The following is a 144,179-nucleotide window of genomic DNA, read 5'->3' as shown; positions in this document are numbered from 1 at the left end:
TAGATAGTTCAAGGACATGGTTTCTTTGATGTTAGAGTTCATGCACAGTTCTAGTACAATACTTTTAATTTTGATTAAAAAACTGCAAAGAATATAATGATGACAGTACTCTAAATACTGATCTGTTTTCTCTGATTTTATTAGCCTAAGATCTGAATATTTTCCAAATTAGGGCAAAAAGAATACATTCTCTATCCAATGAGTTTCATATCTCAATGTCTCTGTCATTTATCTGTTTTTCCCATTTTATCCAGTACTTGACATACAGAAAAGAAAAAGGCAGCAAGATGTCAATAAAAGAATGTCAGAGATGTTCTTTGGCAACTAAAAACTCCACTTTTTATTTTATTTTATATTTATTTATTTATATTTCAAATTTGTCACCACCCATCTCACTGTGGAGTGGCTCTGGGTGGTTTACAGTATAAATAGAATCAACATTAATTAAAATAGATAATTATTAATTAATTAATTAAAATATGCTAAAAACACACTTCCTTTGTAATACTTCCAGGAGGCAGATGTTAATTAGGTGTTAATAAACTCAGGGAGCATCGTCAAGGTGCCAGCCATCCCCAGGGTCGATTGTATCTTTCCTCACTCCAGGCAAGTTGGCAGAGCCAAGTCTTCAATTCCCTCCAGAAAATTGGGAGGGTAGGGGCCCGCCTCACCTCTGGGGGTAGAGTATTCTATAGGGTAGGGGCAACGGCAGAGAAGGTTCTCCTCCTAGGACCCACCAGTCAACATTCCTTCACTGATGAGATCCGCAACATGCCTTCTCTGCCAGACCAGGTGGGATGGGTCGATGTAATGGGGGTGAGGCAGTCCCTCAGGTAACCTGGACTCATGCCCTGTAGGGCTTTAAAGGTGATAACCAACGCCTTGAATTGGACCCAGAAACAAACTGAAATCCAATGCAGCTCCTGCAGCAAAGGTGTTACATGTGCCCTCCTTGGGGCACCCAAGATTGCCTGCGTGGCCACATTTTGAACCAGCTGTAGCTTCCGGATACTCTTCAAGGGTAGCCCCATGTAGAGCACATTGCAATAGTCTAAACAAGAGATGACCAGGGCGTGAGTGACAGACCAGAGGGACTCCTGATCCAGGAAGGGGCATAATTGGTGCACAACACAAAGTTGCACAAAGGCCCTCCTGGCCCCGACTGCCACCTGCTCCTCGAGCAGCAGTTGTGAGTCCAGGAGGACCCCCAGATTACGCACCAGGTCTATCTGGGGCAGTGTAACCCCATTGAGAACCAAAGATGGTAAACCCCCAGATAATGAGGAGCCTCCAATCCACAGCCACTCCGTCTTACCAGGGTTCAGCTGAAGCCTGTGGTTCCCCATCCAGACCCCTACAGCCTCCAGGCACTGCGAAAGGGTGGTCACAGCATCACTCAAATCACCCAGGATGGAGATGTATAATTGGGTATCATCTGCGTACTGATACCTCATCCCATAGTGGCGGATGATCTCACCCAGTGGTTTCATGTAGATGTTAAAAAGGAGCAGCAAGAGTACCAAACCCTGCGATATCCCACAACAGAGGGGCTGTGGGCCAGACCTCTCGCTCCCAATCAACATCGATTAGTACCGACCTTGGAGGAAGGAACTGAACAGCACAAAACTGAGCCGCCCACGTCCAACTCCCTAAGTCACCCCAAAAGGATACCATGGTCGATGGTATCGAAAGCTGCTGAAAGGTCAAGAAGAGCAAGGACGGATGAACTACCCCCATCCCGCTCCTGCCAGAGATCATCCATGAGTGAGACCAATGCTGTTTCTGTTCCATATCTGGGCCTGAAACCTGACTGGAAAGGGTCCAGATAATCCGTTTCATCCAGTATCCTCTGGAGCTGCAATGCCACCACCTTCTCAACCACCTTCCCTAAAAAGGGGAGGTGGGAGACTGGACAAAAATTGGTTTCTTGAGGAGGGGATGCACCAGCACCTCTTTAAAGACGACTGGGAACACTCCCTCCCTCAAGGATGAATTCACCATCGCATGGACCCACCCACATGTCACCTCCCAAGCAGCCTTGACCAGCCAGGAGGGGCATGGGTCTAGTTGACAAGTAGTGGCATTAACAGTCTGGAGGACCCTGTCCACTTCCACAGGTCCAACAGGATCAAACTGTTCGCAGATAACAGGGTAAGTCTGTACCCTGGGCATCTCCATAGGCCATGCCCCATGCTTGGAATCCAACCAGGAATGGATCCGAGCAATTTTATCCTCCAGATGCTCAGAAAACTTCTCTTTGCGTCCCTATAAGTAGGCCACCGGGCCGTCCTTTCCCAAAAGGGATCAGGTGATCTTAAACAGAGCCACCAGGCAGCATTCTGCAGATGCATAAGAGCAGAGAAATATTGACGTTTCGCCACTCTTACCACCACAAGATAGGCCTTAATAGTGGCTCTCGCTTGTGTTCAGTTGGATTCAGTCCTTGTTTTCCTCCAGTGGTGCTCTAGATGTCTCTTAATTCTTTTCAAGACCCTCAACTTCTCCGTAAACCACGGGGAGTGTCGGGCTCGATGGAAAAAGAGAGGTCGCACAAGTGCAATCTTGTCCAAGGCCTTGGCCGCCTTCCTATTCCAGGCGGCGACCAAGGCCTCCACTGGACCATGCAGCAGATCCTCGGGTATAACCCCAAGCTCCCTTTGGAACCCAGTTGGGTCCATCAGTTGCCAGGGGCAGACCAGTTGAATAGGTCCTGCCTCCCTGTGGAGGGGGGTAGCATGAGAGAATCTCAAGGTCACCAGGGCATGATCTGACCATGACAATGGGGGCAGATGTAACTCCCCCTTCAGATCATCTTGCCACCACTCTGACAAGAAAACCAAGTCCGGTGTGAGACCACTGTCCCGAGTCGGGTCACAAATAATCTGGGACAGGCCCATGGCCGCCATGGTGGCCATGAACTCCTGGGCCACCTCTCAGGCACATCCCAGGGACGGCAAATTGAAGTCCCCCAGAACCATAAGTCTGGGGAACTCCACCGCCAGCCCCGAGACAGCCTCCAGCAGCTCAGTCAGGGAGGTTGCTACGCAGCAGGGAGGCTGGTACAGCAGCAACAATGCCAACTGTTCTTGCGAACCCAGCTTCAGGAACAGAGTCTCACAACCGGCCACTTGTGGAACAGCGCCCCTGAAGGCCAACAGAGATTCCAGATAACATTTTCTACACATTTTCATTTTCAGAAGAATTCTACAATTCTTCTGAATCCCACAGAAGTCAGAAGAATTGAATCCAAAGTCTCATTGATTATAAATCCATGTTTAATTGAATTAATTGGATATGACTAATATGATTATTTATCATGAATTTTCCATTTTTGACACACTTAAGCTTTATAATATTGCAGAAACTTTTGGAGGAACTTAGGGGACATACTTTATATACCTAAGCCACCTAGTTCAGTTTACTTTAGTTTATTAAAATATATGACCATAGATTAAACATGCATAAGATAACGAATACATTACACTGCATCCAGTTAAAAAGAAAAAAGTATATTCATGCCTGCACAAAATACACCTAGAAAAACAATCAGGTCCAAAAAATTCTGATATGCGTATTGGGGAATTGCAGAAAGGGAATGGATGAGTTCATTATAACCGAGATGAGAAGTATTGGTTCTGCTTCTTTGTAAATCAAGACCTAAAATTCTTTCTATCAAGCCTAACATAGATAGAGACTGGGGTCGGTCCACAATAAGCCAGGTCATTCATTATTTGTTTTTTCCGAAAAGACTGGTATCAATCTGTCAGGACTACTTGGGCTATTGATTCACTGCCCCAAATTTGTTTAAACCAATACTTCAACCAGCAGATTCGCAATCAAACCTCAACTGAGATAAAGCTGAGTTCTAGCCAGAAAAGCACATTAGCAACAGAAAGGGAAATTCAGAGTAAGGATCTCAGAAATGTTGATCGTACAACTTCTAAGGCACACATGTGTACCATACAATAGAACACTTAGCCCTTGGCTTTAAAAAGTTTTAACTGCTGCAGTACAGGCCACCTATACTGGCAGTTATCCTTTATGACATATTAAATTCATTTTAATCCCAGGAAGTCCATAGTGGAAATATTTACTAGGAAAACAAGCTAAGGCTGGATCCCTTTGCCCAAGCCAGAATGCTTTCAACGTTTACTTTGAACAGAATGCATTTCTGGAATTAAGATCATTTCCAGTTGTAAAAGCAGACTTGCAGCTCAGACATGGATTCCTACTAGCCCAACTTTTTTTTACATCTTCTTTTACTCATTCCACTTGGTTCCATCCTTCAGTGTTAGACATTTTTTCCCTTTGCTTTTGCTCCTGACTTGCTGTTGATCTGATTAGGAATATGCATCCAGGCATTCTTGTTTTTTATATGGATGCCATCTGGGAATCTCCAACCATTGTGGCTGAAATGTTTCATTCCCCTTGTACCAAAGATAATGCACTAGTAAGCATCACTTGCTTTCATGCTGATCAGGAAGAAACAGTTCTGGGAAATAAATGTATCGCCTAAGCAAGTATTTGTAGGGATGTGTTAACGCACAGGTTCCATCTTCTTTTCTAGTTCACAGCAGATATATTGGGTATCTCCAAGAAACTCTACATATTTCTCTATTCATGTTCATAAATCATCAGATGTTCCACATATTTCTGTATTCATGTTCAGGTTCATCACATGTTCATCCATCTATATTTTCAAGAACAACTGGGTGCCCATTGTGCGTACTGGAGATGCTTGTCATTTGTTCAGGGTTTAGGTAAAATTATCCAATATTTTCAAATATTGATGTTGTGGGTAGAAATAATCTAATAGACATCCATACTGGTTTCAAAAGAGTATTTTTAAACAAACGTGTGTGTTCGTAGGCAATATTTTCACAGCTTGAAAACATATTTCGGTAGGTTGTCCTGTTTATACACTGTGCTGGAAGAAGTCCTCTTTTTGTCTACTCTGCTTCCACCTGCCAGCTTATCATTTTCTTTCCTGGGCCTTGCTGGAATGATTCCATAAAAGAAAAATTCTGGAAGCCACTGCACTGCAATGGAAAACTTAGAAGGATTTGTTTTTTGTGGAAAGATCCTGACCTGGAAAGAACCTTATCACTTAAAGCATGGTTAAACAAAAGAAAAACATCAAGATGAGTTTCAATGCAAATATGTGTTTCCCATGTATGGGAATCACCCTAAACCTGAAAGCCATTTGTTTCCAATTAGGATCCTCAGGAAAGTTTTATGCATATTAAGCCAGTATAAAACTTAACTTTAAGAGTGGTAGCCATGTTAACCTATTGTGGCAAAATGAAAATAATGTCATGGCATGTTAAAACTAGCTTATTTAAAGAACATCAGCTTTATTTCACAGTGATACATGCCTATTCATTGTTTTATTAACTGCAGTCATTTTTGGTCATTTTTCTTGCAATATTATATAGTAGCTGGGGATTAATGGATCATTTACATTTGGTATGAATTGATTTTAGATATATTTATTCCCAAGTATATGTTGTCTTCTCATTTCTACATTAATTTTTAATTCTATAAAACCTGTATAAAAATCCCAATAGATCTAAAGCAATACTTCATAAAATGTTTATGTTTATGTGTACATATACACACACACTAGAATATTTTAAAGCACTACAACATTGAGTAGTACACATTCTGATGATCAATTCATAAGAAAATAAATTCCACAAGGATTCCTAGTGACAACTAATATCCCTCCCTCCCTCTGTTATGACTGTGTCTCTATCATTAGAGCCATGATGGATTCTGTGCTTCTGTAAAAATTAATCAGAATACTTATATAGCTACAACAACAGCAAAATAAGTAATGTGTTTAATGGAGTCATGTCACCAGTCTTATATTATCATTTCTTGTGCTGTTATGGGATTAGATATAGGAAATTGAGCTGGTTGGGGTCCCCAAATCTCTGCCTGCAGAGATCTATGCAAGGGTCTACTAGATACCTTGCCCAAATGGACTTGTAAAATGTTTTTTTTAAAAGCAGGCATGCTACAAAGCAAAGGACTCTGGCACCTTTATTTGTTTATTTGTTTTTGCAAGGAATACCTAAGCATAATAGATATGGTGGATGACAGCAACCCAGAGGTTAATTTGGAAAATGTACTCATCTACTCAGAAATAAATTAAAGGTGAGTTGAGGTCAGGCAGGGAATAATTTGAGTGCCAGAGGAGATGGCAGGGGACATCTACACCAGTTTGCCGTCTGGTAAATAGGTGTTTTATGACAGGTTATGCTGACCAAGGTAAGATATTCTGTGAATCCTCAAGCCTTTCTAGTAGCAGATATTTTGTGACTATTTACATGACATGCGCTTAACATTCTATATGCGTCTAACATGCCCAAAGACAGGGATCCTGGTGCATGACTGTCAGCAACAACAATTATAGTTTCCATACTCAGGGGTGGTGTACTTCTGTAGTCCAGGAACAAAATGGGAGCCTTCATCATGCTATTCTAGTGAACTTTGTAGGGACATCAACCAAATCTCTTGGCAACTGAATGCTACATAGACTACACTGGATATTAATATGAAACAGCAAGAGGACTTTGTTTCACCCACAGACTATACATACCTGAAAAACTGCAATGATTCCAGGACCCTAAGAATAAAACCAGGTACCTTCCTGCTACAATCTGGTAATGAATTATTATATTTGAACCAGAGAATCATAGGTTTCAATCCCACTTTATCCCTAGATTCACCAAGGGAAAAAAAAAGTCCTGCTCTCTCACAGGATTACTTCCTATTATGCAAAATAAGAGTAGGTTGCAAAAAACCTCAAGAGGTGAGTTTCTGCATCTCTCAATATATGAACAATAATGTGCTCAATATCAATTCTTCACAATTCTATAAAGAATGTTCTGCAAATTTGATTTCTTGCTTTCAGCCTAGCTGATGTTTTAATATTCTTCAACATACAGCTTTATAGCAACAATCCAAAGCCCTAGAATCAGGCTTAAGAACAAGCTAATTTCATATGATCCTAAATCAAAAATTGTTGATCATTGTGATGGCTTACAGAAAACCACTAGTATATAAACAGCAGAATTACCTAGGATTGGGGCTATTATATGTGGGCTGCAATATTCCAGACAACTATTAGATGGCAGCAATGATTTACCTACAGTACTTTTTATCTCTCTGGTGCCATCTAGTGGGCATCTGAAATTATTATAAAATTTATTAATTTATTTATTTATCTGAAATTATGCAGCCCAGATATGGTTGCCCTACCTTGGATTAGAAAAGAAGACTTGGATTTGAATCTTTACTCATTCATAAAACTCACTAGAAAGTTCTAGGAAAGCACTCATTCTGTAGAGAGTAAGGGAGATAACCTTGACAAGGTTACAAGAACAAAAAAGGCAAAAAGGGCTGAAACATTCTTTACGTCCCAGGAAGCACGATAGTGTTCAGAAGCGACTCAGGCAGGTTCCTCCCTGATTCATTAAAGTATAAGCACAATGGAAAGTAAGCACAACTAGGCTTGCAGGGTTCTGTTATATCCTCTCTCAATAAAGTTTAGTTCTAGTCTTCATTTGGAGCTGATTTTCTGTTTTTTTCTGTACATTCTCTGTCCTTCAGTTTGGCACAAGTCATCATATCATTGAAGATAAATGTACTGTCCCAAGCTCCTTGAAGGAAAGAAACAGCTGGGGAAGAAGGAAGGAAGGAAGGAAGGAAGGAAGGAAGGAAGGAAGGAAGGAAGGAAGGAAGGAAGGAAGGAAGGAAGGAAGGAAGGAAGGAAGGATCACCAGTCTAAAAAAAGATTTTTCTCCATTTTAAATAGAGAAACTGGGTATGTTATTTAGAGCAAATCAACAGAACAGTTTAGTAGAATGTAAAATGACTTAACCTTATCTCCTTCCTCTCATCTGCACCTTGGATTGCTTTTAGCAGGTTTACCTAAGATAACAGACTGTCAGATATTAAATGCCAGAGTAAAAATCAATGGCTATTCCAAACATATTGCAAGCACACTAAATGGACTGCTGTCAGCTTTAGGGGTCAGCTTCATGTCAGGAAGACTCCCTCAAGTCAATTCTATAAACCTGGCATGTAAACACCACTTTCAATTCAGGGTCACAGAACTCATTTCTGTACAAAGACCTGCCACATCTAGAAGTGTCTGTGTTCCATGAAAACATAATTGCATGGGGAGAAGGGGAATAAAACACTGTGTACAGAGAATGACCTTGTAGTGTTTGTACTCTGATGTTCAAAATGTTTAAATACTAGAGAAAATGTTTCATATTCCCATAATTGCTATAATTGCTTTCATTCCCATCCAGTTGATGTTGAAGTTCATTGTGTAAACCAGCACCTCAACTTGGTCCCTTCCAGAATTGTTGGGTTACATTTCTCATTACCTGTAGTTGGTACATCCAATGGGTGGTCTAGATCTAGGTGATGGAAGTTGTAGTCCAACATATCTAGAAGGCATTTGATTAAGTAAAGTTGATATAGACCAGGGAAAGCAACATTCTATCCCAATCCCTATTCTGCAATTCTAAAGGACCCGAAAATCCCTGTGCTGAAATTTGGTAGCAAAACTGCCAATCTTTGGCACTGTGATTTTTCCCAGCTTCTTTTTAAAAAAGTTTTCATGGAAGTTTTATGGTTCTACAATGAGCCCTATCACTCAGCATCTCTCCTTTGCAACACAAAGTAGAGTCTGCCCCCTTAGGCTAAAAAGGTTGGTGTGGATATATTGAGCATAAAATCATAATCTCTTCTTTTGCAGGTATCTCTAAGTAGCCTGTGTGGCAATTAGTGAGTATATTGTACAAAAATCATTTTCAATCTTGGAATAAGGATGACAAGAAATAGAAATTGACCTGGAAAGAGGAATATGCACTGAATCGCTCCTTCAGTGGCCTGACTTATGAGCAACCTTCTACTACTGCTCCATTCTCTTCATCAATACAGACACAAGCTCTTCTAGCTTTGTTGCTATAGAATTTCAAGATTCTGTAAAATAGAACTAGTTCCCATTCTCCAATACATCAAGACGATACATGGATTTTTACAATAGAAATGCAAGTTTCATTTTTGTTAACTGAAAGTTTACACTGTTAGTCACTATTGTATCGATTTTTTACATATCTATGCTAGCCCTCTTTGTGTGGGGGGGTTGTTATTTTGCTCTAATTCATTCTTATTTCATACACTTTTTAGTGAAAAGGAAGTTGTCCATTTCCCCCATAGAATTTATGGCTTGAATACTGCATAAAAAGCCATGCTGTTCAATCCTTGCCCACTTCTAATCCTAAATACACTTACCTGGAAGTAGGCTATGAAAGGTTCTCCATTACCTCCACTCTGCTTCTGAATACCAGGTGGGCCCAATTGCTCTCACATTACCCTGTGGGCTTTGAGCAGTGTTTTTCAAACTTGGCAGCTTTAAGATGGGTGGACTTCAACTCATTTGAAGTCCACTCCTCTTAAAGTTGCCAAGTTTGAAAGACACTGGCTAAGAGGCATCTGCTTAGCTCTGTGGGGACAGAATGTTGGGTAAAATAAGGTTCTCCTTTTTTGTAGGGCTCATTACACTTAATAGAGCTTGCTTCTTAACTTTTTAAAGTGCAGATCCTTCAGCTACAGCCACACTTAAAGATTCAACCTGTCTGCCTAATTCTAGACAGAACAGGAGCCTTCCTGTATCTTGTGGATCTCATTCATACCAATTCCTGTAGCTGATGACTGTTAAAATTATGCTAGTTGCGAGAAATGCAAATCAATAATCACATATTTATTTTTATGCTTCCTCTCTCCCAGCTCTGAGAGATTACAATTAAGGGATTCTTTGATTTGAATGTTAAATTGTTCATTTGGTTTCATTATGTCAGCTGATAGTCAGCTTATCTGCACTTCCTATTATACTTTGCAATTTTCAGTCTTGATGTTTCAGACTCAGTTGCAAGCTAATCAAGTTTCACACTATCAGAAGTGTCATAATTTTTTTTTTTGCCTTATGACTTTATTTAGGGTGATTTTTTTTTTTTTGCATTATCACTTTACTCAGTTTTTAAATTTTAAAACAGAAAAAATGAACAGAAAGGGGCCTGAAATCATGAACTGATTGTTGTTGTTGTTGTTTAGTCGTTAAGTCGTGTCCGACTCTTCGTGACCCCATGAACCATATTGCGCCAGGCCTTCCTGTCCTTCACTGCCTCCCTGAGTTTGCTCAGTTTCATGCTCATTGCTTCAGTGATGCTATCTAACCATCTCATCCTCTGCCGTCCTCTTCTCCTTTTGCCTTCAATCTTTCCCAGCATCAGGGTCTTCTCCAAAGAGATCTCTCTTCGCATTAGGTGACCAAAGTATCTGAGCTTGAGCTTCATTATCGATCCTTCCAATGAGCAATCAGGGTTGATTTCCTTTAAGATTGACTGGTTTGACCTCCTAGCAGTCCAGGGGACTCTCAAGAGTCTTCTCTAGCACCACAGTTCAAAGGCATCAATTCTTCGGTGCTCAGCCTTCTTTATGGTCCAGCTCTCACAGCCATACATTACTACTGGAAAAACCATAGCTTTGACTATGCGGATCTTTGTCGGCAAGGTGACGTCTCTGCTTTTTAATATGCTATCTAGGTTTGCCATAGCTTTCCTCCCAAGGAGCAAGCGTCTTTTAATTTCATGGCTGCAGTCTCCGTCTGCGGTGATCTTGGAGCCCAAATAAATGAAGTCTGTTACTGCTTCCATTTCTACCCCTTCTATTTGCCAGGAATTGATGGGTCCAGATGCCATGATCTTAGTTTTTTTAATGTTGAGTTTCAAGCCAGCTTTCGCACTCTCCTCTTTCACCCTCATCAAGAGGCTCTTTAGTTCTTCTTCACTTTCTGCCATTAGGGTGGTATCGTCCGCATATCTGAGGTTGTTGATGATTCTCCCTGCAATCTTAATTCCGGCTTGTGATTCTTCCAGCCTGGCATTTCTCATGATGTACTCTGCATATAGGTTAAATAAGCAGGGTGACAGTATACAGCCTTGTCGTACACCTTTCCCTATTTTGAACCAATCGGTTGTTCCATGACCGGTTCTGACTGTTGCTTCTTGGCCCGCATACAGATTTCTCAGGAGACAGGTAAGATGGTCTGGTACCCCCATCTCTTTAAGAATTTGCCACAGTTTGTTGTGATCCACACAATCAAAGGCTTTTGCATAGTCAATGAAGCAGAAGTAGATGTTTTTCTGGAACTCTCATGCTTTCTCCATGATCCAGCGAATGTTGGCAATTTGATCTCTATTTCCTCTGCCTCTTCGAAACCCAGCTTGTACATCCGGTAGTTCTCGGTTCATGTATTGCTGAAGCCTAGCTTGTAGGATTTTGAGCATAACCTTGCTAGCATGTGAAATGAGTGCAATTGTGCGATAGTTTGAGCATTCTTTGGCATTGGCCTTCTTTGGAATTGGAACATAAACTGACCTTTTCCAATCCCGTGGCCACTGTTGCGTTTTCCAAACTTGCTGGCATATTGAGTGCAGCGCTTTAACACCATCATCTTTTAGTATTTTAAATAACTCAGCTGGAATACTGTCATCTCCACTAGCTTTGTTGTTAGCAATGCTTCCTAAGACCCACTTGACTTCACTCTCTAGGATGTCTGGCTCAAGGTCAGTGATCACACCAGCGTGGACATCAGGGACATTAAGATCTTTCTTGTATAGTTCTTCTGTGTATTCTTGCCACCTCTTCTTAATCTCTTCTGCTTCTGTTAGGTCCCTGCCTTTTTTGTCCTTTATCATGCCCATCTTTGCACTAAACGTTCCTTTCATATCTCCAATTTTCTTGTAGAGATCTCTAGTCTTCCCCATTCTATTGTTTTCCTCAATTTCTTTGTATTGTTCATTTAAGAAGGCCTTCTTATCTCTCCTTGCTATTCTCTGGAAATCTGCATTCAGTTGCTTATATCTTTCCCTTTCACCCTTGCTTTTCGCATTCCTTCTTTCCACAGCTATTTGTAAAGCCTCATCAGACAGCCATTTTGCTTTCTTGCATTTCTTTTTCTTTGGGATGGTTTTAGTTGCTGCCTCCTGTACAATGTTACGGACCTCCGTCCATAGTTCTTCAGGCACTCTGTCTACCAAATCTAATCCTCTAAATCTATTCATCACCTTCACTGTGTACTCACAAGGAATATGATCTAAGTCATACCTGAGTGGTCTAGTGGTTTTCCCTACATTCTTCAATTTAAGCCTAAATTTTGCAGTAAGAAGCTCATGATCTGAGCCACAGTCAGCTCCTGGTCTTGTTTTTGCTGTCTGTATAGAGCTTCTCCATCTTTGGCTGCAAAGTATATAATCAATCTGGTTTCGGTATTGACCATCTGGTGATGTCCATGTGTAGAGTCGTCTCTTGTGTTGCTGGAAAAGAGTGTTTGCTATGACTAGCTTGTTCTCTTGACAGAACTCTATTAGCCTTTGCCCTGCTTCATTTTGTGCTCCAAGGCCAAACTTGCCTGTTATTCCGATTACTCCTTGACTTCCTACTTTAGCATTCCAATCCCCTATGATGAAAAGGACATCTTTTTTGGTGCTAGTTCTAGAAGGTGTTGTAGGTCTTCATAGAAGCGGTCAACTTCAGCTTCTTCAGCATCAGTGGTTGGGGCATAGACTTGGATGACTGTGATATTGAATGGTTTGCCTTGGATACGCACTGAGATCATTCTGTCGTTTTTGAGGTTGTACCCCATTACTGCCTTTCCCACTCTCTTATTGACTATGAGTGCAACTCCATTTCTTCTAAGGGTTTCTTGCCCACAGTAGTAGATATAATGGTCACCCGAATTAAATTCACCCATTCCCGTCCATTTCAGTTCGCTGATTCCCAAGATGTCGACGTTCAATCTTGTCATCTCATGTTTGACCACATCCAGCTTGCCTTGGTTCATAGATCTTACATTCCAGGTACCTATACAATATTGTTCTTTACAGCATTGGACCTTCTTTTCGCTTCCAGATACATCCACAGCTGAACGTCCTTTCGGCTTTGGCCCAGCCGCTTCACTCTTTCTGGAGCTACTTGGAATTGCCCTCCGCTCTTCCCCAGTAGCATATTGGACACCTTCCGACCTGAGGGGCTCATCTTCCGGCGTCATATCTTTTAGCCTTTTAACATTATCCATGGGGTTTTCTTGGCAACGATACTGGAGTGGGTTGCCATTTCCTTCTCCAGTGGACCACATTTTGTCAGAACTCTCTGTCATGACCTGTCCGTCTTGGGTGGCCCTGCACGGTATAGCTCATGGCTTCACTGAGTTACGCAAGCCCCTTCGCCACGACAAGGCAGTGATCCATGAAGGGGATGAACTGATAACCATGATTAATGGTAAAATCCTTGGGGAAAACCAACATAATTAATGTATGTATTATTCACTGGATATTCGAAAACAATAGTTTAATAATACACAGATAATATAAAAATCTATACTACAGGGGTCCATGGTTCGTGAATAGATTTCAGGGGTCTGTGAACTTGGGAAAAAATTATAAGTTTATTTTCACTAACTTCTAATTGAAATTTGGCTTTTCACTCAATAATGAATGCATGCAACAAAGTAATTGTCAGCCCTCCCAGGAAATCTGACAGGAAACATGACTAGATGAGCTAATTCTACTTTATTGTAAGGCTGCATTAACAGAATCTTGCAAGTCTGAAAGTACGACTCTCCTGCCTTCCCTATTTACCGCCTGAGTGGTTAGGGCGAATCCTTCCTAAGTTTCTTTTCCTGGCCATTACTCTGTTGTTGTGATGGAATGGAATAATGAAGGCCAGACTCAGGGAGAAAAACATTTTCTTTCATCTCCTGAGGCGAGAGGGAGAGAGAAGAGGATGAGACTGGCACCTCCCTGAGGAATTCACAATGTTGTGGCTGGCATTACTTGGGAGCTGGGGTTTCAGTCTGGGAAGATTCTTGCTAGAGGTTGTAGCTAATAAACATTGCTGGACTGAATTTACATGGTCTCTTGGAGTTCCTTCGGCTAGGCCTGACATCAATCAAAGAAAACGGTTTTCTCCCTGAGTCTGGCCTTCATAATTCCATTCCATCACAGTTGTGGACTCCTTTCTCTTTTATCTGATCATTCCCTAGGCAGCATCTCTTCCCCCTATCTTCCAAGGTCACCCTCACATTCCATCACAGTAATTTACATCCTCTAAAAGTGTTTGTTTACTTCAATAAATCTCACTATCTAAAATTATTATATCCTGTATCTGCAGATACCTCCTTTGACCCAGGTTTCCTGCCCGCTTGATTTTTCACATTGCCAAGCAATGTGCAGATTTTCAGGAGTTTTATTTCCAGTAATTCCTTGATCCCAAAGTAAGCTTCATAACATTTTCATATAATAAAAATGATGGGTGGCTGCAATCCTGTACTTGTTTGGAACTGTGCCCACCTTCCTGGAAAAGGAGCAGGGATAGGAAGGAATTGTTCTATGGAAGAAGAGGTGTGACAGGGAACATTCTTATTAATTAGTGCTTTATAATTACTTATGTCCCTCAAGATAGCCATTTTGTGAATGGAGAAGTCTTTTAGCCTCCATTTTGCAAAAGCACCCACCACATGCTCTCCGTGTTCCAAATATGCCACTTGAAGTACCCGTTTTTTAGACTGATCCTCCATACTGTACCGTAACTGATAACAGTGGGGGAAGGTGGCGATTATCCACCTCTCCAAATGCTCACAGCTGTCCCCAAAAATTCTCTTCCTCCTGGCCTATTACCTTGATGGGGCATTGGCATTAGCCTTTCAAGGTACTCCAGACAAGAAGCACAAACCAAGAGTACTAACACTACCTTTATTGCAAGGTTACAGTAACAGAATCTTGCAAGTCCAAAAGCATCCCCCCCCCCCGCTGCTTTTACTTTCCAGAGAACTAAAGAGGGTCCCTTCTGTTTCTGTGGGCTGAGACACCTTTTGCATGACGGATGTCTAGTCTGTGGCTCTTCCTCCTTTCTCCCAAGATCATTCCCACATACCATTACAGTAACTGGTTGTATCTTCCATGGGAGCCATTTTATGAATTGGCAGGTCCCCACTAATAGCCATTTTGTGAAAACACCCACAATATTTGGGTGGGTGTGGACAATGATGGAACCAGAATGGGGTAAGCCAAATAGCATCACCCTCCCGCCCCAATATAAACAATAAAAAGTACAGCCATGTGAACCCCCTTACAATAGGAAGTAGAGGGAAATCTGTAATGCACTTTAGTGGTTCCAATAACACACTGCCACCAAACTCGGCAGTTGCTCTTATGGAAAAAGTGACTGATAAAATTCAAATACTGACTTCTCAAAGGGATGAATCACATTTTTATCCAATCTGGAAAGATTATATAAGTTATGCTAATAATAATAACTCTTCTATTGATAAATTGAGTGTTATAGGTAACCTATGATTGAATGTTGACATATATTGTTCTGTCCTGTTATCTTGTGTTTCTGTTTCTTCTGGCCTTACAGAATATTAAAAATATATATTTTAAAAAATCTACCTTCTGTGCAGCTTGTGCTGTCTCAAGAGAATACTAGGCCTCTTTTTAAAACTCAGGTCTAGCCCTTTTTCAAAAATGCTTTTCACTTATGTTTATAAGAAGCCCCCATAGGCAGAAGCCTTTGTGGAAGCCTGGTGTCTGGTCTCTCCTGCAGCCCTCTCAAAATGGCAGGTGGAGGGGGCAGCTCCAGGGGCCAGAAGAGAGGGGCCACGCCTGCAGCAACCTCAAGTGGTCGGTAGGACTGGACAGATCCCCCCTCCCACCAAGCCCCTCAACAACCCCATTGTTGTTGATGAAGTACGCTAGATTGTACCCACAACCCAGACTGAAGGAAATGGAAGGAAGAGATCAGGGAAAATAGTATTTTAAAACTGGAACAGCTAAAGATGACAATAAGTTCTTTGTAGCTGTGGGCTGAGGATGAGATAAAGGCAATGTCATGAGGCCATGGTGTAAAAACATTACTGGGGCATATAGCATTTTCCTGCCATGGACAGAGGAATGTGAGGATGAGCCCAAAGTGGTACTCCTGCATCAATGGGTCAGCAAAAAATAACACTGGTGTGTAATTTGGCTTCTGGGTTGTTGCTGATCTCTATCCTGCCTCTATTGTGTTTATTCCCAATCACTGTTGTTACCTGACTTTCTGTCAGAGATTGGGTAATGAAGCATAACAGATTATATCCATCTTGAGGCTGCCGTGGGATAATGGGAAACAACTCTTTTAACACTGGGACAGCTAAGCATGATTTAAGCCTGTCTAAGCAATACTATGGGGTCATTGCAAAAAATAAAACATTGCAAAAGCATATTTGTGTTGTGGTTAAGTGGAAGCAAGGTAAGCCTCTTGGTTTATTAGTTCATATTAAAATTATTCCTGTAATATTTCTTTGCTTTCTCTTTCAATGATAGCATTTTCTTTTAATGTTGTATCTGGGCAGGAGATTCCCCCCCCCCCTGCCCTTTTCCAAATAGTGTTGCTATGAGAAACTTGCAAAAGACATAATACATTATTGCATTTTAATCCTCTGCAGCTGGTACAGTAGACATATGTTTATAAATTCTTTTCCTATTGAAAATGGTCTTCGGGGTGCATTGCTTGATCAAGATGAGGAATGCAACTTGTCTTCAAAATTGGATGAAAGTTTTATGACACTCTTCACAAACAACTTGAAATGTCAGATGTTAATTGAAAAGACTGTGACTCCAGACCAGCAGTTCTTTTTAGTTTCTGCAGTTATCCAGCAAAAAATCATGCGCCAGTCAGATCAGTACTGTGTAAGATAAATAGAGCTTGCATGAGTCTGAGCTAATTTCCTTGTTTTTGTCATGGCCATATAGTTTCGGGATTTAACACTATTATTTCTTTATTAAAACGGGCACACACACACACACACACACACAGGGGAAACACTGATTGCTTTAAGTTAAACCATGGATTTGTATTGTTTAAACCACAACTGGCTGGGTTTAGATAGCATAAACCATGGTCTAGAAGTCACAATTGGTTAGATTCTTACAAAATACTATGCCACACATTATGCTTTATGCAATATAGGAAATATATATATATTTCAAAGCTTATAATTATGCTTAGTTGAAATCTGAAAGCTACATCTTCATTGTTGTTAATCTACCTTCCCCTAAATCTAGAATAACTTCAGATCAGTGTCTGATTCACATCCTGGACTGTCACACTGGATCTTTAAATCGTTCCACAGAGCAACTAATAGCCGATAGAGTGAGTTATTTTCGTGTATATCAACATATAGATCATGCCTATGAAGGGTGATATGACTTTTCAAAACATGGCATAAGTTAAATTGTTACCTTTGCTGTGATGGTAAAAAGTAAATTGGCCTTTTATAGCACATGTTGATGCTCCAAACATTTTTCTTAGTTGGCTAAGCTCACAGTGACAAAATCTGAAAACTGGTTATAGTGTGAAAAGTTGGAGGTTTCAAACCTCATCTCCCAGAAGCCCCCTGGGTCAACACACCTCAACTCTCCCTCCTGCCTCGGTGGGTGGCTTGAAAGTCCTTGCTGCCACCTTCTACTTTCTAACTTTCTGTGATAAATGATTGTGGCCACATGAACAAAGGGCAGGCTTAGACCCAGGTGTAGAGTCCCCCCCCCCAAAAGCATTACTTCCTTTTTCTCTTTTTCTTTTTGTTCCCTCCACCCCCCCCCCATCTCTCTTTCTTTGTCTCTGTCAAGTAGACTGCAGAGGAAATATCATTTTTGCCTAAGCAAGCAAAAAGCCATTTTTGGTTGAAGCCAATTGATACATGTCATAAACAAACTCTGTTCCAAGGGATGACCACCTAAGAGTGTAAAATCAAGCTTTGTGGTGGTTCTACCCTCCACCTGAATATTTCCCTCTAGGCTTCAATAACTCTTCAAGAAATGTCCCAGTGTGTATTTATAGTTCTATACTGTGGTGCTGAGGCTGAAAGCCATTAAAAAATGGTTTATACCAGTCTGGCAAGACAAAATAATTCTTTGGGAAAAGCTGACTGTTAATGAAAAAGTTTCAAGCAAAAATATTAAGTTCCTTTCTTTGGTATCAGCCTTTCCCAAGATGGTGCCTTCCAGATGGACTGGACTATAACTCCCGCAAGCTTCAACCAGCTTGGCCATCAGGATTATGAATGTTTTAGTCCCAACACAACTAAAGGGCACCAGGTTGAAAAAAGGCTTCTCTGTAACTACACAGGGAAAATAATCTAACCGCTATCAAAAAGTGTCTCTGCCTTGCCTTGATATATTTCAGTGCTGCATGTGCTCTTGAAAAAGATTTGATTAATTATCATGCTAAGAGAGAGAGAAGGGAGGGAGAGAAGGAGATGAACAGTATAAGTTCTTTATAACTTGATTCCTTGAGCAAAAGCTGATGTCATCAAAGTACAAATGAACAATTCCAATTATACAGCTATAATCAGATAGTGAGGTGGCTGATTGGGAAAATTTTAATGTTGCTGGAAAGAGAATTATGGTGTTCTAAATGTACACATATGTGTGTGTGCACAACACACACACATACACACACACTCAACACATTCACATGATTAATGTGCCAGGAAAGAAAATGAATTCCACTGGAAGATTATTCAAAAAGTTGAGAGAAACAGATTAAGAAAGCTTTTAAATTGCCATGAAGCAGAGAGATAGCACATCTGTTTCACCATTATCCTAGACGTGACACTCTCAAAGGAACCCAAGCCATAAGATTTGATATCTAAGATTTCATCTCAATGAAATGCCTTCCAGCTATTAATGTAGGTCACTCACATTTGGCATCCGAAGATTTCCAGCTGTTTGCTGTTGAATATAAAAAAGAAGGAATGTATTTCAGTTACAAATAATGCATTTTGAATTAATGTCATAAGGCTAGTTTCTATAACCAACAATAACAAATATTAATTAAAAGCCTTCCTCAAATTCAGACCCTCCAAATGCATTTGTAAGAATTCTCAACCTGCCCAGCTAGGATGGAAATTCACTGTTGTATATGAGATGATATGAACTGTAATCAAATGCATTTGAAATGCAGGAGGTTTGGAAAGGTTGAATTAAACTCATATTGCTTTCAATGTATGAGAATAAATACTTACTGTGATTTTAAATATATGGAACATTCTGCAGAATTTTAGTACAGAGCTTAAGAATTTTACTTCAGTTAAGCAATATGTTCTCATGTTTGTGGATATTCATGCACAATTATATGTATTACTGCGATGCCTATGGTAGATAAGGGTGCCTGAGTACAAAATGCATTCTCATCTAGATTTATATCAGTTGTCAATGGCAGAGCCATTGTTGAGTCCTGTGAAAATTTTATCACGCCCTGAAGTCCGTTGATGTCTGTTTAACTACTGTCTCTAGGTGAATGAGAATTTGGAGGGAACAATAACTTCTGCGTATCTTTGACCTTTTCTCTGTGAGAGATGATGCAAAAATGGAGAAAAGAACTGAGTGGTCAGTAGCCACAGTGCTGTGGAAAAAGGGGTAGACTTACTCAGGAATGGGGACACAGAGTGTATTTTTCTCAGACTTATCCACCCAAAACCCTGGAGCCAGAACTGGACAGTGGCATCTGCTCATAGAATTGGCCCAAGATGCTTTGCTTCCTGAGACCTTATGACATAATTGTATTCTGCACTGGGAATATAAAGCTAATCTGGGATGGAAAGATGGCTTTTCCTTGCCTTTTCCAAAGGCAAGACAGCACACTTTCCTCTCAGTTTCATGAGCAAAGCCCAATTAGCTTGACAGCTGAATCTTACTTCACCACTCTTGATAGGACAATATTCTCTCCCTCAGTAGGGAACAGCTGTCTAGTTTGGGGACTGAAGACAAACTAGTAGCCTACACAGCTTTTTCCTCTGTACTTTGCATCTACATCAGCTGCCTTTTGAACAAATACTGCATTGCCACATTAGCAGAATGACAATGCATGTACATGTGAGGCCTACTCACACATTGAGAGGATTCTCCTAATAATGTTTTTTATTTTTGTTTTTTATGTTGTGTATTTTATGTATTTTATTTGTTTTATTGTAAGCCACCTAGAGTCATGTAAAAGTGAGACAGGTGGCTTTATAAATTGAACAAATAAATAAATAAATAAAATGCTTTCCTGCAGGGGTTGCAGAGGATGACTAGGCAAAAGATCCAGCCAGCCTGCCCAGGGCACCTATCGTAATGGTATGTGGGAATGACCTTGGGAGACAGGAGGAAGAGCCGCAGCCCAGGCAACCGTCATGCAAAAGGTGTCTCAGTCTACAGAAACAGAAGAGGCGTGAGAAGCACCTCAGAAGGGTCCTTCCCTAGTTTTCTGGAAAGTAAAAGTAAAGGAGGGGAGAAATACTTTCAGACTTGCATGATCCTGTTACTGTAACATGACAGTAAAGGTAGTGTTAGTACTCATGGTTTGTGCTTCTTGTCTGGAGTACCTCGAAGGGCTGACAGTTACGAAGGAACAATTTTAATAGTTTTTAATTTTTTTCTGCTTTCTAGAGTGATAGGCTGATTTGGCATGGTGGGGTAGAATTTCTGTGATTTTAGTATGCCCCATCCAGGATTCTAAATGGATATCCATTTTTGTTTGTTGTTTTGTTTTTTTAGTTTTTGTTCTATTTTTTTTTTTACTTTTTTTCTTTTTCTTTTTTTGGCTTTTTCTAAACCTTTTACTTGTTTTATTATTTTACACACACATACAACCTTATTTTTAGTGGGTTTTTTAGTTTACCAAATTTTGTATACTTTCCTTGATCTACAGAAATATTGGTCTGCTCGTGTGTGTATTATCATTGCCCTATGAAGGAATTTTTCAAAAATATTACATAGATATTTTGAACACCTTTTTAGTTTGGCTGTGGATCACATAAGTATGGCTGGACAGTTTAATCAAATGTTAGCTCCTTGATTAGATTAGAATACTACCACATCTAAATCTAATTCCTGCAAATTGATGCAGTACAGGTTGATATGTTGGACTTTTATTTGGTGAATAAATTCTATAGTGAAAATATCTTTTAGTTCATCAGAATTTAGTTAGATTATTTCCTGGATCTTAATCTTTAGCTGAATGGATTAACAAATGTAAAATAAGTACTATAGCTATATAAGATCATGTCCCAGAAATATTATGAATTACTACAAAAAATAAAAATTATCCCATTTTTCTAGATAGCATTCAAATATACATTCATTGGGGATTCACTTTTTAGAACATAGATGCACTGAAGAGTCTGATTTTTTTATTTTTTTTTATAACTAGACATGCTGAGAACGTATTGATTGTTTGAAAAGACATGGTCATGTCATACTTCTCTCAGCAGATACCAGAACTGGAAGCAGCTCAGGCAGGGAGTCATGGATTCAGATCTCAAATACCTAAGTTGATTGCAGAAACTAATGAAGCCATTCTGAAAGAATTCCAGAGACTGGGACATCACAGATGCAAGGCTTGATTACACTGAAATCAAGGTTCAAATTCTTGTGCTTTTTTCTCCTGCCCACACAGTGCAACAAGTTTAAAGCTTATTACCTTTCAGCTGGAGAGTCCATTTTTATCTGTACCTTGTTATGATAATGGACTAGTCTGTTTCTGGCAGTTTTTATCTAATCTTGCTGGAACCCGCTCTCACCCCACCTTGAAGAAGATATGATATGGTAAAGGAACCCAAAGGAGATGGGAGTGTTCAAGAAGCAGGAGGAAATGGTGGAAAACCAGGGGTATTTTCATTTTCATTGAAGCTCTAGACCAGAGGTTTGCAATCTTATTCATCTCATGGTACATAGGCAGGACTTCTGAGTTGTGATGCCGGAAGTGACATGACATCCCAGATCGGGAGGGGAAATAGAAGCAGTCTGCCCTGGTGATGTTGCAGCACCACTGCTCTAGACAAAAAGAGACTGGATTGATCTGTGCTGATAAAAGAAGCAGTCCAATAAATTTGGCATCCAGTGGAGAGGAGGAACCTGGTAGAGAGACAAACACAGTCTCCAACAGCATATTTTTGTTGTTTCCCTTTCTTTTCTTTTTTCCCCTGTTGAGGTGTTTTGCCCTCTCTCTCTCTCTTTCTTTTCTTTTTTCATGCATTAATTTTAAAATAAGGTAAAATAAAATAAAAACAAAATGTTCCTGCCATCTCTATACCCCTCCCCTCATAACAGGATACTTTCTACTATCCCTACTTACTTTTGCCTTTTCCCAGGCAATTAGACTTCTAAATATAGCACTGGGCTACAAATATCATTATTATTTTCTAAGGAAGCTTATGGTGTCACTTGGGGCTCAGGGGCTTTCTGAGAAATAGCAGTTTTACAGCATGCTAGCTTCCCATTTAATAATAATAACAACAACAACAACAACAATAACAATATAAAGGACAGTTGGGACATGGAACCAGGCAGGTACCCAGGGATTTTTTTGTGGGTACTGGAAAAATAAATTGTAATAAATGAATCAACTACCATAAATTCAGTACACATGTCAGGAGGTCTTCAAAAAGGGAAAATGACAGTGTTTTAAAATGACACCAACTTCTTAATAACTATTTTGGGAATATGTACATGTACCAAAGTATTGCTTTGCCATATAAGGTAGTAACATATATGCAACCAATGAAACGGATGCATTGTGTTACGCTTGTCTTTGAACCTATAAATACTGTAACATTTTTAGCCCTGTAATCTCTGTTGCGGGCAGATCCTGCAATATGTAGCTAATACATTTTTCTCTTTATTGGTTAGCCTCCTCTGTTCATTGGGCACAGAATCATTCCAGAGCTGTAGGTTGGCACCATTCAGCATTGTGTTGGGGATCCATACCATACCATACTGAGTTGGTTTTGGTAGGCCAACTTTTATTTCAGTTTTAGCTGTGACATCCAGCTTGCTGGATGTACACTACACAAAGCCAAAACCTCTCACGCCCTTTTTATTACCAAAGTGGAAAAACAGAAGTGCTACAATCTTGGGCGGGGGATGGAGGACAGGGGATGAGTGCTCATGTTGGATATATGTTAACAATATCTTTAGCTTTGCTTAACCTGTGAACTCTTTCATTCCTGTGATCAGTCTCACTCCTTCCAATACAAGCAATCTAAGACGTAGAAGTTATTTTGGTTCACAAGATAGAAAATGCCTCACCCCGGGCCTCTCGGCAGTAAAAAGCATAAACTGACCAGTCAACACACAGCTGCCCTTTCAAGCTGCACCAAACCATCCGCTTGAAGCTGCTGCTCCATTCAGAGTCGTCCTTGGCAGGAAATCAACAATATCAGAATGGGTGTGGCTGGACAATTGAAGCCACACCCCTTTTTATGTACATAGACTCCATGTAGCCAAAGTTTAAAAAGGCCGGGCTTCCATCACCTAGTCACTCCTGTCACTTTGATGCTGCTGACAACCTCCATGGAAATCTCTGCTCCTTTTCTTCAGGCCTGCTCTTGTTTTTGCAGAATACAGTGGTACCTCTAGTTACGAACGCCCCTACTTACGAATTTTTTGAGATACAACCAGCTCCGGCCCCAAAAATTTACCTCAACTTGCGAACTCACCTCGACTTACGAACCAGATCAGCAGCCATTTTCCGCCCGTTCCACGTGGTCTGTGGCCATTTTCCGCCCATTCCACGTGGTCCGCGGCCATTTTCCACCTGTTCCATGTGGTCCGTGGCCATTTTCCGCCCGTGCCACGTGGTCTGCGGCCATTTTTCCGCCCGTTCCACGTGGTCTGCGGCCATTTTCCCGCCCGTGCCACGTGGTCTGCGGCCATTTTTCCGCCCTGCCACGTGGTCCGCAGCCATTTTCCGCCCTTGACACGTGGTCCGCGGCCATTTTTCCGCCCTGCCGCATGGTCCGTGGCCGTTTTTCCGCCCCTGACGCGTGTTCCGCGGACGCCGGAATGGATTAACGGTAATTACGTTGAAACTTATGGGAAAATTTGCCTCGTGTCGCAACCAATTCGAGTTGCAACCAGAGTCACGGAACGGATTAAATTCGTAACTCGAGGTTCCACTGTATAGGCAAGCAGTACAACCTCTCCACAGAGCAACTGAAAACCCAAGCAAGAATTGGGTTGGGGATGATTTCAGATCTTTTTCTCTCCCTCCACATCTGTTTCCAAGTCCAGTGAATGAGTAACTTGAAGTAAATGTGACTTGCTTTATAGCACCTTGGACATACACTGAAGTTTAAACAGATTGCGCTGCACAGGAGGCAATAATACAAAGGCTTTATAATCTGTAGGTAGCCTTTAGCTATCATGCAGAGTTTGTCTCCTTGGCATCACTTCTTTGTCCTAAATAGAGATAATCTGTTCAGTAAAAACACTTTAATCAGAATCTCTAAAGGTTCATATAATTTAGGAACTTATTCCCGTGCTTGGGGACAAACAATTTTTCCATCACAGCTGTCATTCATTCCCCCCTCCCAGTTCCCTCCCCTAAACACCTGAGATGTTCAAACAATGTGTGCATCTGTCTCCCATATCTGCATGCACATTTTAAATAAAGTTTTAAAAACTGAAATTTTGAATTTCAGTATTTGAAATACCACAGGTGCCATTTTGGTTATCATTCTCTATCAGGTTTTCTTTGAAATAGAATGGAACAGGAGATGTGGTGTGGACTTTACACAGCTCCATAAGCAACAGAAATAGAAAAACAACAATATAAAGCAAAAGAATGGTTGCTTTTGGACATAAGCTATGACAAGTTAAAGAAATGACATTAAATCAATCTAAGTTGCTCCACTTTTCCATAGGATTCTAAATATGAAGGATGTGATGGGGTGGGAGGGGGAAGCAATAAGGAATTACATAGCTTCAAATTGCCAAACATGTAAACCTCTCAGAGTTTTGAGATCAAATATGTATACAGTAATATAATAAATAAATAAGCTTATATCTAAAAGACAATGTATTAACAGTACTAAAGTTACCCACATATTAACATGAAATAAGACACAGTGTTAGTTGATATTTGGTCTGTAAACATAAGTGACAAGTCCACTAATTATATACTATGACACACTACGAGCTGCACATAGTTTTTCACAAGGATCAGTTACTGCTCATGTTAGTAAATAAACACAGTTGAAGTCATTCAGCCATTGTTGGATTGTAACTGAATCAGAAAACTGGCTGCCTTATTCTTAGAATTATATTCTGAAAAAGCTGATGCCAAGGCTTATAGGCCTGGTTTACACATCATGCTAAACTATCATGTGTTTTTGGATTAGCCTGATATGCTAACCTGGCCATTATTAAACAAAGGTTAAAGAAGGCAATTGGAGTATTTTTAATAAATTCTTACCAGGGTAATCTATCTGTCCATCTGCCCCCTCCAGTAGCCTGAGGTCTTCCTGGAATCGGTTTATAATCTGGAATTTCACAATTGCTCGATCCAGAAATACAGGGATTAGCATTAATGCTTTTTTTCCTTCCTCTACTGACCTTTTAAAAGTATTTGGTTACTCTCATGTAATTTTTAAATAGTATAGCAATATACAGTCTAAATTAAGATTTTAAGGCCATTTCAAGTGAAACGATATGTCCTCTATCCCCTAAATATAACAGGAAATAAAAGTTTGGAATTGTAATGTCTAAGATAAAGAAATAAAATCATATTTCATAAAGGAGATATAACAATAACTCATAAGGTATCATATCTAGCTTGAAATAAGTCCTTTCACAGTCAAAAGTTAGACTTGAAAATCACACCCATAAAAGCAACAGTGGGATTGCTAGGTTATGATCCATGTCATGTCATTAATTTTTGTTGTCCAGTCACTTCTGACTCTTCTGACCCTGACAAAATTTTGCCAGGCTTGTCTATCAGCAACTGCTTCTTTGACTTCTTGTAAGTTTTTTGTGTGTCATCAGTGATAATATCTAGCCACCTTGTCTTTTAACTCTAACCTTCTTTTACAATTGCCTTCAAATTTTCCAAACATCAGGGTGATGTTCTCCAGTGATTCTTGCTTTCTCATTATGTGTCCACATTATTTAGGTTTTAGCTTCATTATTCATCCTTCCATTGAGCTGTCCAATTTTACTTCATCTGGTATTCAGTTTGTTGCTCTTCATTTCAAGGTATTCCCAACAATTTTCTCCAGCACCACAATTCAAAGACATCAGCTTTTCCTCATTTAGCCTGTCTGATGATCCAATTTTCACAGCCATATGCTACATCTGGGAAAAAACATTGCCTTCGTAATACATACCTTTGTGTGGTATCACTACACTTTTTTTTCTAGATTCATCAATCTTTTTCCCAAGTAAAAAAGTTTATATTTCATGGCAATATTCACCATAAATGTAAATTATTGAGACTAAGAAAATGGTCTGCTTTAATGGCTTCTCTGCCTATTTACTTTGTTGGCAATTGACATGATCATAGTTTTTTTTTTTAAATACTGAACAGCAGATTAGCTTCTGCACTTGCTTCTTTCACTTGAACAAGAGATTCCTTAAGTCTTCTTCACTTCTAGTCATCAAAGTAGTATCTGAGGTTGTTGATGTTTCTTCCAACAATTTTAATTCCAATTCCTATTTCTTCTTATTCAGCATTTCTCATTATACTGTATATTCTGCATATAAGTTAAATAGATAAGGTAATACCTACAATTCTTGTGCCAGTTTTGAACCAATTAATGGTTCCATATTCTGTTCTAACTGTTGATTCTTGGTCATGGTACAAAGTCTTCAATAGGCAGATGAGGAGGCCCATGTCACCCATACTTCTCCCATTCTGTTTGTTTACTGCAATGTCCTTTGTTCAAACTGGCCTCATTTAAAAAACCAGGGACATAGCAGGAACCATAATCACATATTAAAACAAACCTGGAATCCTCCTGAAGCCCCAAAGGAGCCTTGAGAACATTTACTGATTTCCAATATTGTTACTTTCTGAAAATAGCACCACGTTTATTTTTTCTTGACATACTCTACATTGACATTCAGTAGAATTATTTAAAAATTATATACTGTGGAATATAATTGTTTATTGAATTCCTAAGTTGGGTGTGATATTATGTAATTGTTCATTTCTTAGCAATTATAAATATAGGCTGTCCCATGACTCAGAAATCACAAGGACCAAGTTTTGATTTTTTCCCCCCGCTGAAATATATTCAAGATTCCAGCTATGGTTCTGAAGAAAAAAACCCAAAATTTATCACTTTTTTTTCTCTTTGGTAACATCTGGAAGAAAATGCTGGGAGAGACTATCCATTAGAAGATGAGAGCTGAGTTGTAACTACTCAGCATGACATCTTTTTGTTTTTCACCCAATATAGATGATGTAGCTGATGTTCAGTATGAATATTCCAAAAGTGTAATAGAGCTGAAATCTCAATCTAGAATGTGACACTCCCTTGAGAAAAGACTGAGATATTATCTGTACATAGTTGATCTCTTTGATTACATGGTGTTCGAAAGGAGATTGCCACCCTGTAAGATCAGATGCTTGTCTGGAGATATACTTGGACTAGAGGTTCAAGGAAATTTAGTGATGTGGAGTACCTTTTACCATTTGCCAAATATCATGTGCCTTTTATCATATTTAGATAGACTGAATTAGCTGTGCTACAGTTACACTCTGATAATCAGATTAGGATTATTACAAATTATGCATCTGGCTGTGTTTGAAAATGGTTTGAGATTTCAGTTAGTATAAAACCGACTGATGAATAATATATTATTCAGGGCTTTTCCATTTACATTGATTGCCAATCTAGGTTATCACCCCTGGGCTGCAACATTAGAAGGCCACAGAGATACAACCGTTGGAAGGTTGCAAAGAGATTCAGAAAACTCTTTGGTGCTATCTAATGATAGCCTGGATTTTTGCAGCTAAGATCTGGTAGTCCTATACCAATATACTTCAAAGCTGATTTCAAAATGCTGGTATTCATTTATGCAGCTTAATCTTTACTTAATCAAACCCTACAATCATCATCTGAGTTCCTTTTCCACTGAAAAGGCAAAACAGGAGAACACCTCTTTCAGAACTGTTCCAGCAGTGGAATGCTTTCTACCAACAAGCTCACATGCCAATTACATCTTTTTTTAGAGACAATAGAAGACATTGTCCTTTCCTCAAGCATTTTAGGAAGCCACTTTAGAATTATTGAAAACTGTGATATAATTTGCAGTATTTATTATTGTTATAATTAGAGGTACTAAAGGAACATTTCCTTTAAGTCAAGTTCAAGTCTTGGGGTCTATGTGGGGATGTCCACACAATTTTCTTGGCAATGATACTGAAGTGGTTGCCATGCCTATTTCTGGGAAGTTTTTTCAGCTTCTCAATGTATGGTGGCGATGATGATGATGATGATGATGATGCAGTTATTATATCAATTTCTTTTATAGATTTTAACAGGCTTTTACATACAGTATAGCCTAGGGGACTCGAGTTATTGGGGTAGTTAATATATAAATTATATATTTTATATTATAATTATATATAATTAATTATATTAATTTTATACATATAATTAATATAAAATTATATATTTATAAATGGTTGTAGATTGGTTTTTTTGAACAATGTCATGAAGCAAGGACATTTGAATGAAGAGAAATGTACAAGGATTCAGGTTGAAATAACAGCACGTGAATTAGTAAACTAGCAACCAGTGTAGATATTTCCTTCAAGCTATTTATGGTTCTCCTGATCAGTTTTCAAACAGGATCAAAAACATAGCATTTCCATTGTAAGCCAACACTAGGATACCAGCTGCCAGATTCCTCCCTGATACACCCATTTGTGTTGGAACGTGTCACCTTTCTTCTGAAATGATTGTACTATGTTTCAGGTACTGTGTTTCAGATTTAAAGTTAGGTTCTTCCAGCCGCATACAATGAATTCATTGATGTTATGTTTTCTCTGTGTAACCTTCAAGGGACCAAAAGATGAAATATCAGCAACTGATGTAATCTTATACTTTTATTGCTACAGGGTCTGAGGATCACTTCAGTTAAGAACTATCAAGGACAGTTATGGAAAGCTTGAGTCAAAAGCAAACTCAGGGGGCCAATTCAGATAATGTTTTAAACCATGGATACAACAGTCATTCACATGGGCCTTTTTGGGTTAGTACACTAGACCAGTTCTCCAATCTTCTTTCTAATCTGACAAGTTCCAATAAGGTACAGTAGCTATGTACAGTAGCCAAACAACTGAATCCTCTCACGTGGCTTCTTAGAGGAAAAAACTTAAGCACAAAAATGTGATTTTTGTTTTTGTTCCATAAAAGGGCAATTTAAGCCATCGCTATGGGAAATTGTAAGAGTACGTTCCACACATTTAGACTATGGGAGGATTTGTCTCTGAATCAATTTTAAGTTGTTGGGGTTTTTTTCTTTCCTTAAGTAACCATTTATGAATGCTTCTTGGAAAGATGGTTACCAAATCCTGAAAAAGTTCCAGTTGGTTTTGTGAACATGTTTATGAAGCAAAACACTACATTCTTTTATAGCTTTTATAATGAATACTTTCTCATGAGTTATAGCCAGCAGTTCTGCTATGATAAAGAATACATAAATATCTGTCCAAGCTATTTTTGGGGTGGGGAAATGTGTAGCTACAGAGATTCTGCAGGATTGTCTACAGCTGCATTTAATTATGTAAATATTATTTCTATGGAAAATTACATAAGGTACATGATTTTATCATTTAGTACTCTGTGTGGGGCAGTTAAGAAATCACTCTAAAATATGCTGAATTCCCACAAAGATATGCTAAATTGATAATAATTTTGAAAGATTTGGTATTTATATTCATTTTAGCGGTATACCTCTATTCACTAGACATCAGCTTCAGGGAGAAATGAAAATATGGGATTGGGTGAACTTCAAACTAATATAATTGTTACTTCTCCCAGTAGCAGAATCACACAGATATAAGTATTAATTTAGCAGCCTGGATTGTAAGAATACTGCCATGGAATACTTTGACCATAGGCAGACACCACAGTCTTGATTCTCCACCTACAATTTTAGTTGTCAACTCTGCCTGGGAGGAACATGAGCAGTTGTTATCCAGATTTAGTTGAGGATACGGATGCAGCCAGAACCAAAAGTCTGAAGGATACTATCCTAAGCAGGTCACTATATCAGCTGCCTTGTTACTGTGAGGTTCCTAATTCAAACCTGAACCCTTAACCCTTAACCTCCAACTTGGTTATATACAAATTCTGTAAATAGAATCCTAAAAAAATCATCATGTGAAGTGCTAATGCCACCTTCATTTATAGGAAGCTTTCTAAAATGCAGCTGTTTTCCATAGCTGTCAAACCCTCCACAGCTGGATAAGATCAAAGAAGCAAGAACTACAGATTTCAGCAAGGTCTCTTTAATGCTAGTCTGGGATAAATACAGAAACTGTATTGGAAACTGTAAGAGGAACTTGCCACTCTCATTTATACTGAGTTAATTAAGATAGAGCCTCTTTAAATGATTTGAAATGCTTCTTCACAGGTTTCTTGCCTCCCAGGCTAAGTTGCCATTTATGAGATAAGTTGTCAACTGACTTGCGTGCTATCTCTTAACTGTTTATTTCTACTCTCCCTTCCATTCTTTTCTCAGTGTCCCCACAATCTCTCATAATAATGATGGAACAACTCTTCTCATTGGATCTAGAATTGGTTCAATACATATAAGGTTTTACCACAAAATGTTTCAGAAAAAGATAATCCTATCACTGAAGAATTTGTTCCTGGGATGAGATGCTGATGTGTACAAATAGGTGGTACATTCACTTTATCATATCCCTCACCCCTAATTAGATTCTAGTAGCAGACATTGCTAAGATTCTCTTAGAAATTCACCTACCTTCTTTTCCAAATAAAATACTGAGTAACAGGGATGAAGTTGGCCCAGAACCCAAGACACTCCCCACCCCTCTGTAAGAATGCACAGAAAAATATTATAAACACACACAAAACCCCTGCACGGTTCCCAGCTTCCCTGCCTGATCAACCTGTAATGTGTGTGTATATGTTTGTGTATGTCTGTGTATGCATGTGTATATCCACACACACATACATATGTGTGTATGTGTGATTAGGATGTTGGATTAGGAGTGGGAAGACTCAGGTTCTAGTCCTCCCTTAGGCACAGAAGTCATCTGGGTGACCTCGGGCCAGTCACTCTCTCTCTCAGCCCCAAACTCGGAACCTACTCTCTACCAGCCCACAGTGGACCAGCATGGTAGATCCCAGTCCATAAGCTTCAATGAGGAAAGCTTCATCCTGCAGTGGGTTGATTCACGCAGATCATCAGTATCATATCTGAATATAATATCTGCCAATAGCTGTACTCTGAAAAAAACAGAAGACAGAACTAAAATAAAAAATGAATAACTCCTGATGAAAATGAATAGCCTGCAAAATAAGGTACACCACTGATAAAATATAACATCTGTATATATTCTCTTTCTGTACATATTAACTATTCTCTTTCAGACACTTTCACAGTTACACATATTCCCTTCCTCCTTCCAGACAAAGCAAAGCAAAGAGAGAGAAAAAAATGGAAATAGAGTGAGGGGAGAGAGTAGAAACAGACAACAAAATTGGAAAGAGATATAGAAAAGATGCAGCCAGATAGGGAAGAAAAGATGAGAGACACCCAGTTCAAGCCTTGCCAAAAGATTTCAATTGACTGAGCAGTCTGTCCTCTACAAAGCAAATCTTCACACTAATTTTCAAAGGCATCCACTTTTTTCAGCAGGGATCTCGGCAGTCATCTGTATCTCCTATTCATTCCTGTTTTCAGCAACTTCTTCTATTCTTATGGGAAAATGTAAAAGCACCCTCTCAATTCACAGTAATTATTTGTGGAAAAAACTCTTGTCTTCCTATTGGAAAATATCATAGTTCTGAAATTTAAAGGTATCAATAATTTTCCCAGTCTTAAAACAGGAATTCATATCATAGGCTAAAACGGGAAACAGTATCCCATAATCATTCAAATTAATAACAAAGCAGCTTTCTGTAGTGCAATGATACAGAGAGGTGCAGGAGGGGAATGCTGATATACTGTACTTGCCTTCTGCTAGAGGCATCAGCAGAGAGGGGTAAGGGAGGCCAAATGATCAGAGCAGTGTTGTGATGCATGCTGTGCCGCTTTCATGCACACATGGTGACATTGCGTGCATGGTCAGACGAGGCAGAGCATGCATCACAATGGTGCAACACTGCTTTTATCATTTTGATCAAAGTAGTGGACCCTGTGGCCCCCTATGCTCCCCACTACTGTTTCTGCACTGAAAATTCTCTCCCAAATTCATTCTTTCTCATGCTACTCTAAAGATAGATTTATGAATGTAAAGACAGATTTGAAACCCTGCAGAGGAAAAAAGGGCCCGAGGGAACAATTTTGAATAGCAAAAAGACCAAGAGGGAAAGTGTTTTAATATGATAACACGTGTATCACTTTTAATCAGCAGAACAGGTTTGGGAAAGGAAAAGAGGAGAACGAATTGATAGGGAGAGATGCTTACTCCTCATGAGCTCTGCCCCCCCCCTTTTTTGGTCAGAATTGATTCTCCACTAGTCATTCCGCTTCCTCTCTGCAAACAAGGTTGCAAATGAGGGTTCATTCTTATAGCTACGTATCAAGAGAAATATAATGCAAGATTTTGAACAGAGAAATTACTAGTGCAAAAGGGGAACTGTGCTTTCTACTCCTATTCAGATTCCTTCTGTCCCACAACTGTTTTGACTGTGATACTATTATCTGTATTCATGTATAAGTTCTAGTGTGACCCAAGAAGGGGAAGTAAATATTATTTTATGAGGCTTTGGCATCTTTCTATATTTGGACTTTCCTGGCAGCAAAGAAAAGACTGGATCAGATTTATAAAAGATGTGTTTCTTGTCACTTGAGCTCAAATTACTAAAATATCCAATTATGGAAATATGTCTGAAGATGAAAAATGTCAACATATAACTTAAACATTTTAAATTATACCAATGCTATGCAAATTCCTGGACAATATATTGTTATAGTTCAATTACTTTCCGTAACGAAGCAACACATATGAGCATATTTTGATTCTTATGCACTCTATGAAATGGAAAAATAAGATGTCTGACCTTTGGCTGAATGCATATAGTTGATACATAAAATAAACAGACGGGCTTATTTTACTCTTTGCTCTCTTTCCATATTTTTCTCTACACTTTCTGACATCCAAAATAATTTTTAATGCTTTTTGAGGCTTTTAACTTATAGTTCAGATGGTTTCAACACTACTGTCCAAGTCTTTTGTAAATTTTATTTTCCCAGCTGGTTTTGAAACGGCAGTTGTGTTCCAGAAGAATCTTCACTGCTTCCCCAAATGCTCACTAAGCTGCATAATATGAAACTCATGCTTGAACTCTGTGATTAGAAAAGAACTTTTATTGAAAATACAGTGTACTGTAATGTGGAAATGTAAAACATTCAAGTGTTCCAAAATATTTTGACTGCTTCTATATACAGAGTTGTTAGAAACATGCTTAGCAGACTGCAAATGCAAAAAATACTTGACTGTATTAAGAAGATAATCAGGATGAGAATCTGTTATCTTCTAAGTAATAGTAAAACTATCACTGATTTTAATAAACCAGAAATGCAAGTTTGGAAGACAAAAAATGAAGTAGTTACTATGGCACTGTTCCAAGAATGCAGTTCACTACACATTTACATGGGAGAAAGTCCCATTGAACTGGTGTGCAGGCCTGTGCCATGAAATATTGTGTGCAAGCAAAAAAACTCCCTAAAGTCAGAGTGCTACGGTACCTGAGAGCATTTTCTTGTGAGTAAAAATGAGTAGGAGTGCTTGGTTATAGTCACTTTTTAAACCAATCTTCAGATTAATCATTTTTATCTAAAGTACAGGCATTAATCAGAAAAGTAGGTTGAAAAACAATAGTTCTGATTTATTTAAACAAATGAACCACCATTACCGACAGCATGGCTGAGACCGGAAAACTTCTTTAATGAATAAATATGGAGTTAAAAAAAAACAAAACCCACATCTTTTCACAAGCAAAAAAGAGCTTGGTTGGCTCATAAATATCAGCAGTAACATGTCCCAAGCGTCTGAAAAGCCTGTCTCACAATCCCCGAACATTTGGGGAGAAAAAAAGAAGCCCAACCCCGTGACACATTCACATCTGACCAAGGAAAAGCTGCTCCAAAACGGATTATATTAACCTGCTGTCTTGTTAAAAAAAAAAGAGAGAGAGACGGATCAGACACTCTTGGCTGTGAGAAACTCCTCGTTACTTTTTTTTTTAACCCGTCCAAAATGCCTCAGCTAGAAAATATGCTGGCTATGTCCCCTGAACTGTCATTATTACACACGCACACACACGCACGTCTTCTCCAGAGTTCCAAGCAGTAGTCAGCAATGTACAAAAATGCAATAGGAAGCCGCGCTTTGGCACGAGATGGGAAAAGGGTCTGCGGCGACCGAGAAGTCATTTCATAATGGTGGGGCAACCAGAGAGTGCATTTGAAGAGGAACAGAGATTCTCCCCCACCCCCCATCTGTTCTGTAGCGAGGAGAGTGTGTGTGTGTGTAAGTATAGAGGAAGGGAGGGGGAAACCCTGTGAGATGGGAGTGACTGAGGAGGGCTTATCTGGCGTTGAGTGACGAGCCGAGGGAATTGAATCGCTGTAGAAACCCAGCTGAACGGGAAGGACGGCGCTCTCCCGGACTCCCGCCAGTGTTGAGCTAAAGGAAAACGAAAGGCACGGAGAACGCCCCCTCTTCGGTATTCCCCTGCTACTTCGCAACTCGCCTTTCACTGTCCTGTTGCTGCTCGTAGGAGAACCGTCTCTCCTAGCCTGGGCCGCGTCGCTCAGGCGGGACCAGATTATTGGCTGGTAAGGCACCGTCGCGAGCGCCCCGAGCCGCGCGCCCTTTCTGCTTTGCTGCCCCTTCGGGGGTAAATGGCGCCAAATGGCTCGGAGCTGAATTCTGCTTTTCGGTGAAACGGATCGGAGGCGCTGGAGAACCTGGAATCCAGCATTGCTGGTGGAGGGGAATGATCGCGGATGCCCCGTTCCGAGCCCTTCGGGTTTCTTCGGCCAGCCCTGACTGTCTTGGTCAAGGGGAATTGCGATAAAGTGGGTGGCGATGGGAGGAGCGGGATGAAGGAAGAAAACAAAACCTGGTTTAATTGTCGAACGAGAAATCATTTGGGTAGGTGGCCCACTTCCTACACCACCACCCCTGCATTGTTAGTCTCGTGCATTCGTTCAAGGGGGGGGGGGTACTCCCAACGTTGCAGTTTTGAGGAAATGGCACAGTGATCCCTGAAAAGCAATAAAGGGGTGTGACGCTGGAAGCATTCTTGAATCCCATCGGAGTGTGCGTGGGAAGAAGACCAGAGATCGAGTCCTTCCTTATTAACTAATTAGGCAGGAACTGTTAACCCCTATTTTGTTTCTGAGGCTAGTTTTACACTACTGTACAGCACTGTACAGTACAGTATTGATGCTCTGCAAGCAGGAATCTTACGAGGCATTTATATAATCCTTGTATTTCTAACTCCCTTGCTGTAACCCCCCCATACACTATTTCCTAAAGTATATATGTTAATGTTGAATGGTTTTGTGGAATATTTAACACTAAATGGCTTGAAAACCCAGTTGCATTAAAAAGTGATTGTGCAGCTCCTAAAAACTGCAGTCAGGTATCAAGGCAGCAAAGCTGCAATATTTTTCATGAAAGATTGCATTGTATTTTTTGAGTTGAGCTGCTCAAAATTGTAACTCTAGAAATGTACTGAAATTAAAAGGCAAATAGAAAGGTGAGTGAGTGCTTTCTTTGATTTTCACACCAAGATTCTGGCATTTTTAAATTGGGGCTTCAGGAACTTTCCATATTTCTTGTCCTTTACTGCCATAGCCTTGAGATACATTAACTATTTACTGAGAGCAACAGGAGGATTAAATTTATTCCATATTTTCAAAATGCATAGACATCTTATTTAGATTTTTTTGCTTGGGTTTGTAACTCAACTGTAATTGCTGGCTCTGCTGTTGATAGGTGGGGAGAGTAGTAGAGCTTGTTTGTCCACATACTATTACTAATGCAAATACTGTCATATTTTGAGATACCAAGTCAATATGTCATGGCCAACATTTCTGATCGCATACCCTTAAAAAAAATTGTGTGAATCTTTGTTGTATTCCAATAGTATCCGCTCAGTACTGGATACAAAAATGGGCCAGTGTCACTTGTATGCATTCTCATAGAGATGTTTTTTTATCCATACCTGCACATTCATAATTTTATATTAAGAAAAGCTGAATTCTGTGACTAGCATAAAGTAAGAAAATGTTGATAAATAATGCTATGAATCTTTAATCTTTGGTGAAAGGGCAGATGGCCTCTATATAAACTTAAGAGCTCTACTACAGTGCTTGGGGCTTTTCATCATGCTTCAGGAGAGGGCCACATCCAGGTGGAAACTTCATGGACTGGAAGGCCTTTCAGTTATTTATTTGGGGATGAGAAGCCACAGGCTTCTGGGAAAGGGAAAAATGTAGTGTCAGAAGCAGGAATTGGGCTGCTGGAGAAGGAACTGATTGTACACATACACCCCTGAAGCATTATGGAAAGGAGAGTGCGATGGAGTAAATAATAAAACAACACTTTCAAATATATATGCATAAAAATGTTACTGAATTAATATAACAGATTTATTCCCAACAACTGGGTGCTTCCCAATATTTTTTTAACATCTTGCCTTATTAATATTACAGAAACATTCAGTGAGGATTCGTAATCTAGCCCCGGTTCTGATTACTGTTTCTCTGAATCTGAACCCTGACACATTATAATTAAGGAGATGTGGCATTTTTAATAAATCCCCTAATTCAGGGGATTTGCTGATAAAGTCTTAAACATGCTAGGCTGAATACAGAGAATCTACTTCTGAGTAGACATGTAGGGCAATTTATGCCTTACTCAGTCCAAATAGGATCCTGAAATACATAGAATTGCTCCATTAATTCCATTAAGCAACAGCTGGTAATATAAGAGGTTTATGGTTCTTTATTTATTTGAGTTATATCCTGTTTCTTCACTAACAGATGGTGGTCATGGCAGCCAACAAATAATGTTAAAACCATAACATTAAAAATACAACTAAAACATAATTAGAACACATACTAGGAAAAAACTTAAAAAAAAAAAAAAAGCTTCCAACTCGATCAGCCAGAGCCTGCTTGGTATCAAAAGCCTGCCTAAAGAATACTTTTTGTTAGGTTGACTTTTCTTGCTAAGGAGCTCAAAAGCCTGAGTGAGAAGACCATCTCTTGAATTGCCACCAAATGCAGTATACCCTCTCTTGAAGATACAAATACCAGGGCAGGCTCCTAAGGGAGAAGGTAGTCTTCTCAATAGGCTTTTCAGATTATAATCAGTACTTTGAACTGAACCTGAACCAGATTGTTAATCAGTTAAAAATTTCAAAGCAGGGAATCACATGCTTCCTGTAGCCAGACCTATTCTCTGATTTAATAGCAACCTTCAGCTGAAGTTTCCAAGCCCCATGTAGGTAGCCTTAGCTATGTGAGTGCATTATAGTAGTCCAGAATTATTTGAATTGATATGTATATATAAACGCACACTGTATATGTGCTACATAAATACATATATTTACAAACTAAAATGGGCTTTTCCTTAGGATGTTTCATTCTGAATGTTCCACAGATATGTCCGTAATAGACTGTGGGCCCTCCTGCCACTCCCTGATCAGTTCTAGACCTGCCTATTCCCATATCTTTGATTTACTGGAAGGAATAAATCAGGATATTTCTGGCTTTCTTCCAGGATAACTAAAATTCAGCAAAGCTTTTTTGTTTGTTCGTTTCTTTGTTTGGTGATGTTGGGACTCGTGGCTCTGCTCTTGTTCTGCCATGCATCCTAGTTCCTTGATCCCTGATCAGCTGGAGCTTTTGCTAAGGAAGGGATAGAGGGAACCTTTTCAGTGATCTTGTTCTTAACCCTTCTCACCAGTTTCCCAACTGATGAATACAATTGATTAAAGGTTGATTTTCCCTGCTTATGGAAACAGCATGCAGTGCTCTCTTGCCTCAACCTCACCTCCCAGCCCCTCTGGTTTAAATGAGCCATTAACTCTCCCTTCCTCAGACATATTCCTAAAGGATCTAGAAACTAGGTTAGGACTATTGTGCAAAGAATGCAGCTGTAAAAATATTGCCATGTTACCCTTCCAGCATCATAGCTAGCAGAGGCTTCTTAACAGAAACAGAAAGATTTGTGTCATCACAGCAGCGTGGCTTCCTTATATAATGTGTCTCTCTGTGTGTATTTGCAAACAGAAAAATGTACACATATATTAAAAACATGGAGGGGGGGGAGTTTGCTGGCAAATAATTTGTCTTGTTTTGTACAGAATGGGGCAAGGGGAATTTTGTTACACCTGGAGCTGAAGGGTGAAAGCAGAACAAAAACAATCATGTGGCAATATCCTAAGAACCATAATCAGATATTAGAATAGAATTTGTGCTTGAGAGGCTCCAAAAGTATGTGTTTTCCCCCAGAATGTAAGGCTGATGTACAGTTTTCTATAATTTTTTGCTGAGTTATTAATAATCTAACAGAATATTTATAATTAATATAAACCATTAGGAATGCTTTCTTCAGTCAAAGGCTTAAATTACTTTGTGTTTGAGCAAGATAACACTTATCTTAGGGTAAGATTCTAGAGTATCCTAACTCTGTTGGTTTCCTGACATTTTAGAAGTATATTAAGCATTGCATTCTTCCACACAAGGATTCTGTGCCAGTTTGAAAGCAGCTCTAGACTTCTGTGTTCTCATGATGTCAGTAGAGTAATGTTGCAGAGCTGAGCTTATATTTTTTCCAGATCAGCTGCACTGTGATTCAAAGTGCTGTGGAGCTAGTTTGGGTTTAGTTGGTTGAGGCTTTTAAAGACTTTGCTGCTCCCTTTACCCATTAGAGACCTCTTATCTCACATCTTACAGCTCCTGAACTTCAGCTCTTGTAAGGGAAATGCTAGTTTCAGGGCTTTGCAGCTCTCCCTCAATAGCTCCAACAAAAGAATAGGGGTGAAATGCTTTGTTCTTGCTTCCTTTTTTTAGTATGGAAACAACCAGTGTGCAAAACCAAGCTATTGCTTTTTCCTTTTTTTTTTTCCTTTCTGTGTTGTGCAAAGAGGAGGTAGGGGATTTTTTTGTTGGTGCAGGATCTGTAGTAGTTTGGTTGCTGCAGTGATTTCCATCCAGTTTACAAGTCTGCAGAAGTGATGAATATCACAGATCACCTTCAAGATTCTTTTGAGGGTTTGGAGAGTGAAAAAGGTGGTAATAGGGAAGTACCACTATATAGTTTGGGAAACTATGTCTTTTCCCCAAGATATTTATAAAGGTGCCTGAATAACTTGAAAATATTTAAGCATATGATGGTTTAAAATATGCTGTAGATAATAGTTAATCACAATAGGTGCTGTTTGCTTAGATAAAATTCCTACTGAAAAGAAAGGCTCCAGATACAGCATTTATTGATGCCCTGTTTTATTTTATGGTAACAAAAGAGCAACATTGCTAAATCAGAAAGGAGCCAAACCAAAAACCACATATCCAAATATACTAAACTACTTCTAGGAAGCTCGGCCCTCATACATTAACTACTGGCTTCTATATTTAAAAGGGAATGAAGCAAAAGAAGAGATCCAACTTTTCCATTCAGCATTAGGGAATCTACATCAAAAGCATCTTCCTTAGCTATAAAATAGAGCTCACCAATTCTTTCTGGTCTGGTGTTTTCTGTCACCTTTTTGAATATGCCTCTTCATCTTGAGACTGAACCACAAATGCTAGTTAATGTATCTATCCCAGCACAGTGCTTGTTGCATGTTCCTTGCTAATTTTTGAGCCAGTATTTTTTATGATTCCTCCTAAATGTACTAATAATGAATCTCTTTTAGTAATATTTGCAATGATGGCTGTTTTGATAAATCATTTAGATAGTGTTCCCAGGAATAATAGGATAAGTAATAATACAATGGCTGCCTGTTTTTTTTTTTAAGGAAGTTTATACAATATGAAGTATACATAGGAAATTGTATGGGCGAAATTTGGTGGCTGATGGAACTGCTTCTGGCAGCAGAAGCAAAAGGGAATTTTCCCTTCACCTTGCAGAAAATGGCCATATTGTATGCAAATGCTGTCAGTGTTATGAACTGCTGCTTAAAGTTAGTTAGTTTCTTTCTTTCTTTCTTTCTTTCTTTCTTTCTTTCTTTCTTTCTTTCTTTCTTTCTTTCAAAACTTTAAAACTTCTTTACAGCTATATCAGATATAGTGTACATTTAGATGTTTTTATGTTGATTGATCTATGACTTCATACCAATAAATTAAACTCTTCCCCGCGCAAACTCACTCTTCCAAAATCTGCTCTGGAAAATCTTCAAGTGAGTAGAGATGTGGAAAAAGTCCCATCTTGTCTTTCTCCAAAAAACAGATTGAAATCTTCCTTAATTGTTGACTAATCAGTGGCATGGGGACATTTCTTACCACACAAATAATGCTGCAAAGGAAAACAAAGTGCAAAGGAAGAGTACTAGGAAAGATAGACTTTTCCTTGAGTTAAATTAGATTCACAATTTATTTTATCTTAAACATGCTTTATTTGTAAGGGAAAATAAAAAGTGCACCAATTCTTACTTACATATTGTCCTTAATTTCTGCAGTACACAACATATTTTTCTTGATACTGAATCTGAATCCCTCTTCCCTTTCCTCTAGATAGAATACTTCATTCTGAATATAATGATATGTTTAATAGAAAGTAATGCTGCCTTTAATACCCGCTTTCAAAAAACCACAATGGCAGTATGTACCATAAAAACACTACAATAATTGCAGCATAAAATAGAGTTCCATAAGTTACAATAATTGTACTATTAAAACTACTAAAACTTTAAAGGCCAATTTTAAAAGATACTCTTTCTGAAATCAAAGACTAAGGCCCAATTATAGCTCTAAATTAAGGGAATTCCAGTATCTGATAGTGACAGAAGAGAAGGGCCTTTCCCACATGCCTGACTAGTACGGGTAAGGTACATCTTCAGAAGGTCTGATCTTAAACCTAGGGGGAGGTTATAGCAAGAACTTTCCATTCTGAAGTCTGTAGTGTGGCACTTGTAAATGACTATGTCCCCATGGATACTTCCCTTGGCATCTATCACGTTCTCTGTTCCACCTGATGGATGGATTTCATGGAATCCTAGAGTTGGAAAGGATTATTGAGACCGAAACCCTTCTCAGTGCAAGGATCCCCAAATTAGAGTATCTGAGACAGATGGCAGTCAAGCTTCTGTTTGAACACATCCAGTAAACACATCTGTTTGAACACATCCAGTAAGGAGGAATTTTCCATCTCTCCACTGTTGTAGTTGGGTCCACTTTGAATTGCTCCTACTGTAAGAAAGTTTGTTCTATTATTGAACTGCAATCTACTTTCTTATTACACCAATCTATTATTCTGTGTTTTGTTCTAATCAGTAATACAGAACAGTTCTTCACCTCCTTCTTTGTGACATCTGTTCAGATATTTGAGGAGTGCTATCATGCCCCCCCACCTGCTGAGTCATCTTTTTTTGAGGCTAAACACATTTAGCTCCTTCCATATATCGTCTTGGTATTTAGTTTGTGGTCCTTTGGTCCTTCATGGGGGAAGAAATGGATGCCAAATGATAAAGCAGGATTAAAAACCATCAGAAAGGCAGCATACAAAATAGAAATGTAGCCAAGCCAAGCTAGACTGCATATGGAATAGCATGGTTTTGGGGGACAGAGTGGCACTTTTGGCCATTCCAAAGAAAACTGAAGATTATCCTGGTTTATTTTGTAATAAAATGACAATAGCACAATATGACCCTATTAATTATAGCTCTAAATTAAGGGAATTCCAGTATCTGATAGTGACAGAAGAGAAGGCCCTTTTCGACATGCCTGACTGGTAGGGGTAAGGGACATCTTCAGAAGGACTGATCTTAAACTTCACCATAACTATAAAATGAAGTGGGAAATGTGCTACGTTGCTGTGCCACATGGGACTACTGGTTCTGCTCATGAGTGGCTGAGGAAGTATGGGTTTCAAATCAACTGTGATTTAGCAATAACTAAGCATATCACCTGAATGTAAAATTCACTGTACTTTTGGCTGCTGCATATCACAGAATGAAGCAATGGTTTGTGGCTGATTAGAGTTTAGTAAACAACCAGAAGTAACCATGCTGCCCTGGCCATTGATGGGAAGAGACAGTGGGTGCATGCAGAAGACTTGTTGTTTAATTTTTTTTATGGTTAAGTGAAAGGATTATGCTATGGAATCTGCTGAGAGCAAATTTAGAGGTTCCATTCCTACCAAGTTTAAATGAAGTCCTCAAATATGCAAAGTATCGTGTATGAAAAGAAGTTGTGTACAAACTGATATTTACATTTTAACAAACACCTTCTATCAAGCTGCATTTACAAAACTTACATCAAATAAGTATATACAGTATGTCAAAAAATAGAATCAAGATAATACATGTCTTTAACAAAAGGGTATTGTTTACATTAATAGCTACTTAAGGTAGAGAAACAGAGCTTCCATATGTTGAGAGAAAGTAAATCATTACAGTCTTTTTTAATCCAGGAAATAAAATGCAGGATTAAATATTTCCGGATTAATACAGACAGCAAAACAGGCAGGAACTTCACTGATTTCCACAGTCTTAATTAAGTTTGATGAGTCGGTGAGCCCAATATATCTTGATGAAAAGGTATAATTACATTTTAAGGCAAAGTCAAAAGCCCCAATATTTAAGACCAATACCATTAGAGGTTAGACCAAGGAAATAAATGAAACACATACATACTGGCTATTTCTCTCTATAGCATAACAATTTTCCTTTGTGGAACAAAATTTCTCCTCATTAAGTTAATTGGAGCCATCTCTTATATACGGCATTAGAAATGCAAAATAGGCATTTTGCATGCAGACTATAATTAAACACATTTGCTTACCCTTCTTATAGAATTGTTGCTCATTAAGGTATTGTGTGTGCATATGTGTTTGATACAAGAAAGAGGGTAGAGAGTATGGTATGACCAGGAGAATAGCATTCATCCAATTTTCATTTTAGAGTTACTGTACAGTTTCCGAACACAGGAAGTCCAGCCACCTCCAAATTGGCAGACTAAGGCTGATGTTTGTGTGTTATTTCTAGAAACATTTTTCTTCTATTAAAACTTTGTTTTCCATTGTGAAAGGGAAATTTATTTCAATACACAGATCCTAACACTGGCGTAATGGAGAGGGAAAAATATTCTTCTAACGTTAACAGTTAAAATTTGGTTGCCCATAAATGTTCTCACAATATTTTCCAAACATTTATTATCCCTCTTCAGACTTCGGAGGGGAAAGATTGAGCATCTTCTCTAGTTGTATCATGGACTTTTCCAACCACTGCTTTCACTACTCTTAATCTCAGAAGAAATGGGAAGGTGACCTGTCATTTTCTTCACCTCAGCGGACTTGAAAAGCTGAGGAGTGAAAGCCACCACTCGAGCTTAAAAGTCCCTCACCCTCTTGTTTCAGAAAAGGGAGGGAAAACTTTTTTGTCCCCCCGGCTTGTCCAGTGCTGCAGAGGGAAAGGGACAAAACAACTTTTCGCTCTTGTCCATGGTGGTTTTGTTTGTACTGATGGGGAGCTGTGGAGCTTCTGGCTGGCGTTTCCTTTTCAAGAACTGAAGTTCAGGAGCTGGAAGGAACTGTGAAGCACAGCATCTTAAAAACCTTGAAACAGAACCCCAAAACTAGCTCTTTTTTGCTTTCAGTTACCCTGCAGCTGAACCAAAGACAAATCAGCTCAACTCTCCATTCTTGGGGGGTGGGGGGAGGTTCTTCCTGGTTTCAGTACAAAGTATGGCCTCTCACTTATTAAGAAAAAGGAAAACGTGATTAAACAGTGGATGTAGATTTTCACGTGCTGATTCTTGTACTTTTAAATAAATTATGTTACTTATTTCCTACAACTGCATCTAATTTATTTAAAATACATCATATTCACCAGAATGGGGAGACTTGTCTTTACAGTATATTGATCTTGAAAAGGACAGCCTTTAAATCGAGATATTTTCTGTAAAGTAAGGTATTTTTAGATACTTGATTGACATGTATTCAAGTTTTGAATATATATACTTTATACAGAGAGAAATACAATATGAAAAGGAAACACCAGCTATGAGGAACAGTTCTCTCAAAGGAATGTTTTGATCTCTTAACCACTCAGTGTTTTGCTTGAATGACACCCTAAGTTAAATAACAGCCCTTAACAACTTCGTGGTATTCTGCATGTTTCTGAGCTGGTACTGAGTGAGGGAAAAAAAATACCAGTACAGAAAAAATGCCAAGGTACTTCTTCATTGGATGTTACTGTTTTAGTACAAGTATAATTTGTCTGAGAGAAAGGTTTCTGTTTTTATATCTACAATGTTAGATATAAAACCTTGGCTAGATAATCCATCAGCTACAGTGTTTATATATGCGCAGTATATGTAATATATGTAATACATTGGCAATATAAATTATTGCAAAGATTGTTGCATTCATTATGCACCCTGATTGTAAGGATGATCACCATTTGCACTGTTGAAGGAAATTGATTATGTACCATCAAGTCAGTGTCAATCCTTAGCGACCACACAGATAGATCTTCTCCATGATGATCTGTCCCTAATCTGATCTTTCAGGTCTTCCAACAATTGCCACTGTGAGTCTATCCACCTTGCTGCTGGTCGTCCTCTTCTTCTTTTTCCTCCTACCTTTCCCAGCACTTTTTCAAGAGAGCTAGGTCTTTGCATAATGTGTCCAAAGTAGGATAAGTTAAACCTGGTCATTTGTGGCTCGAGTGAGAACTCTGAGTTGATTTGTTTGTTTTCTTGGCTGTCCATGGTATTTTCATGAGTCTTCTCCAACACCAAAGTTTAAAAACATCAATATTCTTCCTATCCCACTTCTTCAAAGTCCACCCAAAATAGTGGTGTGCTCCCAATCAGACATTTCTTTGATTACTTTGGATGTTAGTTATATCACATATACAGTTCTCACTGTAAATACCCTGGAATAATATCTCTTTTGTGAGAGCACACGTTGCCAAGGATTAAAACTACTTTATTAGAAATTAGGGCTTGGTGGACCTTGCTTCAGAGAATTTAGTGATGAGAATGTAGCATCTATCTATAGCTCAAAGTGTGTTGCACAACCCTTTTAGAGTTTCTTGTGCCTTTTGTACAGTGACTCACAAAATTAAAAAGAGATGTGGCCAAGGGGCTGTGATTGAGGATAAAAAGGCCATAGGGCTGAAAGAGAATTATTGCAAACTAAATCATTGCCACCTATGATTTAGAACTCTGTCTCCCTAGATTCCATGTTTTCTAGGACTTGGAATCCAGAATTTGGCTCAGAATCAGTATTAGTCATAGCCTATCAAGTTTAAATGCTTGGGGGTGGGGAGTGGGGGTTAAGCTTGTTCTTATCTCTGGCTGGATTGTGCCATGTTTACTGAAAAACTAATATATCTGAAATAACAGTGCTGGCTCAGCAGATTTTGCTGGCTAACAGAGAAAATACATCATCTATGTTCCAGCTCTCTCCTTACTCAATCAGCACAATTTAAAAAAAACTCATTGGTGTTACAGTATGTTATATGATAGGGGTAATGTGTTTATATTAGAAGTAATGGGGAAAAGGGCGAGTTATATGCACATGGTGTCAGCTTTAGCCCTTAGATGGGCACAGGGTTGGGCTCTTAAAATACACTCTTACAGAGATTTCCTTGAAAGTTAGTCCCATGACCTCAGTGAACCTCAGTGAAAAATTAGTCCCATGACCTCCAGGGAAACATGAAGAGGATGAATCTGTTGATGTACCAGTGCAGGGAAATGCCTGAGAAGATTTAAATTCTTCATTATCATTATCATAATTAAACTTATCAGTATTGTCTGTTCTAGAATCCTCTTCTCTCTCACACCTCCTCTTCAAAAATCGCCACATTGGACCTGAGACATGACTAAATAAACATGTACAAAATTTATTTAAAATAATGGGATAAAATAACTACAGGAAAACTGCAGGGAAAAGATGCTGGAGGAAGAGACTGACAACACAGACTAAGTTGGACAAGTCCATTAATTTCTTGGAAAATGCACGTCTCCCTCCCTCCCTTCAATATATTCCTCCCATCCTGCAATATAACATTCATATGTTATCAACAGTCTCCCCATCTCGTATCAAAAATTAAGAATGGATTCAACCAGATAAACACAATCCTATAGCGCACTACCAGAGAGCTCAGAAAGAGTTGTCATTAGATTTTTGTTCAGTCTTTGCTCATCACTGCAAGAGCGTGTTGCCCAAATTTGAAATAATTTTTAAAATAAATCATGATCTCCCAGGGAACCCCTAGTGACCTCTTATGGATCCCTAGGGATCCACAGAACTCTGGTTGGGAAACCCTGCTTTAGTTGGATCATTACCCTTCCCACGCTTTTCATTTCTCCCATAGCTAACAGATTTCCCTACAAACGTGATGCTCTTCAGTCCTGTTGAATCAACTTGCATAGTTTAGAACTGTAGATTAGAATAGAACATTCAACTTTTCATATTAAAAGGTATAAGGATACATTTCGTGATATTTATCTTCCTTTTCTTCCTCCAGACCACTTTTAAAAAAACAAAACAAAATGAGAAAGGCCCTTTGGAAAATTCCCCTAAGAAGAAAAGCATTGATTTATTTCAGGACAGACTATTTCTTTAGCATGATAATATTAAGCCAGAAACTCCACACAACATTACCAAGATTTTAGTGACATTGGCAACATTTAACAGGCAAACCTATTAAGAAATGTCAAGAAAAGTTGTAGTTTGAGTTTGTATATAATCTCCATGAAATTACTGCTTTGACATATAAATTATTATTTCACATGGACAGGTCATGAGTTTTGGAGGGTTTTGTGTCAGTGATGATTGCCTAGGAATGTACTTTTTTTCTTATTATATTTGTGACTAATTCCAGCGAATCTCCACTGGCAGTTTGCTTCCTCTTTGTCTTCCTTGTTCTGCTTCTCCAGAATTTGAACATAAAAAGTCTAATACTATGTATACTTTTAAGTGCAAGCAATACAGTTTCACTTCCGTTATGATATTAGAGTGTGAATATCGCATGGAGACATTTCTTCCTTGTACCACTAAATTAATTTAATACTAGCATATCTGGAGGCATTTTATCAAGCAGTCCTTTTGGGATCTATTTAATTTTTTTTTAGTTTTTGATTTCAAAACAACAAAATCCCTTGACTAAAAATAACAGGGAAGTAAAAAGGAAGCATAATGCAAGAGGGAGGGAGGGAGGAAAAAAGAACCACAGCAATCACAAATAGAACATTAATGGCACAAATGGATAAAACTTTATTTTTCTTTTGCTCTTTCACAGGAAAGACTTCTACTGTATATGTGTTCCAACAAAATAAATTCATTCTTCCAAAATTGTTTTCAAAATGTTATCAATTCAGTAAGCAAACTTGGCAACTGCTTTACTTTACTTTTGTTTGCCTCTTTAAAATATGTTTCAATTTCTCATTCACAGCATTGTTCTATTTTTGGTCTTTCCTGAAAAGCACAAAGAAGCAATGAAACCAGTTGCTGGCAATAAAAGGCTGATGGCTCTTTATTTCAGCCAGACATTTTCAACGTAATCCACAGAAGTCTAATGCATTCTAGCCCAATTTGAATCAGGCTTTCAGATGGATCTATGCAGGAACTTACATGTGCTTGGCTTAGACTCTATACTCACAATATAATCTGCCTCTGTGTGGAGGTAGCTCTTCTTCCTGCTCTTTGCACAGTCCATTTTGGGAGTTGTTAGATTAGCAATTGATTCTTCAGTCTGCAGGTTTTCCAAGGGTAGTATAAAATGAATAATCTGACCTCAATGTATATATGTAGATATTTAACAACTATGAAGGAATTGCCGGTAGAACAGCAGATACAGATAGTCCCCAGGTTAAGAACACCCAGGTTACAGGTGACCCATAGTTAGAACAGAGCCTATCATAGCAAAATTTGAGTGAAATACACAATGGTTCAAGTTCATTACAAAATACTACTTATATAGTATTATACAGATAGTCCTCGACTTATTCAGTGACTGTTTGAAATTACGGCCGCTAGAAAAAGTGACTTACAACCAGTCCTCGAAGTTACGGCCGTTGCAGCGCCCTTGCGGTCACCTGATCAAAATTTGGATGCTTAGCAGCCTGCCCGCACTTATGACCACAGGGACATTTCAACTCCCCCCACCTGCTTATCTCGCACCCAACTCTGCCCTTTTGGCCGCCCTGCAACCTGCCATGCGGGGTGGCAAGCAGCCCCAGAACCATGCAGCTCTGGAGCTGCTTGCCACACCCCAGAAAGCTGCAGTCAGCCCAGTCCCAGCCGCAGTTGCCCTTGCTACCCTGCACTCTGAGACCCCTGCTGCCCAACGCTCCACTATCCCAGCTGACCTTGCTGTCTTCTTGCTCCTGCTGCTGATGAGGCATGCCTGGCCTGGCCTTATGCTCCCTAGAAGCCCTTTTGCACAAAGCCACCAAAAGAAAGCCAGCAAAATCAAACCCTTTTGCAAGTGGTTTCTCCAGCAAAAGATTCCTACACCTGGCTCCCTGAGCCAATCCTTTCCCATTGGGCAAGACTGCTTCCTGTATTCCCAGCTGCCAAGGGGAATTATTCATCAGAGAAACCGCTTGGAAAGGAGCTTGCTTTTGCTAGCTTTGCACTGCTAGGCGATGATGATGATGATGATGATAATTTATTATTATTGTTGGTTGCACAGTCAGCCAGATGTTTAGACTGGATTTGGCATTTTTATCCACCTAACGAGTTCTTCCCAAGGACCTGGGATAGGCAGAAATTCTTGTTTGATGGTGTTAAAGGTATTGTTGCTGGATGTAAGCTGTTCCAAGTAAAGCTGACTTTTGCAATTGGATGATGATGATGTTGATTGCCCCTTTGTGCGAAGCCAGCAAAAGCAAGCCCCCTTCCAAAGGTCAAGGAGTCACATGTAGGAAAACTTTGCCAGAGAAGCTGGGTCTGAAAAGGAGATAGTAAAGGCAATGATGTGCTTCTGCTTCAGCCCTGGGGGCTGGGCACAAAAGGTGAAAGGTTGGTACAGAGAACTGGGAGAGGAGGTAGCTGAGCAAATGAATGCTTCCTGGGGCAGCTGGCCTGGGGCAGCTGGAGCTTCGTACTGTGCTGCAGTTCAGGGGCTGTTTGCAGCCCCAGAGCCTCATGGTTCTGAGATGGGATTTATTTTTAAGATGTTTATCCTGCCTTTCATTCAGGAGTTCTTGGTGGCAGACATAGCATTCCCTCTTCTCATTTTTCCGCACAGCAACAACCCTGTGAGATAGGTTGGTTTGAAAATCACCCAGGGAGCTTCCATGGCTGAGTATGGCCTTGAACCTGGGCCTCCCCAGTGTCATTCTAGCATCTTAACTGCTATCCTCTCCTGGCTCAACCACTGATCCATTCCTTTTTTTATATAATATTTTAATTAAAGTTTATATAAAAACTAATACAGAACTAAAAAACCTACAAACCAAAAGAAAAAGAAAGAAAGAAAGAAAGAAAGAAAGAAAGAAAGAAAGAAAGAAAGAAAGATAAAAGATGACTTCCCCCCTCCAAACAAGTATATGCATTAACAGTAACTTAACACCTTCTCTAATATTCCTTTAAAAAGCCCCTTTCATCCCCTTTCTCATCCCTAAACAATATCCAAATTATGAAAAATATTCGTCTAATCAGCAAAGGCATTAAGAGTGCCAGTGATAATAAACTATGTATTTTAAACAAATAGGTCTATTTTTCATTTTAACTTCTAAATTTTTTCTAAAAAGTAAAGCCTAGAAGATCTCTCCCCTTAAGCATACAAAAGACCAATAATAATAATAACATATGTATTTTAACCTAAACCAAATAAATCACTTTTACAGGTGTAAATCATTGTCTTACAGTCCTGGTCAGAAAAAGAAAATTCAATATTAACAATCCAAAATCAAAACATAGATAATTTAATCCTGATCTGATAAATCCACTTTAAATTGTTTTCTCTTCTTTCTGAAAGGCTCAGTCATCAGTCTCTTCTCCAAATAAAACCCCAAATGGTAATCTCTTACCGTTCTCTAATTCTATTTTCAGAAAAGGTTTGGTGTTTCCCTTCTGTAGGTCCAAAATAGAATAGCTCTCAAAGTCACTCTTCTGATCCATTACAGCGTCTTTCTCCATATCATTCTCATAATCGAGTAATTTTGAGTCCATATTCAGATCCACAGCATCTTTTTCCATGTCTCTCTCATAATCTGGCACTTCTTTAAAATCCATTTTAAAGTCTTTAAAGTTGTCCTCAACTTCTGTATTATCCAATAAAATCTTTTCTTCTTCTGCAACCTCTGTTAGTCCCAATTTTAAAAATAGTTCTTGGACACACTGATTCCAAACAGCTAAAAATTCTTCTTTGAAGGAAGGATACTTCTCAATTGTGTTAAAAGAGATATATTCCTTTAATTGCTCTCTGTTCCCTCTGACCTTCAAAGCTCAGTTTTACCTGGTGTTTATTTTCAGAAGGAAACTTCCAGGACAAATTTTCTTGAAATTAAAACCAAATTCACTTAGTATATTTTCTTAAACATTTAAAACAATCTGTAAGAAAACTGTTTCAAATCCATCTAGCCTCTTAACTGTCCCCAATCAGCATTCTTCATTCCGTTTCGCTGTTTCCAAATGTTAAACGTATTTCTTTTTGATCTTTAAACTTACTTTAATCTCTCCCAGGATAGTAGGAAATTCTCCTGATGTACAGCAACCTGTCTTTCAGGAGGGTTTTAATTGCCAAATAAATCACAAATAGGCAGTTTACAATGTTAATTAAAAAAGGATGTAAAAGCAAATTTAGTGTCCTTTTAAAGGCTCCGCAACCCAGCTTGGGCTCGATGTTTTCCCCTCAACTGCCAGAGCATTTCACCTGCTAGAGGTTGCAATCTCCTCACAGGGAGCCTCTGTAAGATGTGCCTGTGGATGATCCTGCCATTCTCCTTTATCTGGAGATGATTCCAAAGAGCTGAACCGATTGCCAGCTCCTCTAATTGCTGTGTGTGTCAGCTCCATAAAGAAACGGAGCCGTATTCAAGCCGCCATTTTCCCTGGAATTCCAACCACTGATCTATTCCCATGAACCAGCTGGCAAGCAGGCTCCAGCTTGAGTCTATGGAGAGACTCCAGTGATCCACCTGGTAGAACTCCTCAAACTACCTTTTTGGGCTTTTCTCTGATTTTAAAATAGAGCCTGTTTTAGAGCTGATACTACCATTTTTATATGTTTCCACTTCCAGAGGTGGGAAGTGGTTTTGCCAAATTTCATCAGTGGCTGTCAGAGGCCTCTCTCTGGATTGTAGACAAATTATTTAGGGAATCCGTACCGTCCGGAGCCTCAGTTGCATATCCCTAGCTTCCAGCAACAAGCAAGGTATCTCAGCTTAGTTACTCCTAAGTTTATTCTACTCAACTTTCACATCCATTTTCAAATTAAAAGTCTCTCTCTTTTTGTATAATTGTTGTATGTAATATATGTACATATTTTAATTTGTCATTTTTAATCTGAAAACTACTCATTATTTATGGAACAGTGCAGTCCAAAGGATAACTATTCCAATATGAAAACTGAAGTAGTAAGTGCAGATTAGGTAATCAGTTTAAAAAAAAAAAAAAAACAAAGGACCAAATGAAACACTGCATCATCGTTTCCTGTCATTAATTTGAGCTACTGAGATAGAATACCCTATTAAGTTAGTTTATAACTGGGTTTTTTCCCCATATTTTTAGTTCAAAGAAAATCAGACATAGTACGCTATGATACTCTTTTTATAACTTTCATTAAGACCTCTGGATTGGTTAATTCATCAATCATGTTACATCTTGAAAGATTTCTTGAATATTATGTTAGTTTTCCATTCATTTTATATCAGTGAGTTTATCATAACAACTCTAGCTTTTTCCCCGTAAGACTAATGAGGATATAACCTAAATTGTGAGGTACATTATAATGTTGTTTGTCTATATTTCTTAATCACACTTTTCATCTAAGTTTTAAATTTTATTATGAACTCTGATTAAATGAATTGAAATGTGTAATTAACTGGGTCTGAGGTAGTTGATTATACTTTTTTCAGATAGACAGGCTCCCAGATTGTCTGTGACCCAATTTAAAACACTGCTTCTCATCCCCTAAGACTATCTAGATTTTGGTCATGTTACTTGAATAATACATTTTTCCCTTATATATATATGTAACTTCAGAGACTCTGGGTATCTCCATAATAATAATAATCTCCATAATAAAGGGAGGTAGATAAATAAATGCCAAGAAGAAGGATCTTTCAGGAGTGGCACTCTAGTTATGAAATACTGTTTCTAAAGAAATTACCAGATGACATTTTGTGTTGTTTTCAGCAGTAGGCAAATATCTTTTTTTTTTATCCAACCTTTTAAATAAGTCGTGTAGCCTTAAACACTCAGTTTCAAAACTGAGGTTGCTACACTTTGTTTTCTGTTCTATATACGTTGCTGTAGTTTTACATTTTATTTTGCATTTAATTGCTCTTATAAGCTACACAGAGAACTAAATGTTACAGGGAAGACATAAAAATGTCATAAATAAGCAAATAAGCATGTTTATTATGATGTTTAACTTGACATCAATTTGATTAATATAAATTTTAAGGATTTATTGGCTGTAAATTGTTCTGGAATTCAAACAAGAAATGTATGAGTATTCTGCTTTCCTTTATTCATTTCTCATGAGAGAAGCAACTAGAGGATTCATCCCCATACTGGTAATAGTTGCAAATTAGACCTATTAGACAATAAAAAGCAAACAGTTTAACTATGAAGTTGACTGTGTATTATTATTATTGCTGCTGTTGTTGTTATATTTATATGCCACCTGACTCAGAACAATAAAGGTACAAGTCAAATAGATGATTTATTTACACATGACTGTCACCAAGTCAGTTTACAAAATACGTTTATATGTTTTTAACCTGATAAATTATTACATTTTCCTTGTGTGCCCATTCCCATATTCCCTGTAGCTTGATTTGGAGAATCTCCTAAATCTTTGTATGACAGAATTGGGATCCATAAATGGAGAATGAAATCAGTCTTACTGGCTGATAGAAACCAGCATGGTGATACAACCCATTGTCTTGTAATTATGCTGAGTGAAAATAACTTAGCATAAGTTGACATGATATTTCATTATTTTTCTCCTTTTTACTCTCTTGTTTTAGTAAATGATGGACAGCAATATAAAGGTTTAGGTCCTCTACAATGACCATTTCATATCTCCTATTGAGGAAAAGGCTTTTCAACAAAGTCGTCTTTTAACTTGTTGTTTTATCTATTTTTCATAAAACCCATTATAATAAAAAAGAACGATTTATATTAAAAAGAAGGGAACACTGAGAGGCTTTCAGATCACTTTTTGCAGTTACACCAGAAAACCATAACCAAAACCTTTTATTTTTTAATTTAACCTGTTGCTGAAGTAGAATTATGTCACATTCAGTCATACTATTTCCTAAGTCTTTAACTTGCAAGGGTATAATGAGCCTTCTACTGGCCATATTTTTAGAAGAATATTTTTATGAATATATATCCCTGTGAGTAACACTGGAATTTACAACTTGCAGAGAGAGCAATTTTCTCCCTGTTTAACACACTATTACCACAGCAGATCTTAGAGATAAAATAGCTTTTATGTTATTTTCCAAAAATAAAATAAAATAGAAAAAACTACCATCAGATAAGACCCTTCTATCATATATTTAAAAGCAAAGGAATTAGAAAATAACCTTGAGGGATTTCAGGAGCATTTTGGAAACAGAAGTTATTGCGTGAATTTGCTCTTCTGTCTGTGTAGCACCTATGGAGAAAATACAGAAAAATATACCTCTCACCACCAAGTGGCAAATGCCCCTAGAGAAATGCAGAACCCATACAAGCTAATTGTTTGGTTTCTGGAACCCTGCATTTGGACAGATTGTACTTGTTGGCAGTGGTTCATCTGGTTTGTTGATATCAGATAGAAGTGAAAGGTAAAGATTTCATTAAAAAAAATTAGAACAGAAATTTGCAGTTTTTTAAATGAATGGGATACAATGTACTTGAGACTTTAAAAAAATCAAATGAGAAGCAAACTATGAGGGAAGAGTTTTAAGAGTTGAACTCTGACCCCGCATGTCTTCAGATTTTGTAATGCATTTCTTGGCTTAGAAATACACTAAGTTGCACAATTTGCCGTTAACCATTTATAAACTGCGTATAGCATAAAGTGTTTGTAATACAGTATGTATACAGAATTCATGCATATTTAAGCAGAAATCTTGGTAAGCGGAAAAGTACAGAATGGACTAGAAATGAATTTATGAACAAATATATGTGAAACCAACATGAACCAGAAATATTCTGCCATCTGCTCATCTCTTGGTCTATGTGAAGAAAAGAAGGCAATCAGCCAGGGAATGTTAAAAAACAATGAGGGCATCCAGTTATCTCCTCCTGCAAGTAGATTGACCTCTGTCAGTGAACAGGAAGATCACCCTCTTCCCCACAGGATCCTTTGCACCTTCAAACAACGCTTTGTTCTGAAGCGTTGGGGACCACTTGGAACAGATTCAAGAGGGCACAGTGGGAGAAGACAGGAGGAACATCCCACAGCATGACTAGAAATCCAGAACAGTAATATAGAATGTTGATCCAACTGTAAGATGGGTATGTGATAGGTCCTATACTGGTCTTCATTGAACCAGTCCCCTGAACCATTCTTTTGAATGCAGTTCCTCCCTTGCTGATTTGTTGTCAGATTTGTACTGGAATTGTCAGAGAGCCCTCTGATTGAGATGGTGATTAGAATACCCTAAGAAGTGACTCCATGATGATGATGATGACACCATGATGAATGACATACTTAAAATTGTACCTCCAACCTTTAAAAGCCTATAACAGTAAAAAGTACAGGTAGTCCTTGGGTTACGACAGCAATTGGGACTGTAATTGCCATCACTAAGCAATGCGGTTGTAAAGTGCAACATCACGTGACCATGTCACTTAGTGACAGCAGTTCCAGCAGTTCTGGTAACCATTGTTAAGCAAAGACCTCATGTGACCTCAGCTTCCAACTTCCTGTTGGCTTCCCCATTGACTTTGTTTGCAGGAAGCTGGCGGAGAATGTTAGAAATTGTGATCGTGTGACCATAGGGACACTGCAGTGGCTGGAACTCCAAGGATCCCTTGTAAGTCCCCCTTGTCCAGCGCCATCAGAAGTTTGAATGGTCACTGAACGTGTGGTCATAACCCAAGGACCACCTATAATGCTAAATATATGTTCATCAAATCTATGAAGATTCTACTCCCACATAGACATACATACACACTTCTCTCTTTGACACATAGATGACTTTCTTTCCCTTCTCTCTCACTTATTTATGCACATACATGGGATTTTGAGCTGCTTTAATAGGATCAGCATGAGTTGTGCTGGTAGTAAACTTTTAAAATTTTCATTGGCACCCAACGAGAAAGAACAAAGGCTTTTGGATGCTTTCTTCAGGGCTCAGCCATTCATTTTGCCTCATGCATTTTCTTTCCATCCAATCCATTCTGCCTCACGAATTCACAGACTGCTTGGAGGCCAGCTTCCTTGGCCTCCCGCCTGCATGCCATCATACTGCCTCCAAATCCCATCCCACAAGATATCGGATGGAGTAGGGCTAGCAGAATTGCTGCCATCTAGTGGTTGTATGGATTTTGGAAGCCAATTTATGGTAGTCTTCCATGAAAGCAGGCAGAACATAACCAGAGGAGAGGTTGCTAGATGGTGGGAAATCTTTTAAAAAGGGAAGCCATTTAAAAAAATTATATGGTAGGAAACATTGTCCGTTCCTTTACTGGCATCACAATTTTTCCCCCTCTAATTTGTGACTCCAATAAAAAAAGCACACACATGCACACACACATCAGTTTCACGCCAGTAGTCTCCAGTGGTGTCAAATAAGTCAATGTAACATGGATAAAAAGGAGTGGAGCTTTGATCAGATGGTTGTGGCCGCCATTGTGACTTTTTTTACCCTGCCCTCGGATTCTCTGGTAATCTTGCAACACAATTATTGGGTAGTATGCATGGAGTAATAAATACATTTATAACTATTCAGCCTAAAACATCTTCAATCCCCATAGAATCAGTTGCTATGAAACCGCAGAAACAATATTTAAAAAGATGGAGGAGGAGAAAAATCTCAGTGATTTGTCACACATTTTTTAAAAAATAAAGTAATACTTAACAGCATAAGTATTTTGGGTGATTTGAAATCTGATGTCCAGCATACCATTTAAAAAATCAGTATAAAACTGAGGATATTTAAGCCATTTTTTAAATCCTGCAAATGTTAGAGATGGACCACATATATCAAATCTGAGCTTTTAATGCAAAACATCTTAGTGGAAAACCACTGCCGTGTCTGCATAATGATACATTGCAGTGCAACGCCTGTAATTTTGTGGGTTGTTCTTTGTGCAGTATAAACAGCCTTAAAATAGCCCTTTTGATACATGCCATTTTGTAAAATGACATATTTGAAAGTACATATGCTGGCTTTCAATTTCTAATAGATGTTTTCTGCTACTGTATTTACACCCGGATTGTGATTGTGTTCAAGTTCCTCTACATTAATCACCTTATCAATTGCAGTATTTACATTCTACCTTTCCACTACATTATTCAACACTCTTAACTTCATTCTGCCTTATTGACACTGGAAAAAATTGAGAGAAGTGATGATGGATATGGTAAATAAACCTACAATACTGAACAATTCTGTACAATACTGTGCAATGCCATCTGTGCTGTTCACGCAGATTCACATGCACACATATGCAAATTGTACAGGATTTTATACTGCATACTGCAGTGTATTCCTCAAATTATATTAGATTATACTAGACATCCAGCACATTCAATTAAAGTAATATCAATCATGTTTCTAATTGTGAATGAACTACAACTTAAATAAAGTGTGGAGAGTCCTATTAGAGGCTAAGATTTTGAATTATACAGTGTAAAACCTCATTGCTTTTATCTACTGAGCTGTCAGTACTATATTTCCTGGAAAGGAAGGGGACCCTGATTTTAAGATGACTCCTTCAAAAGGAAGGATGGTCAGAAGAAAAGTTGTAAACATGTCACTGCTCCCTTTCCCTGTCTTGTCAGCGTAAGGTCAATAATTGTAGCTGAAATCTGAAACCAATCTCTGAAACGGGTGTTATATGGAAGATTGTACAAATCTTGCTGTTCCAGAAGCAGTTCAGCAATTTTCTGGAAATGAATCATACAGTTCAGAAAATGGTTTGTGGTGTTTGGGATGTGGTTCATGCAGGAAATAATAAAACTTTTAATCCAGATATTCCTAAAGCATGGTGTGTGATTTATCAAGTTATGTTGCAGGCTGTCCACATCCTTCTCTAGTGAAAAAAAAATGTGTTTTACTTCTTAGACCTTTTGAGAAAACTGAAAAATATGCATGTAAGTTGCTTTACAGTTTGGAGATGTTTTGCAGAGAACCCATTATTTCTATTTATTGCAAGTGGGAAGTGTAGAGAGTTTTAGTTTTTGTATTTTCATAAAGGATTTTACAAGGATTTTATATAAGTACAAATAATACATAAGACCAATAATATAATCCATTATTTCTCAATCTTATTTTTAAAAAAATAGTTGAATCTTTTCTGTGACCAAACAGAACAGAATTTGTATCACAGATATTCGAGTTCGTGTTGAGAAATATTGGTGATTCTGTATTTTGAATCAGAATTGAATTGAATTTTGTCTGCAAATAATTTCATTTATTTGTTTATTAAATGTATCTGATCTCCTGAAAGCAATTGTACACTAAGCAGCTTACATAATGTACACATTAAAAAGGGTAAAAATCAGGATAAAATAACTAAAATAGTAACTAAGAAAAAAAATCCCCTCTCACCGTTATGAGTGGTATGCGTCTTCCTCAATCTCGGGTCCTCTACCAGAGGCCTGGGAGTTTGAGGGTTCTGCGCAGTATCTTAGCCGTTCCCAGCACTGCACTCTTCTGAATAGAGAGCTCTGATGTTGTTCCTGGGATCTATTAGAGCCATTCTCCCAGCTTAGTAGTCACGGCCCCGAGTGCTCCTACCACCACTGGGACCACTTTGGCCTTTACTTTCCACATCCTCTCTATTCCTCCTTCAGGCCCTAGTACTTCTCCAGCTTCTCATGCTCCTTCTTCCTGTTGTTGCTGTCACTTGGCATTGCTACATCTATCACTACCGCTGTCTTCTGGTCTTTGTCTACTACCACGATGTCTGGTTGATTGGCCAGTGCCTGCCTGTCTATCTGGATCTGGAAGCTCCACAGGATCTTAGCCCTGTTATTCTCCACAACCTTCTGTGGAATCTCCCATCTGGACTTGGGGGGATTTAGCCCATACACTGTGCAGATGTTCCTGTACACAAAAGGAACATACATACATATGATCTATGTATATATATGTATGTGTATATATAAATATAAATATGTATTTCCCCCTCTCACCCCTTTGGGTGGTATGTGTCTTCCTCAATCTCGGGTCCTCTACCAGAGGCCTGGGAGTTTGAGGGTTCTGCACAGTATCTTAGCTGTTCCTAGCACTGCACTCTTCTGGACAGAGAGCTCTGATGTTGTCCCTGGGATCTGTTAGAGCCATTCTCCCAGCTTAGGAGTCACGGCCCTGAGTGCTCCTACCACCACTGGGACCACTTTGGCCTTTACTTTCCACATCCTCTCTAGTTGTTCCTTCAGGCCCTGGTACTTCCCATATATATATGTCTGTCTGTCTGTCTGTCAGTCAGTCAGTCAGTCACAGGTGGGTATTTTTAGCAGATACTCCCTAATCGTCTGCGTAGGTCAGGCATAAATTATCAAGGAAAAGCAGTGCCCAAGATAGCCACATCTCAAGCTATATAGGACTTTGTAGATAGTGATCAGCACCTGGAATTGTACTCAGAAACTTACAGATAACAAGTGCAGCTCATGCAGCAGAGGTGTAAAATGGCAGTACTATGACTGATGATTAAATATGTATGTTACTACATTCTGGACTAGCTGAAGCTTCTGGGTAGCATTCAAGAGCAACCTTATGTAAAGTGAATTAAAGTCATCCAGTTGAGATGTGACAAAGGACATGAGTGACCATCTTCAGTGCATCCTGTTCCAGGTAAGGCCACAAAGCTGGTGCAACAACTGAAGCTCTGCAAAAGCCCTCCTGGGCACAGTCTCTACCTGCTCATTGATCAGGAGCTGTGAGCCCAGGAGGACCCCCAGACTGTGAGCCTGCTGTTTCTGGGGGAGCACAACCCCATCAAGAACCAAAGATCATATGATCTTAGAATCATTCAGCCTCATCAATAGCCATTCCACTTTATTTGAGTTGAGCCTGAGCCTGTTTTTCCCCTTCTAAACCCTGACAGCCTCCGATCATGGGTCATGACTTCCACTGCATCTCCCAACGGCCCACTGCATTCAGCTTGTAACCTTACCTCAAAGGGTGGCCAGATCATCTCATAGAAAATAACACTCATGGTCCTTTAGAGGGCCACTTTCTTCTACTTATAGAAGTAAAATGCTTTTGAATATAATACATGCTTTTTTCATAACTCTGTCACTCCCCAAGAAATAGCTAAGAAAAGATTTTGATTGGCACTCTGAAAAAATTCCCACAGAATGTTTTTGCACAAATCTAGGAGGATCAAACAGGTTTTTAGATTTGCAGGATTTCACACTTGTTATGTGTGCCAAAGAAAGGAAGGATGGTGATGCAGCAGCTAATAAGGCCTGACACTGCTGACATTAAGAAATTGGACAATGCCATCCTGTAATCAGTGCAGTGTCAGAAAATGAGCAGCAGTGGGCTTCGTGTCTTTTTATCTATCATGTCATATTGTGAAATGTAGTCACTGCTCCAGTAGGATAGGCTGTACTGCAAGTTCTGTAAGATTTTAGAGGTAAATTCATAATTAAAGAATACTCAACTTTTTATAACTGTTAAGATTTTGTGTGTGAGAGAGATTTGTATTCACAGCATAATATGTCAATAAACATTTGTGCAATTAGATCTCTCTTACCATTCTGGTAGTATATTTATTTTGTGTAGTATTAGTAAACTGGATTAGTCATTTGCAAGTCTGATGGTTTCCTAGAAAAGGATATTTTTCAGTGAAAGCATAATCCTGTTATTTTAAAAAAAAACAGCATACTAACAGGTTGTTTATTTACTTGTACTTATAATGCAACTATAAAAATAAATTGCAAAGTAAAATATGAAGGAAATAAAAAATCAGTATGCTAAAGATCTAATAAAAACCAACCCAGTCAAAATTAGAGCAAAAATAAGACAACTAGGGTTAAAAACTACCAAGCAGGCTTAAGGCAACAAGATTTTAAAGGGCTTGTGAGGAAAAAGGTTTTAACTAATTGAGTTAACTTGTTTTTGGACAACAGCTAGAATGATTTGCAGATCTACAACTGACAGGTGCTGCTTTCCCTTTTCCACTTCCAAAAATGTTAGCGCTGAGCGGGGAATGCTTTGAATCCTCTTGCAGACTTCAACAGGGGATGCCTTGTGTCCCAGGATTAATTTTGCTTGATTCACAGCAATACAAAACACGTCTGTCACGATAATTTGTTTTGCAAGCATTCTTTAGCACTCAGCAAAATGCAAACATGAACACACATCAGATTTGATTACCTATTAACTGCTGCCAGGCCAGTTTGGGTATGTTTTTTACATCTACACACTCCCTCTCTCTGTCTCTGCATTTACTTTGTTGATTTAGTTTATTTGTTAGTTCCACCATGGTACCCATTGCCTTTTAATGAGGTGAAAAGTGAGTGCTGTTTGCTATAATGCTTCCATTTTCATATATGCTTGTGATAAAAAAAAAGTGTTGGATTTGGCATCTGAGTTTTCCTATGTTTTAGAGAACACAGGAGTATGCCAGCTGTTCCGATGAATAGAAAATAAATTAGATCAAGCAAAACACTTGGGAAGGTTTTAGTTCGTTCCTAAGGTCAAAAATGATTTGAGAGCAACATTTATATAACTTTGAGGAAAACATGTCTATAAACATAAGGGTACGTCGTGTTTTATATATAATCATTGTAAACTTTGTTTTGCTGATAATAGAATTTGTTTTCATAATATACTGTGTATGTATGTATGTAGGGGGTTATATTAGAGATGAAACAAAACTAAATCCATATTCATCTCTGTCTGATGATACCTAAACATGAATAATTTAAAATAAAAAGAGTACAGTTCAGTAGTGAAAGCGGAACAAATATGCAGAATTAAATATACAGGATATCAGTCCTTTGGACAATGGAGGCTGAAAGCATCAGGCCGTTTTCTGTTCATCACACATGAAAGGCTTCAGCATTATCCCTAGGGCAGTCATTTCATCTATCTATTTAAAAACTCAAGACATTTGATCTCATAAGTCAGTTAAAGAAAAGCATTACAACATATTTCCCAAGTATACATATCCGCTATTCATAAAAACTTCATTTTTACAGCTTTTTTGTCATTTCTTGTTCTTGAGTTGCAAACTCATTTTTTTCTTATACAAGCATATTTCTAAAGTCTCTCTGTTTTTCAGCAGTTGCATCTGACATGATTATGTTGTAAAGCAAGGCTTCTGGACAGGACAGAAGTTTCCTGAGAAAGACCTGATTCACATATCATATTAAGACATAGTGTCATTTAATCATTGAAGGAAATGAATATGTTGGCAAATCCACAGAGAAGCAAACCAGTAACCAGTGGTTACTTCAGTAAGATAAACATGGCTTAGTACAATGTGTGAATCCAGCTAGAGAATGAACAACCATCTGATGGAAACTATTGGCTTGAATCTATTATATACGCAAGGGAGACTCAAACTTCTTTCTCACCTTCTACCCTCATCAGTCTTGAATGAAGTCAGTAAAGTACTGAATATCACTTGAATAAAAAAATCTCAGAAAAACAAAGGAGGTATTTGTTACAAGTCTTCATAAGCAAGATGTTACTGTATTTACTTCAGAAACTCTAAATATGGTTTGCTTTTTGCTTCTATTATGTACTTTGTTTTGTAATACTATATTTGCAACTACATTTATAATCTTTTCTCTTTTAAAGTTATGCATGTCTTTCAAAAGTTTCTATAGATTAGATCCATAGAATGTGTATCCATTGTCTTAATCACATTTTAATAAACTGCATCCAACTTTTGCTTCCCTGCATATTTGCCAACATATTCATTTCCTTCAATGATTAAATAAGCCAGATAAATTTTAATTATGCCGTAAAAGTGCTATAAAGAAAGATCACCTGTGATTCTTTGCAGTGATGTTTTTCTTTGCAAATATTCTTTGACAGGCTTAACAAAGATATTGGCATGGCACCGTTCCAGATCCATTTTCATGTGAGTTATTAAAAAAGGATTGTATTGGTAGACAAAACATTTCATTATTAAGAATTTAAACACTGGAAACATGGAAATTATAAATGGCAATCACTAACAATACAGGCTGAAAAAAAACAAACCAGTACAAGTTGATTATTTCTGTTTGCTAGAGCAAACAGAATGTGCCAGAATGAAAATATGATTTTATTTGTACTATGTTTTTTAGTATGTGTGTGTGTGTGAATGAATGAATGAATGAATGAATGAATGAATGAATGAATGAATATATATATATATATATTCCAGTTTCTGGGACAATTATTTTCAAATTAGAAATGACAATACAAATTAAACACTAGAGAAGTATGCTGTTAAGTATATAAGCAGGAAAAAATAAATATTAAGGTCAAGAACTCTGAGATGAACAGTAAATGTTTCTGTACAGAACTGAAATGTTTGTGTATTAAGTATATTTTTAAATTATGCTATACAAATATCTGATTTGTTTTCAAATTAAATGTAATCATTCCAGTAATTAACCATTACCGTTCTCTATAGCAACAGTCACATACCTAGTACTTCATCGGTTTCGAGAAGACATATCTCTGCCCCAAATTCACAGTATTGTTAAAGAACATCAACTTTGAGGGGAGTATTCTTAACAGTTTAGGTTAAATGGTCTTCACTGATTTTGGCAGGTTGCAGAGTTCTGCTTTATTTTTTTCGTAGATTTGGTTGTGCGTATTGTTCAAACCATGCAGCTGGCTGAAGGCATTGTTGACAGATGATGGCATGTATCACATTATAGCCTGGGCAAGCAAATAGCTCTGATGCATTATTAGATTCCACAGTAAAGTTTATTGAGTGGATATGAAGACATACCATACTTATTGGGTAGGAAAACTTTTTTTTCCTCAGTAATTACCTGTGGATGGAGGTAAGGTTTCACTGAGATTAGAAAGCAGAGTTGAAAACAAGGGAATGGAGGAAGTGTGAATAGCTGCAGACATCACTGGTGAAAAAGGTGAATGCTTTTGAAAATTACCTGCCCTTTTCTGGCCCTGCAGATATATAAGCATGCATACAGTAGATAGATATGTGCACATGTGCATCTGGGAAATCATTTTGATTGGTTTCAAGTGAAGTTGTAAACTCTAGGTTGGCAAGACACAGAATTCCCCCCTATGTATATGTATCTGCGTGTGTGTATATAATATATAGGGGGACGCGGTGGCACAGCGGCTTAATGACGCTGAAAGTTGCCGGCCAGAAATGGTCGATGCTTCAGCGGTTCGAGTCCAGCCTTCGCGTTAAACAGGGTGAGCTCCTGTTTCCTCCCCAGTTCCTGTCAACCCAGCAGGTCGAAAACTCACGTGAGTAGATAAATGGGTACTCTCACTCTGGTGGAAGGAAAAATGCTGGCGGCGCCTTGCAAAAAGGAGTCGGGAGCAGTTGTCGGTAAGCGCGAAAAACCGTGCGCGCCCAAAAAGGGCGCGAAGCAACGGAAACCCCGCCTCCTGCGCTCGCCAGCTGGGCTCTGCTCTAGGAAGGAGGCTCTGGCAAACCACTTCCGAAAAACAATTGCCTTGAAAACTGCAAGGACTCGTCCAAGCAGTCACTGCAGGGTCAGCAATGACTGAGCGCAGACATAAATAAATAAATAAATAAATAAATAAATAAATAAATAAATAATATAGTGCGTGTGTGTGTGTGTGTCTATTTGTGTCTTCTTTCTTGTTTTGAAGTGATACAGTACAGTAGTCTGGTTCAGATTCCTTTTGGGGAAGTAGAGCAGTGGCACCTGGCTTGATTTCAGGACTTAGCTTCTGAATGTTAACCTCTGTAATAATAGCCCACCACTGCTACTGGTAAACAGAACAAAAAAAAACCAGTGAATAATTCTTAGGTCGAAAAAAGGGATGGAAAAAGGAGAATATGTCTTTGAACATGTAGGATTTTAAGAACCGAACATTGGAGATGTTCCACAGTCTTATTCCTGCCTATGTTTTAATGCCTCTGTTTCAGCATAAATGAAAAAGGGGATTTAAATAATTTGTTTCAAGTTATCATTACCAGTGTTTTCGAAAGAGGATGTTGATTTATGGCAAGTACTTATTTCTCGTGCTTTTTTTTATGCTCCTGGTTCAATATACTAAGTTAAAGACAACACAGGCCTCCCAGATTTATTTGAAAGTGAGTTTAGCAAACAAAGCAAAGTCTCCCTTCTCCAGCAAACAACCCCCTTCCAAACAGACAGAAACACAGAAGCACACCCAAAATGGGAAAGCTTACTGAGAACTCAGTTCTGGACCTCCTCATACCCTTGACCACATAATCCCAAGAAGGGCTATTGCTTACGGGGGAAGGAAATATTTGTTTTATTTTGCATGCTCCTTTTTAAGGAATACTCTCCCCATTCCCTCAGGTAAGGGTGTATTTTATTGCAAAACCATCTATGTCCCCATGTAGCCAGTAAAACCAGAAAACTAGCCTGAAGAATGAGTGTTTGATGATTCCTTAGACAAAGAGGATGGCATCTCGTGCAGGCAGTTTGTGTGCACCTGCCTGCCGTCCAGCACGTGAGCTACCTGCATGAGATGCCATCCTATTTAATGCCGTGAGGCAGGGCAGGGAGCAAGCAAGAGCAGGGTTGGGGGGAACACAACTTCCTTGGGTTCCATAACCCATTTTGACTGCCCATGCTCTGTGCTCCTGAAATGCATAGTTGACAATGCTGCCCCATTGCCACTACTGCTTTGCATGTGTTTTACCATAAGGGCTCAGGAGAACTACAGTAGTGCTGAGATTCAGCATTTATAAAAATCTAGGTAAAATATGGGGTGTATTTTGACTTTGATTCCTGAATGTTTTAGTAGATATGAATGGATCTACATGAATGGATGGATACATGAATGAATGAATAAAGATTATAGTACTGTATTGATTGCAATAAGAACCTGATGGGGAGAGGAGGAGAACTCTTGGCAGTCTGGCACTACATTCATAAATTGCAATCAACTTTCAATTTTAAAAAATGGTCAGATGCAGCTAAGGCAAAGTTGGATCTTGGCAAACATTTGTCAGCGCCAGTGAGGATTCTTTTGAGTGACTCATTTGTCTGGCAAATGGATAAAGTGGCAGCTTGCAGAATTTCCCATGCTTGGTTTTTCTTTTCTCTGTGGAAGAGAAAAAAATACTGGCAACAGAGAGATGATCCTCAGCAATGGTACCTTATGGTTAACAGTAAACCTGTCATCAGAACGCAGCATGATAGTCTGGCTTCCTTTTAATTAAACAAATGTTGGCTTAGCTCTCTAAAGAGAAGCAACAGGTGCTGGGACTTTAGCCCTTGCAGTTGAAGTTCTCCAAAATGGCTCTGCCCCCAGCTTATAATCTTTCTAGGGAACATAAGCTGGTGGCAGCAGTAGTTGCCTCACCAAGTACTTCTCTTCAGGGAACCAAATTGCACATCACTGTCTGTCCCTGCTGCTCTTCCTTGTACTGCTGGCTAAACCTCTGATCCCCATAATCTTATATTAATGCCCCTTTTTTTTCCTTTAATTTCATTTTTGTTTTTAAGGCTGTAAGGTGATTTAATTGGCAAATGGGCAATTTGTGGCCTTCAGGAAGGAAGGAAGGAGGGAAGTTTTCTTAAGCAAGGTAGTGATTTTACTAGCCTAATAAATATTTTTAAGAAGCCAAGAAAACATACAGTGTAAAAAAGCTAATTCTTGAACTAATGATCATTGTGAGCCGGTTTTATAGATTATGGATAGTTTAGTAAAGACTCAAACTATTTGTTTTGTTACATTTATTGTCAGTGCTAATAAATCTGAAGGTAAATAGTACGGGATAGAAAATTCCTGGTCTTAGGAGTATAATGAGCTTTCTGTTCTAAGCAAAAAGCTCAAGAAAACTATTCTTACTCATTTATTTTTATTTTGGGTTGATAAAAAACATTGTAGATAAGGGCTTACAAGAATGCTTCGACTTAGTCCTATAGAGAGACTAAAATCCTGTTAAAAAATCAACTAGTTACAGATGAGTTTCACAGTGGGATTTAATGAATAAAAGTACTAATAAAATAATCATAAAAATAATCATAAGCAGCAGGTAACCCAATATTTGAGAGAACGTTTAGTAAATGAGAATCAGGCAAAGTATTGCTCTTCAATCATAGCTGTCTAATAGAAGCCCCAGCGATACCTTGTGTGCCATTGTGCCAATGATGCAATTGCCTATTTCAGTGACACCAGGACATACATGAGGTCAGCTGCCCCTGTGGATGCCCATGTGCTGCCACCCATTGTCCATTTCTGCTCCAAGTTATGGTCAAGAAACAAGAGCAGAGAGAAGGCAAGAGTAGCTCTCAGGCAGCAGGCAGTGTTTACTCCCAAGTAAAGAATAAATTACAGTTCAGGATCAGCAACCACAGATACAGATCCAGGCCACAATTATCACTATTATTTCTAAAGCACTTCATAAATCTGAATGTTTTTACCTAAAACCTGCCCACAGGTTCAAAGTCTAAATGAAGGGAAAAAACAGGGAAGGATTTTCTGTCGCTGAACCTGTGCTGCCTGTGACAATTTCTGTCTCCTTTCTCAAGAATGGGTATCTTTAACAGATAACATCCAACATCCATTCATGTATTCTGGTTTTCTTCTGACAGGTCTTCTAGTATCTTTAATGTGATGAATGTATGTTTATATCTTATATTTTCTTATAAGAGGTTACATGCAATTGCAGAAAAGCCAGAAAAATGTTGCTATTATTGTTATTAAGAAAGTTGGGCTTGGAGTGATGTTACACAGAGATCACAAATGGATTTCATTTAAATGGATCCTGCTTGATATCGGCGATGAGGATCCTTCAGGTTTAGAGGTGTGATTTCTGTTCCTTTTCTTCCCTTGCTGAGTAATTTTCAGGTTATTGAAAATAACAAAATGAGACTTCAATTTCAAAATCGGCGTCTGCACTTCAGTGTGCCAGATTGTCAACACAATTCTAAAGGTAAATGGCCTATTAATGGGAATGAATGTGGACAGTACAAAATGCTGAAGCCGCCCTTTGGCCCATCTGTGTTGTACAGATAGGGGTGGGGGGTTACGGGTCTGCATTCAGGCTTATGGAGGAAAGGAGGTACGGGGTTCAGGGATCGTCAGTCAGAGGCAGCATCGTTACTTCTGCTTGTTTTGCTTCTTTTTGCCTTTCCTCTTTTGTGCTGTAGTGATTGGAAAAGTAAACTACTTCCTGCCGTGTCAGCAGTATCAGAGGAAAGAACTCCAGTGTTCCAGTTGTTGCTGCAAGCATTAGACTGTTTACACATTTATAGGCTTAAAGGACTGATACGGAGGCTAGAGGCAACAATATGCATTGGCAGTACTTTTTGAAAAGTCAGCCCAACACTTGAGGAACTTTTGCCTCTCTGTTATCTCTTTGCTTCTGGGAGAGTGGCTGAGCCAAGGGGTGCAAAAACTGCACACATCATTTTAATCTCCTGATCTTTAGACAAATCTATGGCTTAGCCTTGAGTGTCACTCTTGGGATAATGGGATGGGACAATTTGGATGTGTCTTCAGCTAAAATGGTGATTTAAGAGTGATTCAGCTGCTATCAGTGGATTTGTTGTTTATTTACTTAGATCACTGGGGAAAATTATTCATATTTGTTGTTGTTGTTATTAAATTTGTATATCATTTCTCACAAGTGCCCAAAGTGGCTTACAAACCTAAAAACAGAAGCATAGGCATTCCTATGTTTAAACAGATTTTCTTTAAAAAATAGTTTTGGTTGCCATTCCCTTTCTTCTCTCAGTTTTTAAACTCAAATACAATTCTTTCTATGTTTTATCATCTTTATTACCACACCCTATTGGTGTTGCATTGGTAATTTCTAGAGGAGTGTGTGTGTGTGTGCATGTGCATGTGTGTGTTCTGTAAGAAAAGTAGAAGTCACTTTCTACATGGGAGAGAAATTATGTCAAATGGGAAGTCTTTGTTTAGTCTTTTCCAATATGACTATTATATTGAAGGAAACATCTTCAACTTGCAAGATGAGACTGAAGACTTGGAATAAAGACATAGTTTTTAACAGTTTACAGTCTCTTATCACTGCTATGTAAGAGATAAGAAAGGATTTTTCTCTATCAGAAAGGGTGTACTTGGAAACCAGTCCCAGAAGATTAGACCCTTCAGATAGCAAAGGTGTTTTGTTTCCTTTCGTCTTTTCTCTCCCCACACCCAAAACAGTGTAAAACATGAAAAAAGGGAAGGAGGGAAGGGGGAAAGAGGTGCTGCAAAAGAAAGATGTGACGTGCTGAAGCTGACTTTCAGCCTTTTCTTAGAAGGCTTTCCCCATATACTGTATTCATAATATTTAGTATTCATAGTATGAAAGGAAGAAGCAAATCTTGAGCTAAGGTCTTTCATTGTAATGCCTGTTTTTCTGTTGTAGTCAGTTTTAAATTGTCTTATTTTAAAAGAGAAGTCTAATTGTGTTATACTGTACATAATAAATTCTATCTAATTTAAGCAATTGTGTTGCTACATTACTTTTGCAAACAAGAAATCTAATTAATAGCATACAACAGAAATGGGCAGGAGAAAAATCTGAATCTGCTTGTAGACCCGTTTTAATGGGCTTTTCACAGGTCACAGTTCCCAATTATTTAATAATAATGGCTTCAGAATGACCATCTACCTTAAATTATACTGCTAAAATAAATAAATTTTGGATATCCATGATTTTTATAATGAAGAAATGCAAATTCTGTTAAGTTTTGGTATTCAAAAGAAATTCCTCGGCTCAGAATTATTTAACTCTGTTACATTATTTCCTTATTATAAAAATGGGCTGAGATAATATGTGAAATAAAAATGGGGCTGAGCTAATTCATTCCATCCCAAATTCCAGATGTACATATTAGTGCCTATGCCAGTGTCTTCACAAAAGTCTGCGAAGACTTACATGGACAGATCACTTTCTGGTGACTGTAGGGTTGGTCAATGCCACAAACTTCTGAAGGAAAATGAGACTAATTGTATCAGTCTTCCCCAGATATTTGATGAATTCAGTATGTTTCCAGGTGGCACATGGAGAGATTTTATTGTAAGAAAGTATAGATAGGAAGAACCATCAATAGGCTGCTGCAATTTATTAGAAGAACACTTTGCAAACAAAATCACTTGCCTTTGCTTGAAATTAGAAGACAGCTGGACAGAGCCTGAAGAGGTGCCAAGAGTAACATCTAGCAGTGTTATCCAGAAAGAGTTTGAATCTGTGGATTCTGAGAAAGAGTCCTCCAGGAAATTACTTCTGTCACCTGTGAGTTTCATCCCCTCCCACTTGGCTTATATGTGCTGCCAGGAAAAAAGACAAGAAGCTGGGTCAGAGTGGTTGCCATGACCTCTCTTTAAGGGGTCAGTCTTGGATTCAGGGCCAGCTGTACTGGATAACTATTCCCCAGTTTTTGACATTCCCCTTTTAGGGAAGGTTATTGAGAAGGTGGTAGGCAATCAACTGCAGTGTGCTCTGGAAGAAATAGATTGTCTGGATTTACATCAGGGTTCGTTCAGGCATGGGCATAGGTGTGTGGTGGAAACTGTAGTGGTTGCCCTCATTGACGATGTATGATGGGGCTTGGATGGGGGAGACTAACCTTACTAGCTCTACTAGATCTCTCCGTGGTATACAATACCATTGACCATGATATTCCTCTGGACTTCTGGACTGGCTACAAAGAAACACTTTTTCTTTATATATGGGGAAGGCGCCTCAGGGCTTGATCCTCTCTCCCAACTTATTTAACATCTATATGAAGCTGCTGATGGAGGTCATCTGACAGTTTGAGGTTAGATATCATGAATGTGCCAATGATAGCCAGTTGGGAATGACCTTGGGAAACAGGGCAAAGAGATGCAGGCCAAGGGAACAGTCAGACAAAAGGAAACTTAGCCAGGAGCAGGAATGTGAGTGGGGCAAGAGGCTCAGAAGAGACCCTGCCTAGTTTCTTGGTCTGTAAATGGGACAGGGGGAGAGAGATGCTTTCAGACTCCCAAGATTCTGTTAAGGTAACCTTACAATAAAGTAGAATTAGCTCATCTGGCCGTGTTTCCTGTCTGGTCTATCTCACAAGGCTGACACCAGTTATACACCTCTACCTTGGTGTGTCTGGGAGATGCAGTGGAATTCTTGACCTGGAGGCAGTAAGGGTCTAGAAGGGGAGAAACAGGTTAAGACTGAGTGGCTATGGTTTTGGACTGATTCTGGGATGATACCAACTTCAGCTCTAGTTGGGTTTGTGCTCCCCCAGAAAAAATTGGTGTGCATTCTGGGGATACGACTGAACTCTCAGCTCCTGCTGGAATGGTATGTAGAAGCTGGATCCAGGAGGATCTTTGCTCACCTTCATCTGGTTACTAGTTGCAACCATTCCTATAGCATGAGGCATAGGCTATAGACTATTTTAATTGGGACTGTCCTTGAAATAACAACTAATGCAAAGTGCAATAGCCTGCTTATTAATTGGGATAACCCAGTATTATAATATAACATCAATATTTTTTCCCTTTTATTTTTGTAAATGTGAATTGTTATAGATTTTAATTGTATATTTATTTATTGTTTTAACGTGTTGTGAGCCGCCCAGAGTCCCCCATTGGGGGAGATGGGCAGGGGACAAATTTAATAAATAAAATATTGTGGGAGCTGCATTGGTTGCCAGTTTCCAGGTGCTATTCATGATGCCAGTGATCACTTTTAAGAGCTCTGAATGGATTGGCACGTGGCTGTCTTTCAGATGGTCTGCTCAAACAAAGTCTGAATACCCAGGGTGTGCCTGTAGAGAGTTTTTGTGAGAATCCTGGCCCAATATGAAATGCACAACCAGTTTTTTTTTAATGTCTGAGTAGATCAGAGATAAATAACTTGGGTTATTTCAGAAGCTGGTGATCAGTGACTTCTGGCATCTCTTATTAATGGCCATGCTGGTTGAAGCTGCTAAGAATAGCAGTCCTGTATTATCTGAAGTATCCCAGCTGATGGGCTTGAGTGAATGTCTTGGTGGCATTTGGTGTTCTAGTATGAAACAAAATAAATCCTGCAGACCTGAACTCTATGAAGTCGTGATATATAATACATATTGAAATAATTAATAAAAAATAACATAACTGTTCCTCAAACATGGACATCCTTGAATTTTATAGCTACCTATTCTTTAAATGGTTCTTTCAATGCTGAACTTGTTTGTTTTGAAGTTTTAAAATGGAAGCTGCCTTCTGGAACTTCAGAGATTTCTTTTTTATCCTAGTAGAGTTGCACTTTGCTTCTGCTCTCTCCCTTTACCCAGCTTTTGTGTGGTCAGATCAAGTCTAGTATGCTCTTGCCACAGTAAATGGAGTTCCCCCATTGGGGGAAGATGGGCGGTTGAAAAATTTGGCAAGCAAAGAAACAAACCCAAAGCAAGAATTGTTGCAATTGTTTAGGTTTGAGTAGCAAAAAGTAATTCTAATAAAAACATTTGTTGGTGAACAGGTGATGTCTCAACAGTTTTATCCCCAGAATACTTTTCTTTTTAGTATCAGTCCACCAGGGGAAAAAATGGCATGCCTTGTTTCTGTGTTCTTAACAGAAATTTGACGTATAGAAATCAGCAAATGAGCCATTTCCAGGCCTTTTGAATGACATTTAAGTTATTAGAAAATGTAGCAGGAGAATTCAGGGGCTATTTAAAACATTGGCAGTCTTATTCCTGGCATTTAAAATTAAAGCATTCAGACTTATATTCATTACTTACTATATGTATTTATTTCTTACAGCTTGCAGCTTTTTACTGCAGCACTTCCAAGTAGGAGATGGCAGAAATCAGCTCACAAGCAAACATCAAGGAAAAGGTACAATTTTTAATCATCATGTCATACAGCACACAGGACGTATAGATCAGATCATTCAGACCTTAAACAATGCCCACTCCTGCTTTCCATAGAAGATGAAAGAATTAGTCAACACCCCCATGCTTGGTAGACATCCTTGAGCTAGCTGCTCTGCATTCCTACTTCAGTCAAGGACATTTAAATGCTACTTCTTGATACCAATAATGGAATCTCAGTTGTTGCTATATAACAATCCCCTTTTCTTTTTAGAGCTCCACTGTCTAATAGCTCTGGGTTGTCTGGATTATATGAAAAGGAAATCCTAGCTTGCATATGTGCTTTATATTCTTCATATCATATACTCATTATTTATTTCATACACACACACACACACACCATCTTTTCTTTAATGAGCTCAAAGTGATGTACATGGGATCATTCCTCATTTTTGTCATTGCAGCAACAACACTGCTGGTGGATTGGGCACCTGATGAACTCCATGTTTGAATGGGAATTTGAACCTAGGTTTTCCTTGTTGCAGTCCAGCATTTCAACCACTACATTACATTGGTTGACAAATGTCCTCTTATTACTGAATTGTTTTGTTCATCAGTAACTAGGACTTTTTCCTGTGTGCAACTTCAAAACCCTTTTTGGTTTTCTAAAAACAGTATTATTACTACATTCACTATCTTCCTACCACTTAATCACACCTTGTATTTTCAAGGTCTCTTTCTTAGTAGAATATGCCTGAACTTTGCAACCTAAACTCTCTTTCATTTTCCCCAGGATTCCATTCCTTATTAATTAACTGCTTGTCTTGTCTTAATCATGCTCCATTCCCTTTGCTTCTCCTGTATGGTTAGATGCAGAAGAGGACAAGACCCTGGCGTCTTTATAAAAGTTATAAAGAGAGAATGTCAGCAGGTATAATTTAACATGCAAGTAGACCCATTGAAATCCCTAGTTTTACATGTGATTAACTGATGCATGATATTCTGCTGTCCATATCTGAGACCTATGAGGAACAAAAATTTTGCAGCCAATAAACAAAGGTGAGAATTAAAAGAATTAAAAGTGCCAAAATCAAGTCAAAGCAAAAGTCAACTTTCATTAAGCTGTTACATCTTTAACACAAATTCAGTAATACTTAGAAAAAAACCATTTGAAGGGGGATTGATGGTTGCAAAGTGAGTGGAACAACATCACCCATGTAAGCTGGTGGAAGATTTTTTTTAGCAAGTTGATTTGATTGATTGATTGATTGATTGATTGATTATGTGCCACCAAGTCAGTGTTGACTCTAAGCAACCACACAGATTTTCTCCATGATGATCTGTCCCTAACCTGGTCCTTCAGGTCCTCCAATTGTGCCCCTATTACCACTGTAACTGAATCCTTCCATCTTGCTGCTGGTTGTCTTCTCTTTCCTTCCACCTTTTCCAACATTAGAATCTTCTCCACATAATTTGTCCAAAGTATGATAATTTGAACCTGTTTATTTGTGCCTCAGGTGAGGCACAAATGCTTCTATCATCCTCTATTCTTTGCCCATCTTCAGAGGTATAGCCACACTTCTGCAATGATCTGAGCCAGCTAGAGAGCAATTCTCTGAAAATTTCCATCCTGCACATCATGTGTCATCCTAGAAGAGGCATAATGGTGAGACCAGTTGGATAGCAAGATGAAAGCAGAAACAGGGCTGGTGGGGCATCTAGTTTTGTTGAAAATTTACAGCATAAAAATGCTATTCATCAAATTTGAAATGTCAAAAGCATCTCTAGGCTGGCACAGTGCACATAACCTATCAACAGCTGCCCTTATGTACCATTGTTTGGAAAGCTGTTTAAAATTTAACAAGCAAGCTACAGGATGCAAATAAATGGAAATGTCAGTGCTAATTTTCAGGTGGGAAGAGGAAAAAGTTGCTGCCAAGAAAAGAGGAAGCAGCTGTAACTTAGCTGCAACTGAGGGATTTATCAGAAATATAGCAGAAAAAGTGGAGCCAATTTTCACTTGTTCTTTCTATGTACTGCTAGGATTAAGAGACTCTGATTATTTTGCACAAATAGGCTATTGCAGTTTGAAATAGAATTGCAAGTTTGTAATACAAAAATACAACACAAATTTGTTTTTGTTTTTTTTTTGGTATTTTGTTTTGCATTAGTAGCCCTTTCCTTATTTCAAAATGTATTTTTCTCTTTTACTTGCAGATCAATGCAGTGCGTTCAATTGTTCCCAACAAAAGCAACAACGAGATAGTGCTGGTGTTACAGCAGTTTGATAACAACGTAAACAAGGCTGTGCAAGCTTTTATGGATGGTCTGTATGCTTTTCATGTTTCACTGACTCTTCAGAAAGAAGCCTTAATTGTTAAACGTCTCATTCTTTGCATAGGTGAAATAAAGGTCATCCACGTGCCCTATTAAAAGGAAATATTCAACATTTCTTGAAAGTAGAGTTTTCTTCTGGTTAGTGACTTGAGAAGGGATTTATAGGCATCACCAGCAAGCCCTGTGTAGAAATTATCAGCAACTTTTCATCTTCTTGGTGGTAGCCCCCAGAATCCAAGAGTAGTAGAAAGAGTATTTAGGGCGTGGAGGGAATGCCATAAAGTTGATTTAACTGCTTTGCTGATAATTTAGAAAGGTCACTAAGAACAAGTGGGGCCAGACTCACAGGGAAAAAGAAATAATTTTAAGCAGAAATTAATGAGATAGTACCAGGCTCTGGCAGCTACAGAAACCAAACATGTCTTTAAGCATAAAGTAGCATTCTTGATGCGTCTCATAACTTCAGGGATAGCTCTTATAAACTTGGGCAGCTTCCAGAGTATTAAACCAGCAATAGCACTCTAAGAATGGGAATTATTCTGAGCCACTATTGTTGCTTCTTGCATATTCATCTTTCCTTCTCTTTTCCTCTCCAGGCAGCGCGCTTCAAGTGCTAAAAGAATGGAATATGACTGGCAAAAAGAAGGTAAGGGATTCCAAAGCCATCAAACTCACATTATCTGCATAAATTGTTAGAGCTGAGCAACTGATTTGTTGCGACAGTTTTTTGCCCATTGTTTTGTAGTGAGCACAATTCCACCTCTGCTTCAAAACCAATCGGTGCTTTTAGTTTTAATTATTCCTCGCAGTTGCCAGTTGTGTAATTGCAGATTGCCCTGGATAACTTGACAGAAAATCAGAACAATTGAAGTAGCCTGCCCTACTGAAATCTGAACATTTCTTTAAGAAATAATCAAGGCCAGCGTTTTTCACTGTTAAGTGACCCTTGAATGATTAGAAAAGTATTTATTTATACTAAGCATAATAAGTGTTTACAACTTCCTATAACAATTATGTAAGGATGGCTACCAAGTTAAAGCCAGTCAAGCCAATGAAAATCCATAATTGGGTCACTTTAATTTTTTTTTTATTTGGCCTGGCCACAATTAGGGTTGGGATTGTGGCCCTGAGAAAATATAGTGGCCGTCCATCTGCAAGAGTGAGTGAGTATAGTCGACAGGTGGCACTTCAGGAATAATTTGACAGTAGTCCAATAAAGCTATATCTATGTTTTGATTGTGCCGCATGCACCCCACCTAATGCTAAGATAACCCCCCTCTCTTTTGTTGGTATAATCTTGCTCCACCCAAAGTGATGCTTTAAACTGGACCCAGTCTGAAGCTCTTCACTGTTCTGTATGTGTGCGTGTGCGCGTGTGTATGGGTGTCCTTATACAGAGAGATACATATATGTACACACAGTCTGGGTATAGTTGAAATGGAGACTACGATGGTAGGATCACAACTCCACCCATTTTTTAATGCTTGTCACGTATAAAAGCCAGGCAGAGCTTCGAGTGCTCCATTGTGGCCACCATCTTAACTTTTTTTACCATACCCTGCAGACACCCTGCACACACACACATAAAAATAATTTTCAGTAGGCGAGAGAACTCTGATTGCTCTCTTAAGCCGTTGAGATTCTAGCTAGCGCTTCTCACTTTTGTTTATACAGTCTTAACTTTGAGTAGGCTCTGTGGTGCATGGAGAGTTATTACAGTACATATTAATCCAACTGTTGCAAAACATAACAATTATGTTCTTTAAAAAAATTCTCCTTGCATGTATCTGTGGTTGAATAGAACAAAGTCAAAGTTAAAAAAAACATTTTAAGAGAGCTAAATATGCTATATACTTTTTTAAAAAATGATTTTTATTTAAATAGCCAATGCTCTGCTGTAACTGTAATTATTTTATAGTTCTGTCCTTCGCTCCGTGTGTATTTCAAGGAACGTGGATGAGGCCCTAACAATATATGTTGCATTTAGTACATTGAATAGAACTTACAACTGAAAGAAAGAAATTTGGGTGGAGTTGTTTTTCCCACTGCAGCATGACCTGCATGGAGTAATGTTGCTATCCTTACTTAATGCAGAACAGCAAAAGGAAAAGAAGCAAATCGAAACAACATCACCGTAACAAAGATACAAAAGACAGAGAGGATGGGGCAGAAAAGGTGTCTCTGGAATCCCAAGAGTTGAATGGCTGTCAACTGAATGGCTGTCCTGGAGATACTTTCCCTGGCAAATGCGCCAGTGAAAAATCAAAAAATCCTCATGAAGAAAATAGCTGGGAATACAAGGACAGGGCAGAGACAAAACCAGAAGTAGCAGGTCAGTGCGTGTATGTTATGATCAGCTTGATTTCCACCATTCTCATTCAGCCAGGATTTTGTCTTTCATAGAGATGGATTCAATTCAGTTCTGATTCATTTTCTCATTTGAAATCTTCAAATTCATGGGCGTTTTTGTTCAAATTTGCCTTATTATACACATTTTTGCAAGGAAATATATAATGTAATATGATGTAATATAATATAAATAATATCTTTTTTCACTGTTCAAGGAAATGTTTGTGTACACCTTTCTCTAATATTCATTGAAGATACATCAAAACATTGTAAAAAATGTACATTATTTAATACATACACATATGCATCTCTACATTTTAAATAATGTAAGTTTCTATGATGAGTTTCAGCTTGCATATTGATTTGAAAATGTGAATTGGCATTCAGATGTGAACTAAACCAATTTTTCCCATATCCTATCTTATATGATTAGCCTCATAGCTTTTACTTCCTTCTTTCCTTCTTTTTGGTCTCCTTAGAGATCATTTTATTCAATTGTTTTCTGTTTTTCATACTGTAGTACACCTGCCTGAGTCTAGACATGAATGTCTTGAGCCAGTGTTTTTCTCCACGATTGGTCCGTGCTGCTGTTCTTTCCTCTGGTACCTTCTTTGTTGCTCCCCTTTTTCCTTTGGGTGTTGTTTCTCTTGTCCTAATGCAGCAAAATAGCTAGAATGTAATATTGTTTGCTGGAATTATTTCAAATTTTTAAACTTCTGTGTGCTATCATGCATTGTTGCATTTACTCATAATGCATATCATTTATTCAGAGTACAGCTGCAGCAGTACGTCCCCTTTTCTGATGGTTAAATCATTGCTGGAGGCAAGCAATGCTGAACCAGTCCAGCATCGCCTGTACTCTGATCTGTTTTAGTCCACCTCCTGTAGAGGTTTCTTACAACTGCCCTACCAACTATGTATATTAATAGCGATCACAGTTATCTGTCTTTATATAGCTGGTTCTGCTGAACTCCAAGTATGAAAAGGATGTTTAGGAAAGAAAGGTTGAAGTTGGGGACCCAACACTGCCCTATGATTATTAAGGAAGTATATATCTTGGAGAATGCTGACTGCTTGTTGGAGAGGGTTGAAAAATTGGAAGGGCATGAAATGGAGTATCCTAGAAGAGAATATTCTTTTTGCCAGCCCTGAATAAGAGTACCAAATGCTTCATCCTTTTGTTATAGATCCCACCTGTCTCCTACAAAGACCAGAAATGTCTTCCATATGACCATATTAGCATATATCCATCCTGGGCTTTTATAGCATTTGGACAGGAAGTAAAATATATATTGGCAGCCATAAGAATCATGTACAAATTTGTTGCAGATGTAAAGCTTCCAAACTTCTGAAAGTTTTTGGTCAATATTTTCAGCATGAATAGTCATAAAAATACATTAAAGGAACATTCCAGGAGAAAGTTGGGATATGCTTCTGAAAATCATTTTCAAAGATGTGTATCTTACAAATGCTAATTTAAATGTGTTTCCCCTAAAGAAACACATTTCCTTAGTGTTTAAAGAATCCTTTAAGGTATTACCACCATCTGGCCAATGTATTATTCAGACCAAACATAACTGGTATGTATAAGTCTGCCATAATAAAGAAAACCCTGTTCCAGAAAAACAAACTTGCAGACAGGTGTGGAATATATATTGTGGCTTGTTAATAGACAATTAGCCCACATGAAAAATAATCAAGACCCACACATAGAATTTCACAGATGTTCCGTAATAGCTTTTGTTAACTATGAAAAACTACCTGCAAATTCAGTGGTGTCTTGATTCTTTTGAAAAATGTCCATCAGCTAAGATCTTAACAGCAGTTCATTCTGTTTCTTCAATCTTACAGAAGTTAGTTCTGTTTCTTAAATCCCATGGGAATTATAAAAGTGTGCAGTCGCTCAGTGGATCTAAGACAACTTTTGGTTTTTTTAATTTCTGTATTGATATAAATTATTTTTATCGCTTTTCTGTGCAGCCAGATCATTAACATTCCGGTTATCAAAATGATGAAACCAAAATGTAGAGCTCAAAAGCAGCTAAAAAAACACAATAAAATATTTTAGAACAGAATTGGAAGAGACTTAAAAGCACTTTTGCAATACCGTCATGTATTCTATCAAGAGATCTTGTTCTTTATATGGCTAAAACTACCCCATCAACATCTAAGAGTTACTGTCACACTTGAAGGAACTTGCAAAAGTGTAAACCTTCAGGAAATAAAAAATAAGAGCTCTGCAAACCATTTGGAACACCACTTTGCAACACACCCTTCCTATGACTAAGAATCCTAACTTAATCAGATTGCTGAGGTGGCTATGACTATGGAAGATTTGGCAAACCTACTGTACTTTAACACCATTTCCTGAGTCCTCTGAGCATGCACAGTACACACTTCCACCAGAATGGATGACAAGGCAAAGAACTAGAAAAGGTGGTCTAATGTATGCTTAAAACAAGCTTCACACATTTGGTTTACTTCATGGATCCCCAAATTCTTCAGCTTATCAACCCCTTCGTGAAGTTTCAAACTGTTCATTGACCCTAAAACATTTATTATATGACAATAATTTAATAAATACTAGTTTAACTAGTAGTACTATGAATAACCACAGCAAAACAATAATAATAATAGATAATAATGACGTCATTAAAAATAGATAATATTTAAAATATGAAAAACATAACATATCTTTTTTTTACTGAAACTGTTGATATCCACCTCACTTTCAGGACTAGGGACAGGCAAGGAGCTCTATAAAAAACAAAAGATTACCAAAGACTTTTTCAGATCATAATCCTGTGGTTTATAAAAGAAAATCTAGTTCTTTTAGATGGAGATTAAATGAAATGTTGCTACAGAAAAAAGCAATAGTGGAGGATTGTAAAAAGAAATTAAAATAATTTTTTGAAAATAATGTAGGTAAAGGCACTGATTTAAGAATGGTTTGGGATGCAAGCTTTTATTAGAGGTTATTTTATACAACGTAACAGTGATCTCAAAATGAAGAGTCAAGAGAAAACACAAGCTATTTTGGATGAGATAAAGAGAAAAGAAGAATTACAGAAATTTCCAGAGAAGATGTATTTCTCAACAAATTAAGCTTTTACAATGACAGTTATCTATGTTAAAAGAGAAATGGAAATACAAATGAATTATGTAAAGCAAAAAAAATTGAGTTTGCAGATAAACCAGGGATATAAATTATGAAAAGAAAAGAAAATGATATTGAAATTACAAGAGGGAGTATAAATGTACAATGTGGCCATACAAAAAGCATTTTATCAGTATTATTCTAATTTGTATAAAGAAAATGACATCTCTTTAGAGTAAATAGATGAACATCTAAAGAAACAAAAATTACTGAGAATTACAGAGGAACAGAGACAAATTATGAATGGACCTGTAACAATAAGGGAAGTTTCTGAAGCTGTAAAAAAGATTAAATCAAGAAAACTGCCTGGACCAGACGAATTATCTTGTGTTTATTATAAATGCTTTGAGGGTGAACTTTTACAACCTCTATAAAACACGATGAATTCTGTCTTACAGAGAGGAAAGATGCCAGAGAGTTGAAAGAGGCTAATATGCACTAATACTTAAAGAGGGACAAGATTTGACAAGCAAATTGAGTGATATTGCTCCACAAGAAACTGTAGAGCAATATCACTATTGAATAATAACTACAAGTTGTTCACAATGATTCTAGCTGATAGACTGAAAATAATTTTGCAAGAATTTATTCATGAGGATCAATGTTGGTTTTTACCTAAAAGACAGTTAAAGGACAATGTTAGAAATGTGTTGGACATTTTTGAATATTTAGAACAACATAATGAAAAACAAGCCACATTGATATTCGTAGATACAGAGAAGGCCTGTATTTGAACTAGGCTTTCTTATTCAATGTTTTGGAAGATATCAGTTTTGGAGAGAACTTTATAAAAAGGGTAAGATCGATTTACACTTCATAGAAACCACAAATAATTCTTAATGGAGATCTGACAAAACCCTGTGAGGGATGCCCACTGTCTCCTCTCTTGTTTATTTTGGTTCTTTAAATATTGAATAGAGACATAAGACAAATGAGAGGATTGTGGGAGTAAAGATTAAAAAAGAAAGTTATGAGTTAAGGGCTTTTGTAGATGACTTGCTGTTGGTTTTAGAAGATCCTTTAAAGGGAATTGAAACATTAATGGGCAAATTAAAAGAATTTGGTGCATTAGCAGGTTTCAGGATTTCATAAGCAGAAGAAGATATTAACAAAAAATACAAAAATATATTGGAAAAGTTATTAGAAAGATTTAAACTAGACAAAAAAGTTATGGTTTTAAACATTGTAAGACTGAGTTTGAAATAGAATTGTGTACAAACAATGAATGTGTAATTGCTAACATGTATAAACTTTTATTGAAATTTGAAACAGAACAAGTAAAAGAATGTATGATAATTTGGGCTAAAATTTTGGTTATAATATACAGATGGAACAATGGGAAAATATGTGGTTGAAAGGATAGAAATTTACACTATGTTATAATCTTAAAGAGAATTTTTCTAAAATGCTGTACCATTGGTGTATGTCATCAGATACATATTTAGAACATATTCCTCTTCTCTAGATTAGCCATTAACGTAGAGTTTAGATTATGGTATACTCTTGGTATTTCTTGCTTCAGGGATTTTCAACTTCTTAATCAAATAACATTATTTGATACTGTCTTGACAGCTTTTTTCATTTTAACACTGTAGGACTGTAAGAATTATAACACAGCAATATACATGAAGCACTGTATAAATATTAAAATGCTTGATGAAACCTACAGGGATATAATTAAATACCTACATCAGGGTAGGAATTCTTTGACCGTGCTTTATTGGCTCCCAGCACAATCCCCTCCAGAAATCATGGTGTGTGATCATGAAAGATGAGTTAGAATTCAACAATATCTGACAAGAGTAAAATTTTTCTTGCTGAGTGACTGGTGAGCTATCTCTAGCCAGATAAGACTACAGTATAACTGGCATTAGAATCTGAAACAGATGATAGGCACACAGTGGTACTATGAACCTAATCTTAGAGTAGCATGACCCTTTTAGAGCAGGTTGAATGCCTGGGCAGATTAGGTTTTAATTAATATTTTTTAATTTATTTAATCAATGTTTAAGGCCAACAAATTTGGGCAACTTACAGAGAATTAAAAGTAATAAGAACAAGAAAAACAATAACAAATGGCAACTGTACTGGAAAGGAGAAGCAAATTCTGCTATACCACAGTGGGTTTACAAGTTATCACCAACCTAGTGCCTGTAGGAAGAGCCAGTCTTTAATGAGCTCCTAAAGGTCAGCAGGACTGGGGCCATAGGGACCTGGGAGGGTGGGGGGCTGTCCAAAGGACAGAGAAGGCATGCCTCCTTGGTTCAGAAGATGACACTTCTTCACTGATGAGACCTGAAGCATACTAATCCATCTTCAGACCATCTGAAAATGGCAGTTCTGCAAACAAATCCTACTAAAATAATTTCTCCTTTATTTCAGTATTTCTTTCCCTGAGAGAGAATGTTTACTGTCTAAGATACTACTTCTGGTCTTCCTTGCATATCACTACTGTTGTTTTATTTGTTTTTTCTAGACAAAAAAGAAGAACCCACAAAAGTATCTATAGAGGCAGGACGAAATAGCACAGAGCTTCCTGATACTTTCCAATGTTCATCACAGCTTCAGTGCAATGTCGGTAGAACAAAATCAAAAATACCAGCTACCAGCATCAAGTCACCTGTCCCTGCATCTCATCTTGAAGTGAAAGCAGAAGATTCAATCCAAAAAAGAGGTAACATAGATTGTGATGCAGTTCAGTTGGATAAATACTTATTACTGTTCCCAGTTAGTATTACTATAAATGCTACATCACCATCGATTCCATGACATGTAATATATTTTGCCTACATTGTAAATGCAAATATACTTCTTATCTTATAGACAACAACTCTGGGAGCAGCTGCCTTCAGTCACAAAATCACCTCTCATAGTGTCAAGTCCACAATGTCCACGCCCCAATCCCGAAGAATTCTCATGCAACCAGGCCTGGTTCAGAAAATGCTTCTTTATTTTGTGGTACATGTAGCTTTGAACAAAACATTGCTAAAACTAAAGCCTAGAAAAATTTCCCTCTATTTATCCCCCCTCCCCTAATTGCTTTGGCGCCTCAATTCCTCTTCACCTGGTGGTGACCTCTTCCCTTCCTCCCACAGATACATAGCTCCTTCCTGGCCAGCAGGCCCCCACTGGCCTTGCCTGCAATTTGACCCGGCCTCATTGCCCATATAAGGTTAAGCTCCTCACCATCTCCCGTGACTACTCCTATTACAACCCTTAACTACTAGCCCCCCTCCCCAGTCACAATTGGCAGAAGCAAATCAAGCAAACTCCCATTGACTGCTATGTTTTGTAAATTAACAATTGTTGGTTGATGCAGGTTCTGACACATAGGTTATATGAATGGGATTCTTCCAGTGGCTTCTGTCTTTTGTACAACATTCTACCAGCTGAAGTTAGGCCATGATGGTGGATTTGTAGCCTCTTTCTCCTTAGCCTCTAGGATTCCCCCATCCCCCTCAATACACAGAAGATTGGGAGAACAACCTGAATGAGGTTAACACTGGAATGAAATGAATAAGGACAAGGAGGGAAGATAGAAGGAAATCCCCAGAGATTAAGTATAGGCAACGTGCATGAGAGGAAAATCCATTCATTGCCAAAATTAAATTATTAAATGAAACCCTGGATTGATGTAAGAGTAGTGAATTTGTTTTACATAAAATAAATATTGGGATTATTCAACATGACGTTTTAAGTTTTCAAGTCAAGGATATGATATTGCAAAATAGGGAGTAACTGAATATTTTTGAACTATCAGGAAGTAATTTTACTTTTGAAGGATCTACATCCAATTACAGAAGGAGAAAAATGCTATAATGCGTGACAAAATTGAAAATGTTATGGGTTGTAACAGTGGTGCTGCATCAAACATTCAGTTCCATTCATGATGTGGAGTGAAGGAGAGGGTAGAATAGAATTCAGAATTGAAGGGGGGAGAAAGAGAAACTTGACGTACTGGTGGACAGTAACTCTTATCTTTTTTCTTCTGTAAAATATCCATATGTCCACACACGTTTTTTGTGGATTTTTTTTAAATTCTCTGCTAAAGAAGCAGAGAAAAATTGAGGAATGCCAAGGCTGTAATTAAATCATTTGCAATATGCAATAAGTTATATCTGTTTCACAGTGAAACAGTGAAATAAGATTGACAGGAATCTAGCTGTATCCTAGTCTTCCAGGTCTACCATGCTATAAAATCAAGGTTTTAAATTTTGGTCCTCTGTTTTGGCTATTACAGTGTAAAAAGTGTTCCTAATGTCCAGTACAAACTGAAGAATAAATTTAATCCTGCATTTTTGTCCCTTACAATGAACAATTTCTCAATTATGCACGGCCAACTGAAATATCTTCTTCATATAATTTTCAAATACATCAATTAACTGAAATAGATCAGTTAATAAATTTACAGAGTAATAACTACACTTTGTAAGTTGATAATATTCTAAATGAAATTGATAATTTATTATTCATTTTGAATGCTAAGATAGGAAAATAGTATCACTGACTTCACAGAACAAGTCATGTTTAATTTTGCATGTAAATGGACAAGAACCAGTTTATTTTTTAAAAATGTGAATTATTATATAACAATTTATCAAAACATTACATCAGCAAACATTAAAACAGTTTTCTCAAAATTAAATTCAGGTGTTATTTATAACTATTCGTTTTGATAAAAAAAAACATTGCAATAAATATTTATAATGGCAATATATATATTAGGGAATATTATCCTTAGGACTTCTAGAATGCATTTCTAGGCTATTTAAAAATAACTGTAAATTGAGCTTATATTTAATGCACATCTATTAATAGCTACAAATAGTAAATGAATCTGCCACATATGATTCTTCCTAGTTTTAATCTCATGGTTTTCTCCATCCTCTTTATAAAAAAAATGTGGGCTTTTAAAGCAAAATTCTATTCCATCCTTAATAGATTGTAATCAGGCAGTTTTTTAAAATCAGAAATCTTTTACACTCTCACTAGTTTTGGAATGGTGTGAAGGGTGATTTTCTATATAAATTGCCAAGATAATTTAGAGATACAATGTGTATAGTGTTTAAAGTTTTTAAAAAACTGCTTTCTTGTGGATTCTCTTTTTTTCTAAATTTTATAATTATTTTCTTAAATTACTGTACTTTTAAAATATAGTTTGTATAATTAAAAATCACTTTTAAATATATCCAGAATGTGTACTGTATATATATTTGTGTGCTTGCTTCTTAGATAACTGATCCATTTGTTTTTTTCTTTTGAATCAGGCTTGTTAGTGAAATAGCAGTTGATGAGCCAATGTGTTTTAGTGGTTGAGGTGTTGAATCAGAACCAGGGAGGTCATTACTAGCCATGAAAGCTCTCTGGGTGACTTTGATTCATTCTTCCTCTCTCAGTCCAATCACAGGGTTGATGTGGGTATAAAATTGGAGGAGGAAGTGCATGGTGGCCTACCTCAAGCTCCTGGAAGAAAGCTGGAATATAAATGCACAGAACTAAATAAGGATGATGGCTGTTTGTACTTATAGGTCCAAATATTGAGAAATCTGTTAAAGATCTTCAGCGCTGCACTGTTTCACTGACTCGATACCGCATGATGGTCAAAGAGGAGGTGGATAATTCAATAAAGAAAATTAAAGCTGCTTTTTCTGAATTACATAGCTGGTAAGTAGAATGGTTTAAGTATATTATAAAAGACATGATTCTGCTCTCACTGATTTCATTGTATAAGGAAGACTTCTTTGCTGCTTGAATCAACCCTCACTTTGATGTTCCCCCACCTTTATTCTAAGTAAGTAGGAAAGGACTGTATTTGAGACCTACTCTGTGGTCTGGTGTTTCCCAACTTTTTCTTTATGTGGACCACCATCACTGGCTTAAGCTTTTGTGGACTACCACAAAAATCAGGAATGAGAAATGTAGTGTCTGTGGGCACTAAGGCACATATTGGGATGACATCCAGGGAACACCAAATTTAAATAAAATCAATGTAATTTTTCTTTTAAAAGTACCTGATATTTGGCAAGATCGCAATATTTCACAGAAATTTGGTTTCCCAACTGAAATTTTGGGTGAAAAGACCCAGGTCTTCAATATTTCAAATGAGACCACAAAAATCTTGCAAGATGTTTTGGGCATTTTTAGAAATTGTATTTGGTTTGGCATATGCAGTAAAGTCCATCTACAGGAGTCTACTCTGACAGATCACCAGATTGGTGTAAACTAGATTTTGGTATATTTCATTTTTTCTCTCTGATCTCATCATTTACTTTCTTTGTCTTAACTATTTCTTACTACTTTTCTGTGCTTTGCATAATGTTGCTTACCCCAAAAGGGAATAGCACAGTGGGTATCTATGGATGGATTTAATTATCACCTTTAGGTGTTACATGAAAAATAAGAAATTAGACACAATCCTAATTTATGTTCATTCATACTTAGGAGTGAAAATATTTGAACTCATTGGAAGTTGCTTCTGAATAAAAATGTGTAATATTAAATACATTTTAAGAGGTAATTCCAGAACTTTTTAGAGCTTTCTACTGGCAACACACATCTATTTATTTTTTTACATCTGGTCAAATAGGTCTTGCAGATCTTTGAAGCAACACAAAATTATATAAATATTGATTTTCCTTAAGGGAAAGCAGGGTGAGTATGAGGACTTTCCAACATTGAGATTGCCTTGGAAAAAATAACCCTTCAGTGTCTAAGTGGGTTCAGTTTTATATCCTTTATCTTTTCAATACTGGTTTGCTTTCAGTGTTTCCTAATAACACAAGTATACAAAGTTTCTTGCAAAATGTGGGAGTTTTATATAGGCAATATTTTACGTAAAAGTTAGAATTGGCCCATTTTCAGCTTGATCTGTGATGTGTTCAGTATGAAAGGAAAAATGGCCAATGCCTCTTCTCTTTAGCATTAGGTGCTGGGTTGTTGCCTGGGATAGGAAGAACAAATCCTGATTTAGGATTATATGTGAATCAGGCATCTTTTGGGGGATAAAATGAAGAATTCTGTATCCTTGCTTATTGACCTTGTTTGTTCACTTTTTGTGTGTGTGCTATAGAGAATGTTTGAATAAGGCAAGCCTTTCATCTATACATCTTCACAGGCACCTAAATTTCAAAGTATTACTGTACTGAGCACCTTTATGTTAGAATCTAAATAGTCTAATATATACTGTTATATGCTAGTCATTCTCTTAATTTTTTCTTTGTTCAGTATTCTAAGCAGCTGGAACCTTATGTTTCATTTAAGATAAAAACCCTCAGCTTCACAGGATATAATATTTGTACACATTAAAGTCAGAAGCAATCTTTATAAGCTGAGAACTGCAGTGCTTGGTTTTAAAATTAGAAACCTGACCATACTGAGCCATACATTAGCCTAACTCTGTAGGTTTTGTTTCCATAAAGAACAGATGTCAAAAAGAATCTGCTTGCACTTTGTATGACTAATACATTTTATTATAAGGCAGAAGCTTTCATAAGCATGGAATGGCTAAACTGATGTAAGATTTAAATACTTGAGGAGGATGACAGAATGGTTTTGCACATGGAGGTTCCATAGGGCACAGATTATAGGTACATTATTAATTAATAATTGTAATGGGTTTAAAAATCTATCATTTAGACCTTTGAGATAGCCTGAGGCCTATTGACTGTAAGCTAAGCTTAGCTGTCTCGTGCTCAAGTTTCCTTGTGTAGTTTCTTTGTTCCAAAACTGTAACTTTGAGATCAGTAATGGAATGTCTTGGGAGGTTGAAATACTCTGATATTTCTTTGCCTTATCTTGAGTCCTGATGTTAAATTTGTGTCCATTCATTCTTTTGCACCAAGTATGTCCTTTTGTCCTAAGTAGAATCCAGAGGGGCATTGCTGGTAGATGATGGTATATCTCACATTAGAGGTAGAGCATGTGAAGGTGAGAGGAAACTTACGCCTTACAGGTAGTCCTTGGTTAACGATGGTAATTGGGACTGGAATTTCCATCACTAAGTGATATGGTTGTAAAGCAAGTGACTGCGTCACTTAGCGATGGCAAGCAGACCTACAGGCAGATAAGTGGCTGCTGCCAGGCAGGGGAGGGTGCATGGGTAGCCAGTGCAACACGAGTGCAGCACAGCTGGGGGTGGCTGCTGCCAGGTGGGGGAGAGTGGAAGCAACTTGGCGGAGTCACTTGGGACTTTTCCTGCTGGCTTCCATTGACTTTGCTTCTGGGAGGCCAGCAGGGAAGGTTGCAGACAGTGATCATGTGACCACAGGATGCTACAACCATCGTTAGTGCAAGCCTGTTACCAAGCACCCAGATCACAATCATGTGACCGTTGGAGTGCTGGTACAGCCGGAACTTCAAGGACCAGTCATAAGTACCCCTCGTTCAGCCTTGTCATAACTTTGAACAGTCACTGAACGAGTGGTCGTTAACCAAGGACTACCTGTATAACAAAATGTGTTAGTCCAACAAGCTGCTACCTGACTTTTCTGACTTTCAGCTACTGTGGACCGAGCCTCCTTCTACAATATCTACATAAAGAACAGATGAAGTAATAAATGAAAGAGCAGCTCAGTATATCCCCAGCTTATAGATAAGAGCTCCATGAAAGGAAAATTATTTTATGTGTGTGTGTGTTAATAGGGGCACAATTTCATTAAAATAAGAGAGGTTGGAAATAAGGAAGTAAACAGTGAATTTTGCATCTACCTAACATTAAGAACATTGAACTCCATTTGCTAGAATAATTATCCAATGTTTGAATCTTCTATCAAACTTCCTTTTTGCAGCCAGAATAAGAATGAGGTTTACTTTGGATTACTGTGCAAATCTTGAGCATTGTGCCAATAGAATACAGTTGATATAATAATGGAACAGTGCTATATTCCAAACCATTGCAAAAATATGTAATGTAATGGCTATCCTCTAGGGATCATAGTTGAATATAAAAGGTCTACCTATTTTTTTTTTCCTAGCCAGGCAGCATTTCTATTCATCAGTTATTTGACTGCACTTCTAATCACTTTTCTAGATCTGCAATCATGCATATATTTGCATTAAGTACCCACATCTTGTCCTTTTATTAGGCATATTCTGCTGAAAAGATGCAAAGTTTATGCTTTTGAAAGTGTCTGTTTTGGTGATGGAAAAAAATTGCTTTGGCCATATTTAGTTTTTTCCTGTGCTAAATAAAAGAATGATAAGAATTTTCAGTGCCAAGCATTAGACATTAAATTAGCATCATACTTCCATGCTTCTCTAAGGGCCTCTTCTCTGAGGGCCTCTCCCCACAGCCCCAAAATGCCCTGACAATGTCTTTTTTTGCTGTTATACCACCATGATTTTCCCTTCATCTTGTCCACAGCTCGTGAGGGGGGTGAGTTATCCTTAGCTGTGCTAAGTATTTAGAATACAGTATTTCCCCCTTTATTCCAAACCATCCCAAAACAGTCTCAAGACTGTAAAATCTGTTACATTTTTATCATTATATTATTGCCAGCATGAAGTAGTGATGATAATGAACATTCTTTATAGCATTTATAGAATTCTATTCTATAGCCATGTGTTTCAAACGCTTTATTTTATTTTTAAAAACTTCCTCTAGTTCTTCCAAATCTATTGTTCTGCCTAGTTTCCATCTCAAGTAGTGAAGCTGAGCTTTTGCTAACTATCTACTTAAAGTCTGATTCTTTATCTAAACTTCCCCATATGGTAAACTTCACCATTAATTGTTCCAGGAGTATCTCAGATTACTTTCTCTGTCTGATTTTGTTGCCAGGACCACATTCTTTCACTGTGTAGTGAATGTATGTGCCAATAATGTGGCATTTTTGTTATTACACTCATAATATTCTTAAATAAATAGCAGGAACATCATAGGTTTATTTATTTAAACAATTTATATAGCTTCCCATCTCCCAGTGACTATGGGAACATGCAAAGTTAAAAACAACAATGTAATCAATTTAATTACACCAGTTGTTTCTTTTAATTTCTAGTTGCCTACGAATATTTTTAGAGCCATAGAATTAATTTCAGCTTTTATGTTTAGAATCTTCCCCTTTTTTATGTCTGATTATAGCTCTTTAATACATTATCCTGCTGCAACTGCTTTAAGCACTTTGTATTGAATAGCTGATTGCTTAGCTCTCTGGAATTTTCTTGTAAATAATTTTGAATAGTTTGTTTTATAACTTCAGAGTTTTGAGAATTTATCGGCAAGACTAAATTAAATATCCAACGTGGGGGTATGTTAATAATTGATTCCCTAGTGTAACTTACATTATATTGGTGCATGGTCTGCTATTTTAATTGGACTTACATCTATACTAGTCATCCAGGTTTTTAGTCCTCCTGATAGTAAGATATAATCAATTCCAGTATGTGTTCGTTGACTTATGAATAGTATGTATAGTTATAATCATCACCACATCTTTCTCCCCATATAGCTACCAATTTATATTCATTTAATTAATTTATTTAATACATTTTAGAGCCTCCTCTGATTCCAAATGACTCTGGGCAGCTTATCATTTAAAAAAGCAGGTACAATAAAGAATAAAGCAACAGATCATAAATATCCAGAAGGCAAACTCTCTATAAATCATATACTCAGGTTTAGATTTTTCAAATTTCTCAACTTCAGGTTGATCTGCTAAGAGTTCCAATTCAATCTCTGTCTAAAATTATTTCACATTCTGCAAGAAGTTCAACTTGTGACTTACTGAGGCCATAAAGAAATACTAGGGAGTAGCAAATGTGCAGGCTGCCAACCCGTGCCCCACATTCCTAACAACCAGCCAGCCGGCATCTAAGATTCAGTATGTATCAAGAGGGAAAACTCTCCTTTCCCATGTAGGAGGGAGTGATGTCTTTGGCTCGTAGGCACGGTTGGATACCCCAGTTCTTCCCACTTCTGAATAGGAAAAAGCTTTGTTCTTTTAAAAGAGAGAGGACTCTGAGGAAATGAAAAAGCAAGTAGAGTGCAGGAGCCCTGCGGCTTTCACAGACCAGGGTTAGGGGAAGTATGTCGTGTGAGGTGCGCCTGGAAGGTAGGTGATAGCAGCAGTAATTAGCAGATAGCTTCCCCTGGGCGGAGGAAGGACCAAGGTACCTGGACCCGTTGAGCTTCAGGAAGAGGAGGTTTGAAACATCCAGTCTTTCGCTACGTAGGCTCAGCACTGCCATTACCTAGGATAACCTTGATCCCATTTCCTATCTCTTTTACAAATACATACAGTATCTGCTGTTATTTTTTTAAATTTATCTAATAGCATCAAACTGCCTAGGATAATAGCAACATGTTGTTTGGGGGGTTTTTTCTTTTTCTTTTTCTGGTTCCTTGGAAGACTTTAAATCATGTTGATATATCTAGCTAGATGCCTGGCGAAGTCAGCTAGATGCTTTTAAGCAGCCATTCTCCTCAGTGTCCTGCCATGTGCCCATTCTCATTTTTTAAAGAAAGAATGTGCCAAATGTTTATCTGCTAATCTGTTTGCCTTAATCTTTAAGGAATTTAAGTATGAAGGAAGCATTTAAAGTATTTAAACTAGTAAACTGATATGATTGATAACTGAGTTATTTGTCCAAAGAGATGATGGTTTGACTGTTTTAGAATAAATTATCTCCTCCAGAGGACTGTGATTTCAGAAAACTCAGAAGTTTGCTTTTGGCACAGTGGACACCATGTGGTTTCTATTGTCTGGAGCACTTTTCACAGCATAAGCTGTGGCATGAACTTCATCCTCTTCTGTTATCTTTGCCTTGAGCAACTTTGAAACGAAGCCAGCAGTTTTTGCTAGGAACAGATATGGATTTTCCATTCTCAGTGGATCTATGGCAGACAAATGCCGACAAAAATGAATTACTGCTAGGATTCATCCTCTTCCAGAAATCAATTGTGGACTGACCACATGACTATGCAATATCATGTGGTCACTTAGTCATTTTAGGAAGTGATGGAAAATTGAAGCAACTTCTGGGGAGGGTCCCACACTACTGTGAAATGTGCAGGATACTTTAGCTGTGAAAAGAGGAGGAGAAACAAAAGCCCTGGCCACTCTGTGCTTTTTTCAAAATAATTCTAGAAACACACACACACACACACACACACACACACACACTAGACCTAAGGTACGTGCACATTTCATTAAAAAAAAAATACAAGTCTGCTGGAGTGGAAATCTGCCCTGGCCATAGAATGTGAAATAGAATAAAGATACAGCTTTCTTCATATCCAAGCTTACAATACTGTGTTGTAGGAGAGGCTGCTTTTGTCAACAGAATTGGTTTAGAATATAGCTGCCTATTTAACAAGGGCCTGGTGGCAGAATCACATCTCACAAGAGTTAAAAATAATGGCAGTGCTTCCTGATCGTTTTTTGAGGTGCATACAAGGTGATGATATTTATCTTTAAAAAAGAAACCAAGAATTAAGGATAGGGGTGGAATGTAGCTGTTGGCCCACTTTCTGTGGTGTCCATTCCACTTGAAAAATTGAAGTGTCACCGAAACAGTGTCACCGCTTTCTGTGATGTGGAGAATAATAATTGGGAAGGGAATTTTTTTGATTGCAGCAACATTCAAGTTGTGTTGGTGGCCAGCTGGTAAGCAGTAGCTTTGGGGATTTGAAGACAATAGGTTCAAACCAGGGTAAAAGGATTTTATTGAGTAAATATTAAGACACATAAAGAGGGGAAAAAAGTTAGTTATATCTAATCACATCCTTTTGGCTTGTCAAGAACTACATGAAATGACAATGGATGCCTGGAGCAATCTGGCAGCTGTATAGCACCTTCCTGGATCTTCAGGTCTACGTCCAGGTTCAAAATATTTAGGATATTTTGCAACTTCGTTATACTTTCGCAAGGGATAGGAAACATGAAAAATACATCACCTGGAGATGACTAGAAATTCTGGTCCCAATTGTCATCGTAAGTCAAGGACTACCTGTAGAGTTAAAAGGCTCAATGTGAGAAGGCTCAAGTTGCAAGAGGCTCAAACCAAAAGAAGTTATATTCAAATTCCAACAACTTGTTAAGTAACCCTCCTTGCACTTTAGACCACTTAAGCTACTGTTTTAAACTGTATATTCTATTGAGTTTTGATTGTGCCTTATTTGATATAACAGTGGTACCTCAGGATACGAATGCCTCTACTAACGAACTTTTCGGGTTACGACCAGCTCTGGCCGCAAAAATTTACCTCGATGTGCGAACTCTGCCTCGGGGTACGGTCATTTTTCCGCCCTGACATGTGGTCCGCAGCCATTTTTCCGCCCCTGACACGTGGTCCGCGGCCGTTTTCCCGCCACACCGCGCGGCGCCCAGCCGTTCTCCCGCCGCGCCACATGGCGCCCGGCCATTCTCCCGCCACACTGCGCCCGGCTGTTCTCACGCCGCGCCCGGCTGTTCTCCCGCCACACCGTGCCGCATCCGGCCTTTTTCCCACCATGCCACGCGGCGCCCGGCCGTTCTCCCGCCCCTGACGCGTGGTCCGCGGATGCCAGAACGGATTAACGGTAATTAGAGTGGTACCTCGGGATACGAACGCCTCTACTAACGAACTTTTTGGGTTACGACCAGCTCCGGCTGCAAAAATTTACCTCAATGTGCGAACTCCGCCTCGGGGTACGGTCATTTTTCCGCCCTGACACGTGGTCTGCGGCCATTTTTCCGCCCCTGACACGTGGTCCGCGGCTGTTTTCCCACTGTGCCACGCGGCGCCTGGCCGTTCTCCTGCCGCGCCGCATGGCGCCCGGCCATTCTCCCGCCGCGCCGCACGGCGCCCGGCCGTTCTCCCGCCCCTGACACGTGATCCGTGGACGCCAGAACAGATTAACAGTAATTACATTGAACCTTATGGGAAAATTTGCTTCAGGGTGCGACCAAATTCGGAGGGCGGAACGGATTAACAGGATTTACATTGAACCCTATGGGAAAATTTGTGTCGGGTTACGACCAACTCGGGATACGCCCAGAGTCATGGAACGCATTAAGTTCCTATCCCGAGGTACCACTGTACTATGATTTTGTTCATTTTATTTTTTATTTTTTGAGCACTAAAACCTTTTTGTTAACTTCTGGAGCATTTGTTTGTTTATGTATTTAACAATATTTAAGTGGTTGCAGAAGTGTAAAGTAAGTCTGTTGGTCAAATCAGCTGTGTGAAAATGAGATTCAAAAAATATATTTTCTGCTCTAAGAAATTATCTTTATCACGCGCAGATCTTCCAGATTTTAATAGCGTTTGCATATCAGTGGTTTTAGTAAGCCCCACTTCATAGTTTACTGAATAAGACATGAGCAAGCAACAGGAGCAGTTGAGAGGCTGCTTCAACTGGAAATTTATGCTAGTGGAAAGTAATAATGCACGTGCAAGTGAGATGCCCAATTTTCACAAGTCCTCGCAGCCACTCCAGCTCTCCTTGCCATAATCCATACTATTCCAGAAAGTCCCCCAACTCTGAGAAGTGCTGCTGGGGACTGCAGTGACTAGGTGGGCTGCTGAGAGGCGTCTTTCGTGCACAGGAAGTGTTTTCCATCAGCTAAAAGCAAGGTGTGGATCATCCAATCCCAGTGGTGGAAATAAGCAAGATGGACCAAAACAAGCATTTTCAGATTTCTCCACCTGTAAGGAAAGCGCAACCAAGACAAATACTGGCCTTAAGACAAATGATTTCAGCCATCAGCACCTCAGTGGAAATTTGGAAGCAATGCCTTGAAATAAAGCAGTTGTTCAATGGGACTTGATTCCAAAACAAATGCAGAAGCCTGATCACAGCACTTTTTTTTTAATCTTGCAGAAATAAATATGTAAATGCCCCAATGATAAATTATGATGTCCTATAACTGATTATTGAAATATCAGGAAAGTTGTATTAAGTATGGGAAGAAAATAGTGCTCTGTAGCTAAATGTGGAATCAAGTGCCACACAGCCCAACGTACAATGTTCAGTTGCCCTGTAACCTAGTTACTTCTGCCCCCTAAAAATCTCTCTGTCCGTTAGAAATTTCCATGCATTCTGGTGATTTCTGAGTTGGAGAGGGAGAGGGACTTGACAACGTTTAAATGTTTCTTAAAAGGGGGTTGTGTCCTGAAGGAGAATGGTACAGGCTGCCTACTATCGCTAATGCAATAATTGTGTGAATGGTCTTGATGCTCTATCACTATACTGAATAAGGGGAATCTGTGCATAGAGTGCCATCTACAGAGAAAAATTAATGGTAGTTGTGTAAGTTGCTTCTTAAGCTGTGTTCTTAAATCAATTCTATCCATAGAACAATATGTTCCAAAAGGCAAAGGGAGTAATTTAATTAAACACAGTCAAAGTCCCAAACCATGAAAGCATTGCACAAACTGAAGCAGCATCAGTGGTTCTTTCTGGAGCAAAGCACAAGAAGATTTCCCCCAAGAAACATTCAGCCAAGGCCCAGAGGATCCTGTGATGTGTTTGATCAAACTGTTTTCTCTACCTCTCAGAACATCTCCTGTGTGTCTTTTCCTGTCTTGCGTTATAGTTCAGACAAAGATGCATTGATGTGGCATTTTTCTGAGCATTTGAATATATATACCAGTACGGTAATAGGAAAATTTGACTGTGTGCATAGACTGGCAAGCCCCAATGAGCATATATGGTATTTCCTTTCAACTTACAGATTAGATGGGGAACTGATATTCAGCAGCAAAATAAATCACGTAGATCAATAAATGTCCAACATATTAACACTTTCCATATTTTTTCACATTAGAACGCTCTTTTAGAATCTATTTTTGAAGTTTCTAAAATCCAGTTTAACAGATTAAATTGAAGCAAGGGAACATTAACAGAGAAGATGAAACCATGTTCAGTTGGTAGAAAATATACTATTATGTTCAACATTAAATTTAAAAAGTGGGATCACATTGTGATATCATCAGTGTGGCTGTGATAGCATTTCATGAGTATCATAGAAATGAACAACAATTAAACCATTTATAGAAATCTGTGATAGCAACTGCATTTGACATAACCCACAATTCCAAACTAAGAGTTATAAAAGTATAGGTGATTTGGTTTAAGTCAACATCTAGTGAGTTTATATAAGCATGTAACACCAATACAAATAACTCAACGTGTGGGCAAAAGCGTCGTGTTATTAGCCAGATAGCATTTTCTTTTCTTTTGTTTGTAATGGTTAATAGTGGACCTGTGCACTAATACAAATAGAACTAGATCTCTTTTAATGAAATAATGTATTTGATGAATCTGAAGCAAAAAAAAAAAAAAAGTTGATTTCTTAAATTTCTATTTTTTTCCAGAAAGCATTATTTTTCATAACTGTTACCATACATTCTGTTTGAAAACCTTTTTGAACAACATAATTAATTAAGACTCCTATTTTATTGTCCGAGAGTTAATTATTTTGTTTCCATTTTCAGTATCATCGACAAGGAGGTGGCTTTAATGGCAGAAGTCGACAAAGTTAAACAAGAAGCCAGTAAGTAGAAATTAAAATTAAAACTTTTTCTAATGGCAATGTTTATTTCAGAAGTAACCTTGGATATTGTATGTTTCAATTTGGACATGAATTTTCCCAACTAAAATCACAGAGACTGTTAGAATAATTTAGGTGCTATACATTCAACAGTTAGGCATTTGAAACTTATCATGGATTGGAGAGTGAACACTGAAATATTTCCAACAGTGAAAATAGGTCCTTCCCACTTTTTTCTTTTTTCAATTTAAGAAAAGAATATTTCACTTCCAATACATTTCAAATCATACTAGACAATGTGGCCTAAATTAATAAAAGCATAAATCCAATATATAATGTTCCTCCATATTTTTACACCAGAAATAAAACAATTCAAGTAATGCTTGCTAAATTTGTTCAAGTCAAGGGTGGAAGAAGGAAAAGAAAAAATTGAGATTGAAACAAGATTACTAATGCTCAAGGCTATGACATCTTTTGCAGAAAGCTGATAAAACAGTTACTTGTGATAAGTTGGTTTCCAAAACTGCACCAACAGATTTGGGATGATTCCCCCCTCTCTTTTAAGATACCCACTTTTCTGAGAAAAGGCGTTCCTAGAAACTGCAGTGGGGAAGAGAAAGACTGGAATTTCCCCTGGGTGAGTGGAAGGCTGTTAAAATAGCATTAAGAGGGGTAATCCCATTCTGACCTTTTTAGGGAAAGGCAAGATACAGATATTGTAACACACGGAAACCAACAAAGAAAGGAGTCATTTCATGCATTGATAGGTGACTTAATTTATCTTGGTGGTTATCTCTTCAACATGCACATTTAACATTTCGCATTATCCTATTTTCTTTGGCAGTAGATATTTTGACTGCACGTCAGAAAAAAGCTGAAGAATTGAAGAGACTAACAGATTTGGCAAGTCAGATGGCAGAGACTCAGCTGGCTGAATTGCGGGCTGAAATTAAGGTCAGCTTTTAAAGGATATTCCTCTTGAAAATAAGTGTAGTTGTATACATGCCAGGCATTCTATTTCAGCAGTTAGCACCAAAGCTGGGCTCAAGCAAAGTATAAATCTAGCCTTTTAAGAATGTTGTCTTAAAGCTATGCTATCACCCTTATATGTTGTCTTAAGATTTTGAAAAGTAATATTCAGATTCATATAAGCAAAGTATTTCCTGCTTTTCTTTCTAATTCTACGAACATTGCAATAGTTCTTTTTGTTTTCTTTTGAGTCTTATGCTTTATCTTCCCTGTATAATTGTAGACTTTTTTTCCAGTGACAAATATTCCCTCCATTAAATGTGAGGATAGGATATTGTACTTTTGATTCTGAATCAGATTTTGCAGTAGCACTTCACAAAGATAAAAAAACATTCAAACTTATATTCAAAAATATTCAAACTTACATTCAAAAAAATATTCAGACAAACAGATTGGAGCATGCATCTCCTCAAAAGTCTTTTGTTCAACAAGTTGGGCTTCAGTGTGATTTTCTAGTTATTTAATCATGTGAGGCTATTTATAACAATTACTTTCCCCTTCATTGTAGCACTTTGTAAGTGAACGTAAATACGACGAAGAATTGGGTAGATCTGCCCGCTTTTCCTGTGACATTGAGCAGTTGAAGATGCAGATATTACAGTGCGGAGAAAGTAAGTTGTGGTAGAGTCTCCATTCCTCTCAGGTTCTTAATTAATTGCCCATTAGAACAGTTGTTAGAACCATTTTCGTAGCTAGTAACTATACTGGATACCCTACTGCCTTTGGTTTAACTTTTCTGGAATTCATGTCAATATGATTTATCAATATGATAAAATCTGCATTTTTTCTTTGCAGTTTTCCATCCAAAAAACAATTACTCCTCAAGAACACCATCCAGTACATTTCTTCAGTCACAAACTTCAAAATCAGCAACCAAACTACAAAGTACATATAACCAAAAATATTCTAATCAGACTCCTGCCAAGACTTCTGATCATAAAACAGCAATAACTAAAGGTTCAAGCCAAGTTATCCCAGTTACGGAATCATCTTCTCATGTAATTTCAACAAATAAACAGGTAAAGACCGAGAAAAAGTTTTCTCAGTGAGTCAGCATAAAAATTATAAAGTAAAAAATTTACAGCTGCATGAAAAACATCATGTAGACACATAGTTGGAATTACTTTCATCAAGTCAATGTCTTCCCAGAATCAGGAATTATTTTGAATGCTATATTATTAAAATACTCTAAATCAATGTTTCTCAACCTTGTCAGCTTAACAGTATGTGGATTTCAACTCCTAGAGTTCCCCAACCAGCCAGTCCATGTGTCTTCAAGTTGCCAAGATTGAGAAACACTGATCTAGATTCTGGAACACCTTTAGATTTGATTTATGTGTGTGACCTCAAGAGACCTTTCAGCTGATTGTCATATTCCTAAAATTTAATTGAGCAGAACTTACATTCTTTTCCAGTCCAGGATGAGACACATCAATTAATGAATTGAAAATGTCACAATGAAGGCTTATTCTCACATCCATATATAAGCCTGTTTCTGTCTCTCACATATACCACCTTAATCTAGCTGAAACAGTCTCTGATGAAGCATCTCCAAAATACTGAATTCAGATATACAGTATATGCTTACAAGTATTGCACTCATTTGGAAAGGACAACTGTCACTTACTCACCCTTATGGAATTTCTTAAGAGAAATTATTCTACCTGGCTGTGTTACTCCATTCTTTGGGAATAGACTCAGTAGTTCCAGAAATATTTTGTTTTGGAACAGGCTTAAGTATTGTGTATGTCCAGGTTTATTTGGTGATGGTTATAAATCTGTCTTCATCCACAACCTAATTGGTTTGGGGTCCTCTTGGACTCATGGCTCCTGCTGGAAGATCAAGTAGCAGCCATGGCCAGGGGGGCTTTTGCAGAAACCTGTCTTGTGCGCCAATTGCACCCATTCCTGGACTGGGGGGCCTTGCTCATAGTCACTTCCCCCCTGGATTACTGTAATGCACTCTACATGGGCCTGCCTTGAAGACCATCCAGAAGCTGCAGCTGGTCCAGAATGCAGCTGTATGCATAGTTTTGGGTACCTTGTGGTTCACCTGAGTAACACCACTGCTGCCTGAGCTACACTGGCTTCCAGTTGTTTTCCAGGTGCAATCCAAGGTACTGGTTATCACCTTTAAAGCCCTACATGGCATAGGGTCAGGTTATTTGCAGGACTGCCTCTCCCTGAGAGTATCTCCCCATCCTAGTAGGTTAGAAAAAGTGGCCATGCTCCACGTCCCCTCCCTTAAATGTTCTCACCTAATGGGACCTCAGAGGTCTGCCTTATTGGTGGCCACCCAGCTCTTTGGAACAGCCTCCCACCTGAGATCTGAGGGATCCCTACCCTTTCAGCCTTCTGGAAGGCTGTGATGACCTGGCTCTTCCCCAAGCATTGGGTAAGATGGGGGGTTGAGTTGTGAGGATGTTTGAACTGGCACCTGGGGGGTAAGGTGCTTTTAACTATGTTTTATGGATTGTTGTGAGCCGCCTAGAGTCATTTTATGAGATAGGTGGCCATATAAGTCCTGTAAATAAATAATGAGGCAGCCAATCTGGCATGTGTAACCAAGATCTGGGTAGGCTTGGAGGGAAGTTTTCCCCTTTCAGAAGTGTGTCCCCCAAGATCTTTGACATCAGCTGAGACTCTGGGGAGGAGTGTGCCTATTGTCATCTGTGAGTCATTGTAGGCTTTCAGAGACTCTACACCACAGATAACCAGATGTGAGACCCTCTGGCTGAAATTGGGTTCTAGCGGACATATGGAAATGTATCATCCTCCCTGCTGCACAGCTTCATCCCTGCCTGACCACCTAGAGTCCATTGCCAAGCTGTCTATGAAGGCCCCGAAGCTGTTAGTCCTGGGGATTTCAATTTGCTACCAGACAACATTGAGTTCAGAGCACTTCTATGGCAACCATAGAGACATCCCAAGTCATTGAAGGCTCGATGTGTACCAGTAGTCCCATTTTGGACCTGGAAGTGGAGGACAAAACCATCGGTCCATTGTGATGCTCAGATCACTTTCTGATTTCGACTTGGCTGGTGTCACTCCACCTCACAGGGAGATAGAGTTTGTTAGATCGGCCCATCACAGGTGAGACCGAGTTTTTCCCTGAGAAGTGGGCAGTTCGGCTGAAGCCTTTATTGCAGCCTTGAATGGGTGGGTGGCAGAGGCCCTGGGCCATATTGCCCCTCTGTAGTCTCTCTCTGCACTTCAACACCTGATGAACAGGGTCCTTCAGACTGTGAGTTTGGCTACCTGTTCATTATATCCAGTTCCCTCCTGGGTTGTTAAAGCTGCCCAGGAGGGGACTTGTGCTAGGGTCTCTGTAGTGATTCCTTTGGCCTTGAAGGAGTTGGTGGTGCACCCCTTCCTCAAGAAGCCATCACTGCACTTAACAATTTTGAACAATTTTTGTCTAGTTTCCAACCTTCCCTTTTGGGTGAAGGGAAGGTTGAGAAAGTGGTCAGACAACAGCTCCAGAAGATCTTCGAGGAAACAGACCATCTGGACCCATTTCAGGCTGGGGAATTTCCATCTGTAATCTTCAATAGGGTTGCATTTCCTCATTTGAGACTGATGTGGAATCTGGGTGTTGTCTTGGACTCATAGCTCCTACTGAAGGAGTACATAGCAGCTGAGGCCAAGAAGACTTTCACACCTTCATCTAGTACGCCAGTTGTGCCTGTTCCTGGGCCAGGACACCCTACTCACCTCACAGTGGATTATTGCAGTGTCTTGTATGAGGGGCTGCCCTTGAAAACCATTTGGAATGGTCCAGAATATGGCAGCGTGTATAGTAAAGGGCATCTCACAATATGCCCATATGATGCCACTGCTCCGCAAGCTGCAGTACCAGTTGGGTTTCAGATGCCATTCAGGGTGCTTGCTAGTTATTACTTTTATACCCTTTGTGGGGTAAGGCCCAGTTATTTGACGGACCGCCAATCTCTGATCGTTTCTGCCCATCTGGTGAGATTGGACAGAGTGAGTGCATTTCAGTTTCCTTTGATAAGACAGCACTGTATTACCTCTTGGGGCCTAGAAAGGACCCCATCATAGCACTACCCCTGGAACAGTATCCTCCCAGAGATCCATACAGCTCCCACCCTGATGCAGATCAGAAAGCCACTGAAAACTTGGCTGTTCTCCTAGTCCTAAGGCAGAGTGCTGTTTGAGTGCCTATAGGATATTTTGTTTGGTATAGAGTTTGTCTTTTGGATGCTTATGATCTGCCTCTCTTTTAATTCTTACTTTTAAATGTAACCTGCCCAGAGTTGTTAGTAATTGGGCAGCCTCTAAATTGTGTTAAATACATAAACTTTCCAGATTAAGATAATGAGGAAAAGCAAGGCAAGCTTTTCTAGAAAGACGGTAAGATCTGACATGTTCTTGAATATGTCACAAGATGACCTTTATTACAAGTGAGAGGGTATTAATAGGAAGACTCTGTTGTGCTATGAATATTCATACACTAGTTCATCAAAATATTGGAATTAGTGAAAAAATGTTTCACTTCCCAAAACATGGCAACAGGAAACCTTATTTCTGAATTGAGCTAAGCCAGGCCCAGTGGCCATTTTGTCTTAGTGTCAGAGGAACACAATTAGCAGCAATTCAAGCAGCTTGCCACCAGTTAGCTTTTTGTTTTGTTATCTTCCCCCCAGTTCCCCCAAGGAGGAACTGTGGTTGATGTGATTTTATACTCCCAGCCAGTAGAGGCTGCATAGTTGATGGGTCATTGGAACTGCCTCAATGACTGTGATGCTGACATGGTTAGGTAATAGATATGGTTTGGTGGACATAAGAATAATAATCCTGCCCAGCTTTTACCAATCAGAACTGGATGAAAGTTGCACTGGAATGAGTCCTGACGTTGTTCTTTCTTCCTTGACAGAATGTGCCTTCAGGTCCGAGACGAAGATTTCATGCGCATTACCATGGTGTTCGAATCAACAGCTCTCTTAAGCCCCAAAGTCCTGGTGATGAGCCTGATCAGAGCAACCCAAAGAGTCACTCCCGACACGAATACCGACGGCAGCACCATCATAGTTTTAGGCCCAAAAACAGAGGTGCGGTGAAAGCTCAAGAGCAACCAACACCCGTAAGAAGCCTAGAAAAGGTAGCATACCCAGAAAAAACACATCAAAAGCATCCTCTTCCAGGCCCCACAGAGCCCAGCCCTTCCTGCAGCAATATAGCAAGGGCTTCTCAATGTAATTTATGTCCTCCAAGAATAGAGACTTCTGGAGACACACCTGTCCTCTCAGTCACAGTGCCAGCTGTGACCTTAGTGGCATGAAAACAGTAGTTTTCATCTTAGGTTTTTCACTAAAGGTGCTTCTCCCCTCCCTTGTTGTGTACTCCCCAAATACCGACAAAATAGCTTGAGAAAAATATTACACTTGTGGTAAACCAAACTTGCTAAAATCCTCTCAGCTGAATCTCATTTTCTACATGGAAAGCTTTGCTCAGTATACTCAAGATTATTTTTTCATAATAATGCAGCTTTAGCCAGCAGTACTTAAAGATCTACTAGACTGATGTTGAAAAATAAACTGCAAGAGGGTGTCATTAGAGATACGTGTTTATTACTGCCCAATTTGTTGTCAGTCATATTAAAGAGGTAAAATACTGGCATCTCTAGCGTTGAACTGTTATATAAACTCATAACATTTTTCACTCTTTCCATATTAGATGGAATTCAACATTTGTACAGAAAAAATCTCATAGTTCTTTGTGACCTAATGTCATAGCCAGAAAGATATTCAAGATCAATCCTAAATAGTAAACAAACTACATATCAGTTGTTCTGTGCTGTAATATTTGTAAAAGGTCTGTTTTTTCCATTTGAAATTTATATAACTTACACAGTACAGTTTTCCAAGCTCTTGAGTCCTTTTTTAGTGACTGATTATTTTTTGTGGACTAAAAATTGAATGTGTTTCAGTCTCAGATTCTTTTTTTTGGCGGGGGGGAGCTATTCCTACATTTATTTATTTGAGTTCAAGAGGGTAAACTTAACATACCCACTAACAGTTTTTACCTACAACAACAACCCTGTGAGGTGGATTGGGCTGAGGGTGAGTGACAAGTCCAAAGTGACCCAGTAAGCTTTTGTGGCTACCCATGTTAGTAGTACTAGCATCTATTATGGGCTTATAACTAAGGACAGTACACTCAAATTGACCCAGTAAGTGACCCAGTAAGTCACTTTTGACTTACAATTGACCCAAAGTGACCCAGTAAGCTTTTGTGGCTACCCATGTTAGTAGTACTAGCATCTATTATGGGCTTAGAACTAAGGACAGTACACTCAAATTGATAAAATAATATTTAGTTTATTATTGTACCCCACTGCAATACCACAGCATTCTCAGCAGTTTATAGGAGTACAGAAATAATTAAATAATCCATGGCCACCATTAAAAATAAAGATACTTAAAAACCAGCATCCTGTGATTGTATTCCAAACGCCCTCTGGAAGAATGTTTCAGCTATTTCTGGAAAGCAGTTAATGTAGGAGCTAACCTAATCTCTAGAGACCAATCCAGAGGTCCAGCACTGCCGCTAAGCAGCAGCACCTCTAGCCTTGGCTCTCCTCTCCCCCTGAAAGTAGGGAACTGCCAGCTGCTTTCCTGACAAGATCAAATTGGTTGGGACAGATGTGGTCCTGATGATAAATTGGTGTCAAGCCTTAAAGGGCTTTATAGGTCAAGATCAACAATTTAAATTCCACCTAGAAGCCCATGAGAAGCCAGTGCAGCACCCACACCACAGCAGTAATATACTCTCACCAGCATGTGCCAGATAGCAGACAGGCTATTACACTCTGGACCAGCTGGATATTCTTGAGTCACCGCTGTGTTTAAGGGCAGCCCCATATAGAACATATGGAGGTAGTCCACCCAGGGGATGACAAGGACTGAGTCACTGCAGCAAAGTCCTCTCACCCCAGATAGGGCTGCAGCTAGGGCACAAGCCCTCTGGTCATGGCTTCCATCTACTGTTCCAGCTATGTGTCCATGAGGACCATCAAGTTGTGGACCAACTCCTTCACAGGTAATGCTTCCCCATCCAGTGCAGCCATCAGAAATTCCAGTGGATAAACGTGATTTAGAGGCCACCCAAGTCCAAATGACTGGGTGGCTTATGCTTAATAAGCAAGAAACAGTAAAAACATAGGTACAGATCATATGCATCCAGAAGCTAAACTATATAACAAACATCTTACAGGGATTCAGTACCACCCTATCCCAAGGCCTGAGAGAATAGCCGTGTTTTCAGTGACTTTCTGAACATCATCAAGGTAGGAGCCATACAGATCTCAAGCGGGGGGAAGGTGATGTTGGTCCAAAGGGCAGCAGCAAAATAGAGAAGGCACACTTCCAAGATTCCAAAAAATTGTGTTAATCAAAGAGACCTGGAGGGCACCCACTCTACCGAATCTAACTGGATTAGCAGGAACTGGGAGGTAGGCCGTCCCTCAAATAACCAGGTCCTACGCCACGAATGGCTTTATAGGTGGGAACCAGCACCTGGAATTACACCCAGAAGTACACTGGCAACCAGTGCAGCTTGCAGAGAGTTATCTCTTTCATCAAAAGGTATTTTTCATCAACATTATCCTAAAACAACTGTATATGAACATATGAAAGAAGTACTATTTTGACATTCTGCCATACAATTAATTAATTAAAGCCACAGGAATCCCATTTCTTGATGATGGATGAAAGGCTAACTGACTTAGGTTTGTTATCCCATGCTCTGTCACATTAAAATAGTTTTCTCATATTAACTCTTGCTCTGCCCTCATCAAAGCAAAATGCTCCACTGTTTAGGAAATGAACTTAAGTTTTTAAATGCTATATTGAACCTGTCTCATGTACTGTAATTCCTTCATCCGGTCCATCTCTACTACTATCATTAGACAGAAACAATTAAAATACTCTAATAAATTCTGAATGTGCCATTGATAAACTGCAGCATTAGATACTTATCTAGACCCCAAAGGGCCTTTTTCCTGAGAAGACAGAAATTAAGGGTAATGGTGTAATAACACCTACAAAAAAATCATAGCCCAAAGAGACTAGCAATTAAAAAAAAAAAATTCTTCAGTTTAATATAGACTTATTTTATTTAAAAAGTTTCAGATTACTAGTAAAGACAAAAGCTTTGCAAAATCACTTTTCTTCTAAAATATTATTTATTCCTATTGTTATCAGAGGATATTACAAAACAGCTTCAAACATTAATTATTGTCTATCTTCACTAACCTCACCATGGATATTGTGTTTAATGGATTAACAGCAGGGGGATGGCTTGGGAAGGGGAAATGAGTAGCAATGAGATTTGGCCACTGCCATACAAGGAGCTTGAGCCAGCTTGAAAACAGCTGAGCTGATTTATTTGTCTGAAATTCGCCTTGCTTCTCAAATGCTTATAGCCGTGTGGAACTTGTGGGTAGTCAATTTCCCGTTTGCATAGGTGTGCTTCACCATGCTTTTCAGCTCCTGGGCTCAGCCTTTCAAGGATAAAGATGGCTTCATACTTCTTCAACTCCCTCCTGGGACTTGCTGGACGGAAGGGAGGAATACGACCAGACAAATGCACCCAAAATGAAGTTAGGATATTGACTGGAGAGGGGAGCACCATTTAGTTCTGTTTGGCTAGATGGAGATGAAAGGATTTTGATGAATTGGAAATAATCGTGGCATGGAAGTGTCCTAGTGACCTCAACAAAAGATATTTTCAAACCTTAAGGGTTTGGAGAAAAATATATTTCTGATGATCATCTGATCCAGTATTGTTTTCTGTGTTGGGGCCAGAAGGATAGATAGGGAAATGGAATGCTTGGGAAGAACAGTGCAAGCTGCAGGGAAACTCAAAAGCAACATTCCTGGAGAAACTATGGAAACTTTTCCTGAAAGCTGGAAACATTATCATTGCAAAAAGAGGAATAGTCCCCAAAGTCAATTTTATCATTAGATAAAAATGTTTTCACAGCTGTCTGCATGCTCAGAGAACCTATCTTTGTAAGAATCTCAGCTTTGTAATAAGAAAGTATCCCTCAGACCATATTAATACATGGTTAACATATTGGAAATATGTGGCCATACCTATTAAAAGCAGAACAGCCAGAACAATGGCAGAATAAGAATCCTAGTGTTCAAGAGGAGGAGACTGCTGTTCTCTACAGGCCCAGAACAAATTGCACAAGTTTTAAAAATGTTAAAAACCATGGAACACACACAACCTAGCATGACTAACGTCCCATATTTAATCTGTATTACTTGATTTAGAATGCACATTACAAAAATGAACACTGATAAACTTCTTATACCATCCACCATCTTACCAAAGCATTCTAAATACTTCCAATATATTTCTGCAACCTGGGACTGATTTGTCCTCTTGGAAGGTAAAGTTTTGTTGTTAGAAGATAACGACCAGTAAGTCTTACAAGGTACCAGCCTCATATATCACCACTCAGCTGCTTATTCTGGAGACCATCTCTGATACTGGTGCACTTCAGGGAAAGCCCCAAACGCTCACAGTTTAACGGGTGGGATGCAGAAGTAGCAGCAACTGCAGCAGATGGAATTGGCTGTTTAACTTTCTTCATGACTGATGAAGAATGCTGAGTCAGCAATTCATTACAGAGTGGAGTCCGCTTCAGTTTTATCACCCGACTGGTTGCAGACTTTCTGGACAAGGGAGACTTTGAGATCATTTTGCCGACTACCCCACTGTCAGCATTCCTAAGAGAGGCCTGAGAATTTTTAGTCAATGGTATGGTCTTCGCATAAACAGTTTTGGAAATTACTTTGCTTGTTAAAGTGTCTCTGCTGGGCGACTTAAGAACCGTTTGGGGATGTGAAGATGCTGCCATCTTTAAAGAAGCCGAGTTCTTAACTTTGATACAGGTACTTGTAGAGGGGCCAGAGAATTGAACTGGCTTTCGAACTATTCTATTGTTCAGCTGACTTTCTTCCTCATCAAAAGGATCAACTATTCGTCTATAAAAAAAATCATTAGGTTCACTGAATCTAGTACTGTAAAGACACAGAATAAGTATAATATTCAACATATGCAAAACTCTTTTTACTCCAATATCTGCTTAAAATGGCATGCCCCCCCCCCCCAGACTTTTCAGTCATTGAGGAAAAACAATCAGGACAATATTGGTAATCAGTTGCATTTGGCACAAACAATAGAAAAAAAATATATGTTCTTATTTAATACTGATTACAGCATATTTCCAAGTATATTTTTCTTATGCTCATGATTAAGTATTACAAAATGGGCTGAGGATCAGCTTGCAATTTAATATATAGCAAAGGGACTATTACATGGATTTTGTGCACTGAACTGTTACGTTTTATAAATACCAAAAAAAAAAAAAAATGCACAGAAGTAGCCTGTATCATTAGCATGACTTAAGTTTTTAAACTGGCTTACTAATATTGAATTTAGCATTTATTTTATAATATAGTTAGTAATAGATCATATTTTGTAGGGTTGTGATACTCTGAAAAAGATTCAGGAGCACAATAGACCACACATAAGCATGAGTGCAGCATCTCTCTGCTACTCATTAAAGAAGCCCGGCATTTTTCAGGTATCCACATGAGCCTGAAAGAAAGTTGCTTTAAGAAATGCCCTCATTAAAGATTCATTTAAGATCATTCAGCTGCCCAGTCACTTGTTGAGATGGGCCATACAAATTGAATGAATGAATGAATAAATTTTATGTGGCTCTTAAAGCAAAAGCCCTTTTTTTTCCCCCCGGCTTGCATGGAGGCCTGAAAAAAGTTGCACTATTTTAATGAAAGCACAAGTGCTGCCCTTGCACAAGGTCCAAAACATTTCTTCCTAATAACGTTTGAAACACACACAGAGTCCTGATATTTTGTAATGTATTGTTTAACATATATATAGCAGGTGGGTTTACTGACCCTTCTATAATACACTTAACTACACAATCATTTGGTAACACACACATTCCTTCTATCAAAGTGATATAAAAAATCAAGTGCAAATATGGCTTCTACTCCACATAAAAGCTACAACAGGCAATGAACCACAATACCTACCGTTTACGTACTGGAGACATGTTCTGAAGGCTTCCTTTCAAAGAATGCTCCTCAAGAGTCCAGCACTCTATCAGCTCCTGTGGTACTCGCCAATAGCTGGCACCTTGTAATTTCAAACACATCATTTCACAATATTCAAGATGCATAAATTTGGTAACTTCTACCTGAAATTCACTGATATGCAATAAGGAATGTGTTAATGCAACTGGAAACATATACCCGCATTACAACAGTTTCTCTTGTGTTCCCATAATTAAATTAAAGGGCAATATTATATTCTGAATATTTTTTCCTACATACAAAACGGAACTATATCTAGCATTACATGAGTGAGGTTGCTGACATAAAAATATGAGGTCTTGTTCTCTCCCCTCATCCTTTTCCTGCACACATCCCATCCTTTGGAAGATTTTCAACCTGATGCACTGGATCTAGGATGTATATGGGGGGAGGGAGATACTGCAGGATGCAACTCCTACTTTCTAATTTATAATCATTTTTTCCCTTTCTCTTGTGCAGCAATTGCCTGAAGTAGTAATATGTTTCCAGAAAGAACAAAAATAATGGATCTTACACTTATTTAACCAATTCCCTTAAGAAAGTATGTGGACATTTTCAAAATTCACAATCCTTGTTCTGGCAGAAATGAATATTAAACTATCATGCCAACACATGATAGCATGAACCCAATACATGATATTTGAAATACACATGATATTTCTTGTATTTCACAATTGCTGACTACACTTTTTATGATATTGAAATAACGGATAGCTGGCTGTTTGAGCCTGAGTAATAATAATGCCCAACACATTCAGTTTGTGCTAAGTTAAGAACCAGCTATGTCCTTTTCCTTATGTTGCTGAAGAATAAATGAAAAAATACCCTAGCTATCCCTCCAAAAGATGAGTCCTTCAACAGCTGACTTCTAACCACATGTGCTTTTAGTCTTTACAGAAAACTCCATCTTCAAATACAGAAATACATATATATACCTCTTCCTTCCCATGCCTCAAATGCATCCATTATCTTTTTCAATTCTGTCGCTGAATAGTAACTCCAAATGTACTGGATATTGTTTCCAGCCTCTCTAGGAAGAAAATGTAGAAAAAGACCAAATGAAAAGCAAAATTTTGCTGAAGTTATTTTTTCATACCCAGAAATCATAAACATCTGAACATTCATTCCCATGGTCTAAATATTTAAGGTAACAACATTGTTGAAATTTCTCTTTAACAAAAGGAGAAGTGTCAGCAATTCATAAAATATTTTGCCAATTTTTACTCTAAACAGAAAATGCATCACAATTCATTTATAGTCATATGTTAATGTAGTCACTTGGCTGAGAAACTTCTCACCTCTTGTAAATATTTTTACTATTTATTCGTTCTCCTAGTTCCTTCTCAACTGCAGTTGTTCCATCTGCTTTTGTAGCATATATTCCAATTACTCTACTCTCACAGCTTGCACCAGAAGTGTTGAGATAATGCAAGACCCAAACTGTAGGTTTAGTGCATATTAAGCCATAAGAGTCACAAAAACCTATGAGTGCCTAGAAAAGAAACATACCAACACATATGCACGTATACACATAACAGTCAAACAATGTGGCTATATCTTACATATTTTACATAATTTGAGTTATAAAAAAACTATCCAAAATATCTGCAGCCTAATTCTATGAATGTAGGCCTACTGAGTTCATAGTATTTTGCCACTGTTAAATGCACAGATAAAACAGCTTAACAATATTTTACTTCAAGTATTTATTCTATGTGGCCAAAGTCATTTGCTAAATGCAACAGACAAAATATTTTACTAGATTTTATTAGAAACATGTAGAGAAAACACAATAATATTCAAATGGATTACTGAATTGTGTTTATCATTGTTGAAGGGCTATGATTTAATATATGCATGTTTTTAAATGGATGAAAAATTTCTCTGGTATAATTGGACTGTAAGCATTGCTACATTACACTGTAAAATATTTACTTTAGTCCTATCAATAGTAATCTATATATAATGGCTAATTTTTTTAACCTTTTCCCTGCCAGCCCATCCTAGACAAAGTGGTTTGTGGAATATGCCCCAATAAAAGATAGAAGTTATATCCAGGTCTGAGAAACATGCATTATTTGTCCTTTATCAAATTTTGAGTATATATCACAGAATAATTTAAGACTGTAGGAAAATACAGGAATGAAAAAAGAAGGAAAACCTTCTTAAGTTCAATATTTGTTCTTAAACAATATGTCTCCATTTCATTAGCTAGGTGGTCAACAAGACTGTACGGGTAAGGAATGCCAAAATAATCAGCTTCTTCTTGTAATGCAATTCGTGTTTCCTCATTTTCAGGAAGACACACTTCTCCATGAAGATAATTTAAAAGGTATTTAAAAAGACTGCCATCACGATCAATAAGGCATGCTCCTGAAAAGACACACAAAAAATTTATACATACATTGTATACTACCATTACTCCAAAATCTGTATTAACAAAAAAGGGAGTTCAATTAAACTTTTACTTTATATTAACCAAGTTGAACATAGTTCAAGAAATTGTATTAGATCAACACAAGTAGGATTACCTTATACAGTACTAGAATTCAGAAAATACCTACACTGGGAAATTAAGACTTTTCCAAGCCATGCTAGCGCTTTACTGTACATATAACAAGCAATGTTCAATTTTAATTGTCAAACTATTTAGAAATTGTATTTCCCAATGTCATATCATATTTGCTTACAGAGGGCTTAATTCAAAAGTTTTTCTATCTCTGTCCTCTAGGCTAGAAGTATACACCTTTTTTAGTATGAGGACCATATTTGGCTATTTAGTGGCATGCCAGGAGCTGCACTTCAAAAAGCAAACAAAGGGGAAATTGATTTATTCCCATTTATATTTAAACTGCATGAAACTTAGTATTATTATTCCCTATCATTTAATAAATTTCCTCTTCTGTCCCATTACAAATTAGTTTGATGGCAACTTTGGGAGAGGCTCTGAGGCCATACATGAGGCTTTCAGGAGCTGTATGTGGTCCTGCAGCCACAAGGTGCAGACCTCTGTTCTAGGTGATCACATACTAACAAGGCACTGAAGAAATATTTTCCCTTCAACTCTAATTACACCCCCAACTGTGCATTGGGCTTTGACTCAGAACACTTGTTCCTATATAGAATCCAATCAAACATCTGCAGAATGAGAGCTGTACGTAAGAATGAACTGATGCAGACAGAAGAAACCAAGAGCTGATAGTCAAGCTCACAGGAAAAATAATGCAAAGAAGCATACAACCAAGTTATCTTGTGGCAAATGTTGAAATGGTGTAATGCATTTGTTTATCTTTTCAAGTTTTAGTTATTTGCAATTTAAGAAGCTATTTACCTGAATTATCCATTTTTAAAGGAAACCGTCCACTGAACATTGCTGCTAACATTGAATCCTTAAAACGGCATAAAGATTCACGTCTAGCAGTATACCTAAAGCCTCCAACATTAAGTCGAATAATATCTACCATTTTTTCAGAATTGCTGTCATCCATCATTTCTGCAGTTAATATTGTTGATTAGATTATGTATTTTGACACCTGAAAGAAAATAGTTTTAAAATTGTATTTAGGGGAATAAATAAGAAAATTAATATTTCAGTCAGCATTATCACTCAAAAATAATAGTTAAATGACTTAAATTTTGTGCTGATGTTTCATCTCATTCCTTTGTCTGGACATTTAGTAGAATTCTCCCAATGAAGATCCAAACAGTCACATGGAATGAATATACAGGTCACGCTTCTAACCTGATATTCTTAAAACGGTTGGAGATTCAGTTCCTATAATTCTCATTTCTCAGTCACGGTGGCTGGAATTTTGTGAATTGCAGTTCCAACACATCTGGAAGGCATCACTATATTAGGTAATTTATAAATGCCTTGTTTCTACATGAGTTTCTCTCAACCATACAGTGAAAGCAAATTATATCCATAACCAAAAATCCAACTATTCATATTTAACATTAATCCCAAGAAACACATACAGTATAGTACTAAATATCATAAGTTTTTGCACTTCAAGAATCTAGTACTCATGAACTATTAGAGAAAAGGCTCTGTGTCTAGTAAACATATATTTACTCACTCAGCGAGACTTACTTGTGAATCAAAATGCATTAAGGCCCTATTTTCAGAGGACACCAGAAATATATGGAAAAAAAGAACTTGTTTTACAAATTCATGTCCATGATTCTATCTAGACATCTAGTAGTTGGTATTGGTCCTTAATGCTAATCTCCCCTTATATCAATCTTATATAAAACCTAAGCATTTTCTATTTGTCCTTTGAAGTCTCCCAGTCAATCTACTTGATTACATTAGTAGAACTATGTTGGGGAAGGATTAACCAGGAAAGGCATATTTGGAGCCAGAACAGACCATGTTCCTCAGGCATTTCTTCCTTTATCCAATATGGTCTGGGAGAAACTTGTGAAGTAATGACCTAGTGTGCAGTTCTAAACACTGAGCAGCTACAATTTCAAACTGAAATACCATGAATATTTGCTTACTTAGCAATAACACCCAATCACTTTTGAATAAAATAGGCATAGTAAGATGGTGCTCCATAGCAGAAAGTACATACTTTTCATCAAAAGACCAAATGCCAAGAGTAACATAATATTTTTTACCAGAACCTCCTTTCAGAAGAGGTTACCCAAGGTATGAAAACCTTGCAGGATTGTCACTGAGGGGAAAAAATAGGGGCCAGTACTTTGTACACTACTTTGAGCTGCTGTGCAAACATGGGTTATAAATCAAACAAATAAATGCACTACTGCATGACTTTTCTAGACAAATGTATTGAATAATGGCCTGCTATCCATAAAAACAGCCTGGTTTATAAACTTCTTTAACAAATAATAAGAAAACATCTTATGAGTACTTCAATCTATGAGTTCCTATTCCTCCTTTTCCAAATATACTATGTCATGAGAAAACATGAGGGGACTAGAAATGGAAAAGAAGAATGTCTTGGCCCAGTGAAATTCTCCAAATGAGACAGGCTGGCTGCACAATGAAAGCCTCCTAGAGATGTATGCCATGTCATTAATATGTCTATCCCTTATACAAATTAGGTCTTCAAAATGGACAGCAGAGTTCTTTGCTAGACCCAGCAATATTGTTTCTCTCCCATTCCAAGATCCAAAAGGGGATATGGAACAAACAATGCTGCTGCACATAACAAACAACCATGCTGTACAATTTGAAGTATGAATAGAGGCCCGGCAAACTGGACTCTTTACATTAACCATGTCCAATGGTCAGAAAGTACAAAACTGTTGTATTAAACATCTGGAAGACAACAGCTGCCTCTTTCTATCCTGGGGAGAATCCAGACAGTTCATAGGCTTGCAGCCAAGGTTCCTTAGAAGAGCTAAGCATCACCATCACTTAGAGTAAGGGCACCGTTTCTGAGCTACTTTCCCTAGGAACAAGGCTACCAGAACCGAGTTGCACAAATGTGGGCGGCCACTAGAAGCCAGCAATGGGTCTTGTGTCTTAGCTGCCATCTGGAGGTTGGCCGGATTTTTGCAGTTCTACTTCAGAGCCAATGTGGGGTAGCGGTTAAGGCATCAGACTAGAAACCAGGAGACTCTGAGTTCTAGTCCCGCCTGAGGCACGAAGCCAGCTGGGTGACCTTGGACAAGTCACTTTCTCTCAGCCCTGGGAAGCAGGCAAGGACAATCCACTTCTGAAAACCTTGCCAAGAAAACTGCAGGACCTGTCCAGGCAGTCTCCGAGAATCGGTCACGACTGAACGGATTAAAAAAAAAAACCTTGAAGGAACCCTTCTCCCCTGCTAAGTCAGTCAAGAGAAGTTTTTAGGCATGCCTCCTTTTCCTCTTTAATAAGAAATGCTGTACGTTTCCAAGGGCAGGGAAAACGCGGCACCGGCCAGAAGACGGACACAAAGGGGAAGGAAGAAAGGAGGCCCAGACCAGCCGCTTCCTTCTTCTTCTACAGCCAGGAAACACCAACGGCTGGAGGAGGAGGAGGAGGAGGAGGAGCCTGTGGGACACAAAGCGCTTCGCGGTAACGGGAAAAGGGGGTCCGAAGCAGACGAGGCCGAAGAAACAGCACCAGGATCGCCTCCGCTCGCACGCTCCGTTACCTTCCCAGTCCGAGACTCCGCCCAGAATTCCCGGGAGAGGCACGCGTAGCTCTGCCTCTCTCACGCCAACGTCCACCGCCCCTATTTCCAAATCCGGCGGAAGGGACGAAGGGGGAGGAGGAGTCACGCCCGGGCTGGATTTGAAAAAAAAAGCGCCTGTCCTTAAACCAGCACCCGGAACGTCAGCCTATGGACGCGAGCTAAACAGGACATGTAGAAACCACTTTGACAAACTGTTCCTCTCTCGATAGATGCCTCTCCGCGTTCTCCAAGTTGCTTGCATTGCCTCCGTGACGCTCTTCGCGCGGCCAAGCAAATATAAGTTAAGTCACTGAGTTCAATAAAATCGGTGCCTGCTTTTGTAACTGTGCAGAGAATAAATTATTATTACTATGATTATTATTATTATCTCGCCTCTTTTATATTTACCTCAAGGCGGCGAACATATCTGCTCCAGTTGCATAGGATTAATACATATGTATGGATTTTCATTTTTTTTTTCTTATAGCAAGCCTGAGTTTCTTAAACATAAATTCATATAAATACATCTTAAGTATTTGATTATTTTTGCTGATTTTTTACAGGAACTTCAAGCATTTTGAAAGCAAACCTTGAAAACAATTTATTTCCACTTTTTACTTTAAAAACCGGATTTATCTAAACCTTTTCATCTTTTCCTCTACCAAAACAGATGCCTCCCTGCTTCCAACTCCAGATTTTAGTTTAAGATCACTTTCACTTAGCACAAGCTACTTGCTATTGTTGTCTCAATATGAAAAAGGAGTAATAGAAATAACATTCCAGTTGATACTGACATTGAGTTGCTTTCAAATCCGGTCATACCCAGGCCTGCTGAAACTCAGCCACAAATAATTCAGCTCATATTAATCACAATGGATCCACTCCCAAAAACAATTACAATGCTTTCTCGTGTAAATTCATATTATAATGCTACAATTCTGTGTTGTGTATGTGCACATACAGGAAGATGCAATTGATGGGAAAGGGAGTCCTGCTTTTGCTTTCTGTCTTTCTGATCCCAGCTAGTTCTTCCCCATCTCCACAAAAGATGCCTATGAGGTTTAAAATGAAGGAGGCTTAAAGTTTTTTATTAATTAAATGTCTAAGTTAATAAAATATTATTAAAGTTCTTCATTTCAAATATACCAAAAATTGGTTTCAAATTAATCAGGATCTTTAATGTGCAAACAGAAGAGTCAAGAATCAAGTGCAGAGCCCCAGTGCTTCCTTGTCACTGATTCAAGGAACTCAGCTCCTAGGACTTCTCAAGAAACCAAATTATTCAATACCGTAACTTAATCTCTGTTCTGATTGGTGGGACTTATTCAATTTAAGTAATATTCTACCAATATGCTGGATGGGGGAAATTATCTTTTATTCACTAGCACTATGGCAATATTTGTAAACTGCCCGCAGGTTAGCTAAAATACTTGCTTTTAACTATTCATCTACGGATAGATGAATCTTCACATTTTTAAGGTCTGCTAGTTTACCAGTGTTGGAATAAGCTCACCTATCTGGTAGGGTGAAAACACCCTAACTTGCATGAGGTTGCTTTCCTCCTTTTCTGCAAAACCTAAATGGCTACTTCTTAATCAGGCAGCAAAACATTTTGGCAATACAATGCCAAAAGTTGCTCCAGTCTGTCACTGGGGTAGCAATTCATAGAATTAGCTCCTGTTTTGATTATATATTAATCCCTCGATTAATAACAATAAATTGCATGGACAATTCCCCATAAATTGCAAGTAACAGTTATATTTGATAAGGAGTACTTACACAAAAAAAGGATACAACTCAGTCAATGTGCTGTACTTTCATGGTCCTCTAATCTAGTCCTCTGATAGAAAATAAACTATGAATTACCAGTGTCAGACTGACAGGATAGTGCTTTTATTTACACTTCCTCCTTCCCATACTTTTGCATATTAGTTATATCAATGAATTATTTAACACCTAGCATGAGGTTATAATTGTACATGAAATAAACATAAAAATATAAGCAAAGTATTTTTATTGAACTTTTTTCCTTGAATTTTAGAACTGACATACATTACTGATCATGTTTCAATTACCAATATAATACCTTTTCAAATGCTTTGAACTGCATGCACTTTTCATTCTTTACATTTAGTTTTTAATTTAAGTAGTTTTAAATATTTTGCATATGGGTGTTTTAAATACAAAATAGAAAACATGAGCCAATTATCAATTAATATTACAGAAATGGCAAGGAAAGGAAGACAATGATGCTTTTTAATCAAGTGTATTGTCTTCAGACACCTTGGAATTCAAAAAAGCTCCATTTGTCACATCTGCCTGGAAGCAAACTCCAAATTCTCAGATATGCAGCATCTGTGAGGGAAAAACTACATATTATCTTTATTGGCACCAAGCACTTTTGTCCTCATACTGTACTGAAAGCAAGCTCTGTAGCCAAGTCCCAACTCTACTTTGTTTCTGTGCCTCAGCCTTCCAACAGTTATCCTTAAGGCTGATCATCCTATTCTTTTACATACTGACCAGCTAGGGGATAGTTTCTAGCTAACCATAGCCCGATTAGAGGAACATGAGGATCAGCCTTTGGATTAAGTATGAATTCTATGGGAACATGCATTAGTTAGCTTGTAAATTATTTTTCAACTTTTTGACATTTGACAAGTCTTTGTAATAGCCGCGTGTCAGTCCTAAAAACACTGAGAGACACATTGCAACTGTCAGGCCTAGCCCAAGGAACTCCTGGAGACTGTGCAGGTTCAATCAGCAAGGTTTATTAGCTAGCGCTTGTTCACAGAATCTTCTCAGACTGACCAGTAGTTCCCAGGCTATCTATCTTCTGGAATGTTTAGGGATGCGCCAGCTTTCTCCGCTTATCTCCAGAGCGTTGCTCTGGAGACGAGAGCACCGTTTTCACCCCCCTTCCTCCATTCCAGTCCATCACAGCAACTAATTGACTGGAGAAGGGAGGAGGACGAAAAGGCCTGAATAGAGCCCGGCTAGGAAGCCAAAGGGCTCCCAGTCCTGAAGACACTAGCCGAGCGAGCTTCTCTTCCCTGTAGCCTCAGCAGCCCACCGCTCGATCTTCCACTGTACCTTCTGACCACCGGGCTACTAAGCTAGTCGAAGCTTCGTTTCGCTCCCGCAGAGTCGCGCGATGCCTTTCCCGTCGCGCGACTCTACACTCCAGGCACGCCGGCCCGGCTCGTAGCGTTTAGGCGCTGAAGTCCAGCGCCTTTCCAAGGTACAGCAAAGCTCGCGCCGTTGCGAGGTCGCAGTTTAACGGCTCTAGCGTTGAGCGCCATCCAATCAGGTCTCGCGATTTCCGTTTTGGCGGGAAGAAAAGGTGCTGCATAGAAAAGAAAGAACGTGAAGGAGGTCCTTTCTCTTAAATTGCAGAGTGTGGGGTTATGAGTTTCAAAAAAAGCAAGCATAATTCATTGAAGTGTCCCGGGTGAGAAATTATGATATCTTATGGCTCTCCTCCTTTTTTGCTGTGGTTAGAATTATTTATAGCTACAGAGTTTTGATTCTAGTTGGCTGAATCCCAAACTTTATTTCTCAAACTTTTTCATCTATGGCCATTTCCATTTTAGGAATTTATAGTGTCCTTAAGGGCCTTTCTCCAGTTGAATTGGTGCTATTTTTCCATCCTTCTGTCAACAGAAATATGTACCAGCATGATTTTTTCTGTTCCCATTGCTAGTCCCTGCCTCTGTTACTTCAAGTCACTGCCAGTTAACTGAATTCAAGGGTGTGCTGGAGTACCGGGGGAGAGAGTTCATGTAAACTGATTTAATTTGAGGGATTATCACCCCTTGTTAATGCAGACAATGTCTCTGGGGTGCCCTGAAGAAATAGTATCTTCTTGTGCCAAATCTTCCTTTCAGTAAATCTACAAGCTTTGGTTTGCTTTACAAATCTCTCTTCTCTTGCCCAGATTCTCCAGTAAGGAGCCAAGGTCAACCCAACATTGGGGCTGAGTTGCTTGGCTTCTGCAGCAAGAAGTGAGGAGGCTGAAAGTATTCATTGCCGTAGTGACATCATTTTCCATGCTGCGTGTTTGAGGGATTGTGGCTGCTGGTGACAGCAAGAGAGGTACAGATTTGGCAGGGATGCTTTCCAGCTTCTGTTCCATCCCAAATCTTCTCTTTGCAGCAGCAGAGCCATCCTCCATATTTATATAGAATTATGCATATTCAGTAAGAGTCATACTGGGATTTAATTTACAGAAACTTCTATAATATTTTCCAAGGAAGAATCTTTCAAGCAAACTGGCAGAAAAACCTGCCTGAATTCCTTCCACTGAGAAAGCCTAACAGATATGAGGCTGCCCTTGAAGGTATTACAATAGAGGGGAAAATATTATTTTTAACACTGATACAACTGAGAACAAATCTGTCTCAGGACTGAGAATGAGATGAAGGCCATGTAATGGAGACAAGAGTAGAAAAAACAAAAGGTTGGCTAGGTATATTTGTATCCTGGATAGGTGCTCCTGGAAAAAGACCTACAGAGTCATCCAGCAGTCACTATGGAGATATTTTATTAATGCAGGCAGGCTTTTATTGTCAAAGCAATGGATACGTTGCATTATAAATTACTTGTGTCAAAATGTCCTATGTCTACATTGTTTTGCAACTTGAGTAAAGTGTCAGATTATATATATCCAGAAAGGTGTGGCTAAAAACAGCCAACTTGGTAGCAACATTTCTTATGAAAAGCATGGAATTAAAAGATTACAGGTATTAGACAGCATATTTCCCTAGTAGGGCAAATAATAAGGGAAGAATTCAGTTGAGAAGAAGGTGCATGGGTGAATTAAAATCCTTTATTTAAATGCAATGGTCTCAATCCTATTAGAAGCTTTTAAAAGAAATCAAGATTCCATGATCACAACATTTGCTCTAATTCGACTTTAAGTGTACTTTTTCTCATAAATTGAGTTTGAACATCATGCATGTGATTTGTTAACCATGGTTTATTGACTAAATCACATTTAGCTGAATTCATACAATACATAAATAATGGTTTTAAACCACAGTGGGTATTCATACAACATGCTTAGCCAAAATCAAACAAACTACATTATGACTTAGAATGGTACATGAATTTGAAGACTTTTCTTTACTAGTGTTCTAAACTCTGGTAAAATAAATTGCCACTGTAAGCTTAGGTTGTGTGGTTCCAGAACTATGTCCATAATATCTTTCTGTCCAAATCCAGTTATTCTTAGGGATTGAGTATCCATATTTTCAGGTAAAAAAAAAAATTGGTCAAAGTCTAGTCAATAACGTGGCTGGTATAACCCACTGGCTAGTGACCTAAAGGGTGGAGTGCTACGTTTTCCACCTTGTAGAATGTGTTTGGACAGTGTCTTGGGATCTTGTTAGCTTAAGCAAGAAAAGCTACTTGTTTTGATGAACTGGCATAAAATAATGTAAATTTTGGACTAGAAACAAAGTAATGCCAATGACATGTGATCAAGAGAGAACACTAGTTTGCCAGAGTGTACTGAAGCTAAACTTTAACTGAGGAAAGGACACAGGACTGTTATGTAAATAAAATGGATAATTTATATGAACTGCTGCCCTGAGTTATAGAGGGATTTGAATATGATTAATCTTTTTAAAAGTAGAAAATATGTGCAATTTTGTTGAGGAATTGACAGTATTTTTTTAGTACAGTATACATTTAAATTTGATGAATGGACTGAATTGTTAAGATGTTCTTAGGGGTGTGATTATCATTATATTTTGAAACATGAATATATTCAGGCTGAATAATAGTGATAGAAACTCACACACACTACATACTTAAAAATATTTTTAAATGCAAACATTAATTTTTATTTTTTTTTGTGATATCCACTGTTAGATCTTCTTCGATGTAATAAACCAAAGCTGGAAATTGATGTAATGTCTGAAGTATCTTCCCTTTTTACCATTGGAGGTATTAAAAGACGTGTAATGAAGAAGAAAAATGGAGCTCTAAAAGTTACAAAGCTGAATACCTCTTTTGCATCTAAAATCAAAACCAAGATAATTAGTAAGTGCTAATTAAATTATAAATAATCAGAATTAGAGTCATACTTACAAAAATAAAATATTTGTGAATTTCTGCAGTATTTTGGTATATGGTTACCAAAATAAATTTAGGCAAAATATACTAAAAACAACAAAAGGCAAAGAGCTAGTCTTCACTTTAAACTTCTATTCCAAGTAAAACCAGATGACGTGGACCTATCAGGTTTTCTTGATTGTGTGCCATCAAGTCAGTGTTGACTCTTAGCAACCATATAGATTTTCTCCAAGATGATCTGTCCACAATCTGGCTCTTCAGGTCTTCCATCAGTGCACCCTTTGCCACTGTAATTGAATCTGTCCACCTTGCTCTTGGTTGTCCTCTTTTTTTTTCTTTCTTTCCACTTTTTCCAACATTATAGACACCTCCGGATAGCTAGGTATTTAAATAATGTGTCCAAAAATATGATAATCTGAGCCTAATCATTTATGCCTCAAATGAGACCTCTGGATTAATTTGTTCAGTGATCCATTTTTTTGTTTTCTTGTCTATCCATGGTATTCTCACTGTGAAAGTATAAAAGGATCAATACTCTTTCTACCCTTTTTTAAAAAAATTTTTGTCCCATCTTTATTGTTTTTTATAAATAACTCAAGGCAGCAAACATACCTAATACTCCTTCCTCCTCCTGTTTTCCCCACAACAACCCTGTGAAATGAGTTGGGCTGAGAGAGAGTGACTGGCCAAAAGTCACCCAGCCAGTTTTCATGCCTAAGGTAGGACTAGAACTCACAGTCTCCTGGTTTCTAGTCTGGTGCCTTAACCACTAGACCAAATGGCTTCTTCAAGTCCAACTTTAGCTTCCATAGAGAATCACAAGGAAAACCATTGCCTGCACAATTCTAATTCTAATTTTTAAGCATCAAATATCTTTTCCAAGGCCTTTATAACTACTCTACCAAATGCTAGTCTGCAGTGTATTTCTTGATTGCTGGTTCCATTACTGTTGATAGTTGATCCTAAAAGGCTGAAGTTATCCCTCACTTCAATATCAAATCAAATCAAATCTTTGTTATGGTCATAGACGAGCATATCACTTCAATATCTTCACTGTCAGTTCTAAGGCTGGTTGCTGTACCTGTTGTCATTAGTTGGGACAAATTTTAGTCCTATATTTTTACTGTGCTCCTTGTCTTTCAAGACTAGAGGTTCCAGATAATTTGTATTTTCAGCTATCAGAATAGTGTCATCAGCATAGCACAGGTCATTGATCTTTCTTCCTTCAGTTTTAAAACCATGCTCATCTTCTTCCAATCTAACTTCCCTCAATATATATTTATTATATAAGTTGAATAAATAAATATACAGCCTTGCCTTGTTCCTTTGTTGATTTGCAACCAGTGTGTTTCACCACATTCCATCCAAACTGTGGCTTCCTAAAGTGTGTATACATTTTGCATGAGGATAATGAGATGTTTTGGGATTTCCATTTTCCTAAGCACATTCCACAGTTTGACATAGTTGACACAATCAGACGCCTTTCTATAATTAATGGAGCATATATTGACTCCTTTTTGGTATTCTTTGGCATCAGCAATAATATATTTTGTTCTGCAGACTTTTCTAAAGCCAGCTTGAACATCTGGCCTTTCCCTTTGCATGTAGGACTCTAATCTGTATATCTTAAGTATTATTTTACTAGTATGTGAAATTAAGGATATTGTACAATAGTTTGCACAGAATGTTAAGTCTCTTTTGTGTGGCTCTTCAGATTTGCTGACATAGTTTGGTTAGAAACATTATAGATTCTTCTTCTATACTTGCCATATTTCTATAGATATTCCATTAAGATCTGTAGCTTTCTGACTCAGTAATGACCAAAGTGCTGATCTAGCTTCATTTTCTAATATTAGAGATTCTTGTAAATAGGAAATACCTTCTAAGGTATCTTGGATGTTGACATTGTACTGTACAGGTAGTCCCCAGGTTAAGAATGCCCAGCTTAAGAACAACCCATAGTTAAGAATGGACCCTACTGTAGCAAAGTTTGAGTTAAATACACAATGATTCGAGTTAAAGATACAATTATGAGTTAATTACACAATACAGTGGAACCTCGGTTTATGAACTTAATTCGTTCCGTGACTCTGGCCGCAACCCGAATTGGTCACACCCTGAAGCAAATTTCCCCATAAGGTTCAATGTAATTACCGTTAATCCGTTCTGGTGTGGAGGACAGGGAGGCAGCTATTGCTTGGAGGGAGAGTCCCCCTCCCTACGACCACGTGTCATGGGCGGAAAAATGGCCGCGTATCCTGCTCGTACCCCGAGGCAGAGTTGGCAAACTGAGGTAAATTTTTGCGGCCGGAGCTGGTCGTAACCCGAAAAGTTCGTTAAGAGAGGCGTTCGTAACCCGAGGTACCACTGTACTACTTATACAGTATTACACAATAATATTCTTCTAGCTTACGTACAAATTCGATTTAAGGACAGACCTTGGGAATGGAACTTGTTCTTAAACTGGGGGCTACCTGAACATAATTTCAGTATACTTTTTTCATCTTTGTTTAATCTTTTTTGAATCAGTTGCTATCTGTCCACTGGCATCCTTTAGCATATCAATTCAAGATTGTAACCTCCTTCTGTGTTAGATCTTTTGGTCAATTTCTATCTTCAATGTTTTTACAAATGTTATTGTAATATTTCTTCTTTTATAACAGCTCTCTGAAATTCTTTATTCTTCCTTGAGATATTTCTTTCTTGGCTTTAGCTTCTCTTCTCTTGGCAATTTCTACCAACTCTTCTGACATCCAGTTCTTTCTTCTGTTTCTTCATTTCTGGCAATCTCTTTTCACATTCATCCTTAATAACAACTTTGATTTAATTCTACAGCTCCTCTGATTCCCTATCAGTGAGGTTCAGGACTTCAATGTGATTCCCCCTGTTCTTTTTGAAAATGGTCAAGATCGTATCATGGACGCTGACGGGCGTTGTTCTTCTATTTTAGCTTGACTTGGAATTCATACATGAGTGGCTTGTCATCTGTTCCACAGTCAGCCCTTGGCCATATCTTTGCTGTTATAACCGAGTTCTTCCACTTCCTTCTACCAATAATATATTTTAGTCAATCTGATTTCTGTGTATTCTATCTGGTGATGTGCATGTATATAGATATCATTTTGGTTGTTGGAAGACTGTTTTAGGAGTGAAGAAATAATTTGATTGCAAAAATTGATAAGTCATTCTGTGGCTTCATTTTGGTTTTCTAGGCTATATAGTCAGACTACTTAATATTTACAACTTTGGTATTCCACTCTCCAGCAATATGGACAATATAGTAAGTTTAGAAAACAAAACATGGTCTATGTCATCATTATTCAAATTGCTTTTGAGGATTTGTGGAGTGGAGGTATTGGCAGTATAAAAGCCCTTATTTTTTCCTTTCATTTTATTCAGGCAACTCTTCACTTTTTAAAAGTTCTTTGAAACGTAATAATAAGGCATTGGCCATGGCCCTCAGTACAGAGAAAGAAAATTCTCGGCGACTGAAAAATGAAAAGCTGTTATTACAAAAAGAATTGGATGGGCTGAACTTGCAGAATATCTTACTTCGCCAAAAGCTAAGTTCCTTGGTACTTTCAAAAAGTAAACAATGGGATCTAATATTTGATTCACTTCTTAGGAAAATAAAACTAATAGAAAATATCCAATTATTCCTTCCTATTAAAGGAACAGCTTATGTCAGTAAAATGTACAGGAGGCAATTTTACTTTTCTTTGCAATTCCCTGAATGTCCTCAGAATCTGATCTGTTGGGCTTATTTTAATTATTAGATTTATATTCTGCTATTTGTATAGGAGCTGAAGGTGGCGTATACAGTATTCATTCTTTATCAACCTTTCGAGATATGCCATGTCAGGAACAGACAACACAAGGATTACAGGAATGCTACTTAATTGTTGTAGGCTGTAATAACAGAATCTTCAAAACCTTCCAGAGTTTCCCTCTGCCTCCTCTTCTATCAAACAGAAGGTTATTTTGAGTTTCTTTTTCATGCCTTCTCTTTTCCCAGAACTCAGTTATCTCTTACTTTCTCTTAATTGTTCCTGCATAACTTCTTCAGGGTTATCTCAACATTCTTCTACACTCCTCCTACTTTTCCCCATAACAACTGCCATGTGAAGTAGGTTGGGCTGCGAGAAAGTGACCACCTCAGAATCACCCAGTGAGCTTCTGTGGCTAAAGGTGGACTAGGGTTTCCTTAATCCAACATCTTAACCACTACACCATGCTGGATCTCTTGGGCTGAAAGATCCTCCAGAGAAGGAAATGATGAAAATTCCTTATTGAACACTTGGAGATCTAAACCACAATGGATGGTTTCACTCCAGTGAAAAATAATATTTAAATATTTATAAAATAAGTATCCATATTTTTCTTTGTAGAATACATGGAAATGGTAATATCTGTTTTTATCCTGCTTGTAAGCATGCTTAGCAACTAGCAGTGTGCATAAATAATCCATTTAATCAATTACTAATTCCACCAATCAGCATTTACCAAGAAGGAACACCTCTCACCTTTGTTCACAAATAGATAATAGGAACTTCTGTCAATTTTCTGTCAGTTTTCTAACTTATCATAACAGTGTCCTCATTGTGCAACACAGTTTGGAATTCAACTAACTAGTAAATCTTAGTCTTATATGAGATATTGTATTACATATAAAAGAGAAGAAGAAAAATGTTTCATGTTAGAAAAAGCTCAAATGACTAGAATTAATAATTTTGGTATTTTTTTCTTTTCATTATCTAAATTTTCTAAAATAATCATTTCGGGAATTGGTTTAGATAAAATCTTATGTTCATGGTCTAATGATTGAGAGGCTATGAGATTTACCAGAAATTTGCTCTGATGACAGAATGCCAAATATGCTGTACCATGGCAGATTCATCAACTGAATGTTTCATGTATCATTGTCAGATCCAACGGTGTATGAGACATGTTGGCAGATTGACAACACCCCACCCCCCACTCCCAATACTTGTAATAGAGGGAACCTTTTGTAAAAAAATTCATCCACATTGCCATGTCACCCTCTATGCTATCCAGTTTGAAGGGATGAGGGAAACTGGAAGGGGTAGATTGGATGAAGTGTTTCCCAAGGTTTTGGTTCATGACCAGCTTTTTATACCATGTGTGCAATTCTTTTACTGTGTGTGTCTTTCAATCCCATTCTGAATGCATATTGGACATGGCAGACATTTTGCTGATGTAGCTGAGGCATATCTTCAGTACCAGAATAATGTGAACATAGATTTGCTGTGCTTCCCTAGACCAAATATGTTAGGTCTCAACACTGACTCTTTCTCTGTCCTAACAATAAGAACATTTTAAAAAATCAACCATTTTTTCTTACTCGCTAACTGTATAAAAGAAAACATATTTTATATTTTATTTTATTTTAATGCACAGAACAAAACTCTAAAAGAAATTCAAGCATTCATGAATAATAATATTTTAACTGCAATTGAAATAAGCACCTTTTCTGAGGTATGTGTCAGCTGTATAACTGTTATTATATCATAGACCCAAGTAGGATGGCTGTTATGTTGATGTTTGTTATTCATTAATACAGATCTTAGTTTTAATTTTATTTTTCAGAGATTTTCAGAAATTACTCTTGAGATCTGGTGAAAATAAAAGAAAAAAGTAGTAAATAAAAATAATCAGAGTCCTGTCTACCTGATATATTTTTACAGACACCCATTCAGAATTACATACATTATTTATTATTATTTATTTAAATTCATTGGCTGCCCATCTCCAGTGGACTCTGGGTGGCACACAAAACTAAAAGAGACAAAAAAACAACAACTAAAAATATTAAATCAACAGACAGCCTGGACTAACATGCTGTAGTAACAAAATCCACAAAACAAAACAAGGACCATTAAACAAATAACAAACATCAACCCCAGGCCTGGGATCAAAGCCAGGTTTTCAAAGCTTTCCAAAACCCTAGGAGAGAGGGTGCCATCTCTGGGGAGATGCAGTTATGCAAAATAGTTTGTTTTAATAGGAGTAAAAATATACTTCGTTTATAAAATAATGAGTATGAATTAAATATTTTTAATACTTCAAACAAAGAAAAATGCCAGCCTTTAGCATTATCTTTATTTCCAAAGATGCTTCTCTGCCTGAAATGGTGTTTTCTTAGAGAACAAATGGGTAACTGCAGTTTTCCTGTGCCCACCTAGCCAGAAAAATGACAAAAGATAAGTTGGAGTAGTAGGGAGCAGATATGGAATGGATGTTCCCTTTTGCAAGAGCATTCAAAACCACAGCAGCCATTTTGCAAGACTACTCATAACCACAAGTTTCAGAATTCCAAGCCATGAAAACTTGGGAATCCCAGGAATATATTGACTTATTTTTCCTTTGAATAGTGTATTCCAAAATCTCTAACAATGGATGATGCTCAGTGCAATTCTGTTTATGAATCCAAGCTTTCAGATCATCAAGTAAGGTAATATTTGAGTTTAATTATTAAACTAGATAAAATCAAAACAGAAAACAGAAAAATCTGCCAATTCAACTGACTGTGAAGAACTTCTTCAGAAACAGTTTCAGAGCTTTATTTGTACTCAGAAAAAAAAAATGTGTATTCTTGAGTCCAAAATATACAAAATATAGAGTTATTGTTAGATCAGAAAATTTATGAAATTATCACTTGTTTTTATTTTGCTAGCACAGGTCACAATTTATATTGCTGACCACTGTGACCATGTAGCATATCTAATTTAGTGGAAATATTTCAAAGTCTGGTTCTTATTTTCTCTACATTGTTGCATGTGGGTATGTTTACATTATATGGTATGCTGTTAACATAATATCTGTGTACTATGACTCAAAGCAGCTTACAGTACTACCTAAATTATGCATCTTTATTCTGTTCCTTTTTTAAGGTGTAACTTGAAACACAATTCATCATGCAATCAAAATTTGTTTTCTATTTTTTAAATTTTTATATTAATGAATATTCACTCTTAGTAACTGTCCTGTCCTTTTCCTTTTTCTTTCAGACCTACTGAGCAATATTTGATCACTCCTCATATCGTAGAAAGTGATGGGGGGAAAAAAGTGAACTTGCTTGTATGTGACATGGATGAGCCTTTTAAGGAGATATCTGTACTATCAAAAGAAGTTGCAGCAGATCAAATAAACATTGAGATATTAGATCCTAAACAAATGCCAAAACCAAATGAAATAAATAAAGTGGAAACAGAATTTGTCACAAATACATTTTCAGAAGGTATACTGTATTAATTTTTATACAGTGGAGAAGGGTGTCATCCAATATATTGTGCCTTCCAAATACATGATGGATGGATGGATGGATGGATGGATGGATGGATGGATGGATGGATGGATGGATGGATGGATGGATCCTTCCTAATTCACCCCAAATTATTATCAGACTCCTCAAATGAGATTTTCTGAGAGAGGCTGTGACAATTGAAAAATAGAATTAAAGTTCTCAGTACTCCAAAAGTCAACCATCAGATGATGATAGGGAAGAAAGCACAGACCTCATCTCCAGATCTCAAAACAAAGACAATGCATGTAGTCCTCGCTTAATGCCCACAATTAAGACCAGAATTTAGGTTGCTAAGCGATGCGGTCATTAAGCAAATTATCACGTCACTGGACCTGATGTTACAACCTTTTTGTGGTGTCATTAAGCAAATCATGCGGTCATTAAGTGAATCATGCCGTTCCCTATTGATTTTGCTTGCCAGAAGCTTGCTGGGAAGGTCACAAATGGCGATCATGACCCTGGGATGCTGCAACCATTGTAAGTGCGAGTGATTGCCATGCACCCAGATTATGATCACGTGACCATGGGGGCGTTGCAACAGTTGTAACTTTGGGCACCAGTCCTAAATCACATTTTTTAGGACTGTTGTAACTTCAAATTGTCGCTAAATGTACAGTTGTTAAGCAAGGACTACCTGTAATGAAAGATATCCAACATTTAGAATTTTTTCTGTCAGCTAGATTCAGAAGCCAAAAACATAGGAACGTTTGAGAGAAAGAAAATAAAAACAGGCCTTGAAATATCAGTGTAAAAAATTGTGGCAGTTTTAGGAATTGACTCATTAAACTTAACGTAACTTTTAAAGTACCTGCAACTCTTGTTTTAATTATAAACTGCTTTGAGATTGTTTTTAATGGGAAGCAATACAGAAATCTAGAAAAAAATAGATGAATACCAGAGAGATAATGTGTCAGCATGGTATCCAGAGCATTCTTCCTAATCATTTTTAAAGTACATAGCCCTAATCAATACTTTTAGAAAGGTCTACAAGTCAAATATTGCATTGTGATTAGTACTGAAAGTAGATTTCATTTGTTCTATAGCAATATAAAATCAGTGTTATAAATATTAAAATAAAACTTGTAAATTTTAAATAGATTTCTTGATTTTGGTTTTCAGAAAAGAAATCCCATATGGAACAAATCTCCAATAGTACCTTTTTAGATTATGTATCATCTACAGATGAATGTGAAAGACAATCAAAAGGAGATAATAGTCCCTTTCCAATCCATGGATATATAACTGAAAGAAAGAAACAAATGTGCATTTCAAGTATTCACCCTACTCTAAACAATTTGGAAACCAAAAAAGACAGAAATTGCATATTGCATTTTTGCAAGGCCAGAGTTTGCACTAATAATGATATAGGTAATCAGAGAGACCCAAATGGTGTTTCACATATTGAATTGACTTCCCAGCCTAACAATAAGCCTATTCACGTAAATAAAGAAGATTTAATAAGTCAAAAATCAGAGGAAACTATATATGATACTGATATGGAATTAACTGCAAGTGAATTGGGTGAAATAGTCATAATTAAATCTAGAGATAAGAAATTTAATAAGGTTAAAGCTGACAAAATTTCAGGAAATTTAAGAAAAGTAAAATTTGCAAGTACAGAAAAACAAATTAAAAATAAATATAGCAGTAAACCAAAAAAAAGCAATGAAAATGTTCCAAAAACCATCCAAACAAAAAAAAAATCACCACCAAAAGAAGAATTGTTTGAAAAGACAACATCCTGGGAAGTGAAACTGAAAAATACCAATGAACAAGATGTTGGGGAAGATAATAAAGACAGTAATAAAAATTACAAGCACCTGCATTTATTAGATCTCAAGTGTCAACCACAAACTACTAATATTTTAGAAACAGAAAAAGGGGAACAAATAATTTCTGAAACAGTAGAGGGGTTAGTCAGGCAGAATCCAGGAGACAATTTGGAAGTATCTACTATGCGCAATACACTATTAGAAGGTAGTAATATTGAAAGTTTGCTACCAATGGCAAGCCACATAATGGGTATACAAGAGAATTTAACTGTAAATGAGAGTTATCCTGTTACTTCCAAAATCAACAAATCAAACTACTGTGAAATGGAAAATATGCAGTATTTAAGAAGAAATTTGAAAGGATTTGGATCAAAGGAATGCAGATATGACTGCCAAACAAAACAAGGTCAAAGAACCAATATAAAAAGTAGATGCAGCAGTGAAGAAGATACTTGCAAATACAATATAGCAGCAAAAGAATCTACTCATGCTTTAAATGTTTCAAAGCTAGATCAAATTAATGAAGACATTTCACAAAATGATAAAAGAAGAATTTTTGCAAAAGCTAGCCGGAAGACAAATATTATATATCCAGGCTCTCTTAAGCAGAAAAAAATGTATGTGAAAGAGAAATTACACAATGAAAAATTATGTGATGAAAATATTCCACATAAGGCATCTAAAGACAGAGAAAGAATTTTCAGTGTTCAGAGAGTAACTTCATGCTCCATAAAAGATGCTGAAATTTCTATTGAAACATTAAATGAAAAAGAAGGTTCCACATCAAAGCCAAGCAGAAAAACTTACTTTGTTGGTACACATGATCAAAACAAAAAGGAAAATATCCCTCTTTTACATAACTCTAAAAGATATTATCAGGAAGAAAATGATTGTGTTTCTACAGAGAAGGCGGGCATAACTTATGAAGAATCATGCAAGAGAAAGCCAGTGCAAAATTCTGGTATGTGTAACCCTAATTTGGATGAAGTTAAATACTCGCTCTGGTCTGAAATTCAAAAACCCTCCCAAAAGTAAATTATTGTCATCATGTACAAAAAGGCATGTTAGCATCTTATTATTTATACTTTCATTTTCTTAATGGGTATTGCAGTTCTAACAGTGCATGATGCAAAAGAGTCAAATAAAAATGCCTGTCCAAGGAAATAGAACAAATACAGTTTTTGCAGACTTTTGCTCCAGATGGTAGATACATGTTCCATATAATACCTGGAAGCATGGAGTTAGGTATAATGGTCCCTATGCTTCTAACTTTAGGTCATTTTAAGTTTGCTTCATGTACTTTTAAAGTAGTATCCAGAATCATTTGAGTTATGCATAGTATGGTGGTAAAAGGTACCTCTCCACACATGTGAGCTGCATTCACTACCAACCCTATAAAATGCATTCACTACTGTCAGAAAACGACAGACACGGGTTCGGTTATCCAGTAGACAGAAGTTTTTATTGGGCACGTTTGCAAAGGTGGGTCCCTCCCGCAGCAATGGAGGAACCCCGAAGCAAGGTCTGACAGGTTTTTATACCCCCTATCTGTCCTCCCCCTCCTACGAGGGCTTGGCTCACAATCTCACCTTTTTTACCGCCCCGAAGCGCCGCTAATTAGCCGCAAAACCGCAGACATTCCACTTTCCGAATCCAATCAGCGCAATACACATTCCAATCCCCACTTGACCCGACAGCCGCCCCCTGCCGTTTCTCTTCACTCTGGAGCGAACGTGCCTCTTGCCTGCAGTCTTTCCTCCCTCCTGCCGTCCCTCTCCACTCTGGTGCGAGTGTGCCTTCTGCCCATCCTCCCTCCTGCCACCCCCCCAAGGCTGCCCCATGGTGCACAGCGCTCTCCCCTAGCAAACATGGTTCGTTTGAGGCCCTCACTTCTCCCTGCCTTCTCACACTACCAACCCTCACACACATGTCAGAGATTGTAACTCTTGCTTGTATTTCATGGCCTTCACTCTAGGTGTCAATTTATTTTTCTAATGTATGTGACAAGTGAAAATAACACATCCGACACTGGTCCTCATGAAAGCTTATGCACAGTTAATCTCTTAACATTTCAAAATATCACAAGACTCTTTTTGATCTAGTCATTGACAGAAATTGATATGAATTAGTTGATTGAAAGTTGTCTTTGTTTTTAAGTTTGCTCTAATGAAAACCTAAGAGATTTATATAGACTTAGGTCTTCCTGTGCTCTATAGCACAGTGGGCAACTTGCTTTCTCCAGTGAGTTTGGCCAGAATAGGAAAATAAATTTATGAAGATCTAAACCGTCTCAAAGTTTGCTTCAAAGACATGGTTGCTTCAAAGTCCTCCCTGTGTCATCCAGACATACGTACTCATGCAGAGATGATACCATATATTATGGTTAAGTAAGATTTGAATCTAAGTCTCCCTAATTTGTCTGACACAGTATCCTCTACAGCATAATATTTAAAAAAAACATACATTTAAGATGATTTTTTAAAAATCCAAAAATATTTCTAATTAGTAACTTAAGTGTTGTTGCATTCACAGGGAACAAGCCTCTTCAAGAACTGACAAATATTGGCATAAATTCATATCCCAAATCCAAGAAAGATACAGAAGAACATTCTGTACCACCTGTTAGATGCAGGGGAGCAACAGTTTGCTACAAAGAACCCAGTATCAAAAGGTTAGAATAGATTTCTTCCCTAATTTGTTTTGTTTTTGGAAAAGTAAGTTCTCCCTTTGTTGAGCTTGATTTCTGATAACTACAGATATATCCAAGTAGAGGGTTGTTGTTGTTTTTAACCAACAATGTGGTTTCTGCAATTATTTACTGAGTAGATATTTATAATGGATTACACATTTAGTACACCAAACCTTTTAAAGTCTATAAAATGAAAGTTGTATTCATTTATTTCAACAACGTCTATAAACAAGGCTGTTGATGTCATTATTAACTGAAATTTATGTTTAGCTTTTTTTTCCCCTCTTCACACAATTTTGATGGAATAGGTTGAAATTCCCAGTGCATTTCAGGCATGAGAAATGGATATAGTAGCAAAATGTTAGAAGAAACTATTAGTCAACATTTTATGAAATTTTTCAAGGTCCTTTTATTACCACTATGGTTGGCTTACTTCAGTGCAGCTTTACAATTACTTCACATGCTGCACTACTTTTTTTATGCTAGAAGTATGCAATTTTTTCAGCCTAGAAACCACATGTCCCATTTGATAACTTTCTGTCCCATTTGATAACTGAACTGGATATAGTTGGAGCTATGTCACTAGAATGGATAGGCTGAACATTTCAGACCTCTCAATTCTTTAGACTTTTGGGGGATTTTATGTCAAATTCAATTATTTCTTTGCAGTAGAAATCCAAAATATACTACTATGCTGGGGGCTTTCTCCAGATGATTCCACTGACTAGAGCAGGTATACCTAATCTCTTGGGGCCAATGGACACATTTGGAGTGTCATAAGAACTCAAAGAAAATGGCTGCTATGGGGGCTTGCCCATTCATTCACAGAATGATTGTCCAGTGTGTGTGGACAGTGACAAAACATCCATTTATCAGAAGGTAAATTGGTGAGATTGCTCCCTACCTGCCTCTTTCTAGTCCTCCAGAACACTCATTATCTCACTGCTTCAGTAATGGTGCACATAACAATGTTCTGTGATCAAGGAGGGTGCAGCCCAAGAGACAGGGAAAAATCAGTCTCTCTAATTGCCAAGTGAGGTACCTGGGCTAAGAGAGAATGACTTGCCCAAACTTTCTCAGTGTGCTCCTTGTTCTGTGAGGACTTGAATCTAGATCCTCCCTTGTCCAGATCCAGCACCCTAACTAGTAAAATTGATGTCAACTTCTCACCCTTTTTCTTACCACAGAAAAATTTAAAAGGGAAGAATAAGAATAGTTTCAGAATGACTCATCTGATAATGTTAGGAGCACTGCCAACCTTTAATCACAGGAGTGAGGCCTGCACAGGGTTACCAGATATCTGCACAGGCAAAGGAAGATACAGACAATTGGAAAGGAGGGCAAATGGGGGGAAAAGGAGGTCACACTGTTTAACTTTCTTGGCAACCATGACAAAAGTTACAGTGAAAAACTGGAAAAAAAATGTACTTAGGCTTGCATGCATATAAAATTACTTTTTCCAGCATCAGAAAACCTGGTTTTCAATCGCAGGAATGTGCTAGAGTTAGCTAGGAGGAAAAGCCTTCAGCATGTAACTGAATAAGGTCTTGTCAATTTTAGGTAGCAGTAGCAGGCTGGAGGGTACTAATCAACTGATTAAGGTCACAGAATGGAGCTTGTTCACTTGCAGTTAGCACTTATTAGGGAAGGGCTGTGCTGCTGAGAAAAGCTCCACAGGAAGAGACAGCTTGTTAGATACTGAAAAAGCTGGACAATATTTGATTTTAAAGCTATGCCTGTTGGACTGAGATCATGAGGACAAAAAGGAGGACATGTCCTCCTTTTGCCAGACATCTGGTAACTCTAGGCCTGCAGTGTAAAGAATTAACATGCAAATAATCTAATGATAGACATTCTATGAATTGTAATATTTATTAGTATCAGTAACACTGTATGAATGTTCATCAATTTCAAACCCAATAGTGATTTAACCATTTTGTTTTATAGCAAATTGAGGAGAGGAGAGGACTTCACAAAAGACACATTTTTCAATTCTCCAGTCTTCAAAGTTAAAAATAAACAAAGTTTCAAAAGTAAATCCAGATTAATCTAAAGGGAATATACAGAAAACAATTATTTCTATGAATACTCTACCTCTTAAACAGATTTTATCATTTCTTTCTTAATTATTTCACTTCTTTAATTTTCCTTTGATTGTTCTCTTTAATTTCTTACCAAGTTTAAGAATAAAATGAGTGAAGTAAAACTGTATTGAAAACATTTTATTATTAATACAAATTTAAACTTTTCAAAGATTACAAAGCATTTTCTGAATTAATATTAATTTAAAAGTTATAAATTATAAGTAAAATGAAAATGTTTACAACACTTTAACTGATGTAAGTGAATAAAAATGGTTTCAGAACAATACAACATAGTTGTTTGGGGCTTTTCTTTTCTTCTTCTTCCTTTTCTTCTTTTTGGTAATAATTTTATTAAAGTTTACACATACAAAAATAAAAGAGTAATACAAACTAAGAGAAACATACAAAGTGAGGAAAAGAAAAAGAAAAGTGCAAAGAGAGAGAAAAAAGGAAAGGAAAAAGGAAAAAATAAGAAAAAAAGAAATATGTGACTTTCCCCTCCTTCCAGATAAGCATAAACAACTTCCATAACTTAACACCTTCTTTAGTATTTCAATAATAAAAAAAATTTCTTCCCATAACTCATCTCTTATCAATAAACAAATTATAAAAACTCATTCAGTTCTATTCAGCAAAAGTCCATTAAGAGCTACCAGAAATAATATTTATATTTTAACCTTAATGAAATAAATCCATTTTGTGTTCTAATGTATTACCTTCTCTAAGAAATAAAGCAAATGAAATCTCTCCCCCATTATAAACAAATCTTTAAAGCATCATCATTCATCCTGGTCATAAAGAAGCTACCAGAAACCACAATATATATATTTTAACTCTGATCAAATAAGTTCACTTTGTAGTCCTTCTGTTTACTTTTAAAAAGCTTGGTCTATAATCCCAACAAATAGTGTCCCATAAATTGATTTCTTATCATTTTCTCTTTGTCTCCTCTCAGGAACAGCTTCAGTAGTTTAACAGGTCCCTTTTGTAAGTCCAAAATGAAAAAGCTATGCAGGTCACTCTTCTGATTTATTATTGTATGCCCCCTTTAGTTATTAAAACATCAAACAGTTTCATTTGTAAATCCACTGTGACATCTTTTTCCATGTCACTCTTATAGTCTATCATTTTAAAATCTGTTTTCAAATCCACATCATCTTCTTCCATATCGCTCTTATAGTCTGGCATTTTTTAAAGTTTTAAATTTTAAAATAAAATTATCCGTTTTCAAATCAGCCTCAGTCTCTATTTTATCCTGTAAAATCTGTTCCTCTTCTGTAACCTCTGTTATATCCATTTCTATAGTGGCAGACAATCTTGAAAGTAATTTCTGGATGCATTGTTCCCAGACAGCTTTAATTTCTTCTATAGCCAGATAATATTGCTCCATTTTATTAATAGGCCTCTTCTCCTTTAATTATAATCTTTAATTCTCTCTGGATCCCTCTAGTCAACCTTCAAAGCCCTCTCTTATCATATGTTTAGTCTCCAATCAGCAAAACTTTTCCACAGGAGGATTTCTTACAATTAATTTCAAAATCTTCATACATACTTTTATAAAATGTTAAACAACCCACAGGAAATATTCTTTCAAATCCAACTGGCCCCTTAACTTTCCAAAATCAACATTCTAGATGTTCTTTTGCTGTTTTCCAAAAATTACAATGTTTCTATTTAATTTTTAAACTGACAGAAAACTTTCATCCAGGACAGAAGGAAGCTCTCCCAATGTGATGAAACTTGCCTTTCATAAGTTTCTTAACATCCAAAAGGTCAATAATAAGTAGTTTCCTAAAGTGGTTAAGAGAGGAAATGGGCGAACCCAGTGTCTGTTTGAAGACACCAAACCTCAGCTTAGGCAAGATGATTTTCCCCTGGCTCACAGAGCTTTCAAACCCAGGGGAGATCGCTATTTTGTGATCTCTTTCACAGGCGAGCCTCTGTATAGGGCAAACTTGTGGGTGATCCTAATCTGTTCCTTGATCCAGAGAGGGGTTCCAAGAGCCTTCAGAGAGCTGATCCCTTCACTGGTTCCTCTCCACCGCTGCTGTCAGCTCCCCTTGTGCGGAGGTGTCTTCAATCCGCCATTGCTTCCCTGGAAGTCAGTTGCTTGGGGTTTTTCTACCCCCATAGATGTTAGGAAAATCACAGCCTAGACCTATTCTTAGAAATAGCAGCTATGGATCAAGTACTGCAGGAAACCTTCTTGCAGCTATGCTTTCTTAGCTTTATTTTTGAGAAGTTGCATCAAGGTAGAGACTTGCTTAACAATGGTTTTGTTAGAGTTGAGCTGAAGCCTGTTCTACCCCATTCAGACCCCCATTAGCTTCCAGATGCTTGGAAAGAACCTTAATGACATCACTTGTCCAGCCAGGGATAGAAATTATAGCTGAGTATCATCAGCACAGTGATGATACTTTACCCCATGTTCATGGATAACCTCATCCAGTGGCTTCATGTACAGTCTGTGTCCTATCTATAAAATATAACACATTTAGTATTTTATAATATTTTTTCTTGGTATATACTTATAACAAGTGTATAAGACCAGTACAAGATATATATCATCTACATATGGTAGAACCTTATACTCTATCCTTTTTCTACTGTAATTGTATTAATGTTTTTGAGAATTTCTAGTTACATAAGGAAGACATTGAAAAGAAAGGGAGAAAGAAGACTTCTGTGGTGTGTACCTTGATATAAAGAAGGAGAGGGCACACTATTAACACATGATTTAGTGGTAAAGAAACTATATCATCTGAAGTACAAAACTTTGGGGAAACCTTAAATGAATCAAAACCTGTTTTTAAAACTTCCAAGATATATCAGTGTCCAAAGATATTGTTGTTGTTGTTGTTTAGTTGTTAAGTCGTGTCCGACTCTTCATGACCCCATGAACCATATTGCGCCAGGCCTTCCTGTCCTTCACTGCCTCCCTGAGTTTGTTCAGTTTCATGCTCATTGCTTCAATGATGCTATCTAACCATCTCATCCTCTGCCATCCTCTTCTCCTTTTGCCTTCAATCTTTCCCAGCATCAGGGTCTTTTCCAAAGAGTCCTCTCTTCGCATTAGGTGACCAAAGTATCTGAGCTTGAGCTTCATTATCGATCCTTCCAATAAGCAATCAGGATTGATTTCCTTTAAGACTGACTGGTTTGACCTCCTAGCAGTCCAGGGGACTCTCAAGAGTCTTCTCCAGCACCACAGTTCAAAGGCATCAATTCTTCGGCACTCAGCCTTCTTTATGGTCCAGCTCTCACAGCCATACATTACTACTGGAAAAACCATAGCTTTGACTATGCGGATCTTTGTCGGCAAGGTGACGTCTCTGCTTTTTAATATGCTATCTAGGCTTGCCATAGCTTTCCTCCCAAGGAGCAAGCGTCTTTTAATTTCATGGCTGCAGTCTCCGTCTGCAGTGATCTTGGAGCCCAAATAAATGAAGTCTGTTACTGCTTCCATTTCTATCCCTTCTATTTGCCAGGAATTGATGGGTCCAGATGCCATGATCTTAGTTTTTTTAATGTTGAGTTTCAAGCCAGCTTTCGCACTCTCCTCTTTCACCCTCATCAAGAGGCTCTTTAGTTCTTCTTCACTTTCTGCCATTAGGGTGGTATCGTCTGCATATCTGAGGTTGTTGATGATTCTCCCTGCAATCTTAATTCCGGCTTGTGATTCTTCCAGCCTGGCATTTCTCATGATGTACTCTGCATATAGGTTAAATAAGCAGGGTGACAGTATACAGCCTTGTCATACACCTTTCCCTATTTTGAACCAATTGGTTGTTCCATGACCGGTTCTAACTGTTGCTTCTTGGCCCACATACAGATTTCTCAGGAGACAGGTAAGGTGGTCTGGTACTCCCATCTCTTTAAGAATTTGCCACAGTTTGTTGTGATCCACACAATCGAAGGCTTTTGCATAGTCAATGAAGCAGAAGTAGATATTTTTCTGGAACTCTCGTGCTTTCTCCATGATCCAGCGAATGTTGGCGATTTGATCTCTAGTTCCTCTGCCTCTTCGAAACCCAGCTTGTACATCCGATAGTTCTCGGTTCATGTATTGCTGAAGCCTAGCTTGTAGGATTTTGAGCATAACCTTGCTAGCATGTGAAATGAGTGCAATTGTGCGGTAGTTTGAGCATTCTTTGGCATTGGCCTTCTTTGGAATTGGAACATAAACTGACTTTTTACAATCCCGTGGCCACTGTTGCGTTTTCCAAACTTGCTGGCATATTGAGTGCAGCACTTTAACACCATCGTCTTTTAGTATTTTAAATAACTCAGCTGGAATACTGTCATCTCCACTAGCTTTGTTGTTAGCAATGCTTCCTAAGGCCCACTTGACTTCACTCTCTAGGATGTCTGGCTCAAGGTCAGTGATCACACCAGCGTGGACATCAGGGACATTAAGATCTTTCTTGTATAGTTCTTCTGTGTATTCTTGCCACCTCTTCTTAATCTCTTCTGCTTCTGTTAGGTCCCTGCCTTTTTTGTCCTTTATCATGCCCATCTTTGCACTAAACGTTCCTTTCATATCTCCAATTTTCTTGTAGAGATCTCTAGTCTTCCCCATTCTATTGTTTTCCTCGATTTCTTTGCATTGTTCATTTAAGAAGGCCTTCTTATCTCTCCTTGCTATTCTCTGGAAATCTGCATTCAGTTACTTATATCTTTCCTTTTCACCCTTGCTTTTCGCATTCCTTCTTTCCACAGCTATTTGTAAAGCCTCATCAGACAGCCATTTTGCTTTCTTGCATTTCTTTTTCTTTGGGATGGTTTTAGTTGCTGCCTCCTGTACAATGTTACGGACCTCCGTCCATAGTTCTTCAGGCACTCTGTCTACCAAATCTAATCCTCTAAATCTATTCATCACCTTCACTGTGTACTCACAAGGAATATGATCTAAGTCATACCTGAGTGGTCTAGTGGTTTTCCCTCCATTCTTCAATTTAAGCCTAAATTTTGCAGTAAGAAGCTCATGATCTGAGCCACAGTCAGCTCCTGGTCTTGTTTTTGCTGTCTGTATAGAGCTTCTCCATCTTTGGCTGCAAATTATATAATCAATCTGGTTTCGGTATTGACCATCTGGTGATGTCCATGTATAGAGTCGTCTCTTGTGTTGTTGGAAAAGAGTGTTTGCTATGACTAGCTTGTTCTCTTGACAGAACTCTATTAGCCTTTGCCCTGCTTCATTTTGTACTCCAAGGCCAAACTTGCCTGTGATTCCGATTACTCCTTGACTTCCTACTTTAGCATTCCAATCCTCTATGATGAAAAGGACTTTTTTTTGGTGCTAGTTCTAGAAGGTGTTGTAGGTCTTCATAGAAGCGGTCAACTTCAGCTTCTTCAGCATCAGTGGTTGGGGCAGAGACTTGGATGACTGTGATATTGAATGGTTTGCCTTGGATACGCACTGAGATCATTTTGTCGTTTTTGAGGTTGTACTCCATTACTGCCTTTCCCACTCTCTTATTGACTATGAGTGCAACTCCATTTCTTCTAAGGGTTTCTTGCCCACAGTAGTAGATATAATGGTCACCCGAATTAAATTCACCCATTCCCGTCCATTTCAGTTCGCTGATTCCCAAGATGTCGATGTTCAATCTTATCATCTCATGTTTGACCACATCCAGCTTGCCTTGGTTCATAGATCTTACATTCCAGGTACCTATACAATATTGTTCTTTACAGCATCGGACCTTCTTTTCGCTTCCAGATACATCCACAGCTGAACGTCCTTTCGGCTTTGGCCCAGCCGCTTCACTCTTTCTGGAGCTACTTGGAAATGCCCTCTGCTCTTCCCCAGTAGCATATTGGACACTTTCCGACCTGAGGGGCTCATCTTTCGGCATCATATCTTTTAGCCTTTTAACATTATCCATGGGGTTTTCTTGGCAAGGATATTGGAGTGGGTTGCCATTTCCTTCTCCAGTGCACCACATTTTGTCAGAACTCTCTGTCATGACCTGTCCATCTTGGGTGGCCCTGCACGGTATAGCTCATGGCTTCACTGAGTTACGCAAGCCCCTTCCCCACCGCAAGGCAGTGATCCATGAAGGGGTCAAAGATATTGGGTATTGTCTATTCCAAGTTAGAAGAACACTGATTAAAAATATTATATGATCAGAAGCTTGACAGCCCTGTATAAATCCAGCCTTAGCTGAGTGCATAGTTATAAGAACAACAAGCTGCAATCTATGGGCTAAAGTTGTTAAAATATTAGCATCCACTTTATCAAGAAAATAGGTCTATAATTAGAAAAATATTTGCCTGCCTTTGAAATAGCTACTGTATATTTATCTCATTTAAATGAAAAGGTAGGCATTTATTGAAAAAGCTTGACCAATAAAAAACCCAGTATACTTTTTGCACTAATCCCCAAGAGGGCCAAAATATTTTTTTGTTTTCATAGATATAGTGGCAGTTTCTTGAAACAGGAAAAGTGAAGTAAGATTAGTGATCTGGTCCTAAAATATATGTGATAATCTCACTTTCTATATATATATACAAAAAGAACTTATCCTTTCTTCGTTGATGAGGAATTGGAACCATACTGGTTAGAATTTTAAAAACTATTGATAAATAGATTTGGAATTCTATACAGTTCCATGTGTATATCCTGAATAGATGGTACAGTATTATGTTGCTTAATTTGGGTCTGAAGGCTACTAATTTACCTTAACCTTAATCCTAACCCTAATCCCAACCCTCTTCCTTTTCTCCTTTTTCTCTTCCATAGCCTAGCATAACACAGTAAGTATGCTGTTTTGGAAGCATAAGTTTATTAAGTTTGTATTTGGTCGAGATCAAACACTTATATTGCTTATTAGATGGATTAATAAAGATTAATAGTTCATTAATTTCTCTAAAAATAACTTTTGCTTCTTTTTATTATAAACCTGGGTGATTATTCAGCCTCAAATAAATGTTTTGTGATGTCCCATATCAAAGGCAGGAATATAACCAAGCCCTTTAAAATATAAGAACACTTGCCATTTCCTGCTTCAACTTTATCTTTCAAGAAAGAACATTCAAGGATAACTTAAAAGATGTATTTAATTTTTTCAGAAAACACCATAAGAATTGTGGTGTGAAATTATATCTTTTCTGTCACATCCTTTAATTTTACGTCTCAAAGAATAAGATACCAGGGAAAAATAAAGGTAGTCCTTGGGTTATGACAGCAATTGTGACCAGGATTGCTGTCACTAAGCAATGTGGCCGTAAAGCATGACATCATGTGACCACATCGCAGTCCCTGTTGCCATTATAGTCCGAAAATGCATGGGTTTTAAGTAGGTAAGGAGTGCGGGGGTGCTTCAGGAGAGTGGGAGGCCCAGCATAGGCCACATGTGAGTTGGGGGAGGCCAGGGGAGAGAGGGGTGCTGCGGTGCAGCATGAGTACAGGTGGAGGGCACAGGAAAGTTGTGGGAACTTACCAAAGCAACTTGCAACTTTCCCTGCTGGTATCATGGCCTCAGAGCCAGGCTCCAAGATGCGGGCAGATCAGTCCCACTGAGTGCTGTGCCCACTGATTCAACAACCACTGAATCAAACACTGACACCTGCTCAGGTCCTTCCTTAGCCAGCACTGATCCTTCTTTAGCCAACATGGGTGCCAAGAAGCAGGGCAAACACCCCTGGCCTGAGAATCCTGCATCCCATCAAAGCCAGCATCTTGTGAGCAAGTAGCAAGGCGCTGACTCTGCAAGCAAGCCTGGTGCCTCATTATTGGCAACAGCTGAGCAAGGAAAGCCTCAGCTGTGCACACTTGGCAGGGAGAGGATTTGAACTGCGCAGGGACTGCCTTCTGTTGAAGTAACTTTGACATCTGGTTTTATGCTTTGTGTATTCTTGCTCTTGACTCCTGCTACAGTTTTCACCTTGGCACATTCCTGATTGAGTCTCTGATTGAGTCTCTGATTGTTTCCCCCTCTTCACTGCATTTTGACCAAGCTCCCTCCACAGTGTGTGTTCTCCCACCCAGCACTTCTGTGAGTCTTGCCCCCAAGTGCCCACACCATACCTGCATTTTGCCCACCAGTTGCACGAGCATTTTCTCCCTTTGCTGAAGCCAGGACACAAAAACTGACTTCCCCATTGACTTTGCTTGTGGGAAGCTGGCAGGGAAGGTTGCAAATGGTGATCATGTGACCATGGCTCCCTGTGACATTGTAATCACAAGCCGGGCACCCAAATGTCCGGATTGCGATCACGTGACCGCAGGGGTGCTGCAGTGGGCAGAACTTCAAGAATTGGTCTTATGTCCATTGTTTCAGCACTGCTGTAACTTTGAACAGTTGCTGAACAGACATAAGCCAAGGATTGCCCACCTAAGTGAAAACAATGTTTGTGGGCAGAGGAAAGAAACAGGTATTCCATCTGAGAAGGATTAACAGAATGTCAGATGTCCACTGACAGAATTAAGTTTTGACATCTAATCTTCCAAAAATATAATTTGGGTGGTAAAGTATTGATCTGAAGAGGGATCTGAAGGTTGAGTTAAATCATCTCCTGTTATTACATGTTCAGTTGTGATGGAATGGAATTATGAAGGCCAAACTCAGGGAGGAAAACATGCTCTTTCATCTCCTGAGGGACGAGGGAGAGATAAGAGGATGAGGCTGGCACCTCCCTGAGGAATTCACACTGTTGTGACTGGCTGACTTTGGGAACTGAGGTTTCAGTCTGGGAAGATTCTTGCTAGAGGTTGTAGCTAATAAACATTGCTGAACTTAATCTACATGGTCTCCTGGAGTTCCTTGGGCTAGGTCTGACATCAATTGACTTAAGAGATGTTGAAAACAATTACATGTTCTGGAGAATCTGTGTTAATCTAGATATATTTAGGCACGCCAGAGACTGATCATCTAACCAGATATTAAATACTAAAAAGCTATTTTTTTCCCCAACTGATATTTCTTTTTCAGCAATTGCTTTAGACAAACCACCAAATAAAATCACATCTCTTGGATGTTTAGAATTATCATTTACAGTACATTTACATAAGGTTTTTTG

At 38.2% G+C, this 144,179-nt stretch overlaps 3 protein-coding genes across 7 annotated transcripts; 2 read left to right on the top strand and 1 right to left on the bottom strand.

Annotated features, from left to right (window-relative positions):
- Positions 1-34,418: 34,418 nt before the first annotated feature.
- Positions 34,419-103,869, top strand: SPATS2L (spermatogenesis associated serine rich 2 like). 4 transcript variants are annotated; one of them, XM_088135669.1, is made up of 13 exons: positions 34,666-34,931; positions 62,685-62,730; positions 72,531-72,605; positions 74,798-74,906; positions 75,514-75,563; positions 77,012-77,249; positions 82,900-83,097; positions 85,952-86,087; positions 96,840-96,898; positions 97,740-97,849; positions 98,433-98,535; positions 98,720-98,943; positions 102,822-103,869. In XM_088135669.1, exons 3-13 carry the CDS (start codon positions 72,567-72,569, stop codon positions 103,224-103,226), a joined length of 1,671 nt encoding a protein of 556 aa, XP_087991795.1. In that variant the 5' UTR covers positions 34,666-34,931; positions 62,685-62,730; positions 72,531-72,566; the 3' UTR covers positions 103,227-103,869. The 4 variants fall into 4 exon arrangements, with proteins under 4 accessions (XP_087991794.1, XP_025028385.1, XP_087991795.1 ...); XM_088135668.1 differs by lacking the exons at positions 34,666-34,931; positions 62,685-62,730 and adding an exon at positions 34,419-34,623; XM_025172617.2 differs by lacking the exon at positions 62,685-62,730 and having other exon boundaries at positions 34,665-34,931; positions 97,743-97,849.
- Positions 103,870-104,245: 376 nt separating this feature from the next.
- KCTD18 (potassium channel tetramerization domain containing 18) lies at positions 104,246-115,301 on the bottom strand. Of its 2 annotated transcripts, XM_088135670.1 has the most exons (8): positions 115,188-115,276; positions 112,823-112,916; positions 112,412-112,613; positions 111,242-111,453; positions 110,379-110,572; positions 110,016-110,110; positions 109,021-109,123; positions 104,246-107,943 (listed from the first exon to the last, which is right to left on the bottom strand). In XM_088135670.1, the coding sequence occupies exons 3-8, from the start codon at positions 112,569-112,571 to the stop codon at positions 107,400-107,402; spliced, it is 1,308 nt and encodes a 435-aa protein (XP_087991796.1). In that variant the 5' UTR covers positions 112,572-112,613; positions 112,823-112,916; positions 115,188-115,276; the 3' UTR covers positions 104,246-107,399. The 2 variants fall into 2 exon arrangements, with proteins under 2 accessions (XP_087991796.1, XP_007437383.2); XM_007437321.4 differs by lacking the exon at positions 112,823-112,916 and having other exon boundaries at positions 115,188-115,301.
- SGO2 (shugoshin 2) lies at positions 114,931-135,158 on the top strand. Its single transcript, XM_088135816.1, has 10 exons — positions 114,931-115,108; positions 119,413-119,547; positions 121,083-121,253; positions 124,686-124,861; positions 126,705-126,782; positions 127,679-127,758; positions 128,315-128,544; positions 129,730-131,343; positions 132,915-133,053; positions 135,019-135,158. Exons 1-10 carry the CDS (start codon positions 114,931-114,933, stop codon positions 135,122-135,124), a joined length of 2,907 nt encoding a protein of 968 aa, XP_087991942.1. The 3' UTR covers positions 135,125-135,158.
- Positions 135,159-144,179: the final 9,021 nt, after the last annotated feature.

Source organism: Python bivittatus, unplaced genomic scaffold (assembly GCF_059951505.1).
Source record: "Python bivittatus isolate LINGU-HERP-01145 unplaced genomic scaffold, Pbiv_v1 ctg000200_np1212, whole genome shotgun sequence".
NCBI lineage: Eukaryota > Metazoa > Chordata > Lepidosauria > Squamata > Pythonidae > Python > Python bivittatus.
This window is presented reverse-complemented; position numbering and strand designations above follow the sequence as displayed.

Coding starts and splice junctions, on each gene's coding strand:
- SPATS2L (XM_088135668.1), top strand. CDS start 72,567: ATGGCAGAAATCAGCTCACAAGCAAACATCAAGGAAAAG. Junction 86,088..96,839: donor TTTTCTGAATTACATAGCTG/GTAAGTAGAATG, acceptor TTCCATTTTCAG/TATCATCGACAAGGAGGTGG. Junction 96,899..97,739: donor CAAAGTTAAACAAGAAGCCA/GTAAGTAGAAAT, acceptor TTTCTTTGGCAG/TAGATATTTTGACTGCACGT.
- KCTD18 (XM_007437321.4), bottom strand. CDS start 112,571: ATGATGGATGACAGCAATTCTGAAAAAATGGTAGATATTATTCGACTT. Junction 111,454..112,411: donor TTTAAAAATGGATAATTCAG/GTAAATAGCTTC, acceptor GTGTCTTTTCAG/GAGCATGCCTTATTGATCGT. Junction 109,124..110,015: donor TGAGGCATGGGAAGGAAGAG/GTATATATATGT, acceptor TGAAATTACAAG/GTGCCAGCTATTGGCGAGTA.
- SGO2 (XM_088135816.1), top strand. CDS start 114,931: ATGCTGTACGTTTCCAAGGGCAGGGAAAACGCGGCACCGGCCAGAAGA. Junction 124,862..126,704: donor GCCAAAAGCTAAGTTCCTTG/GTACTTTCAAAA, acceptor TTTAATGCACAG/AACAAAACTCTAAAAGAAAT. Junction 126,783..127,678: donor AAATAAGCACCTTTTCTGAG/GTATGTGTCAGC, acceptor TCCTTTGAATAG/TGTATTCCAAAATCTCTAAC.